Source organism: Taudactylus pleione, unplaced genomic scaffold (genome assembly GCF_031769625.1).
Source record: "Taudactylus pleione unplaced genomic scaffold, aTauple2 ptg000278l, whole genome shotgun sequence".
Lineage (NCBI taxonomy): Eukaryota > Metazoa > Chordata > Amphibia > Anura > Myobatrachidae > Taudactylus > Taudactylus pleione.
The window spans coordinates 1,421,705-1,565,883 of NW_028284680.1; the positions used below are offsets into that span (position 1 = coordinate 1,421,705).

The window sequence follows — 144,179 nt, forward strand, 5'->3', positions numbered from 1 at the left end:
CCTCAATAACCTTAATTTCCACTCATTTCCAGTCTATTCTGAACACCTCACACCTCACAATAGTGTTTTTATGTCCAAAAGGTTGCACCGAGGTAGCTGGATGACTATGCTAAGCGACACGAGTGGGCGGCACAAACACGTGACCCATCTAGGAGTGACACTGCAGTGGCAGACAGGATGGCAGTTAGAAAAACTAGGCCCCAAACAGTACATAATGCAAAGAAAAAAAAGAGGTGCATGATGGAATTGTCCTTGGGCCCTCCCACCCACCCTTATGTTGTATAAACAGGACATGCACACTTTAACAAACCAATCATTTCAGCGCCAGGGTCTGCCACACAACTGTGGCTGAAATGATTGGTTCGTTTGGGCCCCCACAAAACAAGCTGGCAATTAATGTGTCCCTGCACAAACTGGCTCTACGGAGGCAAGATGTCATCCTCATCCTCCTCATCCACCGATTCCTCACCCTCTTCAGTGTGTACATCCTCATCCTCACAAAGTATTAACTCGTCCCCACGAATCCACCACCACAGGTCCCTCTGTACCTTCTGGAGGCTGGTCTCCCTGGAAGAGCTGATAATTCATTTTGATGAACATCATCTTCTCCACATTCTGTGGAAGCAACCTCCTACGCCTTTCGCTGACAAGGTTCCTGGCTGCACTAAACACTCTTTCGGAGTACACACTGGAGGGGGGGCAACTCAGGTAAAATAGAGCCAGTTTGTACAGGGGCCTCCAAATTGCCTCTTTTTCCTGCCAGTACAGGTATGGACTGTCTGACATGCCTACTTGGATGCTGTCACCGATGTAATCCTCCACCATTCTGTCAATGGTGACAGTATCATATGCAGTGACAGTAGACATGTCAGAAATTGTTGCCAGGTCCTTCAGTCCGGACCAGATGTCCAAACTTGGTCCTGCCTGCCCTGCATCACCGCCAGCGGGTTGCTTAGGATACCTAAGTTTTTTCCTGGCAGCCCCAGTTGCGGGAGAAAATGAAGAAGGAGCCGTTGACGTGTCACGTTCCGCTTCAGCTGACAGTGTGTTCACCAGCAGGTCTTTGCACCTCTGCAGGCTTGTGTCAGCCGGAAAGAGAGACACCACATAGGCTTTAAACCTAGGATCGAGCACGGTGGCCAAAATGTAGTGGTCTGATTTCAACAGATTGACCACCCTGGAATCCTGGCAAAGTGAATGAAGGGCTTCATCCACAAGTCCCACATGCCGAGCGGAATTGCTCCGTCTTAGCTCCTCCTTCACTTTCTCCAGCTGCTTCTGCAAAAGCCTGATGAGGGGAATGACCTGACTCAAGCTGGCAGTGTCTGAACTGACTTCACGTGTGGCAAGTTCGAAGGGCTGGAGAACCTTGCACAACACGGAAATCATTCTCCACTGTGCTTGAGTCAGGTGCATACCCCCTCCTTTGCCTATGTCATAGGTGGATGTATAGGCTTGTATGGCCTTTTGCTGCTCCTCCATCCTCTGAAGCATATAGAGGGTTGAGTTCCACCGCGTCACAACCTCTTGCTTCAGGTGATGGCGGGGCAGGTTCAAGAGTGTTTGCTGGCGCTCCAGTCTTCAGCACGCAGTCGCTGAATGGCGAAAGTGTCCAGAAATTTTTCGGGCCACCCAAAGCGTCTCCTGCACGCCCCTGTCGCTTTTCAGAAAAATCTGCACCACCAAGTTTATTGTGTGAGCAAAACATGGGACGTGCTGGAATTTGCCCAGATGTAATGCCCGCACAATATTGGTGGCGTTGTCAGATATCAGAAATCCCCAGGAGAGTCTAAGTGGGGTAAGCCACTGGGCGATGATTTCCCTCAGTTTCTCTAAGAGGTTGTCGGCGGTGTGCCTCTTACTGAAACCGGTGATACACAGCGTAGCCTGCCTTGTAACGAGCTGGCGTTTCTGAGATGCTGCTACTGGTGACGCTGCTGCTGTTGCTGCGTAAGGTGATACATCTACCCAGTGGGCTGTCACAGTCATATAGTCCTTAGTCTGCCCTGTTCCACTTGTCCACATGTCCATGGTTAAGTGGACATTGTGTACAACGGCATTTTTCAGGACACTGAGGACACTTTTTCTGACGTTTCTGTACAGTCTCGGTATCGCCTACCTAGTGAAGTGGAATCTAGACAGGATTTGGAACCGGGGACACACTACCTCCATCAATTGTCTAAATCCCACTGCACTAATGGCGGATACCGGACGCACGTCTAACACCAACATAGCAGTCAAGGCTTCAGTTATACGTTTTGCTTCAGGATGACTGCTGTCGTACTTCATCCTCCTCGCTAAGGACTGTTGGAGGGTCAATTGTTTAGTAAAAGTAGTGGTGTTCCTACTTCCTCTCTGGGATGATGAACGACTCCCAGCAGCAGCAACAGCAGCAGTGGCAGCAGTAGGCGTAGCAATGCAGGATCCTCCAGAGGAATCCCGGATAGGAGAGTCAGTCATGCCAGTGACATGACCTGCAGGACTACTTCCGATCCTGACTAAGGAGGAAATTGACGAGGAGGGAATTGACGGTGTGGTTTGCAGGCGCTTGGATACAACAGGACAACGGGATTTAGGTGTCCCTGGACTGATTACGGTCTTAGCCAAAGTTTCTGAACTTGACAGTAACTTTTTATGAACGCGCTGCAGGTGCCGTATAAGGGAGGATGTTCCTAGGTGGTTGACGTCCCTACCCCTACTTATTTCACCTTTACATATGGTACATATGGCAAGACAGTTGTTGTCCGGATTTGGATAGAAATATTGCCAGACCAAAGAGGTGGAATGTTTGGTCTTCTGCCCAGGCATGACCGTGATGGGCTTTTTCATCCCACGGACAACAACTGTCTCCCCCGGAGCCTGATTTAAACAAAACATATCACCATCAGAATCCTCCTCGCCAACTTCCTCCTCAGCGCCAGCTACACCAGTATCCTCATCCTGTTGTACTTCAACAGTGACATCTTCAATTTGCATATCAGCAAGTGGACTGTGGGTGCTCCTTTCAGCACTTGCAGGGGGCGTGCAAATGGTGGAAAGAGCCACCTCTTCCCGTCCAGTGCTGGGAAGGTCAGGCATCGCAACCACCACCACACTTGGACTCTCCTTGGGGATTTGTGATATCTTCTTAGAAAGCACAGTTCTTCGCTGTGATTTTGCCAGCTTAACTCTTTTGATTTTTTTAGTGGGAGGAGGGCTTCCATCATCATGTGAAGCTGAACCACTAGTCATGAACATACTAGGGATCGACCTTAGCCGTTCCTTGCCACTCCGTGTCGTAAATGGCATATTGGCAAGTTTACGTTTCTCTTCAGCTGATTTAAATGTTTTTTTCAAGGTCATTTTCCTGAACTTTGTCATTTGGGATTGTATGTGCCCTCTACTATGACATTGGGCATCGGCCTTGGCAGACGACGTTGATGGCATGTTATCGTCTATGTCATGACTAGTGGCAGCAGCTTCAGCACTAGGAGGAAGTGGTTCTTGAACTTTCTCTATTTTATTTTTATCGGAGAAAGTTTGGTCCTCCATTTATGTTATATCGATTTGATATATACGTGCGGCTAAACACAGAAAATAATTTTTTTTTTGGTTTGGACTGGAGTGTACTTTGGGGGTTACAGCACCCTTTAACGGTCAAGCCAGCCGGCCCTTTACTTATGACACAGGCGCACGCTTGGCACTACTTTGTTGATGCACGTGCGGCTACTGCGCACACAATTCACAAACACAGAAAATTATTTTTTTTTTGGTTTGGACTGGAGTGTACTTTGGGGGTTACAGCACCCTTTAACAGTCAAGCCAGCCGGCCCTTTACTTATGACACAGGCGCACGCTTGGCACTACTTTGTTGATGCACGTGCGGCTACTGCGCACACAATTCACAAACACAGAATATAATTTTTTTTTTGGTTTGGACTGGAGTGTACTTTGGGGGTTACAGCACCCTTTAACGGTCAAGCCAGCCGGCCCTTTACTTATGACACAGGCGCACGCTTGGCACTACTTTGTTGATGCACGTGCGGCTACTGCGCACACAATTCACAAACACAGAAAATTATTTTTTTTTTGGTTTGGACTGGAGTGTACTTTCGGGGGTTACAGCACCCTTAACAGTCAAGCCAGCCGGCCCTTTACTTATGACACAGGCGCACGCTTGGCACTACTTTGTTGATGCACGTGCGGCTACTGCGCACACAATTCACAAACACAGAAAATAATTTTTTTTTTGGTTTGGACTGGAGTGTACTTTGGGGGTTACAGCACCCTTTAACGGTCAAGCCAGCCGGCCCTTTACTTATGACACAGGCGCACGCTTGGCACTACTTTGTTGATGCACGTGCGGCTACTGCGCACACAATTCACAAACACAGAAAATAATTTTTTTTTTGGTTTGGACTGGAGTGTACTTTCGGAGGTTACAGCACCCTTTAACGATCAAGCCAGCCGGCCCTTTACTTATGACACAGGCGCACGCTTGGCACTACTTTGTTGATGCACGTGCGGCTACTGCACACACAATTCACAAACACAGAAAATAATTTTTTTTTTGGTTTGGACTGGAGTGTACTTTGGGGGTTACAGCACCCTTTAACGGTCAAGCCAGCCGGCCCTTTACTTATGACACAGGCGCACGCTTGGCACTACTTTGTTGATGCACGTGCGGCTACTGCGCACATAATTCACAAACACAGAAAATATATTATTTTTTTAGCACTTGGGGGGAGCACCCCTGATGGACAGAGCACCCCCTGGACAACACTACAGCACCCCTTTAGGACTGGGACACTGCACAGGACTTTGGAGTGGACACAGCCCCTATGGACAACTGACTGCACAACACAGTCCAGCCAGCCCCTATGGACTTTGAAGTAGTGGACACAGCCCCTATTAACAACAGCAGCACAGCACAACACAGCCAGCCCCTATGGACTTTGAAGTAGTGGACAACAGCAGCACTACACTACACTACACAGCCCTAACTCCCACCCTCCCTCTTCACTGTCCACAGCCGAGTGAGAAAATGGCGCCGACGCGGGTACCTTATATAGGATCCAAAACCCGCGAGACTCGGAAGGCGGGATGATGACGTTTTGCCTCGATTTCAGATCCGAGTCAGAAATCCGAACCCGCTCACCCCTAATTTACAAGAGTGATTGGGAGTAAGTTTTTGTGTTTTGTCAGTGGACTACTGGAGATATTGTGGACATTGTTGGAGTCAGTAAATTTAGTGTTTCAATACAGCTTGTCCTGGAAACAAAAGGTAAATGCTGATGAAAAAGCAAAACACCCCCAACTGACAACCATTAATTCTATAAAGTATTATTTGTCCATTTGAGACAAGCAAGGTCCATCAAAGAGACTTAGCAGGTGCTGGTGTTCTAATACTTTAATGGAGCGGCACAAACTTCTAGAAGTGGGAAGAACTGCAAGAAGGCCGATAAGAAAAAATAAAACTTGTGTAAAAAAAAGTTATTGTGGCTAAGGGCAGTCGTATTAATTATTCATTCTCTTTCTTTTTTTTAATACACAAAAACAAAACACAGCAAAAAAAAAAACTGTTGTCCCAATTAATTTGCACAACACCAAACAGTCATCTGTTTTTTGTATATGGTTTTAATTTCGCTCTGTTCCGGTTATCGGAAATGATTCTCATATGAAATAAAACCAATTAAACCTCACATTTGTTTTCTATCCCTCATCCCACCCAGCTCCCAACACTGACAAATGATGGTAATTAAAGTAAAAATCATGGTGTCAGCACCAAATGTAACTATAACATGGCCTAACTTTGGGGCGTATTTATCTTCAAACGAATTTTTAATGTCATTGGGACGTGATAATCACATGTCATCTCCCAATGCAGTCATGAAAATTACTGCTTGAGAGTTTGAAAGTCGGGGCACCAGGATAGAGCCCTACCTGGCGAAGGGCTGGAAGCAAAGTGATCGAAACCGCAATCACTTTGCTTCTGGATTTGAACCTGCAACTGTACTTCAGGCCCGTGTATGCGTCAACAGGTGCTAAAAGACTGATATGAGCTAATACCATCTGAAGACACTGCTTGGTAAATCCAACCATTTAGCAGCCCCCATAGAAACCTGCTTTTGAAGCCAGAAATGGAGGACGGGGCAGTTATCGGGAAAATCTGGTACGTTCCCACCTTTGTTACATCCTGCGGGTGCTTCATATTTGCTGGGAGTTCTACCTAATTACCGGAGGAATTCATCATTCCTCCTCTCCATTCAGTGTCTAATTCGAACAGCTGTCATATTTGCGATGACAGTTTTCAGAATATAAATACTTTTGCCTCTCTACTCTAACTTACCACAGCTGTAATCAGTGCAGCGCATGCGCCGTTACATTCACAAAATCGGCGCATGCGCAGCATTGCCTACAGCTGCGGTAATTCTGTGTCCCCTTAAACCCACCCACCCCCTCCTCCCCTCACCTCCCTGTCCCCCACCTACCTGGCCACTGCAGCCACGGACCCCGACCTCCCGTCTGAAGCGGAGAAAACAGTAAAGTTAAAAAAATCTATCTATATATATATATATAATTTTTATTTTTTACTGTGTTCTCCTCTTCAGAGAACCAGAGGAGAGAGCGACAACCGAGCTGGAGGAGGACCTGCCCAGTTGAAAGCAGGTAAGTATTACCTGCTATACACCACCTGAGAGTGACGCACAGTAACCCCATCAAATTCCGAAATTACATAACTTTCGGAATTTGATGAATAGCCTAATTTCTACATCCTCATATTAATGTGCTTATGTATGGGGAGTGTGGAAATTAATGCAGACGGACTTAACCAGGAGATATCAGTGATATCTCCTGTTTTAAGTGTGTTAATGAATACTAAAATAACAGTAATGAAGGAAAATGTCCTTAAAACCATTATTTTAGTGTTGATGAATAGGCCCCAATAAAAGACAAAGGACCTGATTCAGGGGCCCATTACCAATGTTTTCACAAATATATCCTTTTTTGCACCTGTGCAGGCGTCCGAGTCGCACAGCGCATGCGTCAAGTTACATTACCATAGTCACATGCTGTGATTGATTAATAGAAAGGGAACGTTAGGGGGAGACAACGGGAGTGTCAGCTAAAATCTCTGAATCAGGCCCAATATAATAGGAATAAAAATAAATTGGGTTGCATAAAATCAGATTTAAAAAAATAATCAAAACCAGGTTTATTTGATTTAAATAGGATTATTATTCATATTTTTTTTTAAATAAACATTTAAAAATTTTAAATGTTTACTTAAAAAAAAATTTCTATAAAAAATCATATTTAAATCCAAAAAACTCCGATTTAAATCAAATAAATCCGTTTTTGATTATTATTTTTTAAATCCAATTTTTATGCAACCCTATAAAAATAGTCTTCAGACATTTTACCGTGACTTTGGAGAACACATAAAACAAATAGAGTGCTGTGTAACAGGTCTCTTTAGAATTGGGTTACAGGTCATAGATATATATTCAGACATTTAGGGGTATATTTACTAAAGTATGTGGAAAGGGGGCACTAGACTGCACACCCTGAAAATATATATAATGGGAGGTGCTACCTGTGGAGACTATTATTGCAAACATACAAAAAAGAATTACAGATGAACAACCCCAACATTACTCATATATAATAATACATTTTGCAATATAATTTTTCAAATAATAAAATAGGTTTTGGCATATTCATGGCCATGGTTATGGGCCTACCCACCATGTCCAGGTAACCTCTGAGGGTAGGTCCCTAACATACTGGGGTTGAAATCCAGAGCACAGGACACCCCCAAACCACCCCAGCTGAGCCATCCCAGGGCATCACTCCAATAAGGAAAGGTGAAGTTTAAAAAGGTGTAGGATAGATAAGAGCAGCTGCTGCTGCATATAGTCAAGTGAAAAATAAAGATGTGAAAATAATACATATATATTAAACAAACAATGGAAGTGCTAAAAAAAATCAAAAACGGATTTATTTGATTTAAATAGGATTTTTTATTAAAAAAAATGTAAAATAAAAGTTTAAAACATTTACTTAAAAAAAAATTTTATAAAAAAAATTCTATTTAAATCCCAAAAATCTGATTTAAATCAAATAAATACATTTTTTATTTTATTTTAAAATCCAATTTTTATGCAACCCTATAAAAATAGTCTTCGGACATTTTACCATGACTTTGGAGAACACATAAAGCAAATAGAGTGCAGTGTAACAGGTCTCTTTAGAATTAGGTTACAGGTCATAGATATATATTCAGACATTTAGGGGTATATTTACTAAAGGTCAATTCTGATCTGATTTTTAAAATCAATGAAGATTACATATTTACTAATAGACATTTTTTTCACATATTGAGTTACTGCCATGTGATTGGCTGATTTAGATACAGATTGAGTCTCCCATATCCAACATGCTTGGGACTAGGGGTATTTTATTAGATATTGGAATATTCTGTATTTTGAAATATTTGCATGCTATAATGAAATATCTTGGGAATGGGACCCAAATCTAAACACAGAATGCATTTATGTTTTATGTACACCTTATACACAGAATGCATTTATGTATTATATACACCTTATACACACAGAATGCATTTATGTATTATATACACCTTATACACAGAATGCATTTATGTATTATATACACATTATAAACACAGCCTGCAGGTAATTTTATACAATATTTTAAATAACTTTGTGCCTTAAACAAAGTTTGTGAACACTGATCCATCAGAGAGCAAAGGTATCACTATCTCGGTCATGCTATAAAAATTCCGTATGTATTAATATTTGGATATGGGAGACTCAGCCTCTATTTGCAGTAACAAACAGGTGTAGCTAAAAAAGTGTCTGCTTATTGTATAGTAATAATAATGTATATCAGAAAACTCTCTGGGGTATATTTACTAAATGTCGATTTTATTTGATTTTCATCGATTTAAAATAGATGAGAATCGATCAACATCGATGTTGTGTTTCTGGGGCTAAATCCCACATTTACTAATACTTAAAAAAACAAATAAAAATATTACTAAAGGGTAATTGGAGTAGATTTTGGAAAATTGTACTCCAACCCCTAATTATCACTTATTTATAGTAATCAGATCACATTTCCCATCATTGTAATGGGAAATGCGATCTGCCTGGTAGTTACTAAAAATAAATAGTGAAAAAAATACTGGGGGAAGCCCTGTGATAACGCCAGGGTCTCCCCTGGTTACTGGACTCCTGCTCCCGTCTAACGGGCAGAACAGAGCAGAGCCCAGAGCCGGCCCCAGTGATCAGCTGTGTGGTTTAAACAGATCACACGCTGATCTCTGCTAAAAAAAAAAAAATTGTAAAAAAAAGAATAACATACCTGAGTCCAGGGACCGGATATCGGTGCTTCAGTGATGTCCTCCCTCCTGTCAGCTGGTCTCCCATCCTGCACTGGGACCCAGTCATCAGATAATCGGGTCCCAGTGCAGGATGGGAGATCAGCTGACTGGAGCCATGGAGGGCATCACCGGAGCCTGATCACTGAAGGTAAGTACCTTTAAGTGAGGGGAGTGTCATGGGGTGGGGGAAGGGTCGCAATCGTGGGGGCAGGGCTTAGCGGCAGCAGGGGCGGGACTTAGTAGCGGCTGGTCGGCGCATGCGCGGGCACTTGTCACAGTATTTTCTGGAGGGGACACGCAAGGACAGAGCTTTATCGCAAGCATTGTCCCTGCAAGGGGTTCTAAGTAAATCCCTGTGATATTGGCTGAATTCGCATTGCGAATTCCGTCTGTAATTTCACACTACAATCTGCATTGAAAATGCGGATTGTAGTAAATAGAGCCCATTATCTTGCATGTATTATATGTTTAATGTTGTCTTATATGTGCACCTCACTCAATACCAACTAATGGCCCATCCCAAAAACATGACTAATCCATTTATTATTATATGGATTTGCTGCTCTGAAAAAGAAACTAAGGATGGCATATAATTTAATTATCATATTTGATCTATTCATGCTAATTAGTTTTTAAGAAATAATTTATAATATATAGAATATATGCTATATAATTCCTCCAAAGAATGGCTAAATCTCAGGACTTATGCAATACAAGCCTTATGAGGAAGTTTTCCTACTAGAGCCTGGGCGGAGATGATGCTAAATTTGCCGGGCGGAAATGAATGTTAGTGCAGAGGTTCTCAAACTCGGTCCTCAGGACCCCACACAGGTCACATTTTTCAGGTAACCCAGCAGGTGCACAGGTGCATTCATTACTCACTGACACATTTTAAAAGATCCACAGGTGGAACTAATTATTTAACTTGTGATTCTATGAGGAGACCTGGAAAACATGCACTGTTTGGGGTCCTGAGGACCGAGTTTGAGAACCTGTGTGTTAGTGCCTTATGGATAGCACCGAAACCGGGCGGAAGTGAAATCTAAGAATGCCGGGCGAAGATAAATGCACGAAGTCCCAACAGAAACATCACTGACAGCCGGGAATAAGTGATGTAATCACTACTGGATGGAAGGAAACTTGTCATACCTAGACTACCACGAGCCGGGCAGAAGTGACAATCCTCCCGCCGAGCGGAAGTAAACACACGAGGATCTGGCGGAAACTGCAGGGACAGCTACATTTAACTGTGAGTATTAAAGAAGTAAGAAGTAAGTAAGAAGGCCACACACTCACCATCCTGATGAAGCCCGGTGTATGAGTGAAACGCGTTGATGACAGTGAGGTAAGAGGTTCACGGAGACGTGGTTCACACATCCCGTACCCTTACAGTTTGCCGGCAAATTACCTTCATTCCTTCGACCCACTGCTACTAACCAACTAGGACATTTACATTGCTGTGGAATCCCGCTGCATGCCACGAAGTACCGATCTTAAAGCTGATTTTTTAACTGGAAGTTGAACTTTGAAGCTGCACACTCTGATGAGCGTTTGAGCTTCCCTTACCTTAGGAGGACAGAGTAAAACTCTCAATAGCGTATCTCTCCAACTTATGTAGTTATCCTATTCCCTATATATAGGTATTGCACTGTTATATGTATTGTCTATATGTTTTGTCTATGTCAAATGTATACCAGTAACATTCCAGTCAATTTTATGCATTTAATTTTTAATTATTCATTCTAGGAATGATCCTAGACTCTCTTAGTACCATTAAAACATACACCCTTACTATATACATGTGTGGCAGTGTGTTTATTTACCATTTTGCGGTCCGTCAGTGAAGCGCCAGTGGCACCCCATTTTTTCTTACCTATGTGCTGGTTTCTCTGCTATGAGGGACCTCTGAATAAATTGAGCCCCCCTAGGCAGACAGTGGAGTTCATTCAGACCCGCTCGCAAGTTGCGGTCACTCGCTTGCAAAAAGGGGCCGGATATTTAAATGAAATGCTCGCACTGCGTCGCATAAGGACGCCCACTATGTTTTAGCAAGCTACAGCAAAGTGCGCTCACAAGTGTCTAAAGACACCCCCTTGCCACTCGCAACACACATCAGCTCCGGAAAATGAAGGATTAATCGGGACCATCGTGAGCCATCAGAGCTGCTCGCAGCCCTTGGGGTTTCCTTAACCTACCGCAAGCACAGCGATCAGTGCTGGCTGAAATACATGCAGGTGACAATGACGCTACTCTGCTAATTATGTGCACCCTTTAAACTGCGTTTTGGCGCCAGACACGCCTGTGTTCGCACATCAACTCCCCGTTCACAAGCACCTTCCCCTGTTACCACCCACAAACCACGCTATCTGTCACTCAAAGCAATGACCTGATAGTGGCTTACGAGCAACAAAAATCAGATTGCAACGAATGGCTTGCGCACGCACACTGCAAATTATATGCATGCGCAGATGGTCGAAAATCACTCAGAGCGAGCGATCGCACCTTAGCGATCGGGTCTGAATCAGGTCCAGTGTCTTGAGCCACTATTCAGTATCCATATAGGAGATTACAAAGTAAAGTAGTCACCTGTTTGGGTAGGAATAATATTTAAACTTGATACAAGAGGTTTAACCAGATAACACACAGTAATATACGTTTTGGGGTAGGGCAAAATGTGAACTTCACTAATCAAACATCCTGGAGAGACAACATCCCCCTACATCTCTACAGAGCCACCCTCCCTTCTACTCAGCAGCCCCATCCCCCCTGTGTCTCACCAGATCCATCCCCCTACATCTCTACAGAGCCACCCTCCCTTCTACTCAGCAGCCCCATCCCCCGTGTCTCACCAGATTCACCCCCATACATCTCTACAGAGCCATCCTCCCCGCAACTCAGCAGCCCCATCCCCCCTGTGTCTCACCAGATTCATCCCCCTACATCTCTACAGAGCCACCCTCCCTTCTACTCAGCAGCCCCATCCCCCCTGTGTCTCACCAGATTCATCCCCCTACATCTCTACAGAGCCACCCTCCCTGCAACTCAGCAGCCCCATCCCCCGTGTCTCACCAGATTTATCCCCCTACATCTCTACAGTGCCACCCTCCCTGCAACTCAGCAGCCCCATCCCCCGTGTCTCACCAGATCCATCCCCCTACATCTCTACAGAGCCACCCTCCCTTCTACTCAGCAGCCCCATCCCCCCTGTGTCTCACCAGATCCATCCCCCTACATCTCTACAGAGCCACCCTCCCTTCTACTCAGCAGCCCCATCCCCCCTGTGTCTCACCAGATTCATCCCCTTACATCTCTACAGAGCCACCCTCCCTGCAACTCAGCAGCCCCATCCCCCTGTGTCTCACCAGACTCATCCCCCTACATCTCTACAGAGCCACCCTCCCTGCAACTCAGCAGCCCCATCCCCCGTCTCACCAGATCCATTCTCCTACATCTCTACAGAGCCACCCTCCCTGCAACTCAGCAGCCCCATTCCCCCCTGTGTCTCACCAGATTCATCCCCCTACATCTCTACAGAGCCACCCTCCCTGCAACTCAGCAGCCCCATCCCCCTGTGTCTCACCAGATTCATCCCCCTACATCTCTACAGAGCCACCCTCCCTGCAACTCAGCAGCCCCATCCCCCCTGTGTCTCACCAGATTCATCCCCCTACATCTATACAGAGCCACCCTCCCTGCAACTCAGCATCCCCATCCCCCCTGTGTCTCACCAGATTCATCCCCCTACATCTCTACAGAGCCACCATCCCTGCAACACAGCAGCCCCATCCCCCTTGTGTCTCACAAGATTCATCCCCCTACATCTCTACAGAGCCAACCTCCCTTGTACTCAGCAGCCCCATCCCCCCTGTGTCTCACCAGATTCATCCCCCTACATCTCTACAGAGCCACCCTCCCTGCAACTCAGCAGCCCCATCCCCCGTCTCACCAGATCCATCCTCCTACATCTCTACAGAGCCACCCTCCCTGCAACTCAGCAGCCCCATCTCCACAGTGTCTCACCAGATTCATCCCCCTACATCTATACAGAGCCACCCTCCCTGCAACTCAGCAGCCCCATCCCCCCTGTGTCTCACCAGATTCATCCCCCTACATCTCTACAGGGCCAACCTCCCTTCTACTCAGCAGCCCCATCCCCCCTGTGTCTCACCAGATCCATCCCCCTACATCTCTACAGAGCCACCCTCCCTGCAACTCAGCAGCCCCATCCCCCCTGTGTCTCACAAGATTCATCCCCCTACATCTCTACAGAGCCACCCTCCCTGCAACTCAGCAGCCCCATCCCCCTGTGTCTCACCAGACTCATCCCCCTACATCTCTACAGATCCACCCTCCCTGCAACTCAGCAGCCCCATCCCCCGTGTCTCACAAGATTCATCCCCCTACATCTCTAGAGCCACCCTCCCTTCTACTCAGCAGCCCCATCCGCCCTGTGTCTCACCAGATTCATCCCCCTACATCTCTACAGAGCCACCCTCCCTGCAACTCAGCAGCCCCATCCCCCCTGTGTCTCACCAGATTCATCCCCGTACATCTCTACAGAGCCACCCTCCCTGCAACTCAGCAGCCCCATCCCCCCTGTGTCTCACCAGATTCATCTCCCTACATCTCTACAGAGCCACCCTCCCTGCAACTCAGCATCCCCATCCCCCCTGTGTCTCACCAGATTCATCCCCCTACATCTCTACAGAGCCACCCTCCCTGCAACTCAGCAGCCCCATCCCCCCTGTGTCTCACCAGATTCATCCCCCTACATCTCTACAGAGCCACCCTCCCTGCAACTCAGCAGCCCCATCCCCCCTGTGTCTCACCAGATTCATCCCCCTACATCTCTACAGGGCCAACCTCCCTTCTACTCAGCAGCCCCATCCCCCCTGTGTCTCACCATGTCCATCCCCCTACATCTCTACAGAGCCACCCTCCCTGCAACTCAGCAGCCCCATCCCCCCTGTGTCTCACAAGATTCATCCCCCTACATCTCTACAGAGCCACCCTCCCTGCAACTCAGCAGCCCCATCCCCCTGTGTCTCACCAGACTCATCCCCCTACATCTCTACAGAGCCACCCTCCCTGCAACTCAGCAGCCCCATCCCCCCTGTGTCTCACAAGATTCATCCCCCTACATCTCTACAGAGCCACCCTCCCTTCTACTCAGCAGCCCCATCCCGCCTGTGTCTCACCAGATTCATCCCCCTACATCTCTACAGAGCCACCCTCCCTGCAACTCAGCAGCCCCATCCCCCCTGTGTCTCACCAGATTCATCCCCCTACATCTCTACAGAGCCACCCTCCCTGCAACTCAGCAGCCCCATCCCCCCTGTGCCTCACCAGATTCATCCCCCTACATCTCTACAGAGCCACCCTCCCTGCAACTCAGCAGCCCCATCCCCCCTGTGTCTCACCAGATTCATCTCCCTACATCTCTACAGAGCCACCCTCCCTGCAACTCAGCAGCCCCATCCCCTCTGTGTCTCACCAGATTCATCCCCCTTGCATCTAACTATCCCACCAGAACCTGCCCCTGGGTATCCCACCAGCTGCTCCCTACATCCCCCATCAATAGCTCCCTGCATCTCCCACCAGCAGCTCCCTGCATCCCTCACCAGCAGCTCCCTGCCCCTGCCTCCCCCACCAGCAGCTCCCTGCCCCTGCCTCCCCCACCAGCTGCTCCCTGCCTATGCATCCTCCACCAGCAGCTCCCTGCCCCTGCCTCCCCCACCAGCAGCTCCCTGCCCCTGCATCCTCCACCAGCAGCTCCCTACCCCTGCCTCCCCCACCAGCAGCTCCCTGCCCCTGCCTCCCCCACCAGCAGCTTCCTGCCTATGCCTCCCCCACCAGCAGCTCCCTGCCCCTGCATCTCCCACCAGCAGCTCCCTGCCCCTGCATCTCCCACCAGCAGCTCCCTGTCCCTGCATCTCCCACCAACAGCTCCCTACCCCTGCATCCCCCACCAGCAGCTCCCTGCCCCTGCATCTCTCACCAGCAGCTCCCTGCCCCTGCATCTCCCACCAGCAGCTCCCTGCCCCTGCATCCTCCACCAGCAGCTCCCTGCCCCTGCATCCTCCACCAGCAGCTCTCTGCCCCTGCCTCCCCCACCAGCAACTCCCTGCCCCTGCATCTCCCGCCAGCTGCTCCCTACGTCCCCCACCAGCAGCTCCCTGCCCCTGCATCTCCCACCAGCAGCCCCTTGCCCCTGCATCCCCAACCAGCAGCTCCCTGCCCCTGCATCTCCCACCAGCAGCTCCCTGCCCCTGCATCCTCCACCAGCAGCTCCCTGCCCCTGCCTCCCCCACCAGCAGCTCCCTGCCCCTGCATCTCCCGCCAGCTGCTCCCTACGTCCCCCACCAGCAGCTCCCTGCCCCTGCATCTCCCACCAGTAGCCCCTTGCTCCTGCATCCCCCACCAGCAGCTCCCTGCCCCCGCATCTCCCACCAGCAGATCCCTGCCCCTGCATCCTCCACCAGCAGCTCCCTCCCCCTGCACCCCCACCAGCAGCTCCCTACCCCTGCATCTCCCACCAGCAGCTCCCTGCCCCTGCATCTCCCACCAGCAGCTCCCTGTCCCTGCATCTCCCACCAACAGCTCCCTACCCCTGCCTCCCCCACCAGCAGCTCCCTGCCCCTGCATCTCTCGCCAGCAGCTCCCTGCCCCTGCATCTCCCACCAGCAGCTCCCTGCCCCTGCATCCTCCACCAGCAGCTCCCTGCCCCTGCATCCTCCACCAGCAGCTCTCTGCCCCTGCCTCCCCCACCAGCAACTCCCTGCCCCTGCATCTCCCGCCAGCTGCTCCCTACGTCCCCCACCAGCAGCTCCCTGCCCCTGCATCTCCCACCAGCAGCCCCTTGCCCCTGCATCCCCCACCAGCAGCTCCCTGCCCCTGCATCTCCCACCAGCAGCTCCCTGCCCCTGCATCCTCCACCAGCAGCTCCCTGCCCCTGCCTCCCCCACCAGCAGCTCCCTGCCCCTGCATCTCCCGCCAGCTGCTCCCTACGTCCCCCACCAGCAGCTCCCTGCCCCTGCATCTCCCACCAGCAGCCCCTTGCTCCTGCATCCCCCACCAGCAGCTCCCTGCCCCCGCATCTCCCACCAGCAGATCCCTGCCCCTGCATCCTCCACCAGCAGCTCCCTCCCCCTGCACCCCCACCAGCAGCTCCCTACGTCCCCCACCAGCAGCTCCCTGCCCCTGCATCTCCCACCAGCAGTCCCTTGCCCCTGCACCCCCACCAGCAGCTCCCTGCCCCTGCACCCCCACCAGCAGCTCCCTGCATCTCCCACCAGCAGCCCCTTGCCCCTGCAAACCCACCAGCAGCTCCCTGTCCCTGCCTCTCCCACCAGCTGCTCCCTACGTCCCCCACCAGCAGCTCCCTGCTTCTCCCACTAGCAGCTCCCTGCCCCTGCAACCTCCACCACAAGAGCCTTGTCCGTGTCACCACTCCCACCAGCAACTTTACCTCAACTCCCTGCCCCAGTGTCTCATCTCCCACCAGTATCTTCCTCGCCCCCCCCCCCCCCCCCCATCCACACCTCCTCTAGCAGCAACTCCCCTTCTGCATCTGAGTGCCTGCCCTGGCCCCTGCTTCTCTTGGCGGCTCTTCAATGCACTATGGAGCAGCAGTGACAACATGACGTCACATACGCTGTGCCGCAAAAGGCGCAGCCGGGACACAGGAGAAAGTGACAGGAGGGGCGGGCTGCGGGCGGAGAAGGAACATGAAGCCGGGAACTGGGAGGGGGAGGTCAGACTGAGTGACACCAGCGCTGCGGATGGCTTCTGTGCAGGGACATGGCGGAGGTTGAACTAGTGCCGCTTATCATTGGAGGTGACGGAACGTAGTTCCGCCCTGTTCTGGTCCACTGTAACCCCTGCTGATACAAAGACATGGATGAAAACCACAGGAAAATACCAAAATAAAGCAAAACATTGATTTAAAGTTGCAGGATGACTATTACTAGACAATTTATAAAAGTGGAACATCTTCATATACCATAATAACATACATATAGATAAGGCTGAAATTTTAATTTACTCACTGTTGTAACACATTTAGGGTCTGATGAAATAACCTGCTTGCAGCTGTCGGGGGGCTTCTGGTGTCGTGTCTTTCTTGCTGAAGGTGCGAGTAGAAACCAGCTAGTGTGATTGCAGCTTGTGTCTAATTGAATCTGCCCCTTAGATGGGTATACGATTATTATCTCTGCACATCATTAATAATTACAGCAACATCACAGCTATTACTGCGCACTTCTGTAGGGTGCGAGAAAAAATCTGCGATGATTGTGGTCTTGAGGTGTCAGAAAAACGCAGAACACCTGTACCCCGCGGTCATTGGCATTAATCCAATACTCCTATAACTGACTATCACCATCTAATAATAAAATAAGTATACTCTGGACCTTGATTTGTCTGTGTTACGTATTCTGCTGGGCAGATAACAGCTTCAAAGATAAGGGAGGCCTCAGCCTACTGGGCCGGATTTCCTTTCTCTTACTCTTCAGAAAGGAAAGCTTATATTGTGCAGAGAGCTGGGGCATATCAGCGCATTAGCGGGGCTCATGTACATAATGTGTTACATACATCTCATTCTCCTTGACCATTAACCTGAAATAATCGCAGAAGACAGAAAGCTAAGGGGCAGGAGAGCCACTTGCATCTTCCCATCTTGTCGATGCCAAAATAATTAAAGAGACTCCCCTGGCAATCGGAGCCGGCTGTTTGCTCTCAGCTGCCTTGTTTGTTCTCCTGTAATAGCGCCATCATTTTATCGAATGCTGAAGCCCCTCTCGCCCCTGACATGCAGGTACTAGAGGAGCTTTAGAGCAGGAAGTCGTCTATCCTGATGGAAAAGGATTACTTTTAAGATCACTTTAATGCTGGGTTTAGGCTGAATTATAGAGTTGATGGAAGAAAAAGATGTCATATATAAGAAGGGTTTATAATTATTATTATTTTCTGAGCCCATTTCAGCGATCGTGGATTGTTTAGCACAGCTGTGGGAAGGACGGCTTACATCCTCCCAGGGCAGAAAGACCCCTCCAGCGAAGTGAGTTGTATCCACTGGCCCATCTAATGTCGTCACTTGTTATTAGGACCACATCACCCTAATTTAAAAAAACAAAAAACAAATATGCATAGTAGAGTGACTTATTACCATAAGGTGTCGTCTTTTCCAAATATATTGTATTAAAAAAATTAAAACAAAAAGAAATATAAACTGGACCCTATTCTATTCCAGAAATGGTTATAGTTTAACTCTGCCACCTTTTTTCCCTCTTCTAGGTCTCCCCCCATTATCTGCCACATTTTCCCTATTCTAGGTCTCCCCCATTATCTTCCACATTTTTTCCTCTTCTTGGTCTCCCCCCATTATCTGCCATGTTTTTTCCCTATTCTAGGTCTCCCCCATTATCTTCCACGTTTTTTTCTCTACTAGGTCTCCGCCCATTATCTGCCACGTTTATCCTCTTCTAGGTCTGCCCCATTATCTGCCACGTTTTTCCTCTTCTAGGTCTCCCCCCATTATCTGCCACGTTTTTCTTCTTCTAGGTCTCCCCCATTATCTGCCACGTTTTTCCTCTTCTAGGTCTCCCCCATTATCTGCCACATTTTTTCCCTATTCTAGGTCTCCCCCATTATCTGCCGCATTTTTTCCCTATTCTAGGTCTCCACCATTATCTTTCACTTTTTTTCTCTTCTACTGTAGGTCTCCCCCATTATATGCCACATTTTGCCCTCTTCTAGGTCTCCCCCCATTATCTGCCACGTTTATCCTCTTCTAGGTCTCCCCCCATTAGCTGCCACGTTTTTTCTTCTTCTAGGTCTCCCCCATTATATGCCACATTTTTCCCTCTTCTAGGTCTCCCCCCATTATCAGCCACGTTTTTTCTCTTCTAGGTCTGCCCCATTATCTGCCATGTTTTTTCCGCTTCTAGATTTCCCCCATTATCTGCCCCTTTTTTTCCTGTTCTAAGTCTCCATTATCTGCCACGTTTTTTCCCTATTCTAGGTCTCCCCCATTATCTTCCATGTTTTTTTCTGTTCTCGGTCTCCCCCATTATATGCCACATTTTTCCCTCTTCTAGGTCTCCGCCCATTATCTGCCATGTTTTTTCCGCTTCTAGATTTCCCCCATTATCTGCCACTTTTTTTCCTCTTCTAAGTCTCCCCCATTATCTGCCACGTTTTTTCCCTATTCTACATCTACCCCATTATCTTCCATGTTTTTTTCTCTTCTAGGTCTCCCCCATTATATGCCACATTTTTCCCTCTTCTAGGTCTCCGCCCATTATCTGCCACGTTTATTCTCTTCTAGGTCTCCCCCCATTAGCTGCCACGTTTTTTCTTCTTCTAGGTCTCCCCCATTATATGCCATATTTTTCCCTCTTCTAGGTCTCCCCCCATTATCAGCCACTTTTTTTCCTCTTCTAGGTCTGCCCCCATTATCTGCCACGTTTTTTCCGCTTCTAGATTTCCCCTATTATCTGCCACTTTTTTTTCCTCTTCTAGAATTCATTGCATTGTCTGCCACGTTTTTCCTCTTCTAGGTCTCCCTGCATTATCTGCCACGTTTTTCCTCTCCTTGGTCTCCCAACATTATCTGCCACATTTTTTTCTTTTCTAGGTCTCCCCCCATTAACTGCCACATTTTTTTATATTCTAGGTCTCCCCCATTATCTTACAAGTTTTTTCCTCTTCTAGGTCTGCCACCATTATCTGCCACGTTTTTTCCTTTTGTAGGTCTCCCCCCATTATCTGTAAGTTGCCTGTGGCTCAGTGAGGAACATAGCATGAAAAGACAGAGCACTCCCGCCAAGGGGCTTGGATGGGGAACAAAAATCTGCAATAGCATAAGTTCTTTTTTGGTTTAGAATGCAGATAAGATAAATATATGAATGATTTGGAGAGTACAGGCCCCATTTAAGATTCCAGTGACTTCCTTGGCTGAACCTCTTCATCAGTGATCTCCTAATGAAGTCTCGATATAAGGCTAAAGGTGTTGGACCACTTGCTGTACCCTGAAAGACTTTGGATTTACTTCCTGTTTAGCTAAACTAGGACTTCGCCCTACATTTGGACTTTTTTGTATACAGTATTTCCTGGCTGAAGGGTCACAACCTCACATAAATATTATATGCTTTTTTTTATATGCGTGCATGTCTTATATGCTTTTGGTTAATTATTGTCAATTGTTGAAATACTACACCATGATTGGGACGCACTTTTTTGGCATTTCATGATTATGATTGGAGGCACTAATCCCGAATCCAAGGGTTGTTACAAAACCGTGAGGAACTATACGTTTTAAGGCAACTATTTTATTACATTCTGGTACGCATATTTGATAATAGTTTTGTTTCTTCACTGTTTTGAAAAAAAAGAGCATCAGCACTTTCATGCAATTTAAGTGGTAACATCCTACACGATTAGCTGTCTGTCTCTTTTCATATGAAACACGTGGTGGAATTTGCGAATCACAGGCTCGATCCCACTGACAAGAAGGAATAACCACAGATACATGAATATTATTTTTATTTTTGGTACGCACAATTTATTACATTTCACATTATCATCTTTTTCTACTTTGACAATTATACTAGAGTGCTCCTTTCCTTTCATTCTGTTTTAGGCCATTCTTACCGGATAACCGCGTGCTGGAAACTAGGGAAGGTGCAGTCACTTATGAGACTACAGAGTGTAGAAACAGAAGACACTTTGCTGGTGTAAAAGAAGTTTTATGGGCACCGCATGAATGTAAATCCAGTTGTGCTCATCACAACAGAATTATGGTATTAGAAGCCAATCAAATATTATACCCAATAAAAGGTAATTGTTTCCCTATGGGAAGTAGAAACCAAACCTAATTAATTTGTATGCAAAATATATTATTTTCTTATTCTTTGGAAGCCATTTGGGGTGTCCTAAACATGTCAAGAGGCCCAGACGTATCGCCAAACGCAAAATGAAAGATTTCCCCCTAAACACCCGACTTCTGATACAAGAAATGTTCAGGGGGGTTTCACATAACATAAAGGTTACACGCTCAATGTGCTGGAATGGCTTCAATCAAGTGGTTTATATTAATTGCACCATACATCAGATTTTATGGAAGGATTCATAATAGTCATTAGGGTTGTAAAGCCTGATTTATTTGGCTATAAAATAAAATGACTTCATCTAAACTCATTTGGATATCCCACTATACGCCCTTTTGGGAATGATCGTTCTATAATGACATCCTAGAGAACATCCATTGTATGCAAATGTTACAATGGAAAAATGTTTGGGGTAAAAAAAGAACATGCATGCTGTACGTACATACAAGAGAAAAGAGAGACGTAAGTGGTCATGGATGTTCTTGTAAGTACTGCTGCAATAATATATGTTGCAGCACCATAGCCTGATTTTAATGAGTTGAACTAGTTTATAAAGCTGCCATCACATACTAATGAGTCTATTTACTAATAGTCAGTTTTTGAGTCGATTTTTATGTCGATTTTGATCGACTGAAATAGACTCAAAATCAACTGTATAAATCACTGGCCAAATCTCTCATTCACTAACATTCGATTTTGAAATCATTTTCAAAATAGAATGCGATGTGGGTCGATTTTCAAGAGCGTAAAAATGGTTAATTTAGAATTTGCACTTCAAACTCCCCTTCAACATCGACAAACACTTCCTTATGTACCCCTATTGGGCAAAACATACTACATACACTGTAATGGTGCATACACACGGTCAGATTTTTATTCAGATCTGAACGATAACGATTTAAAAAATCGTTCAATCGTTCATATCTGAATGAAAATCTGACATATCTGACATGTCTGAATGATGAACGATGAACAATGCGCCTTCCCGATGGTCAGATAACGATATCTGACATCTGATGTGTTTGCAGTCAGTTTTGGACGATTCCATTCATTTCAATGCAGTCAAAAATCGTTCATAGTTCAAATCGTTGGTCAAATCGTTCATCAAATCGTTCAGATCGTTCATCTGTTCATCTGACACATCTGACCGTGTGTATGCTCCATAAGTCACAGAAAGTCATTATAAAAAGTCTGGCACATACAAGCAAATTGAAAGGGAGTTTTGTGGAGAGAGAGAGGGGCCTATTCATCATAACTAAAACAACAATGGCAGTAATTAGGTTTACAGCTGGCATTGAGTTCTACCTAATTACCTGAGGAATCCATCATTCCTCTTCTCCATCAGTATCTATTCCGAAAAGCTGTCATTTTTGCGATGACAGCTTTTCAGAAAATAGATACTTTTCCCTGCCTGCTCCTACCTTACCCCAGCTGTAATCAGCGCTCTACCTTACCCCAGCTGTAATCAGTGCTCTACCTTACCCCAGCTGTAATCAGTACTCTACCTTACCCCAGCTGTAATCAGTGCTCTACCTTACCGCAGCTGTAATCAGTGCTCTACCTTACCCCAGCTGTAATCAGTGCTCTTCCTTACCCCAGCTGTAATCAGTGCTCTACCTTACCGCAGCTGTAATCAGTGCTCTACCTTACCCCAGCTGTAATCAGTGCTCTACCTTACCGCAGCTGTAATCAGTGCTCTACCTTACCGCAGCTGTAATCAGTGCTGTACCTTACCGCAGCTGTAATCAGTGCTCTACCTTACCCCAGCTGTAATCAGTGCTCTACCTTACCCCAGCTGTAATCAGTGCTCTACCTTACCCCAGCTGTAATCAGTGCTCTACCTTACTGCATCTGTAATCAGTGCTCTACCTTACCCCAGCTGTACTCAGCTCTGCCTTACCGCAGCTGTACTCAGTGCTCTACCTTACTGCAGCTGTAATCAGTGGTCTACCTTACTGCATCTGTAATCAGTGCTCTACCTTACCGCAGCTGTAATCAGTGCTCTACCTTACCGCAGCTGTAATCAGTGCTCTACCTTACCGCATCTGTAATCAGTGCTCTACCTTACCGCAGCTGTAATCAGTGCTCTTCCTTACCCCAGCTGTAATCAGTGCTCTACCTTACCAAAGCTGTAATCAGTGCTCTACCTTACCCCAGCTGTAATCAGTGCTCTGCCTTACCCCAGCTGTAATCAGTGCTCTACCTTACCAAAGCTGTAATCAGTGCTCTACCTTACCCCAGCTGTAATCAGTGCTCTACCTTACCCCAGCTGTAATCAGTGCTCTACCTTACCCCAGCTGTAATCAGTGCTCCACCTTACTGCATCTGTAATCAGTGCTCTACCTTACTGCAGCTGTAATCAGTGCTCTACCTTACCGCAGCTGTAATCAGTGCTCTACCTTACCCCAGCTGTAATCAGTGCTCTACCTTACCCCAGCTGTAATCAGTGCTCTACCTTACCGCAGCTGTAATCAGTGCTCTACCTTACCCCAGCTGTAATCAGTGCTCTACCTTACCCCAGCTGTAATCAGTGCTCTACCTTACCCCAGCTGTAATCAGTGCTGCGCATTGCGCCATTACATCCGTAAAACCAGCGCATGCGCAGCACTGCCTGTGGATACCGGAGCTGCATGGGGAAATGTATCACTTTTCCGAAAAGCTGACTCCGCAAAAAGAGCAGTTTTTCAGAAGTGATACTTTTGTTAAGGAGGCATGATGAATGAGGCATGATGAATGCCTCCAAAACATTTTTTAAACTTGCGGCGAGTTTAAAACATAATTATCACTAGTGATAATAATTATGTTATGATGAGTAGGCCTCATAGTGATTAAAAAGTTATTTCTGAGAGTGTTGTCTTGTCAATTTCTGTATTGCTATTGTCATTTTGAAGTTTGTATTTTTTTTTTTATGTAGTTTGTGTTTTATAGGCATCATAATTTAGTTCCTACCAGTAGAATGGTGTTTAGAACATAAAATCACCTTTTTTTTTAGTTAATCCCCGATTTGCAAAATCGACTGAAAATCACCTACAAAAACCCCAAATTGACCAGTAATGTGATGAGGTTTACATTTCATGTATACTGTATATTGACTCATTGACTGAGTGTCACGTATCGTAGTCTTAGCTGTCCATACAGGGTTAAACATTCATTCATTGCTGTGTCTAAAACCTTCAACAGACTATACCAGTGATTACCACTCACCTGGCTGCTCACCTGGTCATCCTGACCAATTACCTGTTACCACTCCCTATATGTTTCCAGGGCCTAGGATAGACTTATTGCCTGAACAACTGTGGACCTCATTCAGAGCCAGACGCTATTTGCGCTTGCTCGTTCAGAAAAAAGGGGTGGCTATTCAAATGAACCGTTCGCTCTTTGCGGTCTGTTCACGCCTCTAGGTCTGAAAGAGCGAACCAAACTTGCGGTCGTTTTTTGGAAAACTACGCCCCCTGGCCGCTCGCATCCTACGTCATGTCCGCTATTTATTAGATTAATCAAGTACATCGACCAGCGTATGAACTGCTCGCTATTCTTGTGGTTGGTTTTTCCTACCGCAATCTTGCGAGCAGTTCTGACTATAAAATAACCCAGTGACGTGGTCAATGACGCTGCTGTATTAATTATGCACACCCATAAAACGCCCGTTTTGACCTTTAAGCACGCCTGCGTTCTGATCTCCACTCCCCGTTTTCAAGCACCTTCCCCTGTTACCACCCACATACGCCTCCTCCTGTCACTCAAAATAGCAGGCATTCGCTATTTAGCAAACAAACGATTTTCAGCCGCACTCACTGGTTCGCGCATGCGTATTACAATCCGTACGCATGCACAGTTGTGCAAACATCGCTCAGAACGAACGAGCGGCCGCTTACGAGCGGCTCTGAATCAGGCCCTCAGTGTCTCCTGTGTTTCCAGAGCTTTCTCCTGTGGATATTCTTCTTGCTGAAACTCAACCATTACCAACTTGCACCATTGACGTTTGCATCTCAGCGCTGCGGCTTCCACGCCGCACACAGACCGCTGTCGTCTGCATTCCATCTACCACTGTGTATCATCTCTCAGTGCCGCAGTTTCCACGCCACACACGGACTGATCATCATTCCACTCTGCGTTGTGCGGGCATCATCTGGACTGTGTTGCATTTATCACTACACACTGTGGCTATAGTAGGTTACTGTATAATCCACGGTGACTAATTTGGATAGCCTGTACTGTGTGCTCTTGTCTTGGGCTGACAGTCAGTGTTGGTACCAGGTCTGGGGGGCATGATCGGGTCACAATCTTTTAGCATCCAGGTGTTCAGTACTGTGTGTGCCTGAAGTGTCTCTCTATCCTGAGTTCCCTTCCGGATTATGGTCCAGGTCTTGCGTCAGAGCAGTACCAGGGATATGGTTTCATTAGTTCTTCCCTGGTTACATAAGACTCCGATTCCTGGCTTGGGGCCTGATTCAGAGCCGGACGCTCTGACCAGAGCGCTCACTCTGAATCAGGGCCCACCTCCATAAATATGGAGCGTCCCCCTGGACGCTCGTATAGCTGTGGGTCGCCACCCACAGCCTATACGAGCATGCAGGATGATGGTCGCGATGGCCTTGACCATCGCGACCATCGCCACTGCGAGCAGAAGCCTGCGGTTGAGTTTCTCAACCGCAAGGCCCGGAGTGATTTTGGCTCTATCAGAGCCAAAATCACTCGCACTGACATCACTAGTGATGTCAGTGGGGCCGGCTTCAGACGGTAGGCGTTCCCTTGGGAACGCCTCCGTCTGGGAGGCACGCCCCCGGCACGCCCACCAAAGGGGGCGTGCTGTCAATCAACATCGACAGCACGCCCCCTTTGATCAGACACTACGAGCGAAGGAAAGTCCTTCGCTCGTCGCGTCTCGCGCATGCGCACGACGGAGCTCCCTCCGTCGTGCGCATGCGCAGTGCAGACCATCGACCCACTTGCGAGCGGACAGCCGCTCGCGAGTGGGTCTGAATCAGGCCCTTGGTTCCCAGGTCCAGACTGTCAGTACTATACTGTATTGAGTTCAGGTTCTTCTTGTCACTGGAGTAGTTCTCTGGCCTGACTGGCCCTTGGACCATTAGGTGAGAAGCTGCCCGTTGGCTTGGGTTCCTGTTCCAATTCTAGCATCCTTGCATTGCTCCGGTCCGTGAGTCCTAGTGTCTCTAGTCTGCCAGTAGCTGTATCACCTATGAGTCGTGGTATCTTGAAGCCTCCCCGTTTCCTGTTCTCCTCAGTTCATACCCAGGGCCCCGTGCCAGATCTACAGGATACCAGAACCATGACACTGAGCAGCATGCAGATACATTGTACTGGAGCTTTCCAGCGATAATCAAATGTTTCAATGCCAATAGCATTTTACAGTATAAGCTTTTTTCTAGTAGCACAGTACACTTAAGGTGCGCACACACGTAACGATTTTGCAACCAACGATTTTCTGTCAGATTTTCCCTTGAAAAAGTGAACAATTTTTGAAGTGTAAAGGTGCATACACACGTAACGATTTGTCATTAACAACGTCGTTATTGTTCAATCGTTCAAAAAATCGTTCAGTTTCTGAGTTATAACGATGAACGATAATCGTTCAAGCTTGCTCCCGTTTGTAGTTATAGTTCATCGTCCATTTCAGACTGTCCAACTAAACGATTTTCATTAAGGGAAGGAATATTTTTCGTTCATCGTTGTAAAAATCGTTCATTACACTTCAAAAATCGTTCACTTTTTCAAGGGAAAATCTGACAGAAAATCGTTGGTTACAAAATCGTTACGTGTGTCTGCACCTTAATGAACGATTTTTACAACGATGAACGAAAAATGTCCCTTCCCTTAATGAAAATCGTTATGTTAGTCAGTCTGAATGATGAATGATAACTACAAATGGGAGCACGCTTGAAAGATTATCGTTCATCGTTATAACTCAGAAACTGAACGATTTTTTTAAACTATAACGACGTCGTTAATGACAAATAGTTAAAAAAATTGTTGTGTGTATGCACCTTTCACCTACACCATTGCACCCTGTTTTACAGGGAGGTGTTTGGATTTACAGGGGTACAAGCCTTGGCAGCAGCTGGCAGGAGAAGATGGGTGGCACAGGGGGCATTCGTTGCTAAATTCAGATCGGAGTTAGGGAATGTAAATGTGACATTTCATATTGCAGGATGGGATTACTTCCGTGAGACAATGGAATGGAGAGGTCACATTTTGAGGGGCGTTTCCCGCATTTTTTTTTGGGGGGGGGGGGGGCGCATTTTTGGAAATGTGAAATTGGGTCTTACCTATTATATTTATGCCACAACACAATTAGCAACTTGCAGTTCTGCCAAAATGTGTTTTTAGGTCCAATTCAAGCAATTTAATTCATTTAATCATTTTATAAAGCGTTTTGACAAAGGCAAGAGAGGGCTGTCAGTGTCTTCCAGTGCACATACTGTCATATTTCTTTTTCAAATTGTGGGGCCTATTCATCAACACTAAAATAAAGTTTTTAAGGACATTTTCCTTAAATAACGTTATTTTGGTATTCATGAACAGACTTAGCACAGGAGATATCACAGATATCTCCTTGCTAAGTTCCCCTGCGTTAATTTCCACACTCCCCATACATTAGTACATTAGTATTAGTACATAAGTACATTAGTATGGGGATGTGAAAATTATGGTATTCATCAAATTCCGAACATTATGAATTTTCGAAATTTGATGCAGTTACTATTCGCCACTGTGAGGTGAGCAGAATCGACTTACCTGTATCCGCGTGTGCAGGTCCCCCGACGAGTCCCTCCGGCGCTCTGCTCCGTCCTCAGGCTCCGGAGGCTGGTGGGACATGTGTGCTCCCCAGCAGAGCACAAGAAAGTTTAGGAAAAAAAAAAAAAAGGTAAGTTGGGGGGGATTGGTGAGCAGAGGGGGTGGGGGGGTCGGGTGGGGTACACAAACTTACCGCATCTGTAGGCAGTGCTGCGTATGCGCTGGTTTTACAGATGTAACAGCGCATGCGCAGCACTGTTTCCAGACGCGATAAGATAGTGTAGGCAGGGAAAAGTATCTATTTCCCGAAAAGCTGTCATCGCAAAAATGACAGCTTTTCGGAATAGATACTTATGGAGAGGTGGAATGATGAATTCCACCTATAATTAGCTAGAACTCCATGCGAGTTCTAAAGCTAATTATCTCCAGAGAATTTTTAAGTTTAATGAATAGGCCCCTGTGTCCCTATTAACGTTTAGCTGGTCACTTCACGCACATACACCTACCACAGATGTGCTGTAGCCACACATCATACATAATAAATATATATAATATTGTGCAATAAATCTGCAATGCAATGAGCAGCCCTTCAGAATGACTCCCAGTATGTGAGGATTCAGATTAGAAAACATTTGCAGAATTATGAAGTTAAAGTGAAATCCACCCACAAACGTCAAAGTGCTTATAGGCGACACCACTCTGTCAAAACTTTACCTGAGATTTGAGGCTACAAAACATCTATTTGGGCTTCAACTGTCAATCAAAAAAAACCCACATTATTCTAGATTTTTATTCTCTGTAATAATCGGTGAGTTGAATAAAAGAATATTAATGAGAGGAATAGAAGCAGAGGACGGGCAGGCGAGCGAGGACATCACTGACAGAGAACACAAAGAGCAATCAGGGGAGTTCGGTCTTTCTGTAAAGGCGGAATAAAAAAATGAGAACATCTCCTTGCCGCATAGAATAACATGCAATGCACATTATTTCAGAATGGGATATTAAACACATGGAACCAATCACGAGTCAACGCCCAGTTCAGGTACCATAGAACAGAGTATACTCTTTTTCTGTTTACTTTAAAGAACAAATCACATTAAAACAAAATCTTAAAAAAAGACATAAATCACTATGACAAGTTACTTATCCTTGGATTGTTTATTTATAATTCTGCATAGAGATATGGACTATCATGGCAACCACAGTCACATGGCAGATGATGTAGTGAGCAGAGAGGCTTTACAACACCCATCTGAGCTCTGGGCCTGATTCTGACCCGGTCGCAAGCGCTGTGCACTCGTAACCGGGTCGATGGTGGGCCAGTGCGCATGACAGAGCCGGCTCCATCGTGCGCATGCGCGAGACCCGGATAGCGACGGGCAATCCGTCGCTCCAGGTCTTGTACCAATAGGGGCGTGATGTCGATGTTGACTGACAGCACACCCCCTTTGGTGGGCGGGCCGGGGGAGTGGCTGCCCAAACGGAGGCGTTCCCATGTGAACGCCTCCGTTTGGGGGCGGCCACACTGACATCACGAGTGATTTCACTGGGAGAGATTTTGGCTCTGTTAGAGCCGAAATCTCTCTGGGGCTTGCGGCATCGCGACCATCTTCCTGGCCGCTCGCTATAGCATGTGGGTGGTCACCCACAGCTATGCGAGCGGCCAGGAGGCCATTCTAAAAAGAAATAGCCCGGCCCTGATTCAGAGCGAGTGCTCTGTCAGAGCGTCCGGCTCTGAATCAGGGCCTCTGTCAGCACTGTGACCTCTTCCTTCTCCCCTTCAGCCAACCCAAAACAGACAGAGTATAATTATGTGTGGGTGGCTGACAGCCAGCCATTTTTGTTTGAACTCCAGAGAGTATTTGAAGAGAGAATGATTTGTAGGGGGACTGGTAAGAAAATGACCCATGCATGCCTACAAGGTACTTAACTTGCTATAAGAAAACCTATGTGGAACTACTTAAACTATTCATAATGATTCCCTGAGAAGCACGCCTTACATTGCTTACAGCGTTGCGGCAGAAATAGCACTTTAATTGCCCTTTGTTAATAGAATACTATTTTCGCCTCAGTATTTTCCAGGAAAATATGACAGTATACTCTGCAGAAGTACTAATTACCCAAATAATACGCATTATTTGCTTCCTCAGGGCACTTTGAAGAACATTCTTAGAATAGCCCTTTTTTTGAACAAGGTGAAAGGCGTAACGGCACATAGGACAAGGCGGTATTATCACCGCGCTCCGAGCTGTGATTCACTATTCAGTGCCCGTGTGAGAAGCAGCCATAGCTGTGCCAGGCGGGGAGCAGATAGAGAATTTACAGGGATATCTGTGCCTGAGCCGGCACACTGCTGAATTGCTTTTTCAAGCCCATAGAAATACAAGGGTACAGACATAATGCACAGGCAGGCGGATAAATGGCAAACCTTCCCTTCCAGAAATCCTCAATCATAGCAGGCTATCAAACCGGCACAGATTAAATGGAGAACATTTAACTCTTCACAGGTGTAAAGCGTCTTACAGTCATAGCCGCTAGCAGAGGTATAAGTACACAACAGCCCCAGGGTTTAGAGCAGTGGCGTAACTAGGGTATTTGGAGCCCAGGGCAAATTTTAAAATGAAGCCCCCTCCACCGTATGTGCAGCGTGCTGCAAAAATGGGCGTGGTCACTTACAAATGGGGCGTGTCCACATGACACATCCCTTTCTCGTCACTTCTTTCCATATGCATCTTAGCCCCAGTAGTGCCCCTTATACAGAAACCTCAGTATGCAATGTCCCCAGTAGTGGTCCCCATTACGCAGCCCCCCATTAGATCCCCTTATACAGTGCTTCTAGTAGTAGTCCCCTTTATGCAGTGCCCCTTATATAGTGCCCCCAGTAGTACTCCCCCCCACCCAATGCAGTGCCCCCAGTAGTGGTATCCCCTATGCAGTGCCCATTATATAATGCCCCCAGTAGTAGTCCCCCCCTATGCAGTGCCCCCAGAAGTGGTACCCCCTATGCAGTGCCCTTTATATAGTGCCCCAGAAGTAGTCCCCCCTATGAAGTGCCCCCAGTAGTGGTCCCCCTTATGCAGGCCCCCAGTAGTGATCCCCCCCTATCCAGTGCCCCTTATACAGTGCCCCCTGTAGTGGTCCAGGTCCTCCCAATGTAGTGCCCCCAGTAGTGGTACCCCCAGTGCAGTGCCCCTAGTAGCAAGCCCCTTATATAGTAACCCCATTAGTAGTCCCCCCCAGTAGTAGTCCCGAGTAGAGGTCACCCTCTCCCGATGCAGTGCCCCCAGTAGAAGTCACCCCCCAGTAGTGCCCCACAGTAGAGGTCCCCCCTCCCGATGCAGTGTTCCCAGTAGTAGTCCCCCCAGTAGTGCCCCCAGTAGAGGTCCCCCTTCAGATGCAGTGCCCCCAGTAGTAGTAGTAGCCCCCCCCTCTGATTAGTGCAGACAAATACAAGTAAGAAAAAAATATACACTTACCTGAATCCACGCTCCGGCTCCAGCCACTGCTCCCGCTGCACGTCAGTATTCCCGGGCTGGCGCGCTCTGCATTAAGGGAGAGACGTCATAATGTGAGCTCCAGCCCAGCTCTTGCAGTGGGCGCAGCAGCCAATTAGAGTCTGTCTGACTCTCATTGGCTGCTGCTTAACACACACACCACCGCCGCGCTGGTGGCAATGTGTGTGTAAATGCACCAGCCTGAGCTCGCCACCCACCCTCCGCCTGGCGCTATTGGGTAAGCGCTCAGGGGGAGGGAAGGGGCTCGGCTGTGCAGCACAGGACCAGCGCTGGGCACAGGGAAGCCTAGCGCTGATCCTGTGTATAATGTGTAGTGCTGACTGCACTCACTGCGGTTGGGACTACACTGGGTAACTAGGACGGGCCGCTACCGTGGGCAACGGCACCACCCGCACCACCGGTCCTACGTCGCCCAGGGCACATGCCCTGCTCGACCTCCCTTAGTTACGCCACTGGCTTAGCAAGCTCCATAGGCGCTGCCAGAGCAGCATTGGGGTGCGGGTGTGAAACCCTACTGGTACTGTGGTACACTTACATGGTGTACCTGAATACTGTCTCTCACCTCTTTACGGTGACCCTTCTTTGCTCTGGCTATGGCGTGGGTATGGCATCCATGACCAGCAGGGCCCCCGAATACTCGGGTGCTTAGCACAAAGTACCTGATGGAGGGAACACATGTGGACAACAGGTGCAGTGCAATAAAGAAATGTTGGGCGCCAGACCATCTCATGATGCAATAACAGGAAAACTTTACTTACACTCCTCCATATCCTCCAGCACAGTAAGCGTAACGGTTACAAGCTCTACTTCACCAACTTCCTCCAGCACAATACTTGCAGCAGATGGTAAATGCTGTATTTTACGCTTAATGTTTACAGAAGATTAGTTACGTTCCACTCCAAATGAACACCTCCAGCGCAGACTTACACATATGACACAGCAGTGAAATAGTAGCACATACCCGGTGTTGCTTGGCTCAGTAGTTCTACACATGTCAGTCCAACAAAAACTACATACAGCATACAGGGGACTCCAGATTCGAAGTTCATCGCACTCATCTCTATCCTCACGAGAGACTGCTAACGTGCGGCACATCCCATTACACAGGGACCACACTTTCTTCAGGCATACTAACGTCCTGTATATCCCAGGACTCTGCCTCTAGTACAAGTCCCACTATCCAGGGACCTTTCATCTGACGTGCTGGCAACTTCATGCAGACCATTAACCCTTTCACTGCTGGGCTTCTCTACTTCAGCACATGGTTACACAAGATTCTTCCATAGGACTCCCCTCTAGCCACACTGCTATTTTGCACTGAGCCCTCCCTCACTATGGGGCACTTCTCCAGGGTCTATCAACCAGGGATCCAGCACTATGCATGACAGACACTCACCCTCTCATCACATGGGCTGTCTCTTCACAGGAGATCTCTCATCTTCCACTGCGGCACCAGGCAGCACTTCCCCTGAGATCCTCTGCAGTGACTTCCTCACTGAACAGGCGCTCTGCTTCCAGCTGCTACCTCTGCAAACCTCCCCAATCCTCTTCTTAAAAGGGGTTCACTATCAGTGGGACTGCTTTTATCCGCAGCTCCCTTGCAGGACTGTGGGGAGGGGTGACTCCCCCTCTTGTCTGTACCCAGGGGCTTCTCTAAGGCTCCTTATAGCCTAACTGCTTCTCGCAGGGGGCCCTTTCTGTATTACAGGGGTATTCCCCTGTACATATAATATGTGGCTCATGGCAGCTTGCCATGCTCCCTCCCCTGAACCTCAGGGAACCGCGGGACCTCCCTCCTCCCGTCCCGTGGCCCCAGCCTAAGATGGCCACCCTTCTTCTGCTCCCTAAGGAGCTTTTCGCTCTCCCGCGAGGCCATGCCCCCTTTGCAGCCTGCTTCCTCCTAGTGATTGACAGATGATGTCACCGGGAGGCGGGGCTTAATTACGGGGGCGGAGCTTACGCCTGGCTCTGCCGGGTATTACATTACTCCCCCTCTAAAACTAGGCATTTCCACTATGCCTACTGTAGCTAAACTGGCATGCACACATATGCATACCCGTTCACATCTGACTCACACGGGCATACAATAGAAAAACATGCATGACATATTGAAAACGCATAAAAAAAATGCACAACAGAAACATAGCATATCAATATAGAAATCACAGGAGCATGTAAAACGTTCTGAGGCAATCCAGATATTAGGACATCACCCACAATGCAAAATATGACCCGCTCCCCCTCTTAAACTAACAACGTGAGTCACAGGTGTCCTTCTTAGCTGAACTGCTAGGTTACTGCAAACACGTGGCAATTTTTCAAACATAGAGAACCTGCCCTCGCCTGCCCTTGTCTCCCCCCGCCTGGGTCAAAAGAGACTGGTGGCTCTCATGGGCCCCTCCCAATAAACAAACTTCCCAAATTAAGCGGGGACTTCATTCCCCTATGTCCCTTGGTATCTGCGGACACTTTGAGATGGCCAAAGAAAGTGCCCCCAAGGGTGTTGCTCCGGCTGGGTGCACTGCACAAAGTCTCGAAGTCCCACACATTTGTTAACTCCGCCTCCACAAATTGTTGCCATATGCCTCACGTTGGGCACCAAATGTGAAACCCTATGGCGTGTCGGTCGACGTGAGGAGGTACGGCACTCACATCGTCTCCTTCCTCCTAGGTCATCGTGTCCGTGTTCGGTTTGGGAGTTCCAGGACCGTCTGTTCAACACACGGCCTGAAGGTGAGAGGGTGTGATGCAAGGTAAGGAACGGAAGTACACCTGCACGGCAGCAGGCACTGCACCACACCACCTCTTACATTTGGCATAGTCGGCAGGATTACGGACAGCGGACACGATGTGGACCACTGGCAAGAGGACCCCCCTATGGACAGCTCCGGAGCGGAACCATCCCCGGATGTTTGAGGACAAGAGTGACTGGATTACGGTGTTGGGAGAAGACATCATGAAGATGGTGCAGCGGTCGGTACAGCGCGGCAAGGAAGAGCGCTGGGAGAAGGGGCGCAAGAAATCCGCTGTGACCCCCTGCAAGACGTGTCAGCGGCTGGGATATTATGCCAGCGAATGTCCCTGGCGTGAGTTTAGGGAGACAGAAGATGAAGAAATGTCCCCGTTGGAGATCACACAGATGGCATAGCAAGCGGTTCAAAGATGTGGTCAGAAGAACTGTGTGAAGAAGGGACCCTGGTGTATGCTCTGTGGAACCTACGGGCATGAGCATAATAGCTGTCCACGTGATGAAGAGAGGCACCAGGAGGACGAAGAATTCCGGTGTGAAGGATGTGGAGATCCAGAACATGAGCTCCCGGATTGTCCCTGGACGGAAACACAGAAGAAAGCAGAAATATCTTCTGTGTTGTGGCAGGTGGAGCAACACCAATTACTCCGGCACAAGATGACTAAGAAGCCAGTGTGTGAGCTCTGTAAGGAGAAGGGACATGAGCTTCAAGATTGTCCATGGGACGAAGACCGGATGATCTTGGATGGCCGAGCCCAGAAGTGGATAGAAGAAGCCAGGGAAGTGGAGCAGTAGAGCCTGCTGGAAGTACGTTCGCAGGTGCCCATTGTTCCTGAGCAGGAGCCGAAGGGTAGAGATCTCTTTGTGAAGAAGGTGGCAGCAGCACCCCCGTGCTGGAAGTGTCGGTGGCAGGGACACTTGGCCCATGAGTGTCCCTGGGAAGATGCAGTGGCACTGTTATGCCCCGAAGAGGCCCCAGTGAAGAAGAATCCTTGCCCGCAGAGGACGGATGTGGATGACTGGGAGGTGAAGATGCCGCGCTATAAGGAACAGAGCGAAGACTGTGGCAAAAAAGAAGAAGTGGCAAAAAAGTCCAGGATCTCCCCATGCTGGAAGGGTCCACGACCTGGATACCTGGAGATGCCAGCGGAAGAGATGGGGTACGCTGAGGAAGGAAACTGTCGCCTGCTGCATGAGTGTGTGGAGAAGAGTCCAGATTCATGGAAAATGTTGGCAGAGACCCGGGAAGAAGAGGATGCCCCGGAGGAATTGACTATTGGGTGGTGGTTAGTGCCACACCCTGAATACAGTGAAGATGCCCCAGAAAAGTTGGAAGAAGAGTGGGTGGCTGCGGCACACTTAGAAGGAAATTCCCCATGGAATTCCTACAGAGGATCCGCAGACTGAAGTCAGGAGGTACGAAGATGGAGAGCCCGGAGCCAGTGGAGAAGGAATGTGGGGTCATAGTCGGTCCAGGCTGGGCCCTCGAACAGATCCTCGCTGGAGGGACCATAGAATACCCTGACCCATGGAAAATGGAGATGGAAGAAGACTTTGTAGGGACTACAAAGGAAAAAGGGGGGGAAATGTGGAGAGCCGTGATGGGATCAAGTGGCTGATCCCAGCATCGGCACAGGTAGAGGGGATGTGTCCTCTGCGGGACACATCCGTTGCCGGCGCTGGGACAGTGATGTCCCCAGCATCGGTGCAGACGCCGCGGGCACCTGGTGAAGGGGCCGCCTGGTCCATTTCACCAGTGCCGCCGGTACTGTGGCGCCAGGAGAAGCTTGGCTCCGGGTGCAAGCTCAGCTGAGCTTGGCGCCCGGCAGCCAAGAAGCGGCGGGTAGCCGGCACTGGGACAGAGTACCTGTTCCCAGCGCCGGTCAAGCGTCGGGCGCGGCGTTCCAAACCTGGCTCGCGGGCAAGCAGCCAATTGGAGGCGGACGCGACGAGCCAATCGCGGCTCGCCGCATCATAGCCCCGCCCACTCGCACTGTCTTGTATTAGACGGCGCTGAGCAGGAAAAGGCAGTTTGGCGGCGGAGAGGGAGGAGAGAAGACCTCCCAAAGAGCGGAAGATCGGCGCGTCAAAAGGGGTGGCGGCCGCGGAAGAGGCCAGAAGACGCCGCTGTTAAGAGAGAAGACAGGCGGCACCGACTGGAAGAAGAAAAGAAGAGGCGGCGCCGCTGGCCAGGACGGGCCAGTGGCCGAAGAATGCAGCTGAGGACTGGAGAGGACTGCGGGGAAGGGAAGTAAAAGAGCCTCACGAAGTTCCCCCCCGCAGCCTCTTCCAACGGAGCAGGTAAGCCCCCCGTGAGGCCTACCTTTTACCCCCTCCCTAGACCACCAGGGTTGTCGGGCACTAGGCCCGTGGGGCATTGTCGGGCACTAGGCCCGTGGGTAAATAGGTGGGCACAAGGCCCTGGCACAATAGCGGGCATTAGGCCCAATGAAAGGATTGGCACTTAATTAGAGGTGAGTGACCTGGGAACTAGGCCCAGGTCACTATAAGGAAAAAGGAGGCGGGCAGCTTGCCCGAGCCACACAAACTATAAGGTGGTCTGGGCATTAAGCCCAGGCCACTAAATGAGCCCATCATTAGGCAGGCTTAAACGACTGAGCACTGGTAAGACCCTGGGTGTTAGGCCCAGGGCCCTGAGCCGCTGGTAAGACCATGGGCGTTAAGCCCATGGCCCTGAGCCATTAGGTGTGCCACTCATATAGAAAGGTAGCCCTGTATAGATGATTAGAGGTGTGTGCAGTGGTGGAGAGCTGTCGGGCTCCCACCAATGAGGTAGTGTTTTCCCCAGTCACTGAGAAGAGGAGCTGGCCAGCTCTGGGTAGGTAGGTAGCAGGCATTTAAAGGGACAGCACTGTGTTTTGCTCTTGTGTACTTATAGTCTGTGAGTGGTGTTCCGTGCAGGGTAAAAGTTTAGTTATTGTTATACATGTCGCACTACACACACTGTAGGTTGAGGGCTATGTCGTTTTAGTCTGTGTAGTTGCGTGACATAGGTTTAGGCCCTGCACGGCTGTGTTGTGTATCTCCTTACAGGGACCTGTAGGCGAGTGAGCGGACGAAGAGCAAGAGTGGACACGGTGAGGAATATCTGTGTGTACTGTCTCTCCCTGTTTGTTTGTCACTATCTATCTTTCCTTCTTTCTGGGCGGACGGTGAACCTTGCAACCCGGTGCAAGGACGGATCTTCACCTTGTGCGTGAGTACCGATAGGTGAAAATTCGGGATCTGAGGCCAAAAGTGCCAATGATGATCTTCACTTAAAACCTGAATTTATCCCTTGGTTCGGTAGGGCGTGTCGGTCGACGTGAGGAAGGACGGCACTCAAATCGTCTCCTTCCCCCTAGGTCATCGTGTCCGTGTTCGATTTGGGAGTTCCAGGACTGTCTGTTCAACACACGGCCTGAAGGTGAGAGGGTGCGACGCAAGGTAAGGAACGGAAGTACACCTGCACGGCAGCAGGCACTGCACCGCACCACCTCTTACACGGGGACGGGCTACCAAGCTTTTAGAAGTTAGTAAAAAAGTCAACCATAATTTCAGGTATGACACACAGTATCTGGGCACCCTAGGCAAAGCTTCAGCCGTCCGTCCCCCCACCCACCCTAATACACTCAGGGCCTGATTCAGAGGTGGAGACGAATGCGGCCGCAACGCTTCTTTTATTATGATAATGCTGCAGCCGATGGAATCCGTACAGACGCACATTGGCTTCGGCACTGATACGTAGAAGGTGAAAACCATTGGACGCATCAGTCGCACCATCAGACATTAGGGCAGACTTATGGTTGCTCGGAAAGTCCACCGGCCACTTGCGTCCGAAATAAACTTTGCGCCCACCTCTCCATCAGGGCCTCAGGGCCTGATTCAGAGCCCAACGCTCTGACCAGAGCGCTCGCTCTGAATCAGTGCCCTCTTCCATGAAAATGGAGCGGCCTCCTCCTGCGACGGAGACCCTGCGGTAGGGTCTCGCTGCCGCAAGCCCTGGAGTGATTTTGGCTCTATCAGAGCCAAAATCACTCCCACTGACATCACTAGTGATGTCAGTGTGGCCGGCTTCAGACGGTAGGCGTTCCCATGGGAACGCCTCCGTCTGGCAGGCACTCCCACCAAAGGGGGCGTGCTGTCAATCAACATCGACAGCACGCCCCCTTTGGTGCGAGACCCGGAGCGATGGAGAGCCCGCATGCGCAGTGGGGGAACATCGACCCGCTTGCAAGCGTCCTGCGCTCGCGAGCGGGTCTGAATGACCCCCTCAGTCTTTTACTGGAACATACATTATAAGAAACATTTCCCACGCCAGCCACACGCAAGGCTCGGTTCCACAGCTCCAAACCTGCGTCTGAAGGCAAGCGCAACGTTTTCCAGCCTACGCATGGCCCAGCTGCCAGTACAGCTTACACTCTAGGCGTTAGCGGATATCGGTAAAGGGAGGGAAGAGCTGCTCGCTGAGCTTAGTAATACTACTTACCTCCGGCACTAGCATTCAGCAATGTATGGAGGGTTGTGTAAAGGTGTTGCATCCCCTTCCTTTGTGTGTACAAACAATAACACAACAAGCCACAATTTTCAAGGCAATTTGCAAGAAGATAGAAATCTCAGGACAGAGACATTGCGCTCTCTGACATCCAATTCCATCAGAGCATTATAAAAGTTTCACATCCCGTCTTTCTATGAATAGAGGCCAAATGTAAACACTGTGAGAAGATAGAATCACACACAGCGCCTGTAACCTTTACAGGGAGAATCAAGGCGATATAAATGGCTGCTGGCAGGCGCGCACATGCTGGCTAAGCTGGAATATCAATAAATAAAAAAATCAGCAATATCAGCACATAGAACTTTGAACGGGCTCAACGCACATAAAATGATGTAAATGTCGCGGCGTGAGCTTAGAGCTGTCACTTTGCCTGGCACCTCGCGCACAGCTGCTACTTACAGAGAGATGTGATGGAAGTTCCGCAGGGCAGGGATGACCTCTGCATCCAAAGACAGAGAATCATCACGTACAGCTCGCTATAATCCACCGCGATTTGGGGTAAGAAAAGCAAATAACCGATTGGATATTGAAGCACCTTAAAATTTTAAAACCTAGAATTAATAAGCAAGTTAAAAGGCTCATTGTAATAGTATAGACATGCTGTAATGGGATGCGGTTACTATATACCGACACCCGGGAAGCCGACTGCTGGGATCCCGATCAGCGCAGGAAGAGCGGCGACGGAATCCCAACATGGCTGGAGATGCCGACGCCAGAATCCCGATAGCTGGCATCCCGAACGCGAGTATACTGTAGCAGGGCCGGTTAGGTGTTAGCCGCAGGGGGGGGGTGGTGTTAGATTTAGGCGTCCTGGGGAAAGTTAGGGTTAGGCTCCAGATGGGGGGGGTTATGGTTAGGCACCACAGGGGGGAGGGTTAGAGTTAGGCACTAAGCGGGGAGGGTTAGGTTTAAGCATTAAGGGAGGAGGGTTAGGTTTAGGGACTTACCCATACTTGCCTACCCTCCTGATTTGGCCGGCAGCCTCCCGGCCTCCGGTGACGTGTCCGCACCCCCCGCGGTTGTAAGTATAAATGCCAGCAGCGGGGGGGGGGCGGTGACGCGATTCGTGCTGAGTCTCGTCATCGTGGCTCTGCCCCTGGCTGCACAATGCCATTAATCACGGCATTATGAAGAGGGGGTGGAGCCATGAGGACGCACCACGCTGTCACGCCCCCATGCTCCACCCCCAATGATGCGTCACCTGCCGGGCCCCGCCCCTTTCACAGTGTCACACCCCCAGCAGTGTAAGCCCGGAAGGAGAGAGCTAAATGTCGGCAAGCCTGGATTTACCAGGAGGGTTAGGGTGCGGGGTAGGGAGGGATAGTATCAGGGTGCAGGAAAGGAGGGTTAGGGGGTAAATAGGACAGGGGAACATTACTTACCGTTCCCGTGTCGGATTTTAAGTATCGGGATGCCGCTGTCAGTATATTGACAACCGTAATCCCAAGTGTCAGGAAATCATACCCAACCCGCTGTAACCCAGGACACCCAATCTAATATTAGCGAGTATTAGTGGATTATAGTGGATGGGGCTGAATTGCATTATTTATGGTGATTAGTTGGGAATCCTCACAACAGGTTATTTCTGAAAACAATTCTCTACAGAGAAACATGGAGCCTCATTTATCAACGGCTTTTATCATTATCAGCGACTTTTATCATTCACAACAAGTGAATTAGTTTTAAATCAAGTAGAAAGTCGCAGATGAAGCACAAAGGAACTTGATGTGAGAAAAAGCCACCCGAGAGCTGGCGCTGAGAGGGGCTGTTTGGCGCGACTGACGCCATAACGTATGACAATACATGTGTATGTGAATATACAAATTGATCATTTTATATTCACTTAATATCAAGCAGAATCTTTCCGAAAACTGTTTATTTTATGGAAAATCCAAGTATGTGAATTGTGGGCATTTCTGGTAAAGCTCCAATATTCCTAACACACACATTACTGTGCCCACTATGCCCCAACCTAACGGGCAATCCGACGACACAAATTATTATTATTATTATTATTATTATTATCCTTTATTTATATGGCGTCACAAGTGTTCCGCAGCACCTTACATAGTACATAGAACTAATAGGTGACCAAGAAACAAGTAACTTACAGTACATTACAGTGCAGGACAAGGACACGACTTATATACATTGCTGCAATAGTGATTATAGCACTCACAGTAAGCAGCCGGGAGTCAGCAGTCACGTGTTAGGTGCCCTAATGGGGAGTAAGGAGTAGAGGAAAATGTAAAGAGAAGCACATGAGGGAAGAGGACCCTGCTCGTGAGAGCTTACATTCTAAAGGCGTCATACCTCCAAGGAATATTACATCTAGCCGTATACCCCAGCTGTGTGGCACTGGCAGGCCTGTATACCCCAGCTGTGTGCCACTGGCAGGCCTGTATACCCCAGCTGTGTGGCACTGGCAGGCCTGTATACCCCAGCTGTGTGGCACTGGCAGGCCTGTATACCCCAGCTGTGTGGCACTGGCAGGCCTGTATACCCCAGCTGTGTGGCACTGGCAGGCCTGTATACCCCAGCTGTGTGGCACTGGCAGGCCTGTATACCCCAGCTGTGTGGCACTGGCAGGCCTGTATACCCCAGCTGTGTGGCACTGGCAGGCCTGTATACCCCAGCTGTGTGGCACTGGCAGCCCTGCATACCCCAGCTGTGTGGCACTGGCAGGCCTGTATACCCCAGCTGTGTGGCACTGGCAGGCCTGTATACCCCAGCTGTGTGGCACTGGCAGCCCTGTATACCCCAGCTGTATGGCACTGGCAACCCTGTATACCCCAGCTGTGTGGCACTGGCAGGCCTGTATACCACAGCTGTGTGACACTGGCAACCCTGTATACCCCAGCTGTGTGGCACTGGCAACCCTGTATACCCCAGCTGTGTGGCACTGGCAGGTCTGTATACCACAGCTGTGTGGCACTGGCAGGCCTGTATACCCCAGCTGTGTGGCACTGGCAGGCCTGTATACCCCAGCTGTGTGGCACTGGCAGGCCTGTATACCCCAGCTGTGTGGCACTGGCAGGCCTGTATACCCCAGCTGTGTGGCACTGGCAGGCCTGCATACCCCAGCTGTGTGGCACTGGCAGGCCTGCATACCCCAGCTGTGTGGCACTGGCAGGCCTGTATACCCCAGCTGTGTGGCACTGGCAGCCCTGTATACCCCAGCTGTATGGCACTGGCAACCCTGTATACCCCAGCTGTGTGGCACTGGCAGGTCTATATACCACAGCTGTGTGGCACTGGCAGGCCTGTATACCCCAGCTGTGTGGCACTGGCAGGCCTGTATACCCCAGCTGTGTGGCACTGGCAGGCCTGTATACCCCAGCTGTGTGGCACTGGCAGGCCTGTATACCCCAGCTGTGTGGCACTGGCAGCCCTGTATACCCCAGCTGTGTGGCACTGGCAACCCTGTATACCCCAGCTGTGTGGCACTGGCAACCCTGTATACCCCAGCTGTGTGGCACTGGCAGGTCTATATACCACAGCTGTGTGGCACTGGCAGGCCTGTATACCCCAGCTGTGTGGCACTGGCAGGTCTGTATACCCCAGCTGTGTGGCACTGGCAGGCCTGTATACCCCAGCTGTGTGGCACTGGCAGGCCTGTATACCCCAGCTGTGTGGCACTGGCAGGCCTGTATACCCCAGCTGTGTGGCACTGGCAGGCCTGTATACCCCAGCTGTGTGGCACTGGCAGGCCTGTATACCCCAGCTGTGTGGCACTGGCAGGCCTGTATACCCCAGCTGTGTGGCACTGGCAACCCTGCATACCCCAGCTGTGTAGCACTGGCAGGCCTGCATACCCCAGCTGTGTGGCACTGGCAGGCCTGTATACCCCAGCTGTGTGGCACTGGCAGCCCTGTATACCCCAGCTGTATGGCACTGGCAACCCTGTATACCCCAGCTGTGTGGCACTGGCAGGCCTATATACCACAGCTGTGTGGCACTGGCAGGCCTGTATACCCCAGCTGTGTGGCACTGGCAGGCCTGTATACCCCAGCTGTGTGGCACTGGCAGGCCTGTATACCCCAGCTGTGTGGCACTGGCAGGCCTGTATACCCCAGCTGTGTGGCACTGGCAGGCCTGTATACCCCAGCTGTGTGGCACTGGCAGGCCTGTATACCCCAGCTGTGTGGCACTGGCAGCCCTGTATACCCCAGCTGTGTGGCACTGGCAACCCTGTATACCCCAGCTGTGTGGCACTGGCAACCCTGTATACCCCAGCTGTGTGGCACTGGCAGGTCTATATACCACAGCTGTGTGGCACTGGCAGGCCTGTATACCCCAGCTGTGTGGCACTGGCAGGTCTGTATACCCCAGCTGTGTGGCACTGGCAGGTCTGTATACCCCAGCTGTGTGGCACTGGCAGGCCTGTATACCCCAGCTGTGTGGCACTGGCAGGCCTGTATACCCCAGCTGTGTGGCACTGGCAGCCTGTATACCCCAGCTGTGTGGCACTGACAGCCCTGTATACCCCAGCTGTGTGGCACTGGCAGCCCCGTATACCCCAGCTGTGTGGCACTGCCATGCCTTCACATCCTGCCGTGTTCTGCCCTTCCTGGACAAGGAGAGCAGTGTTTTTCCTGTATTAGTGCGGCCACGTGTTAATGCGATGTGACATCACCAGCAGGCGGTTTCAGAAAAATTCCTTCACGCCTTGCTGAGGAGAGCGCCGTTCACAAAACAATCTTTATTTCTTTAAGATTTAATGACTTTTTTTCCCCCTCTTAACAGGTTTCGGTGCCACCTAACATAATTTTATCTGGCAGGATAACGTGAAGCTAATTATATTTAGCATAATAGTACTGCTCACTTCCCCTGACAGACATCACTGACATCTCCAGGTATTTGCAGCTATATGTAAATCTGTCAATCAAATGCTAAATGACTCTGTAACACGGCACGTGACTCCCATTTTAGCACGCTGTATATGCCCGACATCCTGTCACCATTGCAGGACTCATCTGCTGGGGTTATATAGTAACACTGATTCCTTTTGTTACACTGATTCCTATGTAAATGACACTAGATCGCTAACATTTGCTATATAAACACTTACGTGAAGAGAATAAAATCAGGAATAGCTGCAGACTGTATTGCTGGATGAATGCATGTAACGCCATTGCTCTAGTAAGTCTCAACAACCCAGATTTTTGGAGGTCGCAGGCTGGGTTCACCATCGCAACCATCGGTGATCGATGGTCGTGATGGTCAGGCTGGCCGGCTTGCGAGCCCAGGACACTGCGTCGGTTGATGCAGTCCCTTGGCTTGTCACTCCCAGCGCTGCAAAAGTATGTAAATGAATGCGATCGCGGCACTATACCAAGATGCCCACCACTGTATATAGCCGCCCACTTCCTATTACCTACATCCGCAATACCGTTGTAAGTCTTCAAAATCATCGGTAATATGGAGTAACATCGGGCCCATATACGCATAGTTGTGGTTGAGCTGACCTCACTCACAACCTGCTAAAATTCCTGTCGGTATCTGGAGCTCAGGCTGCATATGGCGTTGCAGAGGCTTAATTATGGACGCCACCTGTAGCGGCGTTCAAATGCACTGGCGCTCCTGCGTTTCTCTGACCACCCCCCTCTCCACCCACAAACGGTACTTCCCGTCAATCACTCTGCGATGGGTCTGCGCAGCGGAGTGTTCGTGCATACACATTGCGATGCATATGCATGCACAGTGTGTCACAACCGCCCCATTGCGTGCGTAATAGCAGTTGTGATCCTTGCTGAATCAGACCCGAGTGCTGTGCACAATGGAAGCACACTGCAGGTGTTGTTATAACTGAGGGCCCGGTACAGATCCGCTCACTAGGCTGCGTTCGCACGTAGCCTGTCGGTGTTTGCAATCTGCGCATGTGTATAAGATGCAGTGCGCGTGCGTGAACCAGTCCATGCGAACGCGAAGCCCCTTGTACATAGATGCCTCACTAGAATGAGTGACAGGACGAGCCGTTTGTGGGTGGTGACAGGGGGTGGTCGATGGTAACGGGGGTGTGGTGGTGTGAACGCAGGCGTGTTTGTGCGTCTCAACGCCGTTCCAGAGGCAAGCTTAATTAAGACGCAGCGTCAGCGTACACGTCACATGGCTGAATTACACACAGCGGCACTCGCAGTACTTGCGGTAGGGTGTGTTCAGCCACAAGTGCTGCGTATGGGTCCGATGAAACTCCATGTTACCGATTGTTGAATACGCTTCCTGGAGATGACGTGTATCACTAAGGGAAAGTGGGCGTCTTAATTCAGGCTGGTGGGCGTCTAAATATACACCGCGATCGCATGGCAAGGCATAGTGGATGTACGTCATGAATTATTAATACTAACTATGAAGGTACCAGGTGAGGTAGCCATCTTGGGTCCACTACATGGTATTAAACTGGGCAGAATAGGCAGTGTCTGGATGAGATGACACATAATGAGGAAGATAGAAAAGACAAATGCAAGATACACGATCCTTAAAACGACACGAGAACCCTCCATTGAGAAGCCTACATACAAGAATACCAGGCGAGGCAGCCATCTTGGGCGCACTTCAGACATGAACTGGCTGGCACAACGGTAAGAGATCTGTTAGTTCTGCCATCCATTACTGCTCAGTCAGCTGCCCCAGGACCTGAGGAAGGGCAGAAGCTGCAGGGGTAGCTCTTGCTGCTGAATTACAGCCACAAGGTAGCTACAGTATCTCTCTGCACTCCTCCAATATACCATGACCTAGAAAGGACAAAGACAATTCCTGTACTGCCTGTTACAGTGCATGCTGGGAAATGCAGTTCCAGTAACCTCGGCCGGAGTCTCACAAGTTTCCACAACTGCTACAGAAATTATATATATCTATCTATCTATCTATCTATATATATATATATATATATATATATATATATATATCAGCTAGGAGATGCCTATCCCTAAGGGAACCCAATTTAAGCGATTATGTTGATGGGAGCAAGAGTTGTCTGGAGCAAGTAATCATTATATCAAGGGCGCCGTTAACTGAATAACAACCAACACGACTTTGATCAGGGTAAGTAGCATTCAAAGCACTAAACACATTTGGCTCTCTAGGAAACCTTTCCCTCCCATAGATGTCTCGCCAGATATAGAGGTCACGCCGAGGCTGTGCGCAATCTCCTATGGGGTTAATCAAAGCCTCACTACTGATCTCATTAATGTCAAAACTGCAATCCTTGATAAAGCAGCTTAACGTATTGATCGACATCTTCTACAGCAATGTAATCAATTTATGAAAACAATCCTGGACTTAAGTTATTCTAAATGAAACGTTCTGCTACTTTCTGCATAATTAACAGAAGTAAAATAGCTTCATACAAATCCTAAATCTTCCCTGATGTCAGCAAACCAGATGCATTATACTTATTGGGAATAGGTAACTCTTTCACTGCTGGCAGGGCGCAACTCATTAACACTTGGTGAAACGCGACGTGTTCAATATTTTAATTAGAACGTAAGTAATTCACCCACCAGTGAACAAGCAGTAACTGTAACAGTACACGCTGCGTAATGGTAAGAGCAGAGCAGTTCTGTTCTGCCAAAACAGCAAAGGAAACCTCTATTTACATAACCAACACAGTTGACATAGTGGTCAGCATTGCTGCCCCACAATCCTAAGGTCAGGAGTTCTATTCCAGACGACAGGGAATATAGATAGTAAGCTCCACTGGGACAGAGGGACCCATTTATTAATGATCTGGACATGACATTACCGCCCATGTGATCATAATGCCGGGATGTACCATCCACCACACGCAGGGTCAGGGGCTCCGTCCCTGCGATGTGCCCAGACTGCTGCTGCGCATGCGTAGTCCCGCTAACTGCACATGTTCGGCCACAGTTTCCAGGGGAGGGTTTCCAGAGGGACCCTCCACCCGGGGCATATCTATAATAGGTGCAGGGTGTGCGGGGAACATGGGCCCCTGGGTCCTGGGGAGCCCCGCACCGCACATCCTGCACCCATAATATTACTTACCTCTCCGAAGTCCCACATCGGCGCGGGGGTCTGGTGCTGTAAAACAACTGGAAAATGGTCGCAGTGGCCATTTTCCCGTCATTGCGCATGTGCAGTACAGGGAAAATGGCCGCCGCTTCCTTTTTCCCAGTGGCCTGTACATACATTATAGACTCTGGACACACTCTAGTGCCCAGAGTCTATAACTCCGGCTCTGGCCTTGCACAGCTCAGTGCGCTGCCGGCAGCCGGGCGGAGAGGAGGGGGCCCGTGTTGGAGACTGCACACGGGTGCCCTAATCTCTAGAAACGCCCCTGCCTCCGCCGGCTAATTATGCGCAGTGTAGATCATAGGCTACAGCGGCTAACACCATCTTCCGATAGCGTTAGCTGGGGGGGCCAATCTCCGTAATGCATCGCCTTCCAGAAGGCGGTTCATTTGGTAGCATCGATTCCCCCGTAGAAACCTATGGGGGGATGCGGCTGCCTGCGGGAATGGAGGGATTGGAGCAGGTATCGGAGATGTCTGCTGTGGTCCCTCCTTCATACATCCGGGGGAAACTTAATATTTGCGGTTAACCCTCGAAAACGGTTGTTTTCGGGGATTAAGCCGCAATATACAATGATAAATGATCCCCAGAGACACCTATGAATTATACAGGTTTTGTGGCTGGCTGTCTGCATTTCCCCTAGTTTTAGTCAGCCACAGAACCTGTATAATTCGCACGTCTCCCTAATTAAAGTGATATTACAGCAACTCTAAGCACCGATCCCTTATAAGGTCCACGAACATCATATACTGAATTATGGGTTAGTGCCACTGAAATATTATGTTAGTAATGAACACTCCCCACGCCTGTACCCGCTTCGGTCTGAAAGAATCTCACCTTACCTACTACACGCCTATAATGATACAGGGGTTACAACCGGGCCTTCCATTGTCACCTGCTGTACTATGTGACCCAGGGCAGCCCTGAGGGATTGTGAGTGCAGCCATTGGCTGGGTAGAATTCCTATCAGGGTCTTGTGCATGGGACCCCACTGTTCAGCTAGATGAAGTTAAGGAACTCATTCCCTCAATAAATAGGTTTTAATGGAGTTTTCCTTTAAATTACTACATGACTATCGCACACTCCCGACTGGCATGTTTTAGCAGGACAGTCCTGATTTTTTGGGAGCTTTCCCTACATCCGTGGTCGGCATTTTTGTTCCGATTTGCAGGAAGGTGGACGTATATATTTGCCCCTTTCACCATGGTGCCGGGGTACAGCACAATACAGATTTGGTGCAATTAAATAGTGTTTTATGAGACACGGTGGGTAATTTAAGCGCTCCCACTGAGGACAAGCCAAAAGCCACAGTGACACAGGGAAAAGTCAGGGTCCTGAATTGGGTATGGGGGTATGCTAGAGATAGGTTATTTGACCTTTTCTGAGAATAGTATGGGCACACACATTGCGTTGTAGATTCAGAACAATCCTGATTTGCGGTCCCTGGTCATTCAATCACCATCTATAATCACCATCTATAATCCCCATCTATAAACACCATCTATAATCCCCATCTATAATCAAACATTTTATAAGAATGTTTATTTATAATAGCGTTTGGGAAGGGTTATTGCTGTATCACAGGGGACAGAAACACTCAGCTCAAGCTTAATCCATTCAGAGGTCTATAAATAATCTACATTAGAGCTATTAATAAACCACAGACATCTTACATCAAGTACACTGTATAACTTCAAGTATATTTACTATAATGCTAAAGCTTAACTGTATATTAATATACCTCTAGTACACAAATCTATGTGTCTTAATCGTGTATATAGCAGAACATCACGATTGGTTAAAAGCAGGAAAAATACATAAAATTGTTTGTATTGTCTCTCTCTCTCTCTGGGCTCTAACTAGACAGTAGATTCCCTCACTATCAGGAGACTAAATAAATTCACGTCCACAGTACTTACGGGTTGTATCGAACAGTGTCTCAGAGCAAGCTAGCCTGTGGTCCTGCTCTACCAGGTGTGAGACACTCAGCCACAACTAAACCTAGCTTATCACAGCCATTTCCAAGTGCAAGCCCTAATGAGCCTGCTACCAGGCTGAAAGGCCCAACACCTGGAGTGGCCTGTGGATGGAGCCCTCCCTCTCCTCAGAACCACACCCCCAGGACCCATTCCGGCTTTTCTCTAAAGCCGACATTTCTAGTCTGTTTTTCCAAACAGACTGCTCCAGTGCTTCTATCACAATATATATGGCAGGATATATATACACACACACACACACAAACACACATATATATATTTGGGCTTTTATGTAGTCTATAACAAATATTGGAGGTCTATCGCAGAAGTTTCTCTTCCCTTTGTCTAGAATAGTGGCTCCCAAAACTTTTCAGAATCAGAGGGCTCAGGAGTACCAGCATTTTTTCATGGCACTCCCAGTCCAAAAGTTTGTTATTGAGAAGCTCAGCAAAAATGATTGCATTAAGTAACTTGTGCTTATATGTCACCACGAGGGTCACTGATGAGGTGGTGACATGGTTGGGATTCTGTTTCTCCATATTTTTTATGATTGGCAGCCACCAGCTCTGATTGAGCGGCAGAAGAAGAAGAAAGAAGCTGCTGAATAGGACAGGTGAGCGGCAGAAGAAGAAAGACGCTGCTGATCAGGACAGGTGAGCGGCAGAAGAAGAAAGACGCTGCTGATCAGGACAGGTGAGCGGCAGAATAAGAATAAGAAAGACGCGCTGATTAGGACAGGTGAGCGGCAGAAGAAGAAGAAAGACGCTGCTGAATAGGACAGGTGAGCGGCAGAAGAAGAAAGACGCTGCTGATTAGGACAGGTGAGCGGCAGAAGAAGAAGAAAGACGCTGCTGAATAGGACAGGTGAGCGGCAGAAGAAGAAAGACGCTGCTGATTAGGACAGGTGAGCGGCAGAAGAAGAAGAAAGACGCTGCTGAATAGGACAGGTGAGCGGCAGAAGAAGAAAGACGCTGCTGATTAGGACGGGTGAGCGGCAGAAGAAGAAAGACGCTGCTGAATAGGACAGGTGAGCGGCAGAAGAAGAAAGACGCTGCTGATTAGGACAGGTGAGCAGCAGAAGAAGAAGAAAGACGCTGCTGAATAGGACAGGTGAGCGGCAGAAGAAGAAGAAAGACGCTGCTGATCAGGACAGGTGAGCGGCAGAATAAGAAGAAGAAAGACGCTGCTGATCAGGCCAGGTGAGCGGCAGAAGAAGAAGAAGAAAGACGCTGCTGAATAGGACAGGTGAGCGGCAGAAGAAGAAGAAGAAAGACGTTGCTGATCAGGACAGGTGAGCGGCAGAAGAAGAAGAAGAAAGACGCTGCTGATCAGGACAGGTGAGCGGCAGAATAAGAATAAGAAAGACGCTGCTGATTAGGACAGGTGAGCAGCAGAAGACAGAAGAAGAAAGACGCTGCTGATCAGGACAGGTGAATGGCAGAAGAAGAAGAAAGACGCTGCTGATCAGGACAGGTGAGCGGCAGAAGAAAGAAGAAGAAACACGCTGCTGATTAGGACAGGTGAGCGGCAGAAGAAGAAGAAGAAAGACACTGCTGATCAGGACAGGTGAGCGGCAGAAGAAGAAGAAGAAAGACACTGCTGATCAGGACAGGTGAGCGTCAGAATAATAAGAAGAAAGACGCTGCTGATTAGGACAGGTGAGCGGCAGAAGAAAGAAGAAGAAGAAAGACGCTGCTGATTAGGACAGGTGAGCGTCAGAAGAAGAAGAAGAAAGACGCTGCTGATCAGGACAGGTGAGCGGCAGAAGAAGAAAGACGCTGCTGATCAGGACAGGTGAGCGGCAGAATAAGAATAAGAAAGACGCGCTGATTAGGACAGGTGAGCGGCAGAAGAAGAAGAAAGACGCTGCTGAATAGGACAGGTGAGCGGCAGAAGAAGAAAGACGCTGCTGATTAGGACAGGTGAGCGGCAGAAGAAGAAGAAAGACGCTGCTGAATAGGACAGGTGAGCGGCAGAAGAAGAAAGACGCTGCTGATTAGGACAGGTGAGCGGCAGAAGAAGAAGAAAGACGCTGCTGAATAGGACAGGTGAGCGGCAGAAGAAGAAAGACGCTGCTGATTAGGACGGGTGAGCGGCAGAAGAAGAAAGACGCTGCTGAATAGGACAGGTGAGCGGCAGAAGAAGAAAGACGCTGCTGATTAGGACAGGTGAGCAGCAGAAGAAGAAGAAAGACGCTGCTGAATAGGACAGGTGAGCGGCAGAAGAAGAAGAAAGACGCTGCTGATCAGGACAGGTGAGCGGCAGAATAAGAAGAAGAAAGACGCTGCTGATCAGGCCAGGTGAGCGGCAGAAGAAGAAGAAGAAAGACGCTGCTGAATAGGACAGGTGAGCGGCAGAAGAAGAAGAAGAAAGACGTTGCTGATCAGGACAGGTGAGCGGCAGAAGAAGAAGAAGAAAGACGCTGCTGATCAGGACAGGTGAGCGGCAGAATAAGAATAAGAAAGACGCTGCTGATTAGGACAGGTGAGCAGCAGAAGACAGAAGAAGAAAGACGCTGCTGATCAGGACAGGTGAATGGCAGAAGAAGAAGAAAGACGCTGCTGATCAGGACAGGTGAGCGGCAGAAGAAAGAAGAAGAAACACGCTGCTGATTAGGACAGGTGAGCGGCAGAAGAAGAAGAAGAAAGACACTGCTGATCAGGACAGGTGAGCGGCAGAAGAAGAAGAAGAAAGACACTGCTGATCAGGACAGGTGAGCGTCAGAATAATAAGAAGAAAGACGCTGCTGATTAGGACAGGTGAGCGGCAGAAGAAAGAAGAAGAAGAAAGACGCTGCTGATTAGGACAGGTGAGCGTCAGAAGAAGAAGAAGAAAGGCGCTGCTGATCAGGACAGGTGAGCGTCAGAATAATAAGAAAAAAGACGCTGCTGATTAGGACAGGTGAGCGGCAGAAGAAAGAAGAAGAAGAAAGACGCTGCTGATTAGGACAGGTGAGCAGCAGAAGAAGAAGAAGAAAGACGCTGCTGATCAGGACAGGTGAGCGGCAGAAGAAGAAGAAGAAAGACGCTGCTGATCAGGACAGGTGAGCGGCAGAAGAAGAAGAAAGACGCTGCTGATCAGGACAGGTGAGCGGCAGAAGAAGAAGAAGAAAGACGCTGCTGATTAGGACAGGTGAGCGGCAGAATAATAAGAAGAAAGACGCTGCTGATTAGGACAGGTGAGCGGCAGAAGAAGAAAGACGCTGCTGATTAGGACAGGTGTGCGGCAGAATAAGAATAAGAAAGACGCTGCTGATCAGGACAGGTGAGCGGCAGAAGAAAGAAGAAGAAGAAAGATGCTGCTGATCAGGACAGGTGAGCGGCAGAAGAAGAAGAAAGACGCTGCTGATCAGGACAGGTGAGTGGCAGAAGAAGAAGAAGAAAGACGCTGCTGAATAGGACAGGTGAGCGGCAGAAGAAGAAGAAAGACGCTGCTGATTAGGACAGGTGTGCGGCAGAAGAAGAAGAAAGAAGCTGCTGAATAGGACAGGTGAGCGGCAGAAGAAGAAGAAGAAAGACGCTGCTGATCAGGACAGGTGAGCGGCAGAAGAAGAAGAAGAAGAAAAACGCTGCTGATTAGGACAGGTGAGCGGCAGAAGAAGAAGAAGAAAGACGCTGCTGATCAGGACAGGTGAGCGGCAGAAGAAGAAGAAAGACGCTGCTGATCAGGACAGGTGAGCGGCAGAAGAAGAAGAAAGATGCTGCAGATGAGGACAGGTGAGCGGCAGAAGAAGAAGAAGAAAGACGCTGCTGATCAGGACAGGTGAGCGGCAGAAGACAGAAGAAGAAAGACGCTGCTGATCAGGACAGGTGAGCGGCAGAAGAAGAAAGACGCTGCTGATCAAGAAAGGTGACCGGCAGAAGAAGAAGAAAGACGCTGCTGATGAGGACAGGTGAGCGTCAGAATAAGAAGAAGAAAGATGCTGCTGATTAGGACAGGTGAGCGGCAGAAGAAAGAAGAAGAAGAAAGACGCTGCTGATTAGGACAGGTGAGCGGCAGATTAAGAAGAAGAAAGACGCTGCTGATTAGGACAGGTGTGCGGCAGAATAAGAAAGACGCTGCTGATCAGGACAGGTGAGCAGTAGAAGAAAGAAGAAGAAAGACGCTGCTGATCAGGACAGGTGAGCGGCAGAAGAAGAAGAAGAAAGACGCTGCTGATCAGGACAGGTGAGCGGCAGAAGAAGAAAGACGCTGCTGATCAGGACAGGTGAGCGGCAGAAGAAGAAGAAGAAAGACGCTGCTGATCAGGACAGGTGAGCGGCAGAATAATAATAAGAAAGACGCTGCTGATTAGGACAGGTGAGCGGCAGAAGAAGAAAGACGCTGCTGATTAGGACAGGTGTGCGGCAGAATAAGAAAGACGCTGCTGATCAGGACAGGTGAGCAGCAGAAGAAAGACGAAGAAGAAAGATGCTGCTGATCAGGACAGGTGAGCGGCAGAAGAAGAAGAAAGACGCTGCTGATCAGGACAGGTGAGTGGCAGAAGAAAGAAGAAAGACGCTGCTGATCAGGACAGTTGAGAGGTAGAAGAAAGAAGAAAGATGCTGCTGATCAGGACAGGTGAGCGGCAGATGAAGAAGAAAGATGTTGCTGATTAGGACAGGTGAGCAGCAGAAGAAGAAGAAGAAAGATGCTGCTGATCAGGACAGGTGAGCGGCAGAAGAAAAAGAAGAAAGACGCTGCTCATTAGGAAAGGTGAGCAGCAGAAGGAAGAAGAAGGACGCTGCTGATTAGGACAGGTGAGCGGCAGAAGAAGAAGAAAGACGCTGCTCATTAGGAAAGGTGAGCAGCAGAAGGAAGAAGAAGGACGCTGCTGATTAGGACAGGTGAGCGGCAGAAGAAAGAAGAAGAAAGATGCTGCTGATCAGGACAGGTGAGAGGAAGAAGAAAGAAGAAAGACGCTGCTGATCAGGACAGGTGAGCGGCAGATGAAGAAGAAAGATGTTGCTGATCAGGACAGGTGAGCGGCAGAAGAAAAAGAAGAAAGACGCTGCTCATTAGGAAAGGTGAGCAGCAGAAGGAAGAAGAAGGATGCTGCAGATCAGGACAGGTGAGCAGCAGAAGAAGAAAGACGCTACTGATTAGGACAGGAGAGCGGCAGTACAAAGAGAAGGGCGCTGCTGATCAGGACAGGTGAGCAGCAGAAGAAGAAAGACGCTACTGATTAGGACAGGAGAGCGGCAGTAGAAAGAAGAAGGGCGCTGCTGATCAGGACAGGTGAGCGGCAGAAGAAGAAGAAAGAAGAAGAAGGACGCTGCTAATCAGGACAGGTGAGCGGCAGAAGAAAGAAGAAGAAAGACGCTGCTGATCAGGACAGGTGAGCGGCAGATGAAAAAAGAAGATGAGCGCTGCTGATCAGGACATGTGAGCGGCAGAAGAAAGAAGAAGAAAGACGCTGCTGATCAGGACAGGTGAGCGGCAGAAGAAGAAGAAAGACACTGCTGATTAGGACAGGTGAGCGACAGAAGAATAAGAAGAAAGACACTTCTGATCAGGACTGGTGAGCGGCAGATGAAGAAGAAGAAAGAAGCTGCTGATCAGGACAGGTGAGCGGCAGAAGAAAGAAGAAGAAAGACGCTGCTGATGAGGACAGGTGAGCGTCAGAATAAGAAGAAGAAAGATGCTGCTGATTAGGACAGGTGAGCGGCAGAAGAAAGAAGAAGAAGAAAGACGCTGCTGATCAGGACAGGTGAGCGGCAGAAGAAGAAAGACGCTGCTGATCAGGACAGGTGAGCGGCAGAAGAAGAAGAAGAAAGACGCTGCTGATCAGGACAGGTGAGCGGCAGAATAATAATAAGAAAGACGCTGCTGATTAGGACAGGTGAGCGGCAGAAGAAGAAAGACGCTGCTGATTAGGACAGGTGTGCGGCAGAATAAGAAAGACGCTGCTGATCAGGACAGGTGAGCAGCAGAAGAAAGACGAAGAAGAAAGATGCTGCTGATCAGGACAGGTGAGCGGCAGAAGAAGAAGAAAGACGCTGCTGATCAGGACAGGTGAGTGGCAGAAGAAAGAAGAAAGACGCTGCTGATCAGGACAGTTGAGAGGTAGAAGAAAGAAGAAAGATGCTGCTGATCAGGACAGGTGAGCGGCAGATGAAGAAGAAAGATGTTGCTGATTAGGACAGGTGAGCAGCAGAAGAAGAAGAAGAAAGATGCTGCTGATCAGGACAGGTGAGCGGCAGAAGAAAAAGAAGAAAGACGCTGCTCATTAGGAAAGGTGAGCAGCAGAAGGAAGAAGAAGGACGCTGCTGATTAGGACAGGTGAGCGGCAGAAGAAGAAGAAAGACGCTGCTCATTAGGAAAGGTGAGCAGCAGAAGGAAGAAGAAGGACGCTGCTGATTAGGACAGGTGAGCGGCAGAAGAAAGAAGAAGAAAGATGCTGCTGATCAGGACAGGTGAGAGGAAGAAGAAAGAAGAAAGACGCTGCTGATCAGGACAGGTGAGCGGCAGATGAAGAAGAAAGATGTTGCTGATCAGGACAGGTGAGCGGCAGAAGAAAAAGAAGAAAGACGCTGCTCATTAGGAAAGGTGAGCAGCAGAAGGAAGAAGAAGGATGCTGCAGATCAGGACAGGTGAGCAGCAGAAGAAGAAAGACGCTACTGATTAGGACAGGAGAGCGGCAGTACAAAGAGAAGGGCGCTGCTGATCAGGACAGGTGAGCAGCAGAAGAAGAAAGACGCTACTGATTAGGACAGGAGAGCGGCAGTAGAAAGAAGAAGGGCGCTGCTGATCAGGACAGGTGAGCGGCAGAAGAAGAAGAAAGAAGAAGAAGGACGCTGCTAATCAGGACAGGTGAGCGGCAGAAGAAAGAAGAAGAAAGACGCTGCTGATCAGGACAGGTGAGCGGCAGATGAAAAAAGAAGATGAGCGCTGCTGATCAGGACATGTGAGCGGCAGAAGAAAGAAGAAGAAAGACGCTGCTGATCAGGACAGGTGAGCGGCAGAAGAAGAAGAAAGACACTGCTGATTAGGACAGGTGAGCGACAGAAGAATAAGAAGAAAGACACTTCTGATCAGGACTGGTGAGCGGCAGATGAAGAAGAAGAAAGAAGCTGCTGATCAGGACAGGTGAGCGGCAGAAGAAAGAAGAAGAAAGACGCTGCTGATGAGGACAGGTGAGCGTCAGAATAAGAAGAAGAAAGATGCTGCTGATTAGGACAGGTGAGCGGCAGAAGAAAGAAGAAGAAGAAAGACGCTGCTGATTAGGACAGGTGAGCAGCAGATTAAGAAGAAGAAAGACGCTGCTGATTTGGACCGGTGAGCGGCAGAATAAGAAGAAGAAAGACGCTGCTGATCAGGACAGGTGAGCAGCAGAAGAAAGAAGAAGAAAGACGCTGCTGAACAGGACAGGTGAGCGGCAGAAGAAGAAGAAGAAAGACGCTGCTGATCAGGACAGGTGAGCGGCAGAAGAAGAAGAAGAAAGACGCTGCTGATCAGGACAGGTGAGCGGCAGAAGAAAGAAGAAGAAAGACGCTGCTGATCAGGACAGGTGAGCGGCAGAAGAAAGAAGAAGAAAGACGCTGCTGATTAGGACAGGTGAGCGGCAGAAGAAAGAAGAAGAAAGACGCTGCTGATTAGAACAAGTGAGCGGCAGAAGAAAGAAGAAGAAAGGCGCTGCTGATTAGGAAAGGTGAGCGGCAGAAGAAAGAAGAAGAAAGACGCTGCTGATTAGGACAGGTGAGCGGCAGAAGAAAGAAGAAGAAAGACGCTGCTGATTAGGACAGGTGAGCGGCAGAAGAAAGAAGAAGAAAGACGCTGCTGATTAGGACAGGTGAGCGGCAGAAGAAGAAGAAAGAAGAAGAAGAAAGACGCTGCTGATTAGGACAGGTGAGCGGCAGAAGAAGAAGAAGAAAGACGCTGCTGATCAGGACAGGTGAGCAGCAGAAGAAAGAAGAAGAAAGACGCTGCTGATTAGGACAGGTGAGCGGCAGAAGAAAGAAGAAGAATGACGCTGCTGATTAGAACAAGTGAGCGGCAGAAGAAGTAGAAGAAAGTCAATGCTGATTAGGACAGGTGAGCGGCAGAAGAAAGAAGAAGAAAGACGCTGCTGATCAGGACAGGTGAGTGGCAGAAGAAAGAAGAAGAAAGACGCTGCTGATCAGGACAGGTGAGCAGCAGAAGAAGAAAGAAGAAGAAGAAAGACGCTGCTGATCAGGACAGGTGAGCAGCAGAAGAAGAAAGAAGAAGAAGAAAGACGCTGCTGATCAGGACAGGTGAGTAGCAGAAGAAGAAAGAAGAAGAAGAAAGACGCTGCTGATCAGGACAGGTGAGCAGCAGAAGAAGAAAGAAGAAGAAGAAAGACGCTGCTGATCAGGACAGGTGAGCAGCAGAAGAAGAAAGAAGAAGAAAGACGCTGCTGATTAGGACAGGTGAGCGACAGAAGAATAAGAAGAAACACGCTGCTGATCAGGACAGGTGAGCGGCAGAAGACAGAAGAAGAAAGACGCTGCTGATCAGGACAGGTGAGCGATAGAAAATTAAGAAGAAAGACGCTGCTGATCAGGACAGGTGAGCAGCAGAAGAAAAAAGAAGGGCGCTGCTGAATAGGACAGGTGAGCGGCAGAAGAAAGAAGAAGAAAGATGCTGCTGATCAGGACAGGTGAGCGTCAGAAGAAGAAGAAGAAAGAAGAAGAAGAAGGACACTGCTGATCAGGACAGGTGAGCGGCAGAAGAAGAAGGACGCTGCTGATTAGGACAGGTGAGTGGCAGAATAGGAAGAAGAAAGATGCTGCTGATCAGGACAGGTGAGCTGCAGAATAAGAAGAAAGACGCTGCTGATCAGGACAGGTGAGCAGCAGAAGAAAGAAGAAGAAAGACGCTGCTGATCAGGACAGGTAAGCAGCAGAAGAATAAGAAGAAACACGCTGCTGATCAGGACAGGTGAGCGGCAGAAGACAGAAGAAGAAAGACGCTGCTGATCAGGACAGGTGAGCGACAGAAGATTAAGAAGAAAGACGCAGCTGATCAGGACAGGTGAGCAGCAGAAGAAAAAAGAAGGGCGCTGCTGAATAGGACAGGTGAGCGGCAGATGAAAGAAGAAGAAAGATGCTGCTGATCAGGACAGGTGAGCGTCAGAAGAAGAAGAAGAAAGAAGAAGAAGAAGGACACTGCTGATCAGGACAGGTGAGCGGCAGAAGAAGAAGGACGCTGCTGATTAGGACAGGTGAGTGGCAGAATAGGAAGAAGAAAGATGCTGCTGATCAGGACAGGTGAGCGGCAGAATAAGAAGAAAGACGCTGCTGATCAGGACAGGTGAGCAGCAGAAGAAAGAAGAAGAAAGACGCTGATGATCAGGACAGGTGAGCAGCAGAAGAAAGAAGAAGAAAGACGCTGCAGATACGGACAGGTGAGCAGCAGAAGAAGAAGAAGAAAGATGCTGCTGATTAGGACAGGTGAGCGGCAGAAGAAGAAGAAAGGTGCTGCTGATCAGGACAGGTGAGCAGCAGCAGAAAGAAGAACAAAGACGCTGCAGATTAGGACAGGTGAGCAGCAGAAGAAAGAAGAAGAAGGGCGCTGCTGATTAGGACAGGTGAGCAGCAGAAGAAAGAAGAAGACGCTGCTGATTAGGACAGGTGAGCGGCAGAAGAAGAAGAAGAAAGACGCTGCTGATCAGGACAGGTGAGCAGTAGAAGAAGAAAAAAGAAGAAGAAAGACGCTGCTGATCAGGACAGGTGAGCAGCAGAAGAAGAAAGAAGAAGAAGAAAGACGCTGCTTATCAGGACAGGTGAGCAGCAGAAGAAGAAAGAAGAAGAAGAAAGACGCTGCTGATCAGGACAGGTGAGCAGCAGAAGAAGAAAGAAGAAGAAGAAAGACGCTGCTGATCAGGACAGGTGAGCAGCAGAAGAAGAAAGAAGAAGAAAGACGCTGCTAATCAGGACAGGTGAGCGGCAGAAGACAGAAGAAGAAAGACGCTGCTGATCAGGACAGGTGAGCGACAGAAGAATAAGAAGAAACACGCTGCTGATCAGGACAGGTGAGCGGCAGAAGACAGAAGAAGAAAGACGCTGCTGATCAGGACAGGTGAGCGACAGAAGATTAAGAAGAAAGACGCTGCTGATCAGGACAGGTGAGCAGCAGAAGAAAAAAGAAGGGCGCTGCTGAATAGGACAGGTGAGCGGCAGAAGAAAGAAGAAGAAAGATGCTGCTGATCAAGACAGGTGAGCGGCAGAAGAAGAAGAAAGAAGAAGAAGAAGGACACTGCTGATCAGGACAGGTGAGCGGCAGAAGAAGAAGGACGCTGCTGATTAGGACAGGTGAGTGGCAGAAGAAGAAGAAGAAAGATGCTGCTGATCAGGACAGGTGAGCGGCAGAATAAGAAGAAAGACACTGCTGATCAGGACAGGTGAGCAGCAGAAGAAAGAAGAAGAAAGACGCTGCTGATCAGGACAGGTGAGCAGCAGAAGAAAGAAGAAGAAAGACGCTGCAGATTCGGACAGGTGAGCAGCAGAAGAAGAAGAAGAAAGATGCTGCTGATTAGGACAGGTGAGCGGCAGAAGAAGAAGAAAGGTGCTGCTGATCAGGACAGGAGAGCAGCAGCAGAAAGAAGAACAAAGACGCTGCAGATTAGGACAGGTGAGCAGCAGAAGAAAGAAGAAGAAGGGCGCTGCTGATTAGGACAGGTGAGCAGCAGAAGAAAGAAGAAGACGCTGCTGATTAGAACAGGTGAGCGGCAGAAGAAGAAGAAAAAAGACGCTGCTGATCAGGACAGGTGAGCAGTAGAAGAAGAAAGAAGAAGAAGAAAGACGCTGCTGATCAGGACAGGTGAGCAGCAGAAGAAGAAAGAAGAAGAAGAAAGACACTGCTGATCAGGACAGGTGAGCAGCAGAAGAAGAAAGAAGAAGAAGAAAGACGCTGCTGATCAGGACAGGTGAGCAGCAGAAGAAAAAAGAAGAAGAAAGACGCTGCTGATTAGGACAGGTGAGCGACAGAAGAATAAGAAGAAACACGCTGCTGATCAGGACAGGTGAGCGGCAGAAGACAGAAGAAGAAAGACGCTGCTGATCAGGACAGGTGAGCGGCAGAAGATAGAAGAAGAAAGATGCTGCTGATCAGGACAGGTAAGCGGCAGAAGAAGAAGAAGAAAGAAGAAGAAGGACACTGCTGATCAGGACAGGTGAGCGGCAGAAGAAGAAGGACGCTGCTGATTAGGACAGGTGAGTGGCAGAAGAAGAAGAAGTGAGATGCTGCTGATTAGGACAGGTGAGCGACAGAATAAGAAGAAAGACGCTGCTGATCAGGACAGGTGAGCAGCAGAAGAAACAAGAAGAAAGACGCTGCTGATCAGGACAGGTGAGCAGCAGAAGAAAGAAGAAGAAAGACGCTGCAGATTCGGACAGGTGAGCGGCAGAAGAAGAAGAAGAAAGACGCTGCTGATTAGGACAGGTGAGCGGCAGAAGAAGAAGAAAGGTGCTGCTGATCAGTACAGGTGAGCACCAGCAGAAAGAAGAAGAAAGACGCTGCTGATCAGGACAGGTGAGCGGCAGAAGAAAGAAGAAGAAGAACGACGCTGCTGATCAGGACAGGTGAGCGGCAGAATATGAAGAAGAAATACGCTGCTGATTAGGACAGGTGAGCGGCAGAATAAGAAGAAGAAAGACGCTGCTGATTAGGACAGGTGAGCGTCAGAAGAAGAAGAAGAAAGACGCTGCTGATTAGGACAGGTGAGCGGCAGAAGAAGAAGAAAGATGCTGCTGATTAGGACAGGTGAGAGGCAGAATAAGAAGAAGAAAGACGCTGCTGATTAGGACAGGTGAGTGGCAGAAGAAGAAGAAAGATGCTGCTGATTAGGACAGGTGAGAGGCAGAAGATGAAGAAGAAAGAAGAAGAAGAAGGACACTGCTGATCAGGACAGGTGAGCGGCAGAAGAAGAAGGACGCTGCTGATTAGGACAGGTGAGTGGCAGAAGAAGAAGAAGAAAGATGCTGCTGATCAGGACAGGTGAGCGGCAGAATAAGAAGAAAGACACTGCTGATCAGGACAGGTGAGCAGCAGAAGAAAGAAGAAGAAAGACGCTGCTGATCAGGACAGGTGAGCAGCAGAAGAAAGAAGAAGAAAGACGCTGCAGATTCGGACAGGTGAGCAGCAGAAGAAGAAGAAGAAAGATGCTGCTGATTAGGACAGGTGAGCGGCAGAAGAAGAAGAAAGGTGCTGCTGATCAGGACAGGAGAGCAGCAGCAGAAAGAAGAACAAAGACGCTGCAGATTAGGACAGGTGAGCAGCAGAAGAAAGAAGAAGAAGGGCGCTGCTGATTAGGACAGGTGAGCAGCAGAATAAAGAAGAAGACGCTGCTGATTAGAACAGGTGAGCGGCAGAAGAAGAAGAAAAAAGACGCTGCTGATCAGGACAGGTGAGCAGTAGAAGAAGAAAGAAGAAGAAGAAAGACGCTGCTGATCAGGACAGGTGAGCAGCAGAAGAAGAAAGAAGAAGAAGAAAGACGCTGCTGATCAGGACAGGTGAGCAGCAGAAGAAGAAAGAAGAAGAAGAAAGACGCTGCTGATCAGGACAGGTGAGCAGCAGAAGAAAAAAGAAGAAGAAAGACGCTGCTAATCAGGACAGGTGAGCGGCAGAAGACAGAAGAAGAAAGACGCTGCTGATTAGGACAGGTGAGCGACAGAAGAATAAGAAGAAACACGCTGCTGATCAGGACAGGTGAGCGGCAGAAGACAGAAGAAGAAAGACGCTGCTGATCAGGACAGGTGAGCGGCAGAAGATAGAAGAAGAAAGATGCTGCTGATCAGGACAGGTAAGCGGCAGAAGAAGAAGAAGAAAGAAGAAGAAGGACACTGCTGATCAGGACAGGTGAGCGGCAGAAGAAGAAGGACGCTGCTGATTAGGACAGGTGAGTGGCAGAAGAAGAAGAAGTGAGATGCTGCTGATTAGGACAGGTGAGCGACAGAATAAGAAGAAAGACGCTGCTGATCAGGACAGGTGAGCAGCAGAAGAAACAAGAAGAAAGACGCTGCTGATCAGGACAGGTGAGCAGCAGAAGAAAGAAGAAGAAAGACGCTGCAGATTCGGACAGGTGAGCGGCAGAAGAAGAAGAAGAAAGACGCTGCTGATTAGGACAGGTGAGCGGCAGAAGAAGAAGAAAGGTGCTGCTGATCAGTACAGGTGAGCACCAGCAGAAAGAAGAAGAAAGACGCTGCTGATCAGGACAGGTGAGCGGCAGAAGAAAGAAGAAGAAGAACGACGCTGCTGATCAGGACAGGTGAGCGGCAGAATATGAAGAAGAAATACGCTGCTGATTAGGACAGGTGAGCGGCAGAATAAGAAGAAGAAAGACGCTGCTGATTAGGACAGGTGAGCGTCAGAAGAAGAAGAAGAAAGACGCTGCTGATTAGGACAGGTGAGCGGCAGAAGAAGAAGAAAGATGCTGCTGATTAGGACAGGTGAGAGGCAGAATAAGAAGAAGAAAGATGCTGCTGATTAGGACAGGTGAGCGGCAGAAGAAGAAGAAAGATGCTGCTGATTAGGACAGGTGAGAGGCAGAAGAAGAAGAAGAAAGAAGAAGAAGAAGGACACTGCTGATCAGGACAGGTGAGCGGCAGAAGAAGAAGGACGCTGCTGATTAGGACAGGTGAGTGGCAGAAGAAGAAGAAAGATGCTGCTGATTAGGACAGGTGAGCGACAGAATAAGAAGAAGAAAGACACTGCTGATCAGGACAGGTGAGCAGCAGAAGAAGAAGAAGAAAGACGCTGCTGATTAGGACAGGTGAGCGGCAGCAGAAGAAGAAGAAAGACGCTGCTGATTAGGGCAGGTGAGCGGCAGAAGAAGAAGAAAGACGCTGCTGATTAGGACAGGTGAGCGGCAGAAGAAGAAGAAGAAAGATGCTGCTGATTAGGACAGGTGAGCGGCAGAAGAAGAAGAAAGATGCTGCTGATTAGGACAGGTGAGCGGCAGAAGAAGAAGAAGAAGACGCTGCTGATTAGGACAGGTGAGCGGCAGAAGACAGAAGAAGAAAGACGCTGCTGATTAGGACAGGTGAGCGGCAGAAGAAGAAGAAAGAAGAAGAAGAAAGACGCTGCTGATCCGGACAGGTGAGTGGCAGAAGAAAGAAGATGACGCTGCTGATTAGGACAGGTGAGCGGCAGAAGAAGAAGAAGAGAGACGCTGCTGATCAGGACAGGTGAGCGGCAGAAGAAGAAGAAAGACGCTGCTGATTAGGACAGGTGAGCGGCAGAAGAAAGAAGAAGAAAGACGCTGCTGATTAGGACAGGTGAGCGGCAGAAGAAGAAGAAAGAAGAAGAAGAAAGACGCTGCTGATTAGGACTGGTGAGCAGCAGAAGAAGAAGAAAGAAGAAGAAGAAAGACGCTGCTGATTAGGACAGGTGAGCGGCAGAAGAAGTAGAAAGAAGAAGAAGAAAGATGCTGCTGATTAGGACAGGTGAGCGGCAGAAGAAGAAGAAAGAAGAGGAAGAAAGACGCTGCTGATTAGGACAGGTGAGCTGCAGAAGACAGAAGAAGAAAGACGCTGCTGATTAGGACAGGTGAGCAGCAGAAGAAAGAAGAAGACGCTGCTGATTAGGACAGGTGAGCGGCAGAAGAAGAAGAAGAAAGACGCTGCTGATCAGGACAGGTGAGCAGTAGAAGAAGAAAGAAGAAGAAGAAAGACGCTGCTGATCAGGACAGGTGAGCAGCAGAAGAAGAAAGAAGAAGAAGAAAGACGCTGCTGATCAGGACAGGTGAGCAGCAGAAGAAGAAAGAAGAAGAAGAAAGACGCTGCTGATCAGGACAGGTGAGCAGCAGAAGAAGAAAGAAGAAGAAGAAAGACGCTGCTAATCAGGACAGGTGAGCGGCAGAAGACAGAAGAAGAAAGACGCTGCTGATCAGGACAGGTGAGCGACAGAAGAATAAGAAGAAACACGCTGCTGATCAGGACAGGTGAGCGGCAGAAGAAGAAGAAGAAAGATGCTGCTGATTAGGACAGGTGAGCGGCAGAAGAAGAAGAAGAAGACGCTGCTGATTAGGACAGGTGAGCGGCAGAAGACAGAAGAAGAAAGACGCTGCTGATTAGGACAGGTGAGCGGCAGAAGAAGAAGAAAGAAGAAGAAGAAAGACGCTGCTGATCCGGACAGGTGAGTGGCAGAAGAAAGAAGAAGACGCTGCTGATTAGGACAGGTGAGCGGCAGAATAAGAAGAAGAGAGACGCTGCTGATCAGGACAGGTGAGCGGCAGAAGAAGAAGAAAGACGCTGCTGATTAGGACAGGTGAGCGGCAGAAGAAAGAAGAAGAAAGACGCTGCTGATTAGGACAGGTGAGCGGCAGAAGAAGAAGAAAGAAGAAGAAGAAAGACGCTGCAGATTAGGACTGGTGAGCAGCAGAAGAAGAAGAAAGAAGAAGAAGAAAGACGCTGCTGATTAGGACAGGTGAGCGGCAGAAGAAGTAGAAAGAAGAAGAAGAAAGACGCTGCTGATTAGGACAGGTGAGCGGCAGAAGAAGAAGAAAGAAGAGGAAGAAAGACGCTGCTGATTAGGACAGGTGAGCTGCAGAAGACAGAAGAAGAAAGACGCTGCTGATTAGGACAGGTGAGCAGCAGAAGAAAGAAGAATACGCTGCTGATTAGCACTGGTGAGCGGCAGAAGAAGAAGAAGAAAGACGCTGCTGATCAGGACAGGTGAGCAGTAGAAGAAGAAAGAAGAAGAAGAAAGACGCTGCTGATTAGGACATGTGAGCGGCAGAAGAAGTAGAAAGAAGAAGAAGAAAGACGCTGCTGATTAGGACAGGTGAGCGGCAGAAGAAGAAGAAAGAAGAGGAAGAAAGACGCTGCTGATTAGGACAGGTGAGCTGCAGAAGACAGAAGAAGAAAGACGCTGCTGATTAGGACAGGTGAGCAGCAGAAGAAAGAAGAAGACGCTGCTGATTAGCACAGGTGAGCGGCAGAAGAAGAAGAAGAAAGACGCTGCTGATCAGGACAGGTGAGCAGCAGAAGAAGAAAGAAGAAGAAGAAAGACGCTGCTGATTAGGACAGGTGAGCAGCAGAAGAAGAAAGAAGAAGAAGAAAGACGCTGCTGATCAGGACAGGTGAGCAGCAGAAGAAGAAAGAAGAAGAAGAAAGACGCTGCTGATTAGGACAGGTGAGCAGCAGAAGAAGAAAGAAGAAGAAGAAAGACGCTGCTGATCAGGACAGGTGAGCAGCAAAAGAAGAAAGAAGAAGAAGAAAGACGCTGCTAAACAGTACAGGTGAGCGGCAGAAGACAGAAGAAGAAAGACGCTGCTGATCAGGACAGGTGAGCGGCAGAAGACAGAAGAAGAAAGACGCTGCTGATCAGGACAGGTGAGCGACAGAAGAATAAGAAGAAAGACGCTGCTGATCAGGACAGGTGAGCGGCAGAAGATAGAAGAAGAAAGATGCTGCTGATCAGGACAGGTGAGCGGCAGAAGAAGAAGAAGAAAGAAGAAGAAGAAGGACACTGCTGATCAGGACAGGTGAGCGGCAGAAGAAGAAAAAGGACGCTGCTGATTAGGACAGGTGAGTGGCAGAAGAAGAAGAAGAAAGATGCTGCTGATTAGGACAGGTGAGCGACAGAATAAGAAGAAAGATGCTGCTGATCAGGACAGGTGAGCAGCAGAAGAAACAAGAAGAAAGACGCTGCTGATTAGGACAGGTGAGCAGCAGAAGAAAGAAGAAGAAAGACGCTGCAGATTCGGACAGGTGAGCAGCAGCAGAAAGAAGAAGAAAGACGCTGCTGATCAGGACAGGTGAGCGGCAGAAGAAATAAGAAGAAGAAAGACGCTGCTGATTAGGACAGGTGAGCTGTAGACGACAGAAGAACAAAGATGCTGCTGATTAGGACAGGTGAGCGGCAGAAGAAGAAAGAAGAAGAAGAAAGACGCTGCTGATTGGGACAGGTGAGCGGCAGAAGAAGAAGAAAGAAGAAGAAAGACGCTGCTGATTAGGACAGGTGAGCGGCAGAAGACAGAAGAAGAAAGATGCTGCTGATTAGGACAGGTGAGCGGCAGAAGACAGAAGAAGAAAGACGCTGCTGATCAGGACAGGTGAGCGGCAGAAGAAGAAGAAAGACGCTGCTGATTAGGAGAGGTGAGCTGCAGAAGACAGAAGAAGAAAGACGCTGCTGATTAGGACAGGTGAGCGTCAGAAGAAAAAAGAAGAAGAAAGACGCTGCTGATTAGGACAGGTGAGCGTCAGAAGAAAGAAGAAGAAGAAAGACGCTGCTGATCAGGACAGGTTAGCGGCAGAAGAAGAAGAAGAAAGACGCTGCTGATCTGGACAAGTGAGCAGCAGAAGAAAGAAGAACAAAGACGCTGCTGATTAGGACAGGTAAGCGGCAGAAGAAGAAGAAGAAAGACGCTGCTGATTAGGACAGGTGAGCGGCAGAAGAAAGAAGAAAGACGCTGCTGATTAGGACAGGTGAGCAGCAGAAGAAGAAGAAAGACGCTGCTGATTAGGGCAGGTGAGCGGCAGAAGAAAGAAGAAGAAAGACGCTGCTGATTAGGACAGGTGAGCGGCAGAAGACAGAAGAAGAAAGACGCTGCTGATTAGGACAGGTGAGCGGCAGAAGACAGAAGAAGAATGACGCTGCTGATTAGGACAGGTGAGCGTCAGAAGAAAGAAGAAGAAGAAAGACGCTGCTGATTAGGACAGGTTAGCGTCAGAAGAAAGAAGAAGAAGAAAGACGCTGCTGATCAGGACAGGTTAGCGGCAGAAGAAGAAGAAGAAAGACGCTGCTGATCTGGACAAGTGAGCAGCAGAAGAAAGAAGAACAAAGACGCTGCTGATTAGGACAGGTAAGCGGCAGAAGAAGAAGAAGAAAGACGCTGCTGATTAGGACAGGTGAGCGGCAGAAGAAAGAAGAAAGACGCTGCTGATTAGGACAGGTGAGCAGCAGAAGAAGAAGAAGAAAGATGCTGCTGATCAGGACAGGTGAGCGGCAGAAGAAGAAGAAAGACGCTGCTGATTAGGGCAGGTGAGCGGCAGAAGAAAGAAGAAGAACGACGCTGCTGATCATGACAGGTGAGCGGCAGAAGAAGAAGAAAGACGCTGCTGATTAGGACAGGTGAGCGGCAGAAGAAGAAGAAAGACGCTGCTGATTAGGACAGGTCAGCGGCAGAAGAAGAAGAAAGAAGAAGAAGAAAGACGCTGCTGATTAGGACAGGTGAGCGGCAGAAGAAGAAGAAGAAGAAAGACACTGCTGATCAGGACAGGTGAGCAGCAGAAGAAGAAGAAGAAAGACGCTGCTGATTAGGACAGGTGAGCGGCAGAAGAAGAAGAAAGACGCTGCTGATTAGGACAGGTTAGCTGCAGAAGAAGAAGAAGAAAGACACTGCTGATTAGGACAGGTGAGCGGCAGAAGAAGAAGAAAGACGCTGCTGATTAGGGCAGGTGAGCGGCAGAAGAAGAAGAAAGACGCTGTTGATTAGGACAGGTGAGCGGCAGAAGAAGAAGAAGAAAGACGCTGCTGATTAGGACAGGTGAGCGGCAGAAGAAGAAGAAGAAAGATGCTGCTGATTAGGACAGGTGAGCGGCAGAAGAAGAAGAAGAAGACGCTGCTGATTAGGACAGGTGAGCGGCAGAAGACAGAAGAAGAAAGACGCTGCTGATTAGGACAGGTGAGCGGCAGAAGAAGAAGAAAGAAGAAGAAGAAAGACGCTGCTGATCAGGACAGGTGAGTGGCAGAAGAAAGAAGAAGACGCTGCTGATTAGGACAGGTGAGCGGCAGAAGAAGAAGAAGAGAGACGCTGCTGATCAGGACAGGTGAGCGGCAGAAGAAGAAGAAAGACGCTGCTGATTAGGACAGGTGAGCGGCAGAAGAAAGAAGAAGAAAGACGCTGCTGATCAGGACAGGTGAGCGGCAGAAGAAGAAGAAAGAAGAAGAAGAAAGACGCTGCTGATTAGGACTGGTGAGCAGCAGAAGAAGGAGAAAAAAGAAGAAGAAGAAAGACGCTGCTGATTAGGACAGGTGAGCGGCAGAAGAAGAAGAAAGAAGAAAAAGAAAGACGCTGCTGATTAGGACAGGAGAGCGGCAGAAGAAGAAGAAAGAAGAAGAAGAAAGACGCTGCTGATTAGGACAGGTGAGCGGCAGAAGAAGAAGAAAGAAGAAGAAGAAAGACGCTGCTGATTAGGACAGGTGAGCGGCAGAAGAAGAAGAAAGAAGAAGAAGAAAGACGCTGCTGATTAGGACAGGTGAGCTGCAGAAGACAGAAGAAGAAAGACGCTGCTGATTAGGACAGGTGAGCGGCAGAAGAAGAAGAAAGACGCTGCTGATCAGGACAGGTGAGCGGCAGAAGAAGAAGAAAGACGCTGCTGATTAGGACAGGTGAGCGGCAGAAGAAGAAGAAAGATGCTGCTGATTAGGACAGGTGAGCGGCAGAAGACAGAAGAAGAAAGACGCTGCTGATCAGGACAGGTGAGCGGCAGAAGAAGAAGAAGAAAGACGCTGCTGATTAGGAGAGGTGAGCAGAAGAAGAAGAAAGACGCTGCTGATCAGGACAGGTGAGCGGCAGAAGAAGAAGAAAGACGCTGCTGATTAGGACAGGTGAGCGGCAGAAGAAAGAAGAAGAAAGACGCTGCTGATTAGGACAGGTGAGCGGCAGAAGAAGAAGAAAGAAGAAGAAGAAAGACGCTGCTGATTAGGACAGGTGAGCTGCAGAAGACAGAAGAAGAAAGACGCTGCTGATCAGGACAGGTGAGCGGCAGAAGACAGAAGAAGAAAGACGCTGCTGATCAGGACAGGTGAGCGTCAGAAGAAGAAGAAGAAAGACGCTGCTGATCAGGACAGGTGAGCGGCAGAAGAAGAAGAAGAAGAAAGACACTGCTGATCAGGACAGGTGAGCAGCAGAAGAAGAAGAAGAAAGACGCTGCTGATTAGGACAGGTGAGCGGCAGAAGAAGAAGAAAGACGCTGCTGATTAGGACAGGTTAGCTGCAGAAGAAGAAGAAGAAAGACACTGCTGATTAGGACAGGTGAGCGGCAGAAGAAGAAGAAAGACGCTGCTGATTAGGGCAGGTGAGCGGCAGAAGAAGAAGAAAGACGCTGTTGATTAGGACAGGTGAGCGGCAGAAGAAGAAGAAGAAAGACGCTGCTGATTAGGACAGGTGAGCGGCAGAAGAAGAAGAAGAAAGATGCTGCTGATTAGGACAGGTGAGCGGCAGAAGAAGAAGAAGAAGACGCTGCTGATTAGGACAGGTGAGCGGCAGAAGACAGAAGAAGAAAGACGCTGCTGATTAGGACAGGTGAGCGGCAGAAGAAGAAGAAAGAAGAAGAAGAAAGACGCTGCTGATCAGGACAGGTGAGTGGCAGAAGAAAGAAGAAGACGCTGCTGATTAGGACAGGTGAGCGGCAGAAGAAGAAGAAGAGAGACGCTGCTGATCAGGACAGGTGAGCGGCAGAAGAAGAAGAAAGACGCTGCTGATTAGGACAGGTGAGCGGCAGAAGAAAGAAGAAGAAAGACGCTGCTGATCAGGACAGGTGAGCGGCAGAAGAAGAAGAAAGAAGAAGAAGAAAGACGCTGCTGATTAGGACTGGTGAGCAGCAGAAGAAGGAGAAAAAAGAAGAAGAAGAAAGACGCTGCTGATTAGGACAGGTGAGCGGCAGAAGAAGAAGAAAGAAGAAAAAGAAAGACGCTGCTGATTAGGACAGGAGAGCGGCAGAAGAAGAAGAAAGAAGAAGAAGAAAGACGCTGCTGATTAGGACAGGTGAGCGGCAGAAGAAGAAGAAAGAAGAAGAAGAAAGACGCTGCTGATTAGGACAGGTGAGCGGCAGAAGAAGAAGAAAGAAGAAGAAGAAAGACGCTGCTGATTAGGACAGGTGAGCTGCAGAAGACAGAAGAAGAAAGACGCTGCTGATTAGGACAGGTGAGCGGCAGAAGAAGAAGAAAGACGCTGCTGATCAGGACAGGTGAGCGGCAGAAGAAGAAGAAAGACGCTGCTGATTAGGACAGGTGAGCGGCAGAAGAAGAAGAAAGATGCTGCTGATTAGGACAGGTGAGCGGCAGAAGACAGAAGAAGAAAGACGCTGCTGATCAGGACAGGTGAGCGGCAGAAGAAGAAGAAGAAAGACGCTGCTGATTAGGAGAGGTGAGCAGAAGAAGAAGAAAGACGCTGCTGATCAGGACAGGTGAGCGGCAGAAGAAGAAGAAAGACGCTGCTGATTAGGACAGGTGAGCGGCAGAAGAAAGAAGAAGAAAGACGCTGCTGATTAGGACAGGTGAGCGGCAGAAGAAGAAGAAAGAAGAAGAAGAAAGACGCTGCTGATTAGGACAGGTGAGCTGCAGAAGACAGAAGAAGAAAGACGCTGCTGATCAGGACAGGTGAGCGGCAGAAGACAGAAGAAGAAAGACGCTGCTGATCAGGACAGGTGAGCGTCAGAAGAAGAAGAAGAAAGACGCTGCTGATCAGGACAGGTGAGCGGCAGAAGAAGAAGAAAGACGCTGCTGATTAGGACAGGTGAGCGGCAGAAGAAAGAAGAAGAAAGACGCTGCTGATTAGGACAGGTGAGCAGCAGAAGAAGAAGAAGGAAGACGCTGCTGATCAGTACAGGTGAGCGGCAGAAGAAGAAGAAAGACGCTGCTGATTAGGACAGGTGAGCGGCAGAAGAAAGAAGAAGAGAGACGCTGCTGATCGGGACAGGTGAGCAGCAGAAGAAGAAGAAAGACGCTGCTGATCAGGACAGGTGAGCTGCAGAAGACAGAAGAAGAAAGACGCTGCTGAATAGGACTGGTGAGCGGCAGAAGAAGAAGAAGAAAGACGCTGCTGATTAGGACAGGTGAGCGGCAGAAGAAAGAAGAAGAAAGACGCTGCTGATTAGGACAGGTGAGCGGCAGAAGAAGAAGAAAGAAGAAGAAGAAAGACGCTGCTGATTAGGACAGGTGAGCGGCAGATGAAGAAGAAAGAAGAAGAAGAAAGACGCTGCTGATTAGGACAGGTGAGCTGCAGAAGACAGAAGAAGAAAGACGCTGCTGATTAGGACAGGTGAGCGGCAGAAGAAGAAGAAAGACGCTGCTGATTAGGAGAGGTGAGCAGAAGAAGAAGAAAATTGCTGCTGATTAGGACAGGTGAGCGGCAGAAGACAGAAGAAGAAAGACGCTGCTGATCAGGACAGGTGAGCGGCAGAAGAAGAAGAAGAAAGACGCTGCTGATTAGGAGAGGTGAGCAGAAGAAGAAGAAAGACGCTGCTGATCAGGACAGGTGAGCGGCAGAAGAAGAAGAAAGACGCTGCTGATTAGGACAGGTGAGCGGCAGAAGAAAGAAGAAGAAAGACGCTGCTGATTAGGACAGGTGAGCGGCAGAAGAAGAAGAAAGAAGAAGAAGAAAGACGCTGCTGATTAGGACAGGTGAGCTGCAGAAGACAGAAGAAGAAAGACGCTGCTGATTAGGACAGGTGAGCGGCAGAAGACAGAAAAAGAAAGACGCTGCTGATTAGGAGAGGTGAGCAGAAGAAGAAGAAAGACGCTGCTGATCAGGACAGGTGAGCGGCAGAAGAAGAAGAAAGACGCTGCTGATTAGGACAGGTGAGCGGCAGAAGAAGAAGAAAGATGCTGCTGATTAGGACAGGTGAGCGGCAGAAGACAGAAGAAGAAAGACGCTGCTGATCAGGACAGGTGAGCGGCAGAAGAAGAAGAAGAAAGACGCTGCTGATTAGGAGAGGTGAGCAGAAGAAGAAGAAAGACGCTGCTGATCAGGACAGGTGAGCGGCAGAAGAAGAAGAAAGACGCTGCTGATTAGGACAGGTGAGCGGCAGAAGAAAGAAGAAGAAAGACGCTGCTGATTAGGACAGGTGAGCGGCAGAAGAAGAAGAAAGAAGAAGAAAGACGCTGCTGATTAGGACAGGTGAGCTGCAGAAGACAGAAGAAGAAAGACGCTGCTGATTAGGACAGGTGAGCGGCAGAAGACAGAAGAAGAAAGACGCTGCTGATTAGGAGAGGTGAGCAGAAGAAGAAGAAAGACGCTGCTGATCAGGACAGGTGAGCGGCAGAAGAAGAAGAAAGACGCTGCTGATTAGGACAGGTGAGCGGCAGAAGAAGAAGAAGAAAGACGCTGCTGATTAGGACAGGTGAGCGGCAGAAGAAGAAGAAAGAAGAAGAAGAAAGACGCTGCTGATTAGGACAGGTGAGCTGCAGAAGACAGGAGAAGAAAGACGCTGCTGATTAGGACAGGTGAGCGGCAGAAGACAGAAGAAGAAAGATGCTGCTGATCAGGACAGGTCAGCGGCAGAAGAAGAAGAAGAAAGACGCTGCTGATTAGGAGAGGTGAGCAGAAGAAGAAGAAAGACGCTGCTGATCAGGACAGGTGAGCGGCAGAAGAAGAGGAAAGACGCTGCTGATTAGGACAGGTGAGCGGCAGAAGAAAGAAGAAGAAAGACGCTGCTGATTAGGACAGGTGAGCGGCAGAAGAAGAAGAAATAATAAGAAGAAAGACGCTGCTGATTAGGACAGGTGAGCAGCAGAAGAAGAAGAAGAAAGACGCTGCTGATCAGGACAGGTGAGCGGCAGAAGAAGGAGAAAGACGCTGCTGATTAGGACAGGTGAGCGGCAGAAGAAAGAAGAAGAGAGACGCTGCTGATCAGGACAGGTGAGCAGAAGAAGAAGAAAGACGCTGCTGATCAGGACAGGTGAGCGGCAGAAGAAGAAGAAAGACGCTGCTGATTAGGACAGGTGAGCGGCAGAAGAAGAAGAAAGAAGAAGAAGAAAGACGCTGCTGATTAGGACAGGTGAGTGGCAGAAGAAAGAAGAAGACGCTGCTGATTAGGACAGGTGAGCGGCAGAAGAAGAAGAAGAAAGACGCTGCTTATTAGGACAGGTGAGCGGCAGAAGACAGAAGAAGAAAGACGCTGCTGATCAGGAAAGGTGAGCGGCAGAAGAAGAAGAAAGAAGAAGAAAGATGCTGCTGATTAGGACAGGTGAGCGGCAGAAGACAGAAGAAGAAAGACGCTGCTGATCAGGACAGGTGAGCGGCAGAAGACAGAAGAAGAAAGACGCTGCTGATCAGGACAGGTGAGCGGCAGAATAAGAAGAAGAAAGGCGCTGCTGATTAGGACAGGTGAGTGGCAGAAGAAAGAAGAAGATGCTGCTGATCAGGACAGGTGAGCGGCAGAAGAAGAAGAAGAAAGCCGCTGCTGATCAGGACAGGTGAGCAGCAGAAGAAGAAGAAAGAAGAAGAAGAAAGACGCTGCTGATTAGGACAGGTGAGCGGCAGAAGACAGAAGAAGAAAGACGCTGCTGATCAGGACAGGTGAGCGGCAGAATAAGAAGAAGAAAGGTGCTGCTGATTAGGACATGTGAGCGGCAGAAGAAGAAGAAGATGGGCGCTGCTGGTCAGGACAGGTGAGCTGCAGAAGAAAGAAGAAAGATGTAGCTGATTAGGACAGGTGAGCGACAGAAGAAGAAGAAGAAAGAAGAAGAAGGACTCTGCTGATCAGGACAGGTGAGCGGCAGAAGAAGAAGAAAGACGCTGCTGATTAGGACAGGTGAGCGGCAGAAGAAAGAAGCTTAGCACAGAGGTCCTGATTCAGAGCCGGTCGCTCTGACAGAGCACTCACTCTGAATCAGGGCCGGTCTTTTTTTTTTTAGAATGGCCTCCTGGCCGCTCGCATAGCTGTGGGTGACCACCCACAGCTATAACGAGCGGCCATGATGATGGTTGCGATGGTCAAGACCATCGGGCTTGCGACGAGACCCTTGTGGTAGGGTCACGTTGTCGCAAGCTCCAGAGAGATTTCGGCTCTAACAGAGCTGAGAGCACTCCCACTGACATCACTTGTGATGTCAGTGGGGCCGCCCCCAGACGGTAGGCATTCTCATGGGAACGCGTCCGTCTGGAAGGCCACCCCCCCCGGCCCGCCCACCAAAGGGGGCGTGCTGTCACTCAACATCGACAGCATGCCTCCTTTGGTACGAGACCCGGAGTGACGGATTACCCGTCGCTATCCGGGTCTCGCGCATGCGCATGACGGAGCCGGCTCCGTCGTGCGCATGCCTTCTGGGCCACCATCGACCCGGCTGCGAGCGCTCAGCGCTTGCAACCTGGTCTGAATCAGGCCCAATGTACTAAAGCTCGATGAGAGATAAAATTGTGAAGAAAAAGTATTAACCAATCAGCTCCTGTCATTTTTCAAACACTGGATCCGATTCAGACCCACTCGCAAGGGACCGCTCGCTTGTTCGTGGCTGATATTTCACCCAAAGCTATGCGAGCGGCCAGGAGGCCGCTCTAAAAAACAAAAACGCCGGCCCAGATTCAGAGCGAGCGCTCTTTTTAAACAAAGTTGCAGATAGAGAACGGCAGATGACCGCAGGCCCACATAGGCCAGAGACATGTTCTACATCTGGACTCTCCAATAGCTGAGAAAGGCGAAGGCAGAGAATGTATCCCCCCGTTGTCAGCAATAGTTGTCCAGGGTCATTGGCTGCCGATCAGAGCAATATTTTAATATATAAATCTGATGGATTTTATGAAAAGGAAAAAAACAAGGGAAATGAAGCATTTTCAAATGTAAATGTAAGTGGAGCCGCGGGCGAGAGTAAACGCGCCACTGTGAGCCATGAGTACAGCGCACTAGCCCGCTAACATTTACTAACAGAGAATAAGTTTGCTGAAGTTCCCCAAAGCAAATGAGAGAGAAAAATGTTCCATTAACGTGGATGTGCATTAAGCGCTCTCGCTGGAAGGGATGATAATTCCACTGCATCCTAATTACACAAAGTGAATGTTTCAGGGCTGAACACTTGATTAATCTCATGGGGGTTCATAAATTTCCTCCCTAAGGACTGTACGAAGCTACGAGTCTCGCCACAACCCTCCTCCTCTCCTCTGTTCTGTAGCATTATGCTAATTGCTGAGAATAACCATCTGCTATTCCCTTTTAAGCTTGTCTGCTATTAGGGCCACGCATTCACCGCGCAATCTTATACATCGCCAGATCCTCAGCAAAACTCATGAAAAGCATTTCCATACAGATCAGCTATGACCCATGGACAATGCATGGCATGTAAGCGCACATTAGTAGCCTGGCCTGGCATGTTAGCAACATTAGTAGCCTAGCCTGGCATGTTAGCGCACATTAGTAGCCCGGCCTGGCATGTAAGCGCACATTAGTAGCCAAGCCTGGCATGTTAGCGCACATTAGTAGCCTGGCCTGGCATGTAAGCGCACATTAGTAGCCTGGCCTGGAGTGTTAGCGCACATTAGTAACCTGGCCTGGCATGTAAGCGCACATTAGTAGAATGGCCTGGTGTGTTAGCGCACATTTGTAGCCTGGCCTGGCATGTTAGTGCACATTAGTAGCCTTGCCTGGTATGTTAGCGCACATTAGTACCCTAGCCTGGCATGTTAGCGCACATTAGTAACCTTGCCTGGCATGTTAGCGCACATTAGTAGCCTAGCCTGGCATGCTAGCGCACATTAGTAACCTTGCCTGGCATGTTAGCGCACATTAGTAGCCTAGCCTGGCATGTTAGCGCACATTAGTAACCTTGCCTGGCATGTTAGCGCACATTAGTACCCTAGCCTGGCATGTTAGCGCACATTAGTAGCCTGCCATGTTAGCGCACATTAGTAGCCTGGCCTGGCGTGTTAGCGCACATTAGTAGCCTGGCATGGCATGTTACCACACATTAGTAGCCTTGCCTGGCATGTAAGCGTACATCAGTACCCTAGGCTGGCATGTTAGCGCACATTAGTAGCCTAGCATGTTAGCGCACATTAGTAGCCTGGCCTGGCGTGTTAGCGCACATTAGTAGCCTGGCATATTAGCACACATTAGTAGCCTTGCCTGGCATGTTAGCGCACATTACTACCCTAGCCTGGCATGTTAGCGCACATTAGTAGCCGGGCATGTAAGCGCACATTAGTAGCCTGGCCTGGCATGTTAGCGCACATTAGTAGCCTGGCCTGGCGAGTTAGCAAACATTACTAGCCTGGCCTGTTAGTGAACATTAGTAGCCTGGCCTGGCATGTTAGCGCACATTATTAGCCTGGCCTGGCATGTAAGCGCACATTAGTAGCCTGGCCTGGCATGTAAGCGCACATTAGTAGCCTGGCCTGGCCTGTTAGTCCACATTAGTAGCCTGGCCTGGCATGTTAGCGCACATTATTAGCCTGGCCTGGCATGTAAGCGCACATTAGTAGCCTGGCCTGGCATGTTAGCGTAAATCAGTAGCCTGGCCTGGCATGTTAGTGCACATTAGTAGCCTGGCCTGGCATATTAGTGCACATTAGTAGCCTGGCAAGTTAGTTAGTAGCCTGCTCCATCTTCAGACACCTTTTATTAATTGGTTTACACTTTACTCAATACGCTTTCTTGTTTCCCTCTGTCTCTATCACAAAAGTGTATACATGATAAAGAAAGAACTGTTGGCCTTGTTTGCTCTTTGGATACAACATGGATCAGTGGTCACGGTTGTCACTCACACCAGAGTACCTTTATATTGTTTCCATGCTAACAGATATTAACGAGTTGGGTAAGGAATCCTGACACTGACATTCCAAAAGGGTTAGGATACAGACACCTGTTGGTCAGTATCTTAAACCTCCCCCTAACACACCCTACCCAGTGCCTAAACTTAACCTGCCCCCTAGTGCCTAAACATAAACTCACCCCCCTGCACCCTAAACCTAACCTCCCCCTTAATGCCTAACCCTCCCCCATTAGTGCCTAACCCTAACCTCCTCCATTAGTGCCTAACCCTCCCCCATTAGTGCCTTAACCCTAACCTCCCACCTAGTGCCTAACCATCCCCCATTAGTGCCCAACCCTAACCTCGCCCTAAGTGACTAACCCTCCCCCACTAGTGCCTAACCCTAACCTTCACCCTAGTGACTAATCCTCCCCATTAGTGCCTAACCCTAACCTCCCCCCTAGTGACTAACCTTCCCCCATTAGTGCCTAACCTCCCCCTAGTGCCTAATTCTCCCCCATTAGTGCCTAACCCTAACCTCCCCCTAGTGCCTAACCCTCCCCCATAAGTGCCTAACCCTAACCTCCCCCTAGTGCCTAACCCTCTCCCATTAGTGCCTAACCCTAACCTCCCCCCTAGTGCCTAACCCTCCCACATTAGTGCCTAACCCTAAACTTTCCCCTAGTGCCTAACCCTCCCCCATTAGTGCCTAACCCTAATCTTCCCCCTAGTGACTAATCCTCCCCCATTAGTGCCTAACCCTAACCTCCCCCCTACTGCCTAACCCTAACCACCCCCCTAGTGACTAACCCTCCCCTATTAGTGCTCAACCCTAACCTCCCCCCTAGTACCTAACCATCCCCCATTAGTGCCTAACCCTAACCTCCCCCTTAGTGCCTAACCCTCCCCCCTTAGTGCTCAACCCCAACCTCTGCCCTAGTGCCTAACCCTCCCCCATTAGTGCCTAATCCTAACCTTCCTCCTAGTGACTAACCCTAACCCTTCCTCTAACCCAAATACTTACTATCAGGGGGCCCGCGCCGGTTCTCTAAACGCCAGAATCCCTGCGGTCAGCATTATGACCGCATCCAAATATTAACAACCCTGTTTGGATGATTGAAAAGCCTTGGTGACAATTGCAGAATGAAGCAAGACAGTTTTTGTTCCCTCAGCTTATTCACCAGAGATTTTCACCACAAATATTTCCTCCCCCTTTTGTACATGGTTGAACCATAGGCAGATACTGTATTCAACAAGTGGCATCTCTATAAATCACTGTCCAACACTTCTCATCCTGAAAACATGGACCTTTTTAGATTGGGCATAGATAAAACTCAATAACTACGGATGTATCCTCATAGATCTAGGCTCTATACGAGATGCCCTGAGTGACCGAGAGGAGTACAGTACCCTCTTTTTCTAAATTTTGCGTCTTATTGGCAGATGCAGTGTAACCCCGCTCACAGTGTACTAGAGGCGCTGGGCTGTGATTTTAACTGGACACATACAAAATAGCATCACAGCACTTTGTATACAGATCACGGTTGCCAACATTCAGGCTGCCCCTCCCGGGAGGGAGCTACCAGATCGGCATGGCACGGGGCGTGACTGGTGCAAGGGGGCGGGGCCAGACAGCTTACTGTCATTTGGGGGCAGGGACAGGGCCCCGCAAGTGCGTCATTTTGGCCCCGCTCCAGCTACACAATGCCGATATTACAGGCATTGTGAAGCATAGGATGGGGCCAAAATGATGCGATTCAACGTGATTCATCACCCCCCCGCGCACTGGTCGGTGGCTGCCTGGGGGGCTTGTCCGCCTTTCCAGGGGCCGGGAGCTGCACCCGGGAGGCTCCTGGCCGAATCGGGAGGGTAGACAAGTATGATACAGATTCTGACTCAGTCACACGGAGATGTAAAAATGTCACATCCAATTGATCAGAACGGCATTTCTGTCACTCCCTGTTGCTTTCTTTATGTGAATGAGACGCCCATTTTGAGCAAGAAAGACGCTGTCCCTTTCCTCACTGATACCGTCTCCTCCTCCTCCCCTGCACCGCGCCACTGGACATTTGGGTTCAACCGGTACAAGTGGACTGAATGCAAATCAGCACAGGGCGCTGGAGCATTGCCGAAATGTGACTTTACTAGCTGCAGAGATAACGCAACTCGGCCACTGATGCACCTCCAAGTGGATGGCAGTGATGGAACTACCACCAACCACAATTCATCACATATCTACAGATCGTATACCCAGCAATATTTATATATGGCTTGTATCCTGAAATGCTCTGCGCTGTGTTGAATGGTAAGTTCTTTTTGCACTTTAATGCTGATTTACAGTTGGGAGCAAAAAATACATTAGCAAGTAACCTTTCCCCTGGGTAACAGCCGGCTGCACTGCAGGTGGGGGAGATGTAACATGTGCAGAGAGAGTTAGATTTGGGAGGGCTGTGTCCAAAATGAAAAATAAAGGCGCCCAGCAGCACACTTGCCTATTCTCCCGGAAATAGCAGGAAGCTCCCGGTTTTTGCAGGTAGCCCCCCTACACCCCTGAAAGAGTAAGCAAATCTCCTGAATCCTGCCCACTTACTAGTGATGTGGGCAGGATGGGGAGATTTTACAGGGAATTTGCGGGTCCACAGGGAGGGGCAGGGCTAAATTATGCAAATCGTGTCATTTAGCCCCACCCCCTCCTAGCAGACCACAAATCGCAGACTTTTATTTTAAAAGGGGCAGGACCTAATGACACCTACAGTCTGGCCCCACCCCCCGAAGCTGACAGCTGCGTCTCCCCTCCGGGCTGCTCCTGGAGAGGATGTTAGGAAAGTCGGTAAGTATGTCCAGCATCTGTGGGCTACATGCTGAAGCAGCCAGTATTTACCCTGCATGAAGACATAATAAATACATTTGCCCCAAACCCCCTTGGATTGCAGCATGGTTTGTCCATGAGCAAAGTTACTGCTCTTTTTTGTTGTTGTTGTTGTTGTTGTTGTTGTTGTAGCTTTTTTACTATTCAACCAATTCCCAATCAGCCGTGTATCTCCTGATGCCCTTTGTAAGGTAATAGAGAATGATAAAGACTGTTTCCCAGCTCTCACAGAATCACAGGCAGAATCATTTGTACCATTGGCGGACCTTTTAAAGTCTGTCACACACCAATTACTAGACCAGTGCTCCAGCTGGGAGATCTGGAAAACATGCACTGCTCATTGTGCCTGAAGCCTGATTTTGGGAACCTCTGCTATAGACAATGTAAATGCAAGCAGAAAATTAGATATTTTGCTCTTTTCCGTGTACCGTCTGCTTTAGGGAAAGTACAGTATGCCTTTTACAGACGACACAAAGGTATGCGACAGGGTAGACACACCTGGAGGGGTAAGACTAATGATGGAGGACTTAGGTAGACTAGAGGAATGGGCAAAAACGTGGCAACTACAGTTTAATGGCAAAAAATGCTAAATAATGCACTTAGGACCTGATTCAGAGCCGGACGCTCTGACAGAGCGGCCGGCCCCCTGTTTTTTCAGAACGGCCTCCTGGCTGCTCGCATAGCTGTGGGTGACCACCCACAGCTATAGCAAGCGGCCATGGTGATGGTCGCGATGGTCAAGACCATCGTGACCATCGGGCTTGCGACGAGACCCTTGTGGTAGGGTCTCGTTGCCGCAAGACCTAGAGTGCTTTCGGCTCTAACAGAGCCGAAAGCACTCCCACTGACATCACTTGTGATGTCAGTGGGGCCGGCCCCAGACGGTAGGCGTTCACATGGAAACGCCTCCATCTGGCAGCCACGCCCCCGGCCCGCCCACCAAAGGGGGCGTGCTGTCACTCAACATCGACAGCACGCCCCCTTTGGTACAAGACCCGAAGCGACGGTTTGCCCGTCGCTATCCGGGTCTCGCGCATGTGCACGATGGAGCCGGCTCCGTAGTGCACACGCGCACTGGGCCACCATCGACCCGCTTGCGAGTGCATAGCGCTCGCGAGCGGGTCTGAATCAGGCCTTTAGGTCTCAAACCCAAAGACTAATGATAGTATAACGGTGCTATCATGGCCACTACCGAGGAGGAAAGGGATCTACTGTACGTGTCACTATTTCAGATGACCTGAAAGCAGAGAACATTGTAACAAAGCAATGAGAAAGGCAAGTCAGATGCGGGTGTGGATTAACAGACAGTAAAAAGGTCGACAGTGTCTAGATTAGGGGTGTGCACCGGCCACTTTTCGTGTTTTATGTTTTGGTTTTGGATCTGGATCTTTCTTCGTGTTTTGGATCTGGATTGGTTTTGCCAAAACCACCCTTCCATGTTTTGGGTTCTGGGTTTTGTGTTATGGATCTGTATTTTTTTTTAAAAAAGCATAAAAACAGCTAAAATCACAGCATTTGTTGGTTTCTCTGCTCCTATGCTATTATTAACCTCAATAACCTTAATTTCCACTCATTTCCAGTCTATTCTGAACACCTCACACCTCACAATAGTGTTTTTATGTCCAAAAGGTTGCACCGAGGTAGCTGGATGACTATGCTAAGCGAGACGAGTGGGCGGCACAAACACGTGACCCATCTAGGAGTGACACTGCAGTGGCAGACAGGATGGCAGTTAGAAAAACTAGGCCCCAAACTGTACATAATGCAAAGAAAAAAAAGAAGTGCAAGATGGAATTGTCCTTGGGCCCTCCCACTCACCCTTATGTTGTATAAACAGGACATGCACACTTTAACAAATCAATCATTTCAGCGCCAGGGTCTGCCACACAACTGTGGCTGAAATGATTGGTTCGTTTGGGCCCCCACAAAACAAGCTGGCAATTAATGTGTCCCTGCACAAACTGGCTCTACGGAGGCAAGATGTCATCCTCATCCTCCTCATCCACCGATTCCTCATCCTCTTCAGTGTGTACATCCTCATCCTCACAAAGTATTAACTCGTCCCCACTTGAATCCACCACCACAGGTCCCTCTGTACTTTCTGGAGGCTGGTCTCCCTGGAAGAGCTGATAATTCATTTTGATGAACATCATCTTCTCCACATTCTGTGGAAGCAACCTCCTACGCCTTTCGCTGACAAGGTTCCCGGCTGCACTAAACACTCTTTCGGAGTACACACTGGAGGGGTGGCAACTCAGGTAAAATAGAGCCAGCTTGTACAGGGGCCTCCAAATTGCCTCTTTTTCCTGCCAGTACAGGTATGGACTGTCTGACATGCCTACTTGGATGCTGTCACCGATGTAATCCTCCACCATTCTGTCAATGGTGACAGTATCATATGCAGTGACAGTAGACATGTCAGAAATTGTTGCCAGGTCCTTCAGTCCGGACCAGATGTCCAAACTTGGCCCTGCCTGCCCTGCATCACCGCCAGCGGGTTGCTTAGGATACCTAAGTTTTTTCCTGGCAGCCCCAGTTGCGGGAGAAAATGAAGAAGGAGCCGTTGACGTGTCACGTTCCGCTTCAGCTGACAGTGTGTTCACCAGCAGGTCTTTGCACCTCTGCAGGCTTGTGTCGGCTGGAAAGAGAGACACCACATAGGCTTTAAACCTAGGATCAAGCACGGTGGCCAAAATGTAGTGGTCTGATTTCAACAGATTGACCACCCTGGAATCCTGGCAAAGCGAATGAAGGGCTTCATCCACAAGTCCCACATGCCGAGCGGAATCGCTCCGTCTTAGCTCCTCCTTCACTTTCTCCAGCTGCTTCTGCAAAAGCCTGATGAGGGGAATGACCTGACTCAAGCTGGCTGTGTCTGAACTGACTTCACGTGTGGCAAGTTCGAAGGGCTGGAGAACCTTGCACAACACGGAAATCATTCTCCACTGCGCTTGAGTCAGGTGCATACCCCCTCCTTTGCCTATGTCATAGGTGGATGTATAGGCTTGAATGGCCTTTTGCTGCTCCTCCATCCTCTGAAGCATATAGAGGGTTGAGTTCCACCGCGTCACAACCTCTTGCTTCAGGTGATGGCGGGGCAGGTTCAAGAGTGTTTGCTGGCGCTCCAGTCTTCGGCACGCAGTCGCTGAATGGCGAAAGTGGCCAGAAATTTTTCGGGCCACCCAAAGCGTCTCCTGCACGCCCCTGTCGCTTTTCAGAAAATTCTGCACCACCAAGTTTATTGTGTGAGCAAAACATGGGACGTGCTGGAATTTGCCCAGATGTAATGCCCGCACAATATTGGTGGCGTTGTCAGATATCACAAATCCCCAGGAGAGTCTAAGTGGGGTAAGCCACTGGGCGATGATTTAACTCAGTTTCTCTAAGAGGTTGTCGGCGGTGTGCCTCTTACTGAAACCAGTGATACACAGCGTAGCCTGCCTTGTAACGAGCTGGCGTTTTTGAGATGCTGCTACTGGTGACGCTGCTGCTGTTGCTGCGTAAGGTGATACATCTACCCAGTGGGCTGTCACAGTCATATAGTCCTTAGTCTGCCCTGTTCCACTTGTCCACATGTCCGTGGTTAAGTGGACATTGTGTACAACGGCATTTTTCAGGACACTGAGGACACTTTTTCTGACGTTTCTGTACAGTCTCGGTATCGCCTGCCTAGTGAAGTGGAATCTAGACGGGATTTGGAACCGGGGACACACTACCTCCATCAATTGTCTAAATCCCACTGCACTAATGGCGGATACCGGACGCACGTCTAACACCAACATAGCAGTCAAGGCCTCAGTTATACGTTTTGCTTCAGGATGACTGCTGTCGTACTTCATCCTCCTCGCTAAGGACTGTTGGAGGGTCAATTGTTTAGTAAAAGTAGTGGTGTTCCTACTTCCTCTCTGGGATGATGAACGACTCCCAGCAGCAGCAACAGCAGCAGTGGCAGCAGTAGGCGTAGCAATGCAGGATCCTCCAGAGGAATCCCGGATAGGAGAGTCAGTCATGCCAGTGACATGGCCTGCAGGACTACTTCCGATCCTGACTAAGGAGGAAATTGACGAGGAGGGAGTTGACGGTGTGGTTTGCAGGCGCTTGGATACAACAGGACAACGGGATTTAGGTGTCCCTGGACTGCTTACGGTCTTAGCGAAAGTTTCTGAACTTGACAGTAACTTTTTATGAACGCGCTGCAGGTGCCGTATAAGGGAGGATGTTCCTAGGTGGTTGACGTCCCTACCCCTACTTATTTCACCTTTACATATGGTACATATGGCAAGACAGTTGTTGTCCGGATTTGGATAGAAATATTGCCAGACCAAAGAGGTGGAATGTTTGGTCTTCTGCCCAGGCATGACCGTGATGGGCTTTTTCATCCCACGGACAACAACTGTCTCCCCCGGAGCCTGATTTAAACAAACCACATCACCATCAGAATCCTCCTCGCCAACTTCCTCCTCAGCGCCAGCTACACCAGTATCCTCATCCTGTTGTACTTCAACAGTGACATCTTCAATTTGCATATCAGCAAGTGGACTGTGGGTGCTCCTTTCAGCACTTGCAGGGGGCGTGCAAATGGTGGAAAGAGCCACCTCTTCCCGTCCAGTGCTGGGAAGGTCAGGCATCGCAACCACCACCACACTTGGACTCTCCTTGGGGATTTGTGATATCTTCTTAGAAAGCACAGTTCTTCGCTGTGCTTTTGCCAGCTTAACTCTTTTGATTTTTTTAGTGGGAGGAGGGCTTCCATCGTCATGTGAAGCTGAAACACTAGTCATGAACATACTAGGGATCGACCTTAGCCGTTCCTTGCCACTCCGTGTCGTAAATGGCATATTGGCAAGTTTACGTTTCTCTTCAGCTGATTTAAATGTCTTTTTCAAGGTCATTTTCCTGAACTTTGCCATTTGGGATTGTATGTGCCCTCTACTATGACATTGGGCATCGGCCTTGGCAGACGACGTTGATGGCATGTTATCGTCTATGTCATGACTAGTGGCAGCAGCTTCAGCACTAGGAGGAAGTGGTTCTTGATCTTTCTCTATTTTATTTTTATCGGAGAAAGTTTGGTCCTCCATTTATGTTATATCGATTTGATATATACGTGCGGCTAAACACAGAAAATAATTTTTTTTTTGGTTTGGACTGGAGTGTACTTTCGGGGGTTACAGCACCCTTAACGGTCAAGCCAGCCGGCCCTTTACTTATGACACAGGCGCACGCTTGGCACTACTTTGTTGATGCACGTGCGGCTACTGCGCACACAATTCACAAACACAGAAAATAATTTTTTTTTTGGTTTGGACTAGAGTGTACTTTCGGGGGTTACAGCACCCTTAACGGTCAAGCCAGCCGGCCCTTTACTTATGACACAGGCGCACGCTTGGCACTACTTTGTTGATGCACGTGCGGCTACTGCGCACACAATTCACAAACACAGAAAATAATTTTATTTTTGGTTTGGACTAGAGTGTACTTTCGGGGGTTACAGCACCCTTAACGGTCAAGCCAGCCGGCCCTTTACTTATGACACAGGCGCACGCTTGGCACTACTTTGTTGATGCACGTGCGGCTACTGCGCACACAATTCACAAACACAGAAAATAATTTTTTTTTTGGTTTGGACTGGAGTGTACTTTCAGGGGTTACAGCACCCTTAACGGTCAAGCCAGCCGGCCCTTTACTTATGACACAGGCGCACGCTTGGCACTACTTTGTTGATGCACGTGCGGCTACTGCGCACACAATTCACAAACACAGAAAATAATTTTTTTTTGGGTTTGGACTGGAGTGTACTTTCGGGGGTTACAGCACCCTTTAACGGTCAAGCCAGCCGGCCCTTTACTTATGACACAGGCGCACGCTTGGCACTACTTTGTTGATGCACGTGCGGCTACTGCGCACACAATTCACAAACACAGAAAATAATTTTTTTTTTGGTTTGGACTGGAGTGTACTTTCGGGGGTTACAGCACCCTTAACGGTCAAGCCAGCCGGCCCTTTACTTATGACACAGGCGCACGCTTGGCACTACTTTGTTGATGCACGTGCGGCTACTGCGCACACAATTCACAAACACAGAAAATAATTTTTTTTTGGGTTTGGACTGGAGTGTACTTTCGGGGGTTACAGCACCCTTTAACGGTCAAGCCAGCCGGCCCTTTACTTATGACACAGGCGCACGCTTGGCACTACTTTGTTGATGCACAAGCGGCTACTGCGCACACAATTCACAAACACAGAAAATAATTTTTTTTGGGTTTGGACTGGAGTGTACTTTCGGGGGTTACAGCACCCTTAACAGTCAAGCCAGCCGGCCCTTTACTTATGACACAGGCGCACGCTTGGCACTACTTTGTTGATGCACGTGCGGCTACTGCGCACACAATTCACAAACACAGAAAATAATTTTTTTTTTGGTTTGGACTGGAGTGTACTTTCGGGGGTTACAGCACCATTAACGGTCAAGCCAGCCGGCCCTTTACTTATGACACAGGCGCACGCTTGGCACTACTTTGTTGATGCACGTGCGGCTACTGCGCACACAATTCACAAACACAGAAAATAATTTTTTTTTGGTTTGGACTGGAGTGTACTTTCGGGGGTTACAGCACCCTTTAACGGTCAAGCCAGCCGGCCCTTTACTTATGACACAGGCGCACGCTTGGCACTACTTTGTTGATGCACGTGCGGCTACTGCGCACACAATTCACAAACACAGAAAATATATAATTTTTTTAGCACTTGGGGGGAGCACCCCTGATGGACAGAGCACCCCCTGGACAACACTACAGCACCCCTTTAGGACTGGGACACTGCACAGGACTTTGGAGTGGACACAGCCCCTATGGAGAACTGACTGCACAACACAGTCCAGCCAGCCCCTATGGACTTTGAAGTAGTGGACACAGCCCCTATTAACAACAGCAGCACAGCACAACACAGCCAGCCCCTATGGACTTTGAAGTAGTGGACACAGCCCCTATTAACAACAGCAGCACAGCACAACAGAGCCAGCCCCTATGGACTTTGAAGTAGTGGACAACAGCAGCACTACACTACACTACACTACACAGCCCTAACTCCCACCCTCCCTCTTCACTGTCCACAGCCGAGTGAGAAAATGGCGCCGACGCGGGTACCTTATATAGGATCCAAAACCCGCGAGACTCGGAAGGCGGGATGATGACGTTTTGCCTCGATTTCAGATCCGAGTCAGGCGGGAAAAGTCGAGCCTGATTCGGATCGGACTCGGATCGGGGGGGCTCGGGGGGGTTCGGATTTCAGAAATCCGAACCCGCTCACCCCTAGTCTAGATAGATACCAAATGTTAGACAGATACAAATGGTCAACAGGGTCAAATGTTGACACAATTTTTTTATTGTACCCTCCCTCCTAGTGCCTAACCCTAACCTTCCGGTAAGTGCCTAACCCTAACCCTCCCTCCTGGTGCCTGACCCTAAACGTCAGGGTAAGTGCCAAATCCTACTCAACAAACGACCATTTTTTTGTGTCGACCTCTTGACACTGTCGACCCTTTGTACATGTCAACCTTTTGTCCCAGTCATCCTATTGACTGTATAACATCTGGGGGCCTATTCATCAACACTAAAATAATGTTTTTAAGGACATTTTCCTTAATTACCGTTATTTTAGTATTCATTAACACACAACGCAGGAGATATCACTGATATCATTATATATACTGTATATATCACTGATATTTCCTGGTAAAGTCCGCCTGCGTTAATTTACATACTCCCCATACTTGATGAATTCCTCTGGTAATTAGTTAGAACTCCAGGCCTAATTCAGACCCGCTCGCGAGCGCTGAGCGCTCGCAAGCGGGTCAATGTTAGCCCAATGCGCATGCACACGAGGCGGCTCCGTCATGCGCATGCGCGAGACACGGATAGCGACGGGCAAGCCGTCGCTATGGGTCTCGCTACAAAGGGGGCGTGCAGTTGATGGTGAGTGACAGCACGCCCGCTTTGGTGGGCGTGCCGGGGGTGTGGCTGGCCAGACAGAGGCGTTCCCATGGGAACGCCTACCGTCTGGGGCTGGCCCCACTGACATCACAAGTGATGTCAGTGGGAGTGCTTTCGGCTCTGATGGAGCCAAAAGCACTCCTGGGCTTGCGGCAACGAGACCCTACCACAAGGTTCTCCTCGCAAGCCCGATGGTCGCATTGGTCTTGACCATCGCGACCATCACAATGGCCGCTCGATGTAGCTGTGGATGGTCACCCACAGCTATATGAGTGGCCAGGAGGCCGTTCTACAAATGAAGAAGGACGGCCCTGATTCAGAGCGTCCGACTCTGAATCAGGGCCTCCATGCGAGTTCTAAACCTAATTACCTCCAGAGAATTTTAAGGGTCAATGAATAGGCCTCCTGGTCTCTATCTAGACATTGTCAGCCTTTTTACTGTCTATCCGGATCCCGTCAGATGCTTGGCTGCATAGGGAGAGGAATCAGTAGCAGAAAGAAAGAAGTGATAATACCACTGTATAGGTCATTGGTACGTCCTCATCTCCAATACTGTGTTCAGTTCTGGAGGCCATATCTCCAGAAGGATATTAATACATTGGAGACTGTACAAAGAAGGGCAACTAAAATGGTGCAAGGTCTACACCACAAAACGTACCAGGAAAGACTAAAAGATCTTATTATGTATAGTTTGGAGCGTAGAAGGGAAAGGGGGGACATGATAGAATCTCTCACGTATATCAGGGGTGATAACAAGGTACAGGAGCAGGAGTTTATCTATAATGGTTGCAGGGTGTGCGGTCCACACGGGTCCCTGCATCCAGGGGGGCCAACACCGCACATCCTGCACCAATTATAGTCTTTATACTTACCTGTCCTGCTCTGCACCACCAGGCCCAAAAATCACGGGGAGAGGAGGGGGCCCGCACTGAGACAACACACTGGCCCTTACCAAGGAGAGGAGGGGGGCCCACACTGAGTCTGTACACGGGCCCCTTCCTCTCTTAAAACACCCCTGTACAGGAGGGAGACATTCTGCATAGAAAGAGAAGTACTAGAACATGAGGACATGCACTGACACTGGGGGGAGGGGAGGATCATAGGAAGAGAAGTACTAGAACATGAGGATATGCACTGACAATGGAGGGGAGGGGAGGATCATAGGAAGAGGAGTACTAGACCACGAAGACATGCACTGACACTGGGGGGAGGGGAGGATCATAGGAAGAGGAGTACTAGACCACGAGGACATGCACTGACACTGGGGGGGAGTCGAGGATCATAGGAAGAGAAGCACTACAACACGAGGACATGCACTGACACTGGGGGGGAGGGGAGGATCAAAGGAAGAGGAGTACTACAACACGAGGACATGCACTGACACTGGGGGGGAGGGGAGGATCAAAGGAAGAGAAGTACTAGAACACGAGGACATGCAATGACACTGGGGGGGAGGGGAGGATCATAGGAAGAGAAGTACTAGAACACAAGGACATGTACTGACACTGGGGGGAGGGGAGGATCATAGGAAGAGAAGTACTAGTACACGAGGACATGCACTGACACTGGGGGGGGAGAGGATAATAGGAAGAGAAGTACTAAAACACGAGGACAGGCACTGACAATGGGGGGAGGGGAGGATCATAGGAAGAGAAGTACTAGAACACGAGCACATGCACTGACACTAGGGGGGAGGGGAGGATCATAGGAAGAGGAGTACTACAACACGAGGACATGCAATGACACTGGGGGGAGGGGAGGATCAAAGGAAGAGAAGTACTAGAACATGAGGACATGCAATGACACTGGGGGGGAGGAGAGGATCATAGGAAGAGAAGTACTAGAACACGAGGACATGCAATGACACTGGGGGGAGGGGAGGATCAAAGGAAGAGAAGTACTAGAACACGAGGACATGCAATGACACTGGGGGGGAGGAGAGGATCATAGGAAGAGAAGTACTAGAACACGAGGACATGTACTGACACTGGGGGGAGGGGAGGATCATAGGAAGAGAAGTACTAGAACACGAGGATATGCACTGACACTGGGGGGAGGGGAGGATCATAGGTAGAGAAATACTAGAACACGAGGACATGTACTGACACTGGGGGGAGGGGAGGATCATAGGAAGAGAAGTACTAGAACACGAGGAAATGCACTGACACTGGGGGGAGGGGAGGATCATAGGAAGAGAAATACTAGAACACAAGGACATGTACTGACACTGGGGGGAGGGGAGGATCATAGGAAGACAAGTACTAGTACACGAGGACATGCACTGACACTGGGGGGGAGGGGAGGATCATAGGAAGAGAAGTACTACAACACGAGGACATGCACTGACACTGGGGGGGAGGGGAGGATCATAAGAAGAGAAGTACTAGAACACGAGGACATGCACTGACAATGGGGGGAGGGGAGGATCATAGGAAGAGGAGTACTAGACCACGAGGACATGCACTGACACAGGGGGGGGAGAGGATAATAGGAAGAGAAGTAATAGAACACGAGGACATGCACTGACACTGGGGGGGAGAGGATCATAGGAAGAGAAGTACTAGACCACGAGGACATGCACTGACACTGGGGGGAGGGGAGGATCATAGGAAGAGGAGTACTAGACCACGAGGACATGCACTGACACTGGGGGGGAGAGGATCATAGGAAGAGAAGTACTAGAACACGAGGACATGCACTGACACTGGGGGGGGAGGATCATAGGAAGAGAAGTACTAGAACACGAGGACATGCACTGACACTGGAGGGGAGGAGAGGATCATAGGAAGAGAAGTACTGGAACACGAGGACATGCACTGACACTGGGGGGAGGGGAAGATCATAGGAAGAGAAGTACTAGAACACGAGGACATGCACTGACACTGGGGGGGAGGAGAGGATCATAGGAAGAGAAGTACTAGAACACGAGGACATGTACTGACACTGGGGGGGAGGGGAGGATCATAGGAAGAGGAGTACTAGACCACGAGGATATGCACTGACACTGGGGGGAGGGGAGGATCATATGAAGAGAAGTACTAGAACACGAGGATATGCACTGACACTGGGGGGAGGGGAGGATCATAGGAAGAGTAGTACTAGAACACGAGGACATGCACTGACACTGGGGGGAGGGGAGGATCATAGGAATAGAATTACTAGAACACGAGGACATGCACTGACACTGGGGGGAAGAGGATCATAGGAAGAGAAGTACTAGAAAATGAGGACATGCACAGACACTGGGGGGAGAATCATAGGAAGAGAAGTATTAGAACACGTGGACATGCACTGACACTGGGGGGGAGGGGAGGGTCATAGGAAGAGAAGTACTAGAACACGAGGACATTCACTGACACTAGGGGGAGTGGAGGATCATAGGAAGAGAAGTACTAGAACACGAGGACATGTGCTGACACTGGGAAGAGGGGAGGATCATAGGAAGAGAAGTACTAGAACATGAGGTCATTCACTGACACTGGGGGGGAGGGGAGGATCATAGGAAGAGAAGTACTAGAACACGAGGACATGCACTGACACTGGGGGGGGAGAGGATAATAGGAAGAGAAGTACTAAAACACGAGGACAGGCACTGACAATGGGGGGAGGGGAGGATCATAGGAAGAGAAGTACTAGAACACGAGCACATGCACTGACACTGGGGGGGGAGAGGATAATAGGAAGAGAAGTACTAAAACACGAGGACAGGCACTGACAATGGGGGGAGGGGAGGATCATAGGAAGAGAAGTACTAGAACACGAGCACATGCACTGACACTAGGGGGGAGGGGAGGATCATAGGAAGAGGAGTACTACAACACGAGGACATGCAATGACACTGGGGGGAGGGGAGGATCAAAGGAAGAGAAGTACTAGAACACGAGGACATGCAATGACACTGGGGGGGAGGAGAGGATCATAGGAAGAGAAGTACTAGAACACGAGGACATGCAATGACACTGGGGGGAGGGGAGGATCAAAGGAAGAGAAGTACTAGAACACGAGGACATGCAATGACACTGGGGGGGAGGAGAGGATCATAGGAAGAGAAGTACTAGAACACGAGGACATGTACTGACACTGGGGGGAGGGGAGGATCATAGGAAGAGAAGTACTAGAACACGAGGATATGCACTGACACTGGGGGGAGGGGAGGATCATAGGTAGAGAAATACTAGAACACGAGGACATGTACTGACACTGGGGGGAGGGGAGGATCATAGGAAGAGAAGTACTAGAACACGAGGAAATGCACTGACACTGGGGGGAGGGGAGGATCATAGGAAGAGAAATACTAGAACACAAGGACATGTACTGACACTGGGGGGAGGGGAGGATCATAGGAAGACAAGTACTAGTACACGAGGACATGCACTGACACTGGGGGGGAGGGGAGGATCATAGGAAGAGAAGTACTACAACACGAGGACATGCACTGACACTGGGGGGGAGGGGAGGATCATAAGAAGAGAAGTACTAGAACACGAGGACATGCACTGACAATGGGGGGGAGGGGAGGATCATAGGAAGAGGAGTACTAGACCACGAGGACATGCACTGACACAGGGGGGGAGAGGATAATAGGAAGAGAAGTAATAGAACACGAGGACATGCACTGACACTGGGGGGGAGAGGATCATAGGAAGAGAAGTACTAGACCACGAGGACATACACTGACACTGGGGGGAGGGGAGGATCATAGGAAGAGGAGTACTAGACCACGAGGACATGCACTGACACTGGGGGGGAGAGGATCATAGGAAGAGAAGTACTAGAACACGAGGACATGCACTGACACTGGGGGGGGAGGATCATAGGAAGAGAAGTACTAGAACACGAGGACATGCACTGACACTGGAGGGGAGGAGAGGATCATAGGAAGAGAAGTACTGGAACACGAGGACATGCACTGACACTGGGGGGAGGGGAAGATCATAGGAAGAGAAGTACTAGAACACGAGGACATGCACTGACACTGGGGGGGAGGAGAGGATCATAGGAAGAGAAGTACTAGAACACGAGGACATGTACTGACACTGGGGGGGAGGGGAGGATCATAGGAAGAGGAGTACTAGACCACGAGGATATGCACTGACACTGGGGGGAGGGGAGGATCATATGAAGAGAAGTACTAGAACACGAGGATATGCACTGACACTGGGGGGAGGGGAGGATCATAGGAAGAGTAGTACTAGAACACGAGGACATGCACTGACACTGGGGGGAGGGGAGGATCATAGGAATAGAATTACTAGAACACGAGGACATGCACTGACACTGGGGGGAAGAGGATCATAGGAAGAGTACTAGAAAATGAGGACATGCACAGACACTGGGGGGAGAATCATAGGAAGAGAAGTATTAGAACACGTGGACATGCACTGACACTGGGGGGGAGGGGAGGGTCATAGGAAGAGAAGTACTAGAACACGAGGACATTCACTGACACTAGGGGGAGTGGAGGATCATAGGAAGAGAAGTACTAGAACACGAGGACATGTGCTGACACTGGGAAGAGGGGAGGATCATAGGAAGAGAAGTACTAGAACATGAGGTCATTCACTGACACTGGGGGGGAGGGGAGGATCATAGGAAGAGAAGTACTAGAACACGAGGACATGCACTGACACTGGGGGGGAGGGGAGGATCATAGGAAGAGAAGTACTAGAACACGAGGACATGTGTGAAACTGGGGGGAGGGGAGGATCATAGGAAGAGAAATACTAGAACACGAGGACCTGCACTGACACTGGGGGGGAGAGGATCATAGGAAGAGAAGTACTAGAACACGAGGACCTGCACTGACACTGGGGGGGAGGGGAGGATCATAGGAAGAGAAGTACTAGACCATGAGGACATGCACTGACACTGGGGGGAGAGGATCATAGGAAGAGAAGTACTAGAACACGAGGACATGCACTGACACTGGGGGAGAGTGGAGGATCATAGGAAGAGGAGTACTAGATCACGGGTACATGCACTGACACTGGGGGGGAGAGGATCATAGGAAGAGAAGTACTAGAACAGGAGGACATGCACTGACACTGGGGGGGAGGGGAGGATCATAGGAAGAGAAGTACTAGAACACGAGGACATGCAATGACACTGGGGGGGAGGAGAGGATCATAGGAAGAGAAGTACTAGAACACGAGGACATGCACTGACACTGGGGGGGAGGGGAGGATCATAGGAAGAGAAGTACTAGAACACGAGGACATGCACTGACACTGGGGGGAGAGGATAATAGGAAGAGAAGTACTAGAACACGAGGACATGCACTGACACTGGGGGGGGAGGCTCATAGGAAGAGAAGTACTAGAACATGAGGACATGCACTGACACTGGGGGGGAGGAGGGTAGGATCATAGGAAGAGAAGTACTAGAACACGAGGATCTGCACTGACACTGGGGGGGTGGGGAGGATCATAGGAAGAGAAGTACTAGAACATGAGGATCTGCACTGACACTGGGGGGGAGGGGAGGATCATAGGAAGAGAAGTACTAGAACACGAGGATATGCACTGACACTGGGGGGGAGGGGAGGATCATAGGAAGAGAAGTACTTGAACACGAGCACATGCACTGACACTGGGGGGGAGGGGAGGATCATAGGAAGAGAAGTACTAGAACACGAGGATCTGCACTGACACTGGGGGGGAGGGGAGGATCATAGGAAGAGAAGTACTAGAACACGAGGATATGCACTGACACTGGGGGGGAGGGGAGGATCATAGGAAGAGAAGTACTAGAACACGAGCACATGCACTGACACTGGGGGGGAGGGGAGGATCATAGGAAGAGAAGTACTAGAACACGAGGATATGCACTGACACTGGGGGGGAGGGGAAGATCTTAGGAAGAGAAGTACTAGAACACGAGGACATGCACTGACACTGGGGGGAGGGGAGGATCATAGGAAGAGAAGTACTAGAACTCGAGGATATGCACTGACACTGGGGGGGAGGGGAGGATCATAGGAAGAGAAGTACTAGAACACGAGGACATGCACTGACACTGGGGGGAGGGGATCATAGGAAGAGAAGTACTAGAACACGAGGACATGCACTGACACTGGGGGGGAGGGGAGGATCATAGGAAGAGAAGTTCTAGAACACGAGGACATGCACTGACACTGGGGGAGGTGCAGTAGGTTCAGGGGAAATCTGAGGAGAAATTATATCACAGAAAGGGTAGTGGATAAGTGGAATAGCCTCCCATCAGAGCTGGTAGAGGTTAGGACAGTAGAGCAATTTAAACATGCATGGGATAGACATAGGAATATCCTTACAAAGAACTGAGGATCACATAAGTTTGAGGTTACCAAAAGGTTAATAAGGGAATAGACTGGATGGGCCCAGTGGTTCTAATCTGCCATCACGTTCTATGTTTCTAGGATCTAACAGCCACAAAATCCGTATTGCAAAAATATAATGGATTCCAAAGGCCACTCCCCATTGTATCTAATACTACTCTGTGCAATATGACTTACAGTGACAGTCTGATATTAAGTAAACCACCATTCAAAGAATTCCAGTAGTAAAAGCAGCCTGACACGCTACAATTCTACTTTCCTGCAGAGTACAAAGCCTATTAACCATTGGTCTGGAAGATGGAAAATCTACAATGTTATTAATGCTACTGATCTGATCAATGCAATACCTACAACATGAGAGTTAGCCCTGGTCCAGTCATTGAGGATCTTCCAGTAAAAACTAGAACAGATTTACTAAGCAACAGCTTTTGTAAGCGGCCACTTCTCAGCCGGTCTGACCTCGAAAACTGAATGCAGCGCTAATATCACGTACAAAGTGCGACATGTTTTGCACTTTGTATCAGCGACTTTTGCTGCTAGCCTGAGATCTCAATAACCCTGTATTTCGGTCACACACTGACATTCTCCCGGCGTGCTACAGTTTGTACGCCTGTATTGTCACACCATGTATTGTAGCTGTGCTGCTTATGCAAACAATGCATTTAGACACAGTTAGTAGAAATGAATGCTTACCTGAGCTGCACTGACATTCGCGGCCTCTGGGATAATCACCGCCTGATAGAAACACACACACAAAAAGAGTAATTATGGTTTTGTGAACCTGAGCTCTCTCCTTTATCACTGGATTGTTAACATAATGTGTAATCATATTCCAACTGGCGCCCGTCCAGGACTGGCATCAAAGCCGGATTCTTCATTTACGTTCAATTACTTTTTTTAATTACCCTTTTCCACCAAGAGAATTCCCCATCAGATGACTGGTATCTGTATTATGATCGTCAGCAGACCTCCAGTGTCTATACAACACACACACTGGTAAGTAATAGTCCCGGAATTAGCGGCCTGCTATGATTTCAGCTGCCATATGTCGCTGCAAGATAGCACGGTGACTAAGCAGTCTGATACAAGAGGCACAACAGCCAAATATTCAGATAAAGAAACTAATTAAATGATCCTTTATTCGCTGTTTAGCAAACAGACAGCTGATGCCAACATAGTCTGAGCACTAAATAAGCTGCTTCTATGCTGTGACCTCATGCACAGAGCTACCCAGTCCCCAATCAGGGCCTACAGCAGGATGCGAAACGCCAATGTGCCAGCTACCGGGATGCCACCAGTTACGTAACGTGAGTAACTAAAGGGAAAATGGAGCTTTCAGGTTTACTAACGTCTCCCATATCAGAATCCACCTTTGCAATGTATTCACAATCACCCTTCTTCTATAGGGCATGATATAGGTTTCCACTGACCGAAACCACAGAAAGGGCTGCGTACTATTCCAACTCTATCATGGGATTAAAACGTACATTTTATTAGAAGTCTCAAAACGCACCATGGGGAATATTTACTAAAGGTTGAATTTAATCGATTTTGCTTGATTTAAAATAGATCAAAATAAATCAACATCGATGTAGTGTTTCTGGGACTAAGGAGCCTATGTATCAAGCTGTTTTTTGCCTAAAATTATGCAGAAACTGCAAGTTCCTATGTACTAATGGTACAATACAGGAGATTTCACAGAAAGCTCCGGCAAAGTGCTAATTAGCGCTGGAGATCGCAGTCCCCATTATTATCAATGGGGACTACGATGTGACCCCCTATGTACTAAACTCCAAAAAGCAAAGCCTTTCGGAGTTTAGCCCCGGTAGTTTACACCGTCTTCAGATGGTGTAAACTACTGTAAACCTATGGAGGCTCCAGGTGCAGGAGAGAGATCTTTCGATCTCTGGGCTTGATTCAGACCCGGTCGCTAGATGCGTACGCTCGCTCCCAGCGTATGCAAATTTGGAACACACCCAGCATGGCAGGCGATCGCACGGCAAGGCATAAGCACACCCACTATGTCTTGGTGTGCGATCACTTTGTGTATGGAGACACCCACCAGCCTCTCTTAAGACACCCTCTTGCGCACGTCATCTCCAGGAAGTGTATGCAACCATCCGTACCATCAAGTACCATCGGGAGCATTCGCAGCGCTTGTGGTTGCCTTTACCCTACCGCAAGCAGGTGACGTGTACTATGATGCTGCCTATTAATTATGCACGCCTCTGAAATGGCGTTGAAACACTCAGGCACACCTGCGTTCGCACCTGCACTCCCCCGTTACTACTGCCCTGCCCGTTACCACCCACAAACGGCCTCTCCTGTCACTCATTCCACTGGGCTGTCTTTGCTGGGCGAGTGAGCGCTTCCCAATCGCTCGGACTAGTTCGCGCACATTCGCAAACTTCGCCAGCTACGAGCGTACGCTTGCTAGCGGTCGGGTCTGAAACAGGCCCTCTGTCTCACAGTCCCTGGCCAGTCCTGGAAGCTGACAATGTGCACATGCTCAGTGTCAGCTTCCCCCAGAGAAGTCTTTCACAAACATTAAAGACTTCTACTATTTGACAGGGATATAACTCGCAGGGACGGCGGTTACAGCAAGCGCTGTCCCTGCGAGTTCCACTTTGTACATAGCGAATGTAAGCTCTTGCGAGCAGGGCCCTCTACCCTCTTGTGCTTCTCCTTACTTTATTTTCATCTACTTCTTTCTCACCAATAGGGCACCTAACACTTGGTTGCTTACGCTCTGCTGCTTATTTGGGTGTTATGGTCACCTAGTATGTAGCAATATATATTATACCTGCATTGTATTTGTATTGTACTGTTAGTCACTTTTTTGGTTATGTACTTTGTAAGGCGCTGCGGAACACTTGTGGTGCCATATAAATAAACAATAAAAATAATAATAATAATAATAATAATAATAGCGAGAATATTTTTTCAGCGATATGGATACATAATTTTTGATTTGTTTATTAAGTGTTAGTAAATATGGGCCTGATTCAGACCCACTCGCGAGCGGGTGTCCGCTCGCAAGTGGGTCGATGTTCTTCACTGAGCATGCGCACGACGGAGGGTGCTCCGTCGTGCGCATGCGCCAGACGCGACGAGCGAAGGAAAGTCCTTCGCTCGTTGTGTCTGATCAAAGGGGGCGTGCTGTCGATGTTGATTGACAGCACGCCCCCTTTGGTGGGCGTGCCGGGGGCGTGCCTCCCTGCCGGGGGCGTTCCTACGGGAACGCCTCCCGTCAGAAGCCGGCCCACTGACATCACTAGTGATGTCAGTGGGAGTGATTTTGGCTCTGATAGAGCCAAAATCACTCCGGAGCTTGCGGTTGAAATCCTCAACCGCAGGCTCCGGCTCGCAGTTTTGATGGTCGCGATGGTCAAAACCATCGCGGCCATCAAAATACACGCTCGTATAGGCTGTGGGTGGTGACCCACAGCTATACGAGCGTCCAGGAGGACGCTCCATTTTCATGGAGGGCGGCCCTCATTCAGAGCGTGTTGATGTTGATTGATTAAAATCGACCTTTCGTAAATATATACCCCCTAGTGTTAAAATCCCCAGACCTAAAACAAAACAAAAAGCAATATAAGAAAGAATGTTACCAGCGGTAATGGGTAGTACATAACACATAATAATAAGTTTGTATCATTGTAACTGCAGAGACTGTACGAGCTCTGGGTTCCCTCACAGAAGAACAGTCGCTTCCTATTCTGCCTGTATTTGTATCAGCATATATCACTCAGTGGAACACGTCAATGGCGGTGCCTAGATAAAGCTATTTATTGTATACAGAATACAGTACGCGGCTCCCATCAGTGAGCTGTACGGGCTGCGTAGGTGCAGGATGGTTCTAGTGATATAGAAGATGTGACCTTTAAAAGTCAAGCACTTAGATATGAGAGTAACAGGAGTAGCTGTAACAGTGCCATTATGCTGCCGGTGGTGCCAGGACACGCTCTGCTCACTTCTTACGGGTGACTGGATCTATACCTACACCTGGCGGCACTCTACTGAATGCTCGTAAACGATGGTTTATGCATGAAGAGCGACCATCAGCGCATGAACGCAGAACAAGGAGGATTACAGCACCTGAGGCTTATTCTATTACACAGTGGGAAAATAAGCTGCAGCCATTCGTACAGGAGACCTCATTAGTGTTACTCAGAAGAACCCGAGCAAAGCTTATTGTGGGTTACCGCACATTGGTGCTATTTCATGCTATATACAGTACGTAGCTCGTCCTATAAAACATACTTGTATTTAAGTTTTAGTTGTCCTTTAAAACAGGGGGCCTGATTCAGACCCGTTCGCTAGGCTGCGTTCGCGTGTAGCCTGCAAAGGTTTGCAATTTGTGCATTGGTACAAGATGCAGTGCGCATGCGCGAACTAATCCATGCGATCGCGAAGCGTTCGCACCCTGTACATAGATGCCCCACTAGAGTGATTGACAGGACATGCCGTTTGTGGGTGGGAACTGGGGATGGAAACGGGGGTGTGGTGGTGCGAACACAGGCGTGTCTGTGCGTCTAACCGCCATTTCGGGGGCGTGCATAATTAAGACGCAGCATCAGCATACACGTCACATGGCTGAATGACACACAGCAGCACTCGCAGTGCTTGCGGTAGGGTCTGGTCAGCCACAAGTGCTGCGTATGGTTCCGATGTTACTCGATGTTACCGATTGTTTAATACACTTCCTGGAGATGACGTGTATCACTAAGGGAAAGTGGGCGTCTTGTGTCAGGCTGGTGGGCATCTAAATACATACCGCGATCGCACGGCAAGACATAGTGGGCGTGTTAATGTCTTGCTAGCGATTGTGGGATTTGTATACTCAGGCTGCTGACGGCTGCGTGCGATCGTATCCTAGCGAGCGGGTCTGAATCAGGCCGAGGGGTCCTAGACAGGTCTCATGTAAATAAACCTTCCAGCATGAAGACAGACATGTGTAATTGTGCATTTTCAAACACCTGCGCAGTAACCAAGGGGCCCAAAGGCCTTCAGGAAAGCGTTGGGTAACACGGTGCCAAAACAAACAATGACAAACAGAAAAAGATTCCTGAGCCCGGAGACTGGTCCTGCATTGGTCATCCACCTGAACCCAACCCAGTGACCATTTCCAGGCCCCTCGTCCAGTCAGTCTGCAGGTTACGGGTCCATCTGAACAACAGCGCGGCAGAACCCAAGGGGTAATAGTCTGTGACAGATCCGGGTGCACAGCAAATATGGGCAATAAACCAGATTAGCACCGGCAGACTGTGAAGAATTAAAGCTCACTCGGGCCTGATTCAGAGCCGCTCGCAAGCGGCCGCTTGTTCACTCCGAGCGATGTTCGCACAACTGTGCATGTGTATGGGTTGTAATGCGCATGCGCGAACCAGTCAGTGCGGTCGGAAATTGTGTGCTCGCAAAATAGCGAATGCCTGCTAATTTGAGTGACAGGATGAGGCGTTTGTGGGTGGTAACAGGGGAAGGTGCTTGAAAACGGGGAGTGGAGATCAGAACGCAGGCGTGCCAAACGGTCAAAACGGGCGTTTTAAGGGTTTTAATTAACAAAGCAGCGTCATTGACCACGTCACTTGGTTGTCTCCCTGAACTGCTCGCATGATTGCGGTAGGAAAATGCTACCACAAGCACTGCGAGCAGTTCATACGCCTTTCGATGTACTCGATTAATCTAATAAATAGCGGAGATGACGTATGATGCGAGCAGCCAGGGGGCGTTTTTTAAAAAAGAGCGAGCACATGTTTCGTTCGCTCATTCAGACATAGAGGCGTCAACAGACCGCAAAGAGCGAGCACTCTATTTAAATATCCGGCCCCTTTTTCTGAACGAGCGAGCGCAAATAGTGTCCGGCTCTGAATCAGGCCCTCAGTACGGTTTCCACAGTCATTTCTAACACACTGAAATGTGTATTTACATGTAGCGGCTTCATTTGTCTAGTGCCTAAAGAACGTACGTCTACGACACTGGCAGCGACACTCGCTTTGTGTAGCTGTGAGACGAGGAATCTCTTTCTTCTCAGACAATACAATGTAGAAATAGTTTTGCTCGTTGGAAGAAAGATGAAACTCCAGCTGGAAGCAATGGCGGATGCTGCGGCAGGGACTGAGGGCACGTCTATCTTATCGGCGGCACCGCGCACTGCACACAGACGTCTCACAAACTCGCTTTCGGGAAAGGTCTTTCATATATGGTATTGTCAGGACTGTGCGGCACGCAGGACGGTATGAGATAGCTATAAATGGACTGGGGGATAAGCGTACGGCCTTTCTCATGATTTGTCTTACATTTCTGTACAGGAGCCAGAGGACGTGCGCCATCGGAAGAATATAACAGGCGATGGAAATAAGCTGAGCTCCCCGCTTTACTCAGATATAGGGATCAGATCACAGGAATGTGTCAGCAAGGCAGCTTCGACAACTTGGTAATGGGAACACTGGCTCTGATTCACTACGGAACGCAACTGCGATTGCAATAGCGATTGCGCACGCAGTTTAACTGCGATAGTATGCTAATCCATTCCGATCGCTATGCCGCCGCTGCACTACAAAAGGACACCCTGTTTAGCAAGTCTGCGGAACCATCGGTAACAGTGAGTACCATCGCAGCCTCACGCGCGCTTGCACAAGCTCTGACCTTACTCAGGAATTGCTAACTTCAGCGCACGCTACCAGGCACCTCAGGCTGCGTAGGGCATCACGTGGATAATTTATGCACGCCACTGTAACAGCGTTATAACGCCCTGTCACGCCTGCATTTCCCCGACCATCCTCCCTCATCACCACCCACAAACTGCACTTCCTGTCAATCACTCTGCGATGGGTCTGCGCAGTCACTGCGATTGCAGTCCCGATCGTTATGGCTAGTTCGCGCACTGAATTGCATACCCATGTGCAGAACACAACAATCTGCCGATTGTGTGCGTATTAGCAACTGCGTTCATTCAGGGGTGTTTGTAGAGAGGAGGGGGCCCGTGTGCAGTCTCCGACACAGGCCCCCTCCTCTCTGCCCGGCGGCCGGCAGCGCACTGAGCTGTGCATGGCCAGCGCCGGAGTTATAGACTCTCGGCACTAGAGTGTGCCCAGAATGTACAGGTCACCGGGAAAATGGCCGCCGTGGCCATTTTCCAGTCGTTTTACAACGCCGGAACCCCACGAGACTTGGGACTCCGGAGAGGTAAGTAATATTATTGGTGCAGGGTGTGCGGTGCGGGGCCCCCCTGGACCCAGGGGTCCGTGTTCCCCACACACCCTGCACCCATTATAGATACGCCCCTGCGTTCCTTGCTGAATCAGCCCCACTGTTCCCTGTAAAGAAAGCACCTGGACCATGGACTCTGCAGGACACGATGAGAGAAAGTGCCTCTTTATTTCCCTTGAGCACCATCTGCAGGAGAGGCCTTCATTTCCTGCAGTGGCCCCTCCCCTGAGGGCCCAGATGCTCCTCCTCCACTAACATCTACTCCTATGGGGCTGGCTACACTGGCTCCTCCTCATGGGCCTGTGCGCATCAGGGACCACTTAAAACCACACCACAAAGAGAGTAATTGCAGTAATGGGTTTTTATACTGTCAAACAAGTACAGTAGCCACACACCTATAAGGCTATTCACCATTCAGATAGGCAGAAATTGCAGCTATGAAGGGCTGGTTACACACATGCCTCCCGTGGTGGATGTCACTGTCAGTGACTTGTAAAGTAAATGACATTAGACATGCTAGTCACTTATACAAGGGGTGACCTTGCTCCTTGTTTATCGTCAAAGTCAAGAACAGGAGCCCCTGGGGTCTGCAACGTGCCGCTCATGTATAAACGCAATGCAGCTCGTGAACACTCACAACACTGCTGGGCCGTGTGACAACATATACTGTATATAATATACACTACTACCTTGTCAGACGCACACTACTAAGCTGGGGAATAGCAAAATCCCTGAATCAAAGTGTCCATTGAGCAAATAATCCTATTAAGTATAACAGAAAGCAATAAGGCTTATTGCTGATTAATACCTTAAACATCCTTACTAAATTTAACACTTAACTTATCTAATAAATAGACGGACACCATAACAGTTTGGCTAAAAGGTCACAGTTTTTATTTACCAATTCATTCATTAATTCACCTAACCGAGGTGGCCAGGAGACGCTGCATACTCAGTTCTAGCTTTCAAGTTGGAGACATACACGGGGAACGAATGAAACGCTCCCCCTAAAGACGCACTTACGCTGCGAAGGACTCGCCTCCCTCCTGGGCCTAGTACGACCGCTTACGTACAAAAGCGCTAGGGTCCCGTCGTACAAGAAGGACAAACTCGCCATAATACATCGAGGTCCAGCACCCTCACAATGCTCTCTTGCGCCACAATAAAGCCACTGAGCTGCAGCGTTCTCCTACCATGCTGCGCCTTCCCTGAATCAAGGAATAAAAATGAGCATAACAAAATACAAGCAGCAAAGCTTTGGGTGGGAGGGTGGGCTCCAGAATTGACAAAGAGGCTAGTCACATGCACTACCACCTCTTAAATACCCCTATCACAAACACACCCACAATTCACACCATAGGTCAGCTAACAACCACCTGACCACAAAAACCAACTAATCTGCCTAGTAACAAGGCTGTCAAGACAGCCAATCAGCAAAAAACCCAGGACTCTTACCTATTCTCAAGCCTATACGGCTTTCGTCTTTTATTATGTGTACCCACAATAAGAAAACTTTGCACCAAACTATGGAACGAAAATATGATAACATACACCCACAAACAGTATATCTAACAATCCATTGGCCCCCAAAAGTTTATTTTGCAAGTTTTTAGGTTTGTCCCCCTACTTTGCACTTTTTCGCCCCCTTTTTAAAATTATTTTTTTGGGGTCTTCCTCCATTTTTTTAGACTTTTTTGATGCAGTTACCCTTTGGGGGGCTGTCCCAAGGGTGTAGAGTGGTTCCCCACCTTTGCACCCCAAAATAGCGATTTTGCACTTTTTTCTGACATCTATTCATTGGCGAAACTTTTTCGCCTATTACATTGCATTGCGTTTTCGTGTACACGAAAAGTGTTTGCAATTGAATATGGAAGAAGCTTTCCGCCTGGCGAAATGATGTCATCCGCGATACTTTTTCACGGATTCTGACTTTTCGCAGCTAATTGAATACGGGCCTAAGTGTTTGCTAGGACTGACATTACACTGAAGCCCCCAATTTCCACTCCCAGCAGTGTCCCGGTGTATAAGTGTGCATCTGTATATACAAGGCCTGAGCCTCTCCAATACCACTACAAGTCCTACCCTGGTGTATAAGTGTGTGTCTGTATGTACAAGGCCTGAGACTCCCCAATTGCACTACAAGTCCTGCCCTGGTGTATAAGTGTGCGTCTGTATGTACAAGGCCTGAGACTCCCCAATACCGCTACAAGTTCTACCCTGGTGTATAAGTGTGCGTCTGTATGTACAAGGTCTGAGACGCTCCAATATCACTGCAAGTCCTACCCTGGTGTATAAGTGTGCGTCTGTATGTACAAGGTCTGAGACGCTCCAATATCACTGCAAGTTCTACCCTGGTGTATAAGTGTGCATCTGTATGTACAAGGCCTGAGATACTCCAATACCACTGCAAGCACTACCCTAGAGTATAAGTGTGCATCTGTATGTACAAGGCTTGAGACTCCCCAATAGCACTACAAGTCCTACCCTGGTGTATAAGTGTACATCTGTATGTACAAGGCCTAAGACGCTCCAATCCCACTACAAGTCCTACCCCGGTGTATAAGTGTGCATCTGTATATTCAAGGCCTGAGACTCCCCAATACCACTACAAGTCTTAACCTGGTGTATAAGTGTGTGTCTGTATGTACAAGTCCTGAGACTCCCCAATACCGCTACAAGTCCTACCCTGGTGTATAAGTGTGCGTCTGTATGTACAAGGTCTGAGACGCTCCAATATCACTGCAAGTCCTACCCTGGTGTATAAGTGTGCATCTGTATGTACAAGGCCTGAGACTCCCCAATAGCGCTACAAGTCCTACCCTGGTGTATAAGTGTGCGTCTGTATGTACAATGCCTGAGACGCTCCAATACCACTACAAGTCCTAAATCAGTGTATAAGTGTGTGGCTGTATGTACAATGCCTGAGATGCTCCAATACCGCTACAAGCACTACCCTGGTGTATAAGTGTGTCTGTATGTACAAGGCATGAGACTCCCCAATAGCGCTACAAGTCCTACCCTGGTGTATAAGTGTGTGTCTGTATGTACAAGGCCTGAGACTCCCCAATACCACTACAAGTCCTACCCTGGTGTATAAGTGTGCCTCTGTATGTACAAGGCCTGAGACACCCCAATACCGCTACAAGCACTACCCTGGTGTATAAGTGTGCATCTGTATGTACAAGGCCTAAGACGCTCCAATACCACTTCAAGTCCTACCCTGGTGTATAAGTGTGCGTCTGAATATTCAAGGCCTGAGACTCCCCAATACCACTACAAGTCTTAACCTGGTGTGTAAGTGTGTATCTGTATGTACAAGGCCTGAGATGCTCCAATATCACTGCAAGTCCTACCCTGGTGTATAAGTGTGCATCTGTATGTACAAGGCCTGAGATACTCCAATACCACTACAAGCACTACCCTGGTGTATAAGTCTGCGTCTGTATGTACAAGACCTGAGACTCCCGAATAGCACTACAAGTCCTACCCTGGTGTATGTGTGCATCTGTATGTACAAGGCCTGAGACGCTCCAATAACACTACAAGTCCTACCCCGGTGTATAAGTGTGCGGCTGTATGCACAATGCCTGAGATGCTCCAATACCGCTACAAGCACTACCCTGGTGCATAAGTGTGTCTGTATGTACAAGGCCTGAGACTCCCCAATAGCGCTACAAGTCCTACCCTGGTGTATAAGTGTGTGTCTGTATGTACAAGACCTGAGACTCCCCAATACCGCTACAAGTCCTACCCTGGTGTATAAGTGTGCGTCTGTATGTACAAGGTCTGAGACTACCCAATACCACTACAAGCCCTACCCTGGTGTATAAGTGTGCCTCTGTATGTACAAGACCTGAGACTCCCCAATACCGCTACAAGCACTACCCTGGTGTATAAGTGTGCCTCTGTATGTACAATGCCTGAGACTCTCCAATACCACTACAAGTCCTACCCTGGCGTATATGTGTGCATCTGTATGTACAAGCCTGAGACGCACCAATACCGCTACAAGTCCAACCCTGGTGTATAAGTGTGTGTCTGTGTATACAAGGCCTGAGACTCCCCAATACCACTACAAGTCCTACCCTGATGTATAAGTGTGTCTGTATGTACAAGACCTCAGACGCTCCAATATCACTGCAAGTCCTACCCTGGTGTATAAGTGGTCATCTGTATGTACAAGGACTGAGACTCCCCAATACCGCTACAAGTCCTACCCTGGTGTATAAGTGTGCATCTATATGTACAAGACCTGAGATGCTCCAATATCACTACAAGTCCTACCCTGATGTATAAGTGTGTCTGTATGTACAAGACCTGAGACGCTAGAATATCACTGCAAGTCCTACCCTGGTGTATAAGTGGTCATCTCTATGTACAAGGCCTGAGACTCCCCAATACCACTACAAGTCCTACCCTGCTGTACAAGTGTGTGTCTGTATGTACAAGACCTGAGACGCTCCAATATCACTACAAGTCCTACCCTGGTGTATAAGTGTGCATCTGTATGTACAAGGCCTGAGACTCCCCAATTCCGCTACAAGTCCTACCCTGGTGTATAAGTGTGCGTCTGTATATACAAGGCCTGAGACTCCCCAATACCGCTACAAGTCTTACCCTGGTGTATAAGTGTGCGTCTGTATATACAAGACCTGAGATACTCCAATATCGCTACAAGTCTTACCCTGGTGTATAAGTGTGCCTCTGTATGTACAAGGCCTGAGACTCCCCAATACAGCTACAAGCCCTACCCTGGTGTATAAGTGTGCGTCTGTATGTACAAGGCCTGAGACTCCCCAATACCACTACAAGTCCTACCCTGGTGTATAAGTGTGTGTCTGTATATAGAAGGCCTGAGACTACCCAATACCACTACAAGTCCTACCCTGGTGTATAAGTGTGCATCTGTATGTACAAGGCCTGAGACTCCCCAATAGGGCTACAAGTCCTACCCCAGTGTATAAGTGTGCGCCTGTATGTAAAAGGCCTGAGATACTCCAATACCGCTATAAGTCCTACCCTGGTGGATAAGTGTGCATCTGTATGTACAAGGCCTGAGACGCTCCAATACCGTTACAAGTCCTACCCTGGTGTATAAGTGTGCCTTTGTATGTACAAGGCCTGAGACTCCCCAAAACAGCTACAAGCCCTACCCTGGTGTATAAGTGTGCATCTGTATGTACAAGTCCTGAGACGCTCCAACACAGCTACAAGTCCTACCCTGGTGTATAAGTGTGCATCTGTATATACAAGGCCTGAGACTCCCCAATACCACTACACGTCCTACCCTGGCGTATAAGAGTGCATCTGTATATACAAGGCCTGAGACTCCCCAATTCCACTACAAGTCCTACCCTGGTGTATAAGTGTGCGTCTGTATATACAAGACCTGAGATACTCCAATACCACTACAAGTCCTACCCTTGCGTATAAGTGTACCTCTGTATGTGCAAGGCCTGAGACTCCCCAATACAGCTACAAGCCCTACCCTGGTGTATAAGTGTGCGTCTGTATGTACAAGGCCTGAGACGCTCCAAAACCACTACAAGTCCTACCCTGGTGTATAAGTGTACCTCTGTATGTACAAGGCCTGAGACGCTCCAAAACCACTACAAGTCCTACCCTGGTGTATAAGTGTGACTGTATGTACAAGGCCTGAGACTCCCCAATACAGCTACAAGCCCTACCCTGGTGTATAAGCGTGCATCTGTATGTACAAGGCCTGAGACTCCCGAATACAGCTACAAGCCCTACCCTGGTGTATAAGTGTGCGTCTGTATGTACAAGGACTGAGACTCCCCAATACCGCTACAAGTCCTACCCTGGTGTATAAGTGGTCATCTGTATGTACAAGGACTGAGACTCCCCAATACCGCTACAAGTCCTACCCTGGTGTATAAGTGTGCGTCTATATGTACAAGACCTGAGATGCTCCAATATCACTACAAGTCCTACCCTGATGTATAAGTGTGTCTGTATGTACAAGACCTGAGACGCTAGAATATCACTGCAAGTCCTACCCTGGTGTATAAGTGGTCATCTCTATGTACAAGGCCTGAGACTCCCCAATACCACTACAAGTCCTACCCTGCTGTACAAGTGTGTGTCTGTATGTACAAGACCTGAGACGCTCCAATATCACTACAAGTCCTACCCTGGTGTATAAGTGTGCATCTGTATGTACAAGGCCTGAGACTCCCCAATTCCGCTACAAGTCCTACCCTGGTGTATAAGTGTGCGTCTGTATATACAAGGCCTGAGACTCCCCAATACCGCTACAAGTCTTACCCTGGTGTATAAGCGTGCGTCTGTATATACAAGACCTGAGATACTCCAATATCGCTACAAGTCTTACCCTGGTGTATAAGTGTGCCTCTGTATGTACAAGGCCTGAGACTCCCCAATACAGCTACAAGCCCTACCCTGGTGTATAAGTGTGCGTCTGTATGTACAAGGCCTGAGACTCCCCAATACCACTACAAGTCCTACCCTGGTGTATAAGTGTGTGTCTGTATATAGAAGGCCTGAGACTACCCAATACCACTACAAGTCCTACCCTGGTGTATAAGTGTGCATCTGTATGTACAAGGCCTGAGACTCCCCAATAGGGCTACAAGTCCTACCCCAGTGTATAAGTGTGCGCCTGTATGTAAAAGGCCTGAGATACTCCAATACCGCTATAAGTCCTACCCTGGTGGATAAGTGTGCATCTGTATGTACAAGGCCTGAGACGCTCCAATACCGTTACAAGTCCTACCCTGGTGTATAAGTGTGCCTTTGTATGTACAAGGCCTGAGACTCCCCAAAACAGCTACAAGCCCTACCCTGGTGTATAAGTGTGCGTCTGTATGTACAAGTCCTGAGACGCTCCAACACAGCTACAAGTCCTACCCTGGTGTATAAGTGTGCATCTGTATATACAAGGCCTGAGACTCCCCAATACCACTACACGTCCTACCCTGGCGTATAAGAGTGCATCTGTATATACAAGGCCTGAGACTCCCCAATTCCACTACAAGTCCTACCCTGGTGTATAAGTGTGCGTCTGTATATACAAGACCTGAGATACTCCAATACCACTACAAGTCCTACCCTTGCGTATAAGTGTACCTCTGTATGTGCAAGGCCTGAGACTCCCCAATACAGCTACAAGCCCTACCCTGGTGTATAAGTGTGCGTCTGTATGTACAAGGCCTGAGACGCTCCAAAACCACTACAAGTCCTACCCTGGTGTATAAGTGTACCTCTGTATGTACAAGGCCTGAGACGCTCCAAAACCACTACAAGTCCTACCCTGGTGTATAAGTGTGACTGTATGTACAAGGCCTGAGACTCCCCAATACAGCTACAAGCCCTACCCTGGTGTATAAGCGTGCATCTGTATGTACAAGGCCTGAGACTCCCGAATACAGCTACAAGCCCTACCCTGGTGTATAAGTGTGCGTCTGTATGTACAAGGCCTGAGACTCCCCAATACCACTACAAGTCCTACCCTGGTGTATAAGTGTGCGTCTGTATGTACAATGCCTGAGACGCTCCGATACCACTACAAGTACTACCCTGGTGTATAAGTGTGCATCTGTCTGTACAAGGCCTGAGACTCCCCAATACCACTACAAGTCTTAACCTAGTGTATAAGTGTGCTTCTGTATGTACAAGGCCTGAGAAGCTCCAATACCACTACAAGTCCTACCCTGGTGTATAAGTGTCCCTCTCTATGTACAAGGCCTGAGACTCCCCAATACCACTACAAGTCTTAACCTAGTGTATAAGTGTGCATCTGTATATACAAGGACTGAGAACCTCCAATACCGCTACAAGTCCTACCCTGGTGTATAAGTGTGCGTCTGTATGTACAAGGCCTGAGACTCCCCAATTCCACTACAAGTCCTACCCTGGTGTATAAGTGTGCCTCTGTATGTACAAGTCGTACCTTGGTGTATAAGTGTGCGTCTGTATGTACAAGGCCTGAGACGCTCCAATACAGCTTCGTCATCCTGCTGGAAGTGGCCATTAGAGGATAGGTAGGCTGTGGCCATAAAGGGATGCTCGTGGTCGGCCTAATGTGTGCCAAAAATACAATCCCCACACCATTATATCACAGCCACCAGCCAATGTAGGATGATTCCATAGATTCTTGCTCTTTACACCATATTTTGACCCCACAATCTACTTCTTGCATCGGAAATCAAGGGGACATTTGTGGTTTTTGTGAACCTGTGCCAACTCTAGCCTCAGTTTCCCGAGTGAAACCCAGAGTGTACTCAAACCATCCCATCTGGCACCATCCATCAATCCTTCCACTTGAAAGTCACTTAGATCACAATTTCTTCCTCAATCCAGTGTTTGGTCTGAGCAACAACTGAACCTCTTCACCATGTCTGAATGCCTGTATCCATTGGGTTGCAGGCACACACTCACACACATATATGTATTTACAAATATATATATATTTAACCATGAGACTAACTTGTATTTTCTTTCGAGACATTTCACCCTGACGATAGGTCTAACACGCTGTAAGCAGCCTCCCTTTCTGACACATAAATCACTGCCCTACTTATAACATTGGCCTGCAATCTGTTCTCATTGCACTGAAGTGTCCCTCTGGCCAGGGGAATACAGATGTGTGCGCGTGCAGTTAGTCTATCAACGTATGAAGACTTTAATGCTTGTTTATCATCTTTCATAAATAACAAAAGAAAAAACTCACAAATGCCATTTTTAAATGTAATAAAACGTTGACGATTTGCATGACGATAATTCACATTTACGGCAGAGGAGCGCAGTTTGGAGTTTGAGCTAGATAAATGGAAACTGCTATAAAAGCGTGTGCGCAGACGAGATACGGGAAAGTGTCTATAAAAGGGAACTTTCTGGTCAATAGGAAAGGCATGAATAAAGTCTGCAGCAGAGAGAGACATTTTATCTGCCGGACACAGACACACACTATTCTCTTCAGATATTCCTTTGTAATCAGGAGAGCGTTTTGTGTAGCCTGCGAGGGACAGAGTGACAGAGTTTTATTCTTCAGCGCAGTGACAAGGAATAAGGGATGTCTTCCCCTCATGCCCGGATACACTGGGGATACATGTCTGCAGAAGAATGGCTTTTGTATCCGGGTCGCTGTTAGGAAAGACTGACAGATGACGTGTAGCCCCCACTCATGACAGGCCGGAGAGCAGGCATGAGAGACATCACCTGCAAACTGAATGCAGAGCGCAATAATACTCATTTCTCAGACAGCCACTGAAATGGGGAAAACCCGACAATAACAGGATGCCAACCAATCTAATTTACCATCATTAAACTAACTCACAAACGTAGGCAAACGTTTCTGTACATTGCTGAAATGATTTGCACATAAATGGTTCGTTCCTCTGATTTCAGCTGCAAGGTTGTTGTGTGCTCTCTCTCATGTGTAGGTCCCTTGTACGGTGCATCCGGAAAGTATTCACAGCGCTTCACTTTTTCCACATTCTGTTATGTTACAGCCTTATTCCAAAATGGAATAAATTCATTTTTGTCCTCAAAATTCTACACACAGTACCCCATAATGACAACATGTAAAAAGTTTTTTTGAGATTTTTGCAAATTTAATGAAAAAAAAAAAACCTAAGAAATAAGTAGTCACGGCCTTTGCTCAATATTTTGTTGATGCACCTTTGGCAGCAATTACAGCCTCAGGTCTTTTTGAATATGATGCCACAAGCTTGACACACCTATCTTTGGGCAGTTTCACCCATTCCTCTTTGCAGCACCTCTCAAGCTCCATCAGGTTGGATGGGAAGCGTCGGTGCACAGACATTTTCAGATCTCTCCAGAGATGTTCAATTGGATTCAAGTCTGGGTTCTGGCTGGGCCACTCAAGGACATTCACAGAGTTGTCCTGAAGCCACTCCTTTGATATCTTGGCTGTGTGCTTAGGGTCGTTGTCCTGCTGAAAGATGAACCGTCGCCCCAGTCTGAGGTCAGGAGCGCTCTGGAGCAGGTTTTCATCCAGGATGTCTCTGTACATTGCTGCATTCATCTTTCCCTCTATCCTGACTAGTCTCCCAGTTCCTGCCACTGAAAAACATCCCCACGGCATGATGCTGCCCCCAGCATGCTTCACTGTAGGGATGGTATTGGCCTGGTGATGAGCGGTGCCTGGTTTCCTCCAAACATAACGCCTGGCATTCACACCAAAGAGTTCAATCTTTGTCTCATCAGACCAGAGAATTTTGTTTCCCTCCCCATGCTTATCTCTTCCCCGATCCCTCCCCATGTGTACCTCTGCCCCGATCCCTCCCCATGTGTGCCTCTGCCCTGATCCCTTCCCATGTGTGCCTCTGCCCTGATCCCTCCCCATGTGTACCTCTGCCCCGATCCCTCCCCATGCGTATCTCTGCCCCGATCCCTCCCCATGTGTGCCTCTGCCCCAATCCCTTCCCATGTGTGCCTCTGCCCCGATCCCTCCCCATGCGTATCTCTGCCCCGATCCCTCCCCATGTGTACCTCTGCTCCGATCCCTCCCCATGTGTGCCTCTGCCCCGATCCCTCCCCATGTGTGCTTCTGCCCCGATCCCTCCCCATGTGTGCCTCTGCCCCGATCCCTCCCCATGCGTACCTCTGCCCCGATCCCTCCCCATGTGTATCTCTGCCCTGATCCCTCCCCATGTGTACCTCTGCCCCGAACCCCCCCATGTGTGCCTCTGCCCCAATCCCTCCCCATGTGTACCTCTGCCCCGATCCCTCCCCATGTGTATCTCTGCCCCGATCTCTCCCCATGTGTGTCTCTGACACTGCTCTACAAGTGTATCCCTGCCCTGATCCCTCCCCATGTGTGCCTCTGCCCCGATCCCTCCCCATGTGTACCTCTGCCCCGATCCCTCCCCATGTGTGCCTCTGCCCCGATCCCTCCCCATGTGTACCTCTGCCCCGATCCCTCCACATGTGTGCCTCTGCCCCGATCCCTCCCCATGTGTATCTCTGCCCCTATCCCTCCCCATGTGTATCTCTGCCCCGATCCCTCCCCATGTGTATCTCTGCCCCGATCCCTCCCCATGTGTGCCTCTGCCCCGATCCCTCCCCATGTATACCTCTGCCCGATCCCTCCCCATGTATATCTCTGCCCCGATCCCTCCCCATGTGTGCCTCTGACACTGCTCTACAAGTCTATCCCTGCCCCAATCCCTCCCCATGTGTATCTCTGCCCCGATCCCTCCCCATGTGTGTCTCTGCCCCGATCCCTCCCCATGTGTATCTCTGCCCCGATCCCTCCCCATGTGTGCCTCTGCCCCAATCCCTCCCCATGTGTACCTCTGCCCCGATCCCTCCCCATGTGTATCTCTGCCCCGATCCCTCCCTATGTGTGTCTCTGACACTGCTCTACAAGTGTATCCCTGCCCCGATCCTCCTCATGTATGTCTCTGACCCGATCTCTCCCCATGTGTATCTCTGCCCCGATCCCTCCCCATGTGTATCTCTGCTCTGACCCCTCCCCATGTGTATCTCTGCCCCGATCCCTCCCCATGTGTATCTCTGCCCCGACCACTCCCCATGTGTATCTCTGCCCCGATCCCTCCCCATGTGTATCTCTGCGCTGACCCCTCCCCATGTGTATCTCTGCCCCGATCCCTCCCCATGTGTGTCTCTGCCCCGACCACTCTCCATGTGTATCTCTGCCCTGATCCCTTCCCATGTGTGTCTCTGCACCCCCCTCCTTATGTGTTCCTGACACCCCCTAACCATGTGTTCGTGTAACCACATCTCCCCATGTGTTCCTACAAAGCACTCCTCAGACTCTGCTGCCCCCATCCCCAACTGGGACTGACTCTCCTCCCCATGTCTAGTGGCTGCCAATCAGAGATGCATGGACAAACTGAGGCAAGACCGTGTAAAACACCACAAAACTGAATCAAAGGATGGATTAAGCACATATTTTTCTTTAATAAATCATTTGGACATAACATTTTCTATAACCATACGATCACCAGTAGTCCCTGACAGTTACACTTTTATTTTATTTAATAAATAATTTTTAATTTATTTTGTAACTTTTTTACTATGTTTATGTGGCATGTGTGTGTATATATAGGAGGACTTTACAGAGCAGACAGATCTCAGAGAAGCATTCCAAAGCCTCTCTGCTCACTACGTGCCAATGATGCCATCATCATAAGCAGTGCTACTCAGCTCGGGGAGTGCACGGATCAGTTCTATTGTGAAGCGGGGGAAGGATTATCTGTGAGTGTCTTGTTCTGACCATATACAGCAGATACAAGATATAGGTATAATATGGCTGAGTGATAGATGAATGTTCTGTGGGAGGGATCAGTCGTACCCACAGTATCCATGGCCACACTGAAAGAGGCACATAGGAGCTGGAGAAGCAGTTGGGAGACTTGGAACAGTCTGTAGGGGAAGATGTAAGAGAAGACAATATGGGGACATCGATTATTGCATTGATTATTACATTATTAAAATTACTGCCTGTTGATTTGACATAACATTACAAATTAGGGTATAAATGACCAAATGCAGAATAAATAATTTGGTGTATTAATTACATTAGCCCAAATTTTCAAATAAAATATTTGAAGGATTATATGCAACATTATAAATGCAGGATGGGCCATATGCAGTTCTAACCCGTCATAATGATCGCTAATGTATTTCAGTTAATTTACTGTACATTAAATTGCTGTTCTAATGTTTGGGATTTCACTTACCCGAGAATTGTGACATTATCAGTAATTTCCGACAATTTGTAAGAGCTCAAGTTCTTATTTGAAGGAATAGCAATCTGTTAAAATGAACAAATAAATGTAAATATTTAAATATATACCCAAAGTAGCATTTTTCAGTGTGTGCGTTGGGGAGGGGATATAAGGTGTACATAATAAGACTGTATTTTTAGAAATGAAAGTTTATATTTTAAATGGTTTTATATAAATTCAATAAACAGAGCTTCTATCATGTATTAAATAAAACTGTTGCCCCAACTGAGACCTCAATTGGGTCAACGTGAAAGGGTTAAAGCAGGGGTGGGAAATAAGCAGCACTCCAGCTGTTGTTGAACTACAAATCCCAGCATGCATGGCAACAATTTTAGCATGGCCAAATAGGAAAAACTGTGGCAGGGTATGTTGGGATGTGTAGTTCAACAACAGCTAGGGGGGCCGCTAATTGCCTACCCCTAGGTTAAAGGGTAACCCCTCTCAAAAAAATAATTGTGGGCTGTTTAAAATCACTGTGTTGAGTGCGACAACTTGCTGAAATAGCTAACAATACTTTAAATACATGACCCATGAGGCCCGTTCCTTATTCATTAACATACTGTTACATGACCCAAGCAGCCCATACCTTACTCAGAAACATACTGTAACATGTCCCATGCGGCCCGTTCCTTACTCAGAAACATACTGTTACATGTCCCATGCGGCCCGCTCCTTACTCAGAAACATACTGTTACACGACCCATGCGGCCCGTTCCTTACTCAGAAACATACTGTTACACGACCCATGCGGCCCGTTCCTTACTCAGAAACATACTGTTACATGACCCATGCGGCCCATACCTTACTCAGAAACATACTGTTACATGACCCATGCGGCCCGTTCCTTACTCAGAAACATACTGGTACACGACCCATGCGGCCCGTTCCTTACTCAGAAACATACTGTTACACGACCCATGCGGCCCATACCTTACTCAGAAACATACTGTAACATGTCCCATGCGGCCCGTTCCTTACTCAGAAACATACTGTTACATGTCCCATGCGGCCCGTTCCTTACTCAGAAACATACTGTTACATGTCCCATGCGGCCCGTTCCTTACTCAGAAACATACTGTTACACGACCCATGCAGCCCGTTCCTTACTCAGAAACATACTGTTACATGACCCATGCGGCCCATACCTTACTCAGAAACATACTGTTACATGACCCATGCGGCCCGTTCCTTACTCAGAAACATACTGTTACACGACCCATGCGGCCCGTTCCTTACTCAGAAACATACTGTTACATGTCCCATGCGGCCCGTTCCTTACTCAGAAACATACTGTTACACGACCCATGCGGCCCGTTCCTTACTCAGAAACATACTGTTACACGACCCATGCGGCCCGTTCCTTACTCAGAAACATACTGTTACATGACCCATGCGGCCCATACCTTACTCAGAAACATACTGTTACATGACCCATGCGGCCCGTTCCTTACTCAGAAACATACTGTTACTGTACATGACCCATGCGGCCCGTTCCTTATTCAGAAACATACTGTTACATGACCCATGCGGCCCGTTCCTTACTCAGAAACATACTGTTACACGACCCATGCGGCCCGTTCTTTACTCAGAAAAATACTGTTACATGACCCATGTGGCCCGTTCCTTACTCAGAAACATACTGTTACATGACCCATGCGGCCCGTTCTTTACTCAGAAACATACTGTTACATGTCCCATGCGGTCCGTTCCTTACTTGGAAACATACTGTTACATGACCCATGCGGCCCGTTTCTTACTCAGAAACATACTGTTATACGACCCATGCGGCCCGTTCTTTACTCAGAAACATACTGTTACATGTCCCATGCGGCCCGTTCCTTACTTGGAAAGATACTGTGACATGACCCATGCGGTCCGTTCGCTACTCAGAAATATACTGTTACACGACCCATGCGGCCCGTTCCTTACTCAGAAACATACTGTTACAAGACCCATGCGGCCCGTTCGTTACTCGGAAACATACTGTTACAAGACCCATGCGGCCCGTTCGCTACTTGGAAACATACTGTTACATGACCCATGCGGCCCGTTCCTTACTCAGAAACATACTGTAACATGACCCATGCGGCCCGTTCCTTACTCAGAAACACACTGTTACATTTCCCATGCTGCCCATTCCTTACTCAGAAACATACTGTTACATGACCCATGCGGCCCGTTCCTTAGTCAGAAACACACTGTTACATGACCCATGCAGCCCGTTCCTTACTCAGAAACATACTGTAACATGACCCATGCGGCCTGTTCCTTACTCAGAAACACACTGTTACATGTCCCATGCTGCCCATTCCTTACTCAGAAACATACTGTTACATTACCCATGCGGCCCGTTCTTTACTCAGAAACATACTGTTACTGTACATGACCCATGCGGCCCGTTCCTTATTCAGAAACATACTGTAACATGACACATGCGGCCCGTTCCTTACTCAGAAACATACTGTTACACGACCCATGCGGCCCGTTCTTTACTCAGAAAAATACTGTTACATGACCCATGCGGCCCGTTCCTTACTCAGAAACATACTGTTACATGTCCCATGCGGCCCATTCCTTACTTGGAAACATACTGTTACATGACCCATGCGGTCCGTTCGCTACTCAGAAATATACTGTTACACGACCCATGCGGCCCGTTCCTTACTCAGAAACATACTGTTACAAGACCCATGCGGCCCGTTCGTTACTCGGAAACATACTGTTACAAGACCCATGCGGCCCGTTTGCTACTTGGAAACATACTGTTACATGACCCATGCGGCCCGTTCCTTACTCAGAAACATACTGTAACATGACCCATGCGGCCCGTTCCTTAGTCAGAAACACACTGTTACATGTCCCATGCTGCCCATTCCTTACTCAGAAACATACTGTTACATGCCCCATGCGGCCCGTACCTTACTTGGAAACATACTGTTACATGACCCATGCGGCCCGTTCCTTACTCAGAAACATACTGTAGCATGACCCATGCGGCCTGTTCCTTACTCAGAAACGCACTGTTACATGTCCCATGCTGCCCATTCCTTACTCAGAAACATACTGTTACATGTCCCATGCGGCCCGTTCCTTACTTGGAAACATACTGTAACATGACCCATGCGGCCCATTCCTTACTCAGAAACATACTGTTACATGACCCATGCGGCCCGTTCCTTACTCAGAAACACACTGTTACATGTCCCATGCTGCCCATTCCTTACTCAGAAACATACTGTTACATGTCCCATGCGGCCCGATCCTTACTTGGAAACATACTGTAACATGACCCATGCGGCCCATTCCTTACTCAGAAACATACTGTTACATGACCCATGCGGCCCGTTCCTTACTCAGAAACACACTGTTACATGTCCCATGCTGCCCATTCCTTACTCAGAAACATACTGTTACATGACCCATGCGGCCCATTCCTTACTCAGAAACATACTATTACACGACCCATGTGGCCCGTTCCTTACTCAGAAACATACTGTTACTGTACATGACCCTTGCGGCCCTTTCCTTACTCAGAAACATACTATTACACGACCCAAGCGGCCCGTTCCTTACTCAGAAACATACTGTTACATGACCCTTGCGGCCCGTTCCTTACTCAGAAACATACTGTTACACGACCCAGGCGGCCTTTTCCTTACTCAGAAACTGAATGTTGCTGCCATCTGACAAGTAACTTATCAGTAACCGACCGCCCATGTGTAACCATGGAAACAGGAGACATTTTTAGATTTAAATCCTATTTCAAGCATCAGGAGTTACTCCAGTAACTTGTAACCAGCATCATGATAATAATAATCATCTCTATCTATGTGGCACCTACATATGTAATATGAGTGTGTACCTCATGTACCCTCTCTGACCGTATGAAATTCTCGAAGGTGTGGATATTTTTGGCGTAAAAAAAAATCCAAAAGTTACCGTATGTATGTTTTGCATGTGTGAACGTTAAGGTGCCCATACATACACGGTGCGATAAAGCAGCCGATCCAACGGATTGGTACGATTTGGCTGCTCTATCGTACAGTGTATGGGCATGATATCAGATAGTGTGCGCACCCACATTGCACCCCCAGATCTTACTGCAGGTTCAGTCGATCTGGGGATGCGATGTGCGGTCCCATACAGCGCTATGCGGGTGGGGGAGGGGGGAGACGGCATACCAGGCCATAGGCCACCTAGTCTAGGGCAGAGGTTTTTAAATCCAGTCCTCAAGTACCCCCAACTGGTCATGTTTCCTGGATTTCTTTAATCGTGCACAGGTTAATCTCTTTTGCTGGATCAGTAATTATCCCGTCTGTTTCCACAGATAGAAATCCTGAAAACATGACTAGTTGGGGTTAGTTGAGAAGCACTGGCTTAGGGCACAAACGCTGATACCCGTTTAACTACTGTAGGACAACAAAAGGACATGGCGTTAATGAAGAGGACAGAGTAGGCTTAGGCCACTCCATGTTGTCCCATTGCCTCAGGTGCCATATACATTATAAGTTATGTATGACCCATAAATAATTGGAATACTCTTTGCTCTACTACAATGTCACATAAACCTGGACATAAATCTCTGCAATAAAAAGCTGAACGACAAATAATAATGCCATTACATAAAGAGAGGTGGTGTTATTATGAAAGGAGCTATGGAAGAAATGCCGGCATTAGCGGACGGCGAAGTCTAGTGGGTTAACCTGGCATTGCTCTATCCTGTCTCTGGCAGATCCCCTCTCTCTGCATTAGCGACACAGCCAGAAGCTGCTGTCTGACGCCCGAGGACTACGGAGGCATTGGGTGATCAGTCTCTGTCAGGAACATCAATACAATCCTGATCCTCTGTGACACTTAAACCCACTTGCAGATGGCGAGCAAACAGAGCTGCTAATGATCTGGGCTTTAATATTGGATTAGAAGTTGTGCACGAGGAATTAATGCAGTCTGCCCCAGTCTCAAGTTCAGCGCTCTCTTCTCTCTCTGGCACCTGTGAAATCATTACGTACATACACAAACTATGAAACACAGTAAGCCCTGTCCGTCAGCAATATCCGTAACTACAGCAGCAATGCACAGAACCCGTAACAATGTATCACATGGTGCCCTGCCAGCAGGGGGAGCGCTGTATCCAGGCCGACTGTCAGGTGCAATAAAGCTGTTGGGGAAAAGATTTGATACATTCATTGAACCTGCCATTGGGAATGAATGGGACCCATTGGAGATTGTCGCTTTATTCAGTATTTTATCAATCTGTGGTTCAGTCCTATAATGCACTAATAGGAATTATTTCACATTTTTTCCACCTTAGTCGGTCATGGGCCATAGACTGGCACTCAATTTACAATAAGCCCCTCCCTCCCACACACAGCCCTTTACTACTAATTTACCAACGTCCACTATGGTGTCTATTTACTAAGCAGTGTTAGGAGACAAAGGGCGGAATTCAATTGTTTCCAGCCCCCTTTGCGCCCAACGGAGCTATTCAACTGTTGCTCCTGTCGGGCTCCGATTACGGATTAGATAGTGGTAGTGGGCGTCTCTATGCTGGCTGTGCGACAGCTTTGCGATTGTATTCATTAACATATTTTCGCAGCAGCCACATCCTCAATATCGATCCGTAGTGAATCAGGCCCCATAGTCACACACGTTACACACGTTACACACTAGGGTTAATCTGATTTGTACTGTAGAAGTCAATTAAACCTCCTAACTGTAAGTTTTTGGATTCTGTGAGGAAATCTGAGCATCCGGAGGAAACCGACGCAATCACGGGGAGAACATACAAACTCTGCCTTCGTGGGAATTGAACGCTAGACCTCAGTGATGTGAGGTAGCAATGCTAACCACTAGGCCAGCTGTGCAGTACTTAAGACAGCCACAAGTTGGCCTTTTTATTTTGAAGTTATTTTTTTTTTATTTTTGTTGAGAAATAGTTTTATTGCAATCCAGATATAGATACGATATAATGAGCTGATGGGAGTACCTTCCTCCTCACCAACATTATAAAGTCATGTCCAAATGCTGAAGGTTAGGGGTAGACAAGCATTTTATATCTAGGCCAAGTGTTGGTCTCACAAGGGTCACGTGAGACACTGGGCCGCATAGACAGACAAACTCTGATAGAGGCGAGTTACTGCAAGAATACCTGTAGAGGCGAGTTACTGCAGGAATACCTGGAGGCGCGAGTTACTGCAGGAATACTTGGAGAGGCGAGTTACTGCAGGAATAGCTGGAGAGGCGAATTACTGCAGGAATACCTGTAGAGGCGAGTTACTGCAGGATTAGCTGGAGAGGTGAGATAATGCAGGAATACCTGGAGAGGCGAGTTACTGCAGGAATACCTGGAGAGGAGAGTTGCTGCAGGAATACCTGGAGAGGCGAGTTACTGCAGGAATACCTGGAGAGGCAAGTTGCTGCAGGAATACCTGGAGAGGCGAGTTACTGCAGGAATACCTGTAGAGGCGAGTTGCTGCAGGAATACCTGGAGAGGCGAGTTACTGCAGGAATACCTGTAGAGGCGAGTTACTGCAGGAATACCTGTAGAGGCGAGTTACTGCAGGAATACCTGGAGAGGCGAGTTACTGCAGGAATACCTGGAGAGGCGAGTTACTGCAGGAATACCTGGAGAGGCGAGTTACTGCAGGAATACCTGTAACGGCGAGTTACTGCAGGAATACCTGTAGAGGCGAGTTACTGCAGGAATACCTGGAGAGGCGAGTTACCGCAGGAATACCTGGAGAGGCGAGTTACTGCAGGAAAACCTGGAGAGGCGAGTTACTGCAGGAATACCTGTAGCGGCTCCTGTCTGCAGCATCAGTCACCTGCTGCATATAACAGCACAGGCAGCGAGAGGCGAGTTACTGCAGGAAAACCTGGAGAGGCGAGTTACTGCAGGAATACCTGTAGCGGCTCCTGTCTGCAGCATCAGTCACCTGCTGCATATAACAGCACAGGCAGCGTATGGCCCATAAAACAGCCTCCATTAATTTGTGTGCAAAACGCAAGAGATAAAATGTTGAGCAATTATATTACAAATGTGTTTCTTTTAAGTAAGTGAAATGGAATTGTGCGTAAGAGATCATTAATATCCAGGGAAGATTAAATAAAAGGAAAGTGTGTAGAAAAGACAATGGTCTGTGACTATGGCACATTAATCGCAAGTGCCTGGTTCAGGGAAGACTGTGCCCTTATGTGAATTGGGTAACACTGTATTATTCTTGCAGGGGGCAGCGGTCAGAGACACATATCTTATAGGCCTACTAGGAACTTGCCTAGCGGAGTACTAGACCCATGAAAAGGACGATTTTATTCTATAACTATCAGCTGTCATATAAAACAATGGAGGAGTGTTGGCAAGAGGTGGGGGGGGCTGCTATTGTGTCTTGAGCCATTACTGATCTAGGGCAGAGCCACCCATACTAATAGCAATAACAGAGTTTGTGGTTAGGTAAAAAATGACAACCAACTAAAGCAGCAAGTGTTAGGTTTGCTACCGATGACATAAAATGGCAGCTAGCTGTGATTGTGCGGTGCAGATACAACTGCGGTTGTATTACTGGCATACAAGCTGCCACAATGCCAGTCCACCTGAGGGTAGGCTGCCCCCGTCCCCCACCCCCAGCTATGGCTCGTGCAATGCTGCCCTTACACAGAGCATTAAAGATGAGGGGGGGTATTTATCAAAGACTATAGGGGTATAGGGGGGACGAGGGGGGGTATTTATCAAAGAGAGAAAATATCGTGAGCGATTAAGCACTAACCAATCAGCTTCAAACTTACATTTTACAAACTGTGGACCTGATTCAGACTCACTCGCTAGATGTGATCGCTCGCTTCCAGCTTATGCAAATCTGGCACACACACCCAGCAAGACAAGCGATCGCAAGGCAAGACATAAGAACACCCACTATGTGTTGGCGTGCGATCACTTAGTGTATGCAGGCGCCCACCATCCATTCTTAAGACGCCCACTTGCGCACGTCATCTCCTGGAAGTGCCTTAAAACATTGGTACATTGAGCACCATCGAATGCGATCGCAGCGCTTGAGGTTGACTATACCCTGCCGCAAGCACCAGGTGACGTGTACTATGGCGCTGCCTGTTAATTATGCACGCCTCTGAAATGGCGTTGCAACACTCAGGCACGCCTGCGTTCTCACCTCCACTCCCCCGTTAGTAGTGCCCTGCCCCTGTTACCACCCACAAACGGCCTCTCCTGTCACTCATTCAGATGGGCTGTCTATGCTGGGCGAGCGAGCCCTTCCAGACCACTCGCAGTGGTTCACACACGTGCATTGGGGTGCATTTGCATGCACAGATTGGAAATATTGGCCACGAACGAGCAAGCGGTCGCTTGCGAGTGGGTCTGAATCAGGTCCAGTGTTTGAAAATGACAGTTAGGAGCTGATTGGTTAATACTTTTTCTTCACAATTTTATCTCTCATCAAGCTTTAGTACATAGACCCTTTGGACCCTAATTGCTTCGGAAGCCAAGCTAGGTAATACTGGGTTAGTCGGAATAAAATGCATCTCATATCTGAGGCAGATGTAATGATGAAACACATGGCATAGAATCAGTATATATGTGGCCCAGCCGCTAACCGCTGTGCCCACTCAGCACCACGCATGTGTAAAACTGCATATCCTATGCTCATCTGCGGCCATTCACACGGAAACCCCAAATTATTATACAATTAAACACGCCCAGACAACCAGCCCTGTCACCCGTGATTTCCCAGAGCTAGGCAAAAGGCATAACTAGAGAGATAACCGTGGTAAGGGGCTTCTTCTGGAAAGCTGCTTAGGAGGCTGAGTGCTGTTACTTCATCTCTCTGTTTATACTTGTTTGGGATTGGCCATCTAAGGGCGGCTGGTAATCTGTAGGCGCCCGCATTCTCTGCGTGTAACATCACCTCCTACAATACTCGTCCCCGGATATAGCTACAGAAGACTTACATATCAGATTTATTTGGATTCAGAGGATTAAAGCAGCCTCCAAGCTAAAATGCAATATATATTAAACTGAATATTTCCCTTAGGTACCTAGTTATCAAGGAATGTTTATGGGATATCCCCCAAAACACCCATTATTTTTTTGGGGGGAGGGAAATATTAAGCATCCACTGGATGTATCTATGGGGGAACCGCAACAAATATCGGAGACATCAGCTGTGATCCCTGTTTTCGATCGCAAAAGCAACCTACGTAGGTTTCTGCGTGTGTTTCTGAACGACCCTTCATTTCTTATTGTTTATTCGATAAGCCTATTACCCAATCATTTACAAATACGCCCTTTAGGGGCTGATCCAGAACCGCACTCGGCGCTGATGGTCACGGAGATGTGCGATTTTTTTCTGCAACTGCGTGTGCGAGAAAAGCCCTAAAACTCCTATGGCGCAAGCGTTACACCGTGTGTGCGCACAAAGGCGCTGCTGCGATAGACGAGCGGTAAGGAGGAGGTGGCTAAAGAGACGCACGGCGAGTTATGGGAGTGTCGCGGGCGAATCGCTGAAGTGGTTGTGTACACAGACTCTCAGACAGAGAATCATCAGCTGCCATAGGGGCTGGTGCAAGTTTCGATGGTGCGAATGACGGGGGAGTCTAAAGACGCAGCAGGTGGTATTACAGCGTCTACAGTTACTCATAGTGGCCGTGCACATTCATACACACGGATGTAGCGGCATTTTCCATGACCAGACCAGGCAGAAGGGTCCAGGGCTGGTTAAAGATTTAGGGGGGACCCCAAACATTTTATTTTTTTAAATTAACCCTTTATTTAATACTTTTAACACAAAAGCCTGCACAGATCACAGCGATCTGGGCAGTGCTTTGGGCATACTTTGCTCACTGTGCTGCGATTTGGATCAATTTGACTAACACGATTCTTAGTAAATCAATGATTTGTATTTGAGTCCATGTTAATGATGCGGTTTGGTCCGATTGTGTGCATTGTGCCAAATTGGCGTGTTAAGTTGCGTTTAACCTGCGAGTTGCCACCGATTTCAGCTTCAGTAAATATCCTTTTGCAAAATGACACCCAAATAGTCGAAAAAATACCAAATCGATCAAAAATGTATGTTTGGAAATTTACCCCCATGAAGTAAATTTACTAAAGGTTTATTTTAAGCGATTTTGGGTTCAGGGGCTACTGTAAATTACACATTTACTAACATTTAAAAATCAATATAAAAAAAATCATGTTAGTAAATGTGCGATTTAGCCCCTGAAACACAACATCGATGTAGATCAATTTGAAATCTAATTTAATCCAATTAGCCGTGATAAAGCGTTAACTTATCGCACATTAAGTCTTCGCACTTATCAAGCGATAATTTCACTAATCATCTCTATGCCCATTCCTGTTTTTCGCGTAATTCAAATGCAAAAGTCACATTGTGGCATTTGCGAAAAAAATGTTGCTACTTTTACCCGCGTAAGTGTAAGTGAAAATGGGAAAAAATCTGCTAGTACCCCCAAAAAAGCCAAAGTGATATAGGAGAATTGTACAGAAGTATATTATACCCCTTTCACAATGCAATTGCCGGGTCGCACCCGGGATTTGTACACGCTTCGTTCCCGGGTACGACCCGGCTGAGACCCCTTTCAGACCGGCAGACCGGCAATAATGCCGGGTCGTTGACGTCACCGCCATCGCCGATGAGTCGGTGCTTGGAGATGAGCTGTTCAACCCTGCTCGCTACCCCGGTTGAAATGCTGGGTTGCTTGACCCAGGTTATTTCAACTGGGCCCTTTCACACTGCACAGCAACCCGGGTAACTGCGTGTTCATGTGCACTAACCCGGGTTTATTTTGTGAAAGGGGTATGAGTGGCCCCAAGTATTTGGGGTTCTTAAATTGTGTCAAATGGCTGTTATATGCATTTTTCTAAATCAGTCAAATAATTCTAGAAAGTGAGTTTTTTAGACAAAATAAATGTTCTATTCACATTGGGGTGCGTAAAAATGCATAAAGTATGTATTAGTGTCATTTAAAACAATCTTCAAAATACATTTCTAACACCCACCTGCAATCTTAAAACACCTGTCCCATTCATATAGCACCCCGTATACCTGTCCCATTCATATAGCACCCTGTATACCTGTCCCATTCATATAGCAACCCGTATATCTGTCCCATTCATATAGCACCCCTGTATACCTGTCCCACATCAAATATCCCATTTTCCTGCACTTTGCACTTTTTCACCCCAAAATGACACGTCATTATTGGCCAAATTAGGCTAATTACAAAATGATTTAATTAGTCACTAATTAGTCCCAGTGGTTCTGAACCAAGTCCTGACATTTAGACCTTAAAATAGGGATTTTCCATAACTTTTCACCTGCTCAGTGGGTGAAAAGATATTAGCTCAAAATCCTGTGCAGAATTTGAACCCGCGAAATCTGGAGCTAATAGGAGTGCGCAAATTGTATTTATTTGCAGAATAAGCCATTTTTCACAGCTAATTGAATTCCCCTCTTATACCCCTTTTCCACCTAAATTCTGGGTCTGATCCGGAGTTGGAACAAAGTTCCTATCCGGATCAGACCCGGAATTTTGCCGGCGCTGACTCGGGATATTCCCGAGTCAGTGCTGCTCACACCGCAGTTGGGTCTGCATAGACTAGGCTTTTCCGGAGTGAAAGTGGTCGCTTGGAGATGATGTCAAAGCTCCACTGAAGCCAGACCAATCGGCCGGCTTGCAGCGCACTGCAGGTCATCAAGACCCGGAGTAAGCTGTTCTCACAGCAGGATTTCACAGGCTACGCCCGTGTTAAACCCTGGTATTTACCTGGGTTGGATCGCCGGGTCACCCGACCCGGTGATCCAACCCTCTCCCCTTTTACACCAAGGAGCTAACCGGGATACCCCTTCAAAAAACCCGGGTTTTAGCTCCGGTGTTAGAGGGGTATTAGGGGGTTATATTTACTATACTGCAGGTTTTTAGAAGTGGAGAAGCTGCCCATTGCAGATTCTACTTACCTTTTATCTAGCACCTTCTAGAAAATAATACCTAGAATCTGGTTGCTATGGGCAACATCTCCACTTCTAAAAACTCTAATTTTTGTAAATATACCCTTTAGTCTCTAGGATACCTAACCAAGCTGAGTTGTAGGGACAGGAATTCCAACAAGGAGCTGTCCATGGTGCTGCAGACTGCCAGTCTATAACCCATGGGTGTCTCGTGGGATAGAATATCTGGTGACTGTAAACGCCAGCCTGCGAGGCATCACTCCAACTCAAAAACTGCAATAGGGATCAATTTAAGGGTGATTCAGTAACAATTTTGTTTTTATAAAAAAAGAAAGTGTCATTACATTTTTGCAGCTCAACTAAATTATCCATTCAAGGCCCCTGTTCTGATAAAGTCCCCTCTGCGCGCCCCTACATCCCCGATGAGGCAGCAGTGACCCCTGTGTCCCTCTTCACACGCTGACACTAATCAGTAAGAGCTGATCTCCGATTAGGATCATGCCAGAGGGGTCTTTCCCTGCTATCTCATTCTCTCCTCCTCCACCTTATTCCCACAGGACCAGGCTGGAGAGTTAAGCAGCTGCACAAGCCATTAATCCCAGCTCTAAATCTTACTCTTTCCCAGAGCATATGCTGTTTGTAAGCCTGTCCGGCTGCTTCTGCATCAAGTGCTGTTTGGCTTCAGGCGGTTTTGGCAATTGGTGTGAAAGCAAACATCAGGATATCTGTACTTAGAGGAGGCGCAAAGCTGAACATTATAAACAGATTTTCTACGTCATTCTAAATTGTCATTTCTGCAGTGTGTCCTACCGACAGGGCTGTGCAGGCAGCAGAGGACGCAGAAGGAGAAATAGCGATGGGGGCTCTGCCAGGTGCGATTTAAAACCGTCTTTATTATGCGCGCCTTTGCCGTGTTCGCCGAAAAGAAGACACACTGTGGGCAGCCTGTACAATGGAAACCTTACAGAGATAAAATAAGGTGACTGTTATATTAAATAGCATGAGAGATCGGTGTCCTAGTGAATGTAGAATTGGGCATCACAGGGCAATAACTGGCATTACCAGGGGCATGTTCCTGTCTGATGGGAAAGGCAGCACAGACAGCGACAGCATCATCTCTGCAGATATAACACCGGCCCGTACAATGGGCAATATATAGATGGGTATAACATAATATGTCAGTGGCTGTGGTCATGGCACAGAGGTGGGTGCCCGATGGTGTGGTATACCAGGAACAGCGACAGGTTCTCATGCATCATGTGTGCGCTGTGCTGGCAAAGATAAGCGATAAAACACAGCATCTGGCCAATGGTGGAAGTGTGAGTGACGGCGTGCGGCATAATAACATGGGCCGCACTGAGGCCCACATTTATCAATGATCCCATTTGCAACGCGATCAGGACATGCCAGTAACGCCACTGATCGCATTGCAAAATGTGATCATAACGGCCGGATGTACCATCCGAGACATGGAGGGACACGAGCTCTAAAAGGATCCCGTCCCTGCGGGGAGCTGCCGGCCAGTGCAGGGGGTGGTGCACATGCGTAGTCCCGTAGACTGCACTTGCACAGCCGACATAGCCGGGGAGAGTTCTGGCGGTGTAGCCCACCTTCAGATGGCGTTAGCTGCCGGGGCCAATATCTGGAATGCATCGCATTCTGGATATTGGTAAATATAGAAGCATCGCATCCCCCATGGAAACCTATGGGGGATGCGGCTGCCAGGGGCAATGGAGGGATCACAGCATGTATCGGAGGTACCTGCTGCTGCCGCTCCTTAATACATACGGGGGATACTTAATATTTGAGGTAAATGCCCTAAAACGGGGGTTTTATGGGATTATACCTCAAATATACTTTGATAACTGGGCCCCATTGTGAATTAATGAGCACCAGGGGACAGGATCGGTGCCCCGGTATAGACCATGCAGCGCACCTGGAGATGACTGGTGCCCTCTAGAAGACTATCACCTGGTCCAATTGTGCCTGATATTCAATGTCAGCAATGTCGGCTGGTGGCATGATGGTGTGTACAGGTTTTGCCATGACATAGACAGGAGCTCGGGACATTAATAATGATCACCACGGTCATCTGCGCAATGGGTTTCTGCAGCAGGACAGTCAGTGTATTCAGCAAATGCACCGTCCTCCCCAATCACCACATTTCAAACCCATTGTCTATAGTGCTGGTGACCAAACATGAGTTTTGCAGCCACGGGACGCAGTACAGAGGCAGCGACACCTGTGGGACTACTGTAGCTGTGGGGGAACCCCGTCACACATCCCCCTGGCCTCAGTGAGCCACGAGCATTCAGCCAGTCAGAATGAATGAGCTTTATTTGGATTCGCTGCCAGGCTGCTCTTTTACTACTAAGAGGTTTGTATAAAGTAGTGATAATCCCTTTTATTGCCAATGGAAGACTTTCTCACTGCTTCCACCTATTTCACAACCGGGCTACCACAGGGAAATCACTGATTTCTCCAGCAGTCCCCCTAATTTTGCCTGTTACCACAATCCCAATAGCCTGCTGTGGGGACTGGGTAGTGGGTTCATTTAGCCAGCAACAAAAAATCTGGCCGTGCATACAACAGGAGCACCTCACCGACAGCAGGAAGATAAATTGGAGCCATAACATGTTCTGTATTGTGCACTGTGTAGCAATGATTACCGTGGGTTTGGATGTGTCAGTAGAGGGGAAAGGTGTGGCTGATGTGTCACTAGAGAAGAAAGGTGTGGTTGATATGTCACTAAAGATGAAAGGTGTGGCGTGGAAGTGTCACTAGAGGGGAAAGGTGTGGCTGATGTGTCACTAGAGAGGAAAAGTGTGGTGGATGTGTCACTAGAGTGGAAAGGTGTGGCATGGCTGCATCACTAGAAAAGAAAGGTGTGGCGTGGCTGTGACACTAGATGGAAAAGGTGCGGCTGATATGTCACTAGATTGGAAATGTGTGGTGTATGTGTCACTAGAGGGGAAAGGTGTGGCGGATGTGTCACTAGAGAGGGAAGGTGTGGCTGATGTGTCACTAGAGGGGAAAGGTGTGGCAGATGTGTCACTAGAGAGGAAAGGTGTGGCTGATATGTCTTTAGGGAGGAAAGGTGTGGATGCATCACTGGAGAGGAAAGGTGTGGCGGATGCATCACTAGAGAGGAAAGGTGTGGCGGATGCATCACTAGAGAGGAGTGTGGTTGATGTGTCACTATAGAGGAAAGGTGTGGCGGATGCATCACTAGAGGGGAAATGTGTGGCGGATGTGTCACTAGAGAGGAAAGGTGTGATGTGGATGTGACACTAGAGGGGAAATGTGTGGAGGATGTGTCACTAGAGAGGAAAGGTGTGGTGGATGCATCACTAGAGGGGAAAGGTGTGGCGGATGTGTCACTAGAGAGGAAAGGTGTGATGTGGATGTGACACTAGAGGGGAAATGTGTGGTGGATGCATCACTAGAGAGGAAAGGTGTGGCGGATGCATCACTAGAGAGGAAAGGTGTGGCGGATGCATCACTGGAGAGGAAAGGTGAGGCATATGCATCACTAGAGAGAAAAGGTGTGGCGGATGTGTCACTAGAGGGGAAAGGTGTGGAGGATGTGTCACTAGAGAGGAAAGGTGTGGATGCATCACTAGAGAGGAAAGGTGTGGCGGATGTGTCATTAGAGAGGAAAGGTGTGGCGGATGTGTCATTAGAGAGGAAAGGTGTGGCGGATGTGTCACTAGAGAGGAAAGGTGAGGCATATGCATCACTAGAGAGAAAAGGTGTGGCGGATGTGTCACTAGAGAGGAAAGGTGTGGTGTGGATGCATCACTAGAGAGGAAAGGTGTGGCGGATGTGTCATTAGAGAGGAAATGTGTGGCGGGTGTGTCATTAGAGAGGAAAGGTGTGGAATGGATGTGTAACTAGAGAGGAAAGGTTTGGCGGATGCATCACTAGAGGGGAAATGTGTGGTGGATGTGTCACTAGAGAGGAAAGGTGTAAAATGGATGTGTCACTAGAGGGGAAAGGTGTGGCGGATGTGTCACTAGAGAGGAAAGGTGTGGCGGATGTGTCACTAGAGAGGAAAGGTGTGGCGGATGCATCACTAGAGGGGAAATGTGTGGTGGATGTGTCACTAGAGAGGAAAGGTGTGGCGTATGCATCAGTATACAGGTGTGGTGTGGATGTGTCACTATACAGGCAGGGTGTGGATGTGTCACTATGCAGGCAGGGTGTGGATGTGTCACTATACAGGTGGGGCGTGGATGTGTCACTAGAGAGGAAAGGTGTGGTGTATGCGTCACTATACAGGTGTGGTGTGGATGTGTCACTATACAGGTGGGGTGTGGATGTGTCACTATGCAGGCAGGGTGTGGATGTGTCACTATGAAGGCAGGGTGTGGATGTGTCACTATACAGGTGGGGTGTGGATGTGTCACTATACAGGTGGGCTGTGGATGTGTCACTATACAAGTGGGGTGTGGATGTGTCACTATACAGGTGGGGCGTTGATGTGTCACTATACAAGTGGGGTGTGGATGTGTCACTATACAGGTGGGGCATTGATGTGTCACTATACAGGGTGTGGATGTGTCACTATACAGGTTGGGTGTGGATGTGTCACTATACAGGGTGTGGATGTGTCACTATACAGGTGGGGTGTGGATGTGTCACTATACAGGGTGTGGATGTGTCACTATACAGGTGGGGTGTGGATGTGTCACTATACAGGGTACATGGTTACTGGGTACATGGGCACTGGGTACATGGGCACTGGGTACATGGTTACTGGGTACATGGTCACTGGGTACATTGTCACTGGGTACATGGTCACTTGGCACATGGTTACTGGGTACATTGTCACTGGGTACATGGTCACTGGGTACATGGTTACTGGGTACATGGTTACTGGGTACATTGTCACTGAGTACATGGTTACTGTGTACATGGTTAATGGTTTACATGGTCACTGGGTACATGGTTACTGGGTACATTGTTACTGGGTACATGGTCACTGGTTACATGGTCACTGGTTACATGGTCACTGGGTACATGGTTACTAGGTACATGGTTACTGGGTACATGGTTACTGGGTACATGGTCACTGGGTACATGGTCACTGGGTACATGGGCACTGGGTACATGGTTACTAGGTACATGGTTGCTAGGTACATGGTCACTGGTTACATGGTCACTGGGTACATGGTCACTGGTTACATGGGCACTGGTTACATGGTTACTAGGTACATGGTTACTAGCTACATGGTTACTGGGTACATGGTTACTGGGTACATGGTTACTGGGCACATGGTTCCTGGGTACATGGTCATTGGGTACATGGTTACTGGGTATATGGTTACTGGGTACATTGTCACTGGGTACATGGTTACTGGGTACATACATACGCAGGCAGAATGTAGTAATCACTGCCAATTGCCACCACTGCCTGCTCAACCTTTCAAAAAGTTTTGTGCATTGTTGTGTGTATTCCATTACTGAAATATGCTGTATAAGTCAGATAAATGCTATAGTGCTGTAATGGTGTGCAGTGACCACCGCATAACCTTCCTTTTCATAGGAGATAAAATGAACAGGCTTTTAAGGAAAATGAAAAGACAGAGAGTATTAGGCAGTAAAATGTACTATAAACAGACATTCAGCATAAACCCGCTCACTTCCCGGCCCGGCTTCCATGCAGAACGCGGATAAAATGTGCTTTTCCCTTTGATGCTGCCCCCTGCAATTGCCCATCACTTTGGTTATACATTTGTACTTATTATGGTGATTCGGTTACATCACAACGTGGCAAGCGCCGGCTAGTGCAGACAGAAAAAGGAAAAAAGCAAACATGCAATAGAATACACATCTCAGCAATATAAAGGTTCTCTGTGAGCTTCTGCAGAAACATTAACGTGTTTTTATCTATATCAGGTTAATTAGGGAGATAGTTCATTTAGGGCCTGATTAGGTATGGATCGCAGCTGCGTAATCACATGCAATGAAGCTGCGAAAATAATCTAATGTCTGCCACCACTCAGCCACTGCGGCTTTCTCACATCTGTAATACCTCGCCGCCCACTGCGGCTTGCTCACATCTGTAATACCTCGCCGCCCACTGCAGCTTTCTCACATCTGTAATACCTCGCCGCCCACTGCGGCTTGCTCACATCTGTAATACCTCGCCGCCCACTGCAGCTTTCTCACATCTGTAATACCTCGCCGCCCACTGCGGCTTTCTCACATCTGTAATACCTCGCCGCCCACTGCGGCTTTCTCACATCTGTAATACCTCGCCGCCCACTGCGGCTTTCTCACATCTGTAATACCTCGCCGCCCACTGCGGCTTTCTCACATCTGTAATACCTCGCCGCCCACTGCGGCTTTCTCACACCTGTAATACCTTGCCGCCCACTGCGGCTTTCTCACATCTGTAATACCTTGCCGCCCACTGCGGCTTTCTCACACCTGTAATACCTTGCCGCCCACTGCGGCTTTCTCACACCTGTAATACCTCGCCGCCCACTGCGACTTTCTCACATCTGTAATACCTCGCCGCCCACTGCGGCTTTCTCACATCTGTAATACCTCGCAGTCCTGCATATACATCGGTACCATCGAAGCCCATCGGCCCATCATGCACAACTACACCAGGTCTAACCAGTCGCAGAAACTGCAAGTGTCATCGCACGCTGTGAGTGCTCAAACTGCATCGCAATCGCAGTGGCTAATTTATGCACGCCCATGCAACGGCGTTCAAATGGACAGGCATGCCTGCGTTTCTCCGACCACTCCTCCATCATGCACAGTGAGGTGCGTACGGATGCTCAGAACTGAACAATCGAACGATCTGTTTATGTAGTTGCAATTGTGTACGCTGCTGAATGAGGCACTTAGGGCCAGATTCAGAGCCGCTCGTAAGCGGCCGCTCGTTCGCTCCGAGCGATGTTCGCACATCTGCGTATGCGCATGGGTCGTAATGCGCATGCGCCAACCAGTCATTGCGGTCGGAAATCGAGCGCTCGCAAAATAGCGAGTGCCTGCTAATTTGAGTGACAGGATGAGGCGTTTGTGGGTGGTAACAGGGGAAGGTGCTTGAAAACGGGGAGTGGTGATCCGAACGCAGGCGTGCCAAAAGGTCAAAACGGGCGTTTTAAGGGTGTGCATAATTAACAAAGCAGCATCATCGACCACGTCACTTGGTTGTTTCTTAGCCTGAACTGTTCGCATGATTGCAGTAGGAAAATCCAACCACAAGCACTGCGAGCAGTTCAGACGCCTTTCGATGTACTCAATTAATCAAATAAATAGCGGAGATGACGTAGGATGCGAGCGGCCAGGGGGCGTCTTTACAAAATAGCGAGCGCATGTTTCGTTCGCTCGCTCAGACATAGCGGCGTCAACAGACCGCAAAGAGCGAGCACTCAATTTAAATAGCCGGCCCTTTTTCTGAACGAGCGAGCGCAAATAGCGTCCGGCTCTGAAACAGGCCCTTAGAAAATAAACATTTAAACATGTATTCTAAATAATATTAAAATAGCCACACTATTAAATTAAAATAAATAAGGGGGTGGGGTTAGCATGACTAACTGTGGCAGGCTAAAAGAAGAATCTTAGTAACCCCCAGTTCTCCTTGGTTTGTTTCTTCAGACGGTCATTACAATCAATTACAATTGTGCAGAGTGGGCCTGATTCAGCAAGAATCTCAGTTGCAAAGCTGCACGCAGGCAGCACACAGGTACGCAGGCAGCACACAGGCACGCAGGCAGTACACAGGCAGCACACAGGCATGCAGGCAGCACACAGGCAAGCAGGCAGCACACAGGTACGCAGCCAGCACACAGGCATGAAGACAGCACGCAGGCAGCACACAGGTAAGCAGGCAGCACACAGGTATGCAGGCAGCACAAAGGTACGCAGACAGCACCCAGGCAGCACACAGGCAGGCAGGCAGCACAAAGGTACGCAGACAGCACACAGGCATGAAGGCAGCACGCAGGCAGCACACAGGTAAGCAGGCAGCACACAGGCATGAAGGCAGCACGCAGGCAGCACACAGGTACACAGGCAGCACACAGGTATGCAGGCAGCACAAAGGTACGCAGACAGCACACAGGCAGCACACAGGCAGGCAGGCAGCACAAAGGTACGCAGACAGCACACAGGCAGGCAGCACACAGGTATGCAGGCAGCACACAGGCAGGCAGCACACAGGTAGGCAGGCAGCACACAGGTAGGCAGGCAGCACACAGGTAGGCAGGCAGCACACAGGCAGGCAGCACACAGGTACGCAGGCAGCACACAGGTATGCAGGCAGCACACAGGTATGCAGGCAGCACACAGGCAGGCAGGCAGCACACAGGTACGCAGACAGCACACAGGCAGGCAGGCAGCACACAGGTACGCAGGCAGCACACAGGTACGCAGGCAGCACACAGGTACGCAGGCAGCACACAGGTACGCAGGCAGCACACAGGCAGCTTTGCAATTGCGATCCTTGCAATAATGCAAATGCAGCAGGTCGTGTATGACATGTAGGTCACAAGCTGGGATCACCATTGCGGACATCGGTAGTCGATGGTCTCGATGGTAGTCAACTACCCGGGCGGCCGGCCAGCTGAGGAAGCCACAGCTTTGACAAATAATATGAAGAAAAAAAGTTATTCCTTAATTGGGGCTCTCACGGACTTAATGTTATTATTACAATATGACAATATTGATGTCAACTAAATTGAAGAGATTGTTACAATTATTAAAATATAACCTTTATTATGGTATACAATAAAAATGAGTTGTCCGCGAAGTATTATACAATATGCAATGCTATATACAGTAGATCAACAAAAGTATAATTCAAAAATTTTAATAAAATGAAATTATAGAACCACTATTTGTCTTATTTATTAAATAGATGTAATAGTATTCCATAATAATTAACTAATATTAGACACATGACCCCTATAAGGGAGGACTTATAATACACTTACCGTGCGGGTATTTCAGTTTTATAGTAAGCCACAGCTTTCTCAGGCTGTCCGGCTTGCGAGCCCAGCAGACTGCATACTTCCACGCAGTCCCTGGGCTGGCCACTCCCGGAAAACGCCCTGTTTCCGGCAACGCCGGCTGCCCTCGCACCCCCCCCCCCGCTTAAATGCCGCTGCCTATCAATCAGACAGAGTCATTCAAGGGCTTGCGTGCGACTTAGCAGAACCCAGTCTGCACACTCGCAGAATGGGTCCTGCGTACTCGCAGATTCCCGATAATCGTGAATCTGCGTTCAGCAGTGTATTTTCATGCGGTGCTGAATCAGCCCCAGTGTCATTTACTACGTACGTATATTTGTATTGTGAGCTCAGAGACCGCGGTACCACTGCTGTACGGGGGATGAGCAGAGAATGTACAAACATTGGAACAATCACAGCAAACCTGTCTAATACTCTACAAGATAAACTCTGTAACTCATCCTGATACATGCAGAGCCGGGTTTATCCAGCCACTGATATCTCCATGTTATATAGATGCGATAAGATGCGCTGTCTTACCAGAGATGAGGAGGAGGACAGGAAATTAATCATCTCCAACCATCGCTCACCATGTACTCAGCATAGTACACGGGTATTTCATACATGTAACCTTATTAATCCATACACATGTAACTCATGTAGCAAGTGCTCCATACACAGACAGAATGCACAATGGGCCTCAGACCCGCTCGCAAGCACTATACGCTAGCAAGCGGGTCGACGAGCGGCATGCGCAATGCGTGTGCGCAAGCCCCGGAGCAAGTGAGAGATTCACCCACTCCGGGGCTCGCTACAAAGGGGGCGCTGTCGATGTTGATCGACAGCTTGCCCCGTTATGTAGGTGGGTCAGGGGGGTGGCTGGCCAAATGGAGGCGTTCCCGAAGGAACGCCTGCCGTTTGGGGGCGGCCCTACTGACATCACTCGTGATGTCAGTAGTGAGCTTCCTGCTCTATTAGAGGCTTGCGGAAGATGAGACCCTACCACAAGGGTCTCATTGCAAGCCCGATGGTCGCGATAATCATAACCATCGACAGGCCGCCCGCTAAAGCTGTGGGTGGTCACATACAGCTTAGCGAGCGGCCTGGAGGCCGTTGAAATAAAAAAACGTCCCGCCCTGATTCAGAGCGAGCGCTCGCAAATAGCAAGCGCCTCTGAATCAGGGCCAGAGTGCACAATATGGCCCTGATTCAGAGCCTCTTGTAAGCGGCTGCTCATTCGTTCTGACCGATGTTCGCACATCTGCGCATGCATACGGATTTTAATACGCATGCGCGAACCAGTCAGTGCGGCCGAAAATCGTTTGTTCGCTATATAGCGACTGCCTGCTATTTTGAGTGACAGAAGGAGGCGTATGTGGGTGGTAACAGGGGAAGGTGCTTGAAAACGGGGGTGTGGAATTCGAACGCAGACGTGCTTAATGGTCAAAACGGGCGTTTTAAGGGAGTGCATAATTAATACAGCAGCGTCATTGACCACGTCACTGGGTTATTTTTACTCAGAACTGCTCGCAAAATAGCGGTTGAAAAAAACAGCCACAACAATAGCAAGCAGTTCATATGCCGTCCGATGTACTCGATTAATCTAATAAATAGCGGACATGACGTATGGTGCGAGCAGCAAGGGGGCGTATTTTTCAAAATTACAACCGCAAGTTTTGCTCGCTCGTTCAGACTTAGAGGCGTGAACAGACCGCAATTAGCGAACAGTTCATTTGAATAGCCACCCCTTGTTTTAGAACGAACGACCGCAAATAACGAGCGGCTCTGAATGAGGGCCTATGTCCAAGGGTCAGCTTAGAATCGTTCTGGGTTAGTATTACTTACTTTTTATCCCATTGGTCCTTACAAATTATGGAGGCGATTCAATTAGCACCATGGGGATCTCCCAATATAATAATGTGTTTACCGCTAATTAACATTGCAGGAGCCAATTTATTACGCATCACGGAGGGATTCCCTGTTTTAGCAACATCGACCTTAAGGGGGAACTTTATTGTTTTTTGGGCGCCCGACGGAGCAAATCAATTGTTTTGTCGATCGTGTGAGACTTCATTACTTATCGCGCTCGTCACGCCCAAATGTACTGGATTTAGCCGCGTAAAGCGCCTAACCCCTTGCAAAGTCCTGGTTAGGGTACCAAAATGGAAGTTTGGGAGCCCAAAAACCTGACTTTTCACGGACTTCTGCTCGTCACCTCAGGAGGGTGTGAGCAGAAATCTTGGCACCCGCATCACTCGAGCCCGATCGGAGCAATCATTGAATTGCTCCGGCGGGCACCCATCACTAACTGGAGCGCAAAAAATATGGAATTCTCCCCTTAGTGTAACCAGAACAGATGCAAGAAGAAAAAAAGATTATTACACAGGTGCCACTGTAGCGCACACCAGTGTTAATTACAGAATTGGTATGTAACCCTCCCCCTTCACGGCTAGACACTAAGACGCCCGGTATACCTTTGTTCAGTATGCCGGGTGTTGGGATTCCATAGTGGGGCTAATGATGTGTGTCGGGATTTCAGTGCCTACCTTTAGTCCCATGTCGGGATGTAAGTGTTGGGATATCGGCGGCGGGATTTCAAAATCTTCTATTGCCTGGCTCAAGTCAGCGAGTAAGGTTTCACGTCAGCGTGGGCCACCATCAGGGGGGCACAGGCAGTACACCTGTAAGTGTCAGCATGATACATTATATTTTTTCACTTTTACTATGAACAGCCGATTTGTGGATGGAGGAGATAGGGGATGTGCTGCATCTGGTAATCCCTTATATGGGGATTAGTCACAATATTACATCAGAACCATCAGCCCTTGCTGAGGTGGCGTAATTCCATAGGTGGAGCTGGGCAGGATGACCAGAAGGGGGCGCAGTCCGGCCTCAGCGGGAGCTCAGAGGTAGAGCAATCGCGGATTGTGACTGGGGAAAAGGAAGGGGGCGCAGTCTGGTCTCAGCGGGAGCTCAGAGGTAGAGCAGTCGCGGAGTGTGACTGGGAAAAAAGGGAGGGGGAGGGGTCCTGTCTGTTTCATGTATACTGGGCCCCACAATTCCCGGTGACAGCCCTGACGTTAGCCGGGCAGCGGAAGATTAGAAACAGGTGTTTAAGTGATAAAAGTGACACTGCTCTGGGGAGCTACAAATGTGTCAATTTAATTAACAGTTGTAAAGCGCAACTGACTATGCTGGCACTACATAAGTCATAGGACCTCATTCAGAGTCTCTCGCAAACGGCCGCTCGCTCGTACGCGGCCGATGTTAACAGACCACGCATGCGTGCACTTCGTTGTGCGCATGTGCGTACGAGTCCTTGCGATCACAAAATCCGTCGCTTGTACGGCTTGCGAGCAGGAAGTGACTCCCGATAGTTGATTGATAGGAAAAGCCGTTTGTGGGTGGTAACAAGAGAAGGTGCTTGTGAACGGGGGAGTGGTTGTGCGAGCGCAGGCGTGTCAGGCCACCAAAACGCCGCTTAAAGGGAGTGCATAATTTACAAAGTAGCGTCATTGTACACGTCACCTGATAGTATTTCAGCCAGCATGATCGCTGTGCTTGCGGCAGGCTAAGGCAACTCCAAGGGCTCCGAGCAGCTCTGATGGTTCTCGATGGTCCCGATTAATCCTTAATTTCTCGGAGATGTTGTGAGTGGCAAGGGGGCGTCTTTAGACACTTGCGAGCGAACTTTGCTGTAGCTCGATAAAACATAGTGGGCGTCCTTACGAGACGCAGTGCGAGCACTTCGTTACAATATCCAGCCACTTTTTGCCAGCGAGCGATCGCATCTTGCGAGAGACTCTGAATGAGGTCCATTGTTTATAATAATTGTTACTAAAAGGATAACTTTACTCATTGAAATATGCTAATTTAAATAATAATAATAATGAAAAAAACTATTCTGTATACTTCTGTTACCTCTGGGGATCCATATAGGGAAGGTAACGTGCAGAGTGCAGACGATACTGCAGCTTTACGTCATCTTATTAATAGTGACCCCTTCCTTGCCTCCCTCTGATAGTCGCTCACAGGTATGGCCTGGCACATTCGACACCTATCCTAGAGCAAGCACCTGGGATACACAATACTGAGCCAACACAATCATTATAAACCAGCCCAGAACAGGCTGCTGCTCGCCCTGCTCATAAACTAAGCCTTGCAGCTGGAAGGAGCATAAGAAAATACTCTGTCACCAGAAAAATCAATTATGTAGAAACGTTAATGTCACACTGACAGGGCCTGGAATGAGTTCTGGTCAATAAACAACAAGTTTTCTGTTTAAATAAAATATATTAAATATGCAATAAGCTGGAATTTATGTCAGAATGTCACAGTCATCGCAACATCCTATCCCTTCTGCAACCTCCATTACAGACTCTAATACTGGCTGCCTGCAATACACTGCTATGTACTAAGGGCCTGATTCAGAGCCGGACGCTCTGACCAGAGCGCTCGCTCTGAATCAGGGTCCTCCTCCACGAAAATGGAGCGGCCTCCTGACCGCTCGCATAGCTGTGGGTGACCACCCACAGCATATGCGAGCGGCCAAAAAGATGGTCGCGATGGTCTTGACCATCGCGACCATCGGACTTGCGATGGAGACCCTGCGGTAGGGTCTCCCTGCCACAAGCCCTAGAGTGATTTTGGCTCTATCAGAGCCAAAATCACTCCCACTGACATCACTAGTGATGTCAGTGGGGCCGGCTTCAGATGGTAGGCGTTCCCATGGGAACGCCTCCGTCTGACCGCCACGCCCCCGGCACGCCCACCAAAGGGGGCGTGCTGTCAATCAACATCGACAGCACGCCCCCTTTGGTGCGAGACCCGGAGCGATGGAAAGCCCGCCGCTCCCCGGGTCTCGCGCATGCGCACGACGGAGCTCCCTCCGTCGTGCGCATGCGCAGTGGGGAACATCGACCCACTTGCGAGCGTACTGCCGCTCGCGAGTGGGTCTGAATGACCCCCTAAGAGCACAGCTCAAGCTGGCTCGTTGAGTATAAGGTCTATACAGCCCCTGTTCCAATACCCGGGCATGGCAGCTACAGATAGTTACATTAAGGCACAGCCTCAGACATGTTCTAATATTTGTAGAATGTTGCGGCATTTACACTGCAAATTGTTCATTGTAGTCAAGAACTATTGTGCAGGAATCAATATAACACAGACCTAAGCCCAAACAGAGTGCAACAAGCACTGGCACCGGGTTTGGGTCACAGTATTACCAGGAAAAAAAACGTCCAAGGTGCTTTACGCGATTAGCAGCTGAAAAACGAGACGTAGAACTTGCTGGCCGATAACATGGGGTCTACTCGGGAGCAAAGCCTCAGTAAGTCCCTGGCCATCATACTCTCAGATCAGACTGCAGTCCTTCTCATTTTTTAATATGCAATTTATGGAACCAGATGATCATTATAAAATGATTAGATATCAATCATATCCAATTAAATAAATTTAAATCAGTACATTAATCATAATGAGTCCATTGTGGACTGGCACACCTAAATAGATACGTTCCACAGAGCCTATATATATTCTCAAGGACTCCATCAGCTCATGTTATGATGACAAATGTTCTGTCGCGGTAAATAAATGTAATAACCACATGAATTATCACTCATGGGAGTGAGGGGAGAAATGCAGGATACATTCAGCAGATTGGCTCGGCCATATTTACACAGCAGTCTGACTTTCCTAGCACCAGTGGAAGGAGCACATACTGAGAGGTACAGAATATAGAGCAGAGAGCTATGGGGCCTATCTGGGATCATGCTGGGTACACCGATAGCCCCAGCCGCTAATTGTAACCTCACACTGTAATCTGGAAGTTCTGCATGAGAGCTTAGAGTGGATTCTGAATCACCAAAGTGCAGGCCATCTGCAGAGGATACGCGTGCCACCTTTCTGTTTAACAAGCACTTTATAAAGCAAACCAAAGGTGCCTGGACACTTGGCGATATTTTACGCGATTTGCCCGATTCCGACGCATCGTGACGACAAATCGTGTAAAATATGTCCAAATCGTGAGTGTCCACTCACGATCACAATGCCGATGCGCGCACCTGCAGGTCGTAGATCGCATCTTCAGATCTGCCATGCTGTAGGGCAGATTTGCCGATCTCGTACACGCTGTGGTGAAGATTGTGAGTAGGGCCACCTATTAATTACCTAGAAAATATAAAAACACCATAACAAACATATTACAACACCATAACAAACATATTAAAACCCTGAAAAAAAATATTAAAACACCATAACATATTACAACACCATAAGAAACATATTAAAACCCTGAAAAAAAACATATTAAAACACCGTAGCAAACATATAAAATATCCAAAAAGTCCACTTTAGTCAGTTATCTCAGACAGCCCTCCTGCCATGGCACCACACCTGGTCCACTGAAATAGGCCATATACTCCTCTCTCATTTCTTTGGCACCTGCTGTTGATGTTGTTTGAATTGGTGGTGCAGACACTGATATAAACTGGGCAATCTCCTCCGGATGTCCTGCATCTTCTTGCCTAGCTGTGACTGGTCCTCGTTGGATAGTTTTTGTTCGCAGAAAGTTATGCAGCTCACAGCACGCCATCACGACCCAGTCTATCATGTTCACACGTAGGTTTATGGTGGTGTGGAAAATGTGGAACCGGTTACTTAGTATTCCAAACGCATTTTCCACAATGCGCCGTGCTCGGGATAGACGATAGTTGTAGATCCTCTTCTCTCTGGTTGGGCCCCTCTGTGCAAATGGTTTCATCGCATGTTCATGTAAAGCAAAAGCCTCATCTGCGATGAAAATGTATTTTAGGCCGTGCTTTGTCTCGTCCAGTGCCAGCAAGTTGAGGGTTTTGTTGGCGAGTCTCTGGTAGAATGCCGTCTGTTTGACGGACCCACCATCCGAAGCACGGCCATTCTTGCCAACATCCACATACAAAAATTCATAGTTGCCATTCATCACTGCCATGAGAACGATGCTGAAGAAGCCTTTGTAGCTGTAGTATTATGATCCGGTGTTGGCAGTTGGGTTGATACGTATATATTTTCCAGAAGCTGGGTGTATATGTACCCAGCGAAACGCGTTGAGGTGACAACTCTGATATTCCTGTGCTCTGTTGGACTATTATTTGGACTTCCATATCCCTGCTATGACTGAGGGCCTAATTCAGAGCCGAATGCTCTAAATGAGCGCCCGCTCTGAATCAGGGCGTTTTTTTTTTTAATGTTGTGGCCTCTTGGCCGCTCGCATAGCTGTGGGTTACCACACACAGCTTATACGAGCGTTCATGCTGATGGTCGCGATGGTCAAGACCATCGCGACCATCGGGCTTGCGACGAGACCCTTGCGGTAGTGTCTCATCTGCCGCAAGCCCAGGAGTGCTTTCGGCTCTATCAGAGCCGAAAGCACTCCCACGGGGCCGGCCCTAGACGGTAGGCACTCACCATCGACAGCACGCCCCCTTTGTAGTGAGGCCCATAGCGACGGGGTGCCTGTCGCTATCCGGGTCTCGCGCATGCGCGCGACGGAGCCGGGTCCGTTGTGCGCATGCGAACTGGCCCAACATCGACCCGCTTGCGTGCGCTCGTGAGCGGGTCTGAATCAGGCCCTGAGTGCAGTGCTGGAGACAATACAGGTGGATTATTATATACAGCTAAATCACTTGCACCTTGGATGCTAGAAACTGTGTTGAAACCTATGTGCTCATAACCTCATTGCTGCTTATATATTCTCATGTCTTGGATACAGTGGAAGGAGTCCTAGGTCCCATTTGCATTTTATTCACCACACAGGAACAGAGACTTTTTCTTTACAAATGATCATTATATTTGGAACTCTGATACTAAATAATTATTGAAATCATTGGCACTTTATGTTGAAAGTGGTATATTATATCTATTTTATGGATTTTTATAAAAAAAAATTTAATTATATTGTCCCATCAGATTTTTATTCTATGTTTTCCATCGATGGCTCCTCCGCAGTTAGGGAAATTCCAACGTTGTTCAAACTCTTCAGTGATGCTCTTCCACTCATCCACGGCCTTTGGAAACTAGAAAAATAGTAAGAAATGGGTTAAAACTTGACCATAAAATTTTTTCTCCATTTTTTTCCTATACAGACTCCCACCCAAGACCCTCATTTGTCCACAACTCCTGACATCAGTCTGATCGGGGACAGCGAGGTGGATACCTCATCCCCACACCCACCGACCATTGACCCCTCCCCCAACTTCTTCCGCACCTCCCCAAAGAAAAAGAAAAACGGCAGGGGAGACAGCAGCAGCAGCAGAAACCCACCGAGCCGGAGGACATATTCCTACAGCAGGCGGAACGAATCCTCCAAAGAAAACCTGACCACATTGATGACTTCACGTCACATATAAATAGCGCAATGCGCCAAATGATAGGGCAAACACAGAAGGAGTACCGCTGGCTTGTCAATGAGCTGCTGATTAGGGCTCTAAATTCTAATCTGCATATTTTCACATATATGGCAGACCCTCTTATGTGCTCACCTGCACTAACCGCCTCTGTGAGGCCCCCCCAGTCCGGTTGGAGGCTAATCCCCCACCCAGTACCCCATCCACAAGCCAGACAATTTACTAGGGATGTGCGCCGGACCATTTTTGCCGGATTTGGATTTGGATTTGGTTCTAATTCGTCATCCGGCTTTGGATTTGGATTTGCCAAACTGCAGTGACTGGCTTTGGATTTGGATTTGGATTTGGATTTTTTGCCAAAATTGGCAAAAAAAGCTAAAATTACATAAATTGGGCTTTTTTTTCTTCCTAGAGTGTTATTTACCTCAATAACATTAATTTCCAGTCATTTACAGTCAATTTAGACCACCTCACAGCTTAAATTATTGTTT

At 48.7% G+C, this 144,179-nt stretch overlaps 1 pseudogene; it reads left to right on the plus strand.

The window, feature by feature from the left end:
• The first annotated feature begins 34,395 nt into the window (after positions 1-34,395).
• Positions 34,396-100,830, plus strand: LOC148513471 (uncharacterized; annotated as a pseudogene).
• Positions 100,831-144,179: the final 43,349 nt, after the last annotated feature.